Source organism: Zootoca vivipara, chromosome 1 (genome assembly GCF_965207765.1).
Source record: "Zootoca vivipara chromosome 1, rZooViv2.hap1.1, whole genome shotgun sequence".
Lineage (NCBI taxonomy): Eukaryota > Metazoa > Chordata > Lepidosauria > Squamata > Lacertidae > Zootoca > Zootoca vivipara.
In genome coordinates, this window is record NC_142582.1 from 44730087 (window position 1) to 44853797 (window position 123711).

Consider the following 123711-nt stretch of genomic DNA (forward strand, 5'->3'; position numbering starts at 1 on the left):
TACCAGATGTATGCCACATCTAGATTTCCTAACAATACTCAAATATAGAACAACAGTTTTCTGGTCTTATTTTAATGTTATGTTCTTCAAGGTCCTAGATGGCAAATTTGCCAAAGTTCTCCTCAACAATAGGTGCTGTCCTTGCAACCCACTCAAGAGATTGAATTTATGTCTCATGCATTCTTCTACGGTAGATTTTATCAAGGCATTAGAGAATGCATAACTTATCCTCTTATGAGGCAATCCTTGTCCTTGAAGAAACTAATTATTACCAAACAGATGACAACATTCAGATATTTTGACATATTCCTCAGTCTTGCTATGGTAGATAGTTTCAAGCTTAAAAATTGGTTCTATTGAGGCAGTGAATTTTGTACTTTACATTTTAAATGGTTTGCCCATAAGAAGAAGAAGTTTGGATTTGATATCCCGCTTTATCACTACCCAAAAGAGTCTCAAAGCGGCTAACATTCTCCATTCCCTTCCTCCCCCACAACAAACACTCTGTGAGGTGAGTGCGGCTGAGAGACTTCAGAGAAGTGTGACTAGCCCGAGGTCACCCAGCAGCTGCAGATTACGAGTCTACCACTCTTAACCATTACACCACACTGGCTCATAACAAACCCTTGATTAAATTATTGCATGCACATTATTGTGCTGTCAAAGCTCAAATAGCTCATGGTTTTACTGCAATCAGGTAATCAGAAACCTTAGTGTACACTCTGTTAGGTTATAAAGAGGAAAGATCCATAGAAAAAACAGTAATCAAAAATGAAATGATAAATATTTTAATATTTCTTGAATTCCTATCAAAACTAATACATTGATCTTAACAGAATTTTAATGAAACACATTTGTGTTGCACAGCGTTCTACATTTAGCTAGCAAGATGCTGAAGCTATTAGTTAAGCCAAGTTTATTATAAACACAAAAAAATCTCTAGTGTGAGAGACTGCAAACTGGGAAACACAAGGAACTTCAAAATGTGTTGCTGTATTGCTCAAAACATTAGATAGTGCCATGTGGCTGTTTGGCAATTTATTTCATATCATTAGCTGTAAGAAATGAAAACATAATGGGTTTCAACTCTTTGCTTTCTCTTACTTATACATACCGTACACATGCAGGCACAGGTTCTCAAATGAAACTTCAGTCCAAAATGCATAAGCAAGAACTTCCTCCATGTCTAACTTACACATAGTAGTTAGCTGTCTGAAACTTCTAAGTACAGGAGGTAGTAAAGGCTAAACTCTGGATTCAGCTAAAAAGAGTAAGTACCAAACCCAAACATTTGGAAGTGCCATATGAAGTTATGGCAAAAAGAATGCTGATGAACTTGAACCACAACATCAGAAAAATTAAGTCAACTTTATTATCAAAGTTGGTAACATTCCTCTGTCTATTATCAGTTCATACGTAGTGCAAAACAAATGCATTTTCATCTTCATCCAGGGAAATGATGTCAACTACCTTCAGTCGTCACTGTCACTTCCAGATTCACTCAACTGGAGATCATTCCCTAAAATTTTGAAAAAAAGTGATGCTATCAACTCCAGAGAACATTATTTTCCATGAAGCAGCGAATATCTCCAGTACATTAGTCTTTTTGGTCTAAACATAAAGCTCCCATCAAACGGTGGATTCAGGTGCAAATTAAGAGCCATATTTAGAAGAAAACTATTAAGATGAAGCAAATAGCACATTGGGGGAGGCAGTTTTCACCAGGAAATCCACACCCAATACCATAGTCCCCATCTGGATCCTACTTTCTATACCACCAACTGCTTATTTTTGAGATATATTTTTAAGTGGAGAGGAGATCCAACCATAGATCTCTAATGCCCCATGGTCCAAATTCTTTATGCATCTTCCATGACCTCTGCATTATACACATGGACCACATAAATCTCATCTTTCAAACATTATCCAGCTTGGAAAGCTGCATATTTTTTTTTTTGAAGAGTTAAAGCAAAAAAGTTGCAGGAAATTTAGCTGAGTGGCAATAGAGATCACAGAAGTTAGGGTGGTTGTATCTAGTAAATAGTTCTGTTAGCACAAATATTTCCTTTTGCCACATGGAAACTTCCCTCCCCCCAATCCGCTCCAGGGGTGGGGTGGGGTGGGGTGGGGGAACACCAATAACAGATTTAGAGAGTATTTCGGGGTAGAGAGGGAGCAGAAGTTCCATGAAACAGCCAGAAGTCCTTGCACTAACAGAACTTTTTTTTTAATACTACCCAATGATATAATGGTAGAAAGAACTGTGTTTCTTCCTCCATCCTTTTCCCCCAGCCAGTCTAAATCACCTGCCACACCCAGTCAACATTCCATGAAGATTGGGCATGCCCAGTCCTCATCGGGTTGTTTTGAGATTCCCTACCCCTTAGGGGTTTTCCCTACAGTTTTTTTTTGTGTGTGTGTTTTGTACTTTTGCAAAGCTCAGGGTTCTTCTAAGTCGTACAGCTTTGGCTACATTGCCAAGATTCAGAGAATGGAATAAAGGTACATGATTCAGGGTTCACCATTTTAGGCTATGCTTGGAAGCTAAGCAAGATATTGTGGTAACCTCTAACCTTTCTCCATGCAATGTCACAGAAAATACTCTGCTTCCCTCCCTAGCTCCAGTTTTTAAACTGGAAAGAGTGGGAGCTTGATGTTTTGGTCCTAGGGTGCTGAGACACTCAGTGCCTTGACAACATTGAAACAAACCCCAAATGTCATGCTAGGGAGCGGATGGGGATTGCCATATGGTTGTGATGACAATCCTTACCTCCTCTGCAACTTCATGCTTTACCAGACAGCAATGGCTCACTTTGTCACGAGGAACAGACGTTGCTGGACTTCAACTCTCACCAGCCTTAGCCAGCACGACCAATGGTTAGGGATGATGAGAGTTGTTAGATACCCCTACACAGTTTTATTAGTGAATCTGGTCTGGCCCTGTTGCTTAAGCATTTTATTGCAGTGAGAGTTAGGCCATATCGCACTAAACGCTTAAGCAGCTCCTTCTGAGATGTCTGAATGTCTCCAGAACAAATTACTGGTTTTTAATCCCACTGTATACAACTCAGCAGCAGTCTGTATCATCTATGACATTGTAAACGGCATAAGCTTTAATTTACCATAATCAGTGGTCAAAACAGCTTTTATCCCAGCTTCTGATCTAAACCTCAGTAGGTCAAACCCTCTCTACCCAGACAAAGCTTAAGTTACATGAGAAAGTTATAAAAGCATGCGGTTTCCTTTTAGATTTCTCAAGTATGAATCTCACAAGCTTCTCTGCTTCATGTACTTACGCAGTGTGTTCATCAAGTGGCCAGTGCCCTCTCGACTTCTGTGGTATCCAGCATCTACATCTGGGAAGGCTCGCTGTGAGACAGTCATCATCGAAGGCTGTAGGTGTGGCATTGACAGGGGAAGGGATGGCTTTGTCTCTTCATCTTCTGAATCACTAGAACTATTTTCACTGCTTGATGAAGAGGATGAATTTGATTCAGATGAGCTATCAGAGCTACTCATCTGCTCTATAACTTTAGCTTCTGCTTTTAACTCTGAAAATAAGATTTAAGTGAAAGGGGAAAGAATTCAAGAACTAACTCCATTACTTACATGATCACAATATTAAATATGAATAAATAAACTCAGAGTAGTATTTGGGAGTGACCTCAAGACAGTGAGCAAAGGAATGGTATTTATCTGTCAGTGTGGTATAATAGATAGTGTTGGAGCCAGGGTGAAATCCCTACTCAAGACAGAAGAAGCACAGAGCTCTCAACTGCAGAAAAAAGGAAGGGAAGAAAATTTCCAGCTGCACAGGAAACATTTATTTGATCTCAGCATGTTTAGAATTTAATTCTTCCTCGGGGGCATTCTTGAACTACAAGTTTAAATCCTGGTCTCCTCTCAGGAGGATTGAAATTGGTTTCAATTGGTTGTTCAACTGAGGAAGAACTCCATTCAAAGCACATTGGGCTCAATAAATAATTGCTTGCACACCTTTAAGTTTCTTGACTTCTTCAGCAATCACTGTATGCCTTGATCAGTCACCATCTCTCAGCCTCACGCCACATAGTAACTTAAACTATAAAATAGGAGCACGATGTATGCTTCCCGGGAGGACAAACAGAATAATCAATTCTAATAATCAATATTCTACTCCTTAGGTATAAAGGTAACCTTCCCAAACTGGGCAGAGGGTGGGGAGGAGAAGATGGTGATAAATTTAATTGCCAGGCTTCCCAGACTGCTGGTATCACAACATCATTAGATAATAGGTATTATTCTAGCAGCCCTAAAATGTTAATCAAATTAAGGCCACAGCAGCTGTCACTTTTATCAAAGGTGAGTTGCTTATGTGACATCTGATTTCTGCCACCAGCCACATGTTGATCCTCAGTCAACTTCTCCCACCACTACAACCAGAGTTTTTTCAAGCTGTTACAACAATAAGCAAAAAAACCAATCTAGGCTCAGTGTCTGCTGCGGGGCTTCCATGTGGCTAGTTCATTCCATGGCATCAAATATGAAAGATAGCATAGCCTCACAAAAAATACAGCAAACACAGGCTCACATATTGGTGGAAATGCACCCATAAGATATCTAATGTCTCTCAGTATTTGCTTTGTAAAGCCCTTACATTTTTTATGGACATAGCTAAATAAGTTATAATTAGAAATCATAAAAGAGCGCTTACAGAATATTAGATTTCAACATACAATATTAATGTTCAAAAAAATTGCCAACCACTTGGACATTAATTGTTCTCAGAGCAAAATTCAGCACTGCTAATTTATAGAGATATTGATATTAGAACTTAAAGAAGTAAAGGACCCGTGGCAAGATATCATGACAGATCCTGAACCAGCCCCAAACCCGTGTTGTAGTGCTCCTGTACTGTGTTATAGTCATTCCAAACAGAAGTGCTACAGCACTCCTGTTTGGGGCTTACTGTTTAGCCAGCATAATTATTATTATTTGTAAGCACATTTTTGCACTCAAAGCAACTTGCTCAGTAATGCTACTGTTCCCATGCTTCCATCATGGGCCCTAGCATGAAAGCAAGTTTCCCGGCAGGAAACTATCAGGTAACACAATGCTTTATGCATAATGATGCAGCTGCTAGAATGTGGGAAAACAGCTTTGGGATTTTATGAGTCACTCAGAACAAGTTTTAAACCAAACTAACCAACCCTTATAGAAGTCTCTCAGATTTCATGTGCCCTTGAACACCCTCCCCTGCAGCACCGGCTACTTTTTAGCAACTGTTCAAGGAAAGAAATGACAGAATTTTCTCATTATAGTTACAAAGAAACACCTGCATGAGAAATTCAATTTTTTGCACTATGTACTCAAGGATTCAGTCCTAGTTATCAATAAACAGTGCAACCATCTGCCAGCATTAATTCAACATGTAACATCTTCCTTTCCTGCTGCTTGCCCCAAATTTTTCAGCAGGAAGTTCAGCTGACCAAATGAACACAGTATGACATTCTACTAAGTTACTTTTAAGCCACCAGGAGCATTTATTTAGAGTGACTGCATGCAGAATAAGGTATTACCCATAATCCTTTCCTCATGGTGCACATTAGATTTTAAGGCTGCCATGTATTGCCAATCATGTGGTCACCCAAGGCTCTGAAAGGTGTACCTAAGCAAGCAGGCCCCTTCATGGATCACTGCCTTGTCGTGGCGAAGGGGCTTAAATAACTTGGAGAAGTTATGTTTTGACCAAACGTGATCCACCTGGAGAAGGAATTGGCAAGCCACTCCAGTATCCCTGCCAAGAAAACTCCATGGACAAAGACAACAGGTATATAAAAGATATGACGCTGGAAGATGAGCCCCTCAGGTCGGAAGGCGTCCAACATGCTACTGAGGAAGAGCGGAGGACAAGTACAAGTAGATTCAGAGCTGATGAAGCTACCAACATGAGTTTGACCAAACTGCGGGAGGCAGTGCAAGACAGGAGTGCCTGGCGGGCTATGGTCCATGGGGTCACAAAGAGTCGGACACGACTAAACGACTAAACAACAACAACAACAAGCAAGCAGGATACTTTTAAAATTTATAAAGTTTTTAGGTTAATGCTCTAAAAGAATCTTGCCCTCGGGGTTGTGAAGGAAATATTATAAATATATGACTAAACTTGCCTTAAACAACAAATAGCAAAATTATGTAATTTACAAGTACAGCTTGGGTAAGGGAAATGAGACCATTTCAAGCAATTAAGGGAAGAAGATGAGGATGGGGACCTAATGATATATGTAAACTGTCAGCAATTATTGGACTAAGATGGAAGGAAGACCCAAATGATAGACCAACACTAACAGAACAGTACACTGTTGTCATTGGCATTTTTATGTCATACCATACTACTTTTTCTGGTGGTAGCTGGGATGGTAGAGATAAATAAGGTCAGAACAGGGGATTTGTAGCCAGTTCTATGTGGAACAAACAATGGCTGAACATTTTCAATATTTTAGGTCTGAACAGCCCATCAGTGATAACACAAAACATTAATATTGCTCTAGTCACCCATCCCACAAGGACTTCTGTCACAGTGAACTTTGAACTTCTGAACTAGGCCATGAAACTATCATCTGGGTAAGAAGATTATTGTTAAAGTATCCAGCCCTATCCTTTCCACTCATATGTCTTTGATTTGTCAAGGGATGGGCTCTCCATTTATGATTGTGAAACCACTTTTATTTGAATGTATTCATCCATAAAGAGAGTGAAGCCTTATGTAAGCAAGCCTTGATAGTCGCTAAAGTAAAAAACTGCAAATGCTTCTGATACCTCATCACACAATTTCTCTTAAGTTAACACCTATTGAACTGGAAACATGTAGTATTAAAACTATTTGCATGCTCTCAATAGATGGCCAGACACTTTATCCAATAGAACCATAAAATTGGAAGGGACCATGAGAGTCATCTAGCCCAACCCCCTGCATTGCAAGAATTTTTGCCCGACATGGGGCTTGAACCCATGACCCTGAGGTTAAAAGTCTCATGCTCTACTGGCTGAGCTATCCATGATGGTTGTAGAGTAAGTAACCCCCTTTCTTCCCAAGTCAACACAGAAATGAAGCAAGCTGATGGAAGAGGAACAGAGCAATCCATCCTTCACCAGCCCATTGCATTTGGTTGCTGGACACACAGGAGGCAAAACTTCAACCTGGGCATCCATTGACAAACTTCTATGCTGGATGTGGAGGAGATGAAACCCCTTCCTGTGCTCAGGAGAAAAACCAAACAGCTGCTGGAGGAGGTAGGCAGTACTTTATACCTCTTCTGCAAGCTTTCTGCATTTCTAGTCTGCAAATATTTTTACTGGCCTGCTTTTTATTCATAAGAGAAGCTGGAAAAGGGATGGACAGCTCTGACCATCCTCCACCATCTTCTGTGTAAAAAGCAGAAAAGTAAAAACTTTTGAAGGCTACCATCTTTAAAGGGCTAATTCTTAAGCTGACCTGTGCCACTTTTGTTGTGAAAGAGACATGCCATTGGCTGGTTGGAGCCTGGTATTCATTACTTCAAGACAATAGAAAACTGGAATGTCAAGGAACAGCTAGGTAGAACCTTCCCACCATTATGCATTCTTCTACATGCTGGGGCAGGGAGTGAGAGGGAAGCATTCAGTCATGTGAGCTGCAAAGACTAGACAAGCTTACCACATAAATGAAAATTAGGTCATGGACTCCAACCTCAAAACTTTCAAACTACAGAATAATTTAAGACTCTGAATAATAAGAGATTCAGCTACAACTTACCTCTTTCAATATCATCCATAGGAGAAGGTGGTGGAGACATCTTCTCTTTTGGTGGAGAATATTTAACACTATTTGGAATCTTATTTGCATTTCGAATTAGCTGTTGCTGTTGCCCAGTACGAGACTGTACCTTACTGCTTCCTTCACCTCTGTATGAAAGGATTGAAAAACAAAGTTGTATCTGTGAATTCTGTAAAGCCATTTCTTTTATTTCCAAGTAGTTTTAGAAGAACGGATTTTTCACCACTTTTGATGGATAATAAGAAAGCTCTTATGTGCAGTACTTAACAAATGCTAAGTCTGTGCAGGTTTCAGTGAAATGTTCTCCAAACACCACCCCAAAAATGCAAACAAATTGAACTGGGTGATGATATCCAATGTCACTTTCTGAGTTGAAATCAACAGGCTTAAGGAACTAGGTTCAAGACAAACCAGGAGTAGTAAATCAAGAACCTTGGTTACAGATTCTGGTTTGTCTGGAGTGACACAAGCCCAAGTTTCAACTTATTGTCAAATCAAACTATGGCTTGGAGTGCAGCAGCCATGTTCTTCATTCTGGGAACTCACACATATGCATGCTTGTGCAAAGCCATGGTTTGGCTTAGTGTTACATACGAACTGGGTCATTGCTTCAGTCTCTTTCTTAAAAGAATGTGGCAGTCAGTTTTTCTGTTTCCTAATTTAGACAAAATTGTTTTTACTATGGAATTTTCATAATGAGTAAGAAAACAAGAGTGTTTCCAATTTTCCACCCACCTGGTTTTCTTCACAGTGATATTGCTACTAAGTTTCTCTAGTCTACATTCTCCAGTGTCATGGTTAATTATCAAGATGCATTCTTTTTGGTATGGCTTCTTGGAACCTTTGAAAACTGTTACTGGTGGAGTAGAACCCTATTTTAAATCAGAAGAAAATTACTCCTACTACAGGCACTTCTAGAACTGCTTTTTTAAAGATTCTATTTCATGATTAAAAATCCTGCACTTTTCACAACACACTGTGCTAACAGCATGTATTTCATTATTATAAGAAGGCAGAGAATGAAGCCAGTTTTGCTACAGTGATTTTGCAGGACTCCAAGATTTATTACAAAATGTGGTCTCAATATGAAAATGGATTGACTTTTCATTGACCAAGTGGCTTTTTTATTTTTTAGTTCTTTCAAGGTTCCTCTCAAGATGCTGAATTCAGTCCAGTTGAAAGCTGACTCATTCTCCTAAACCTGTCATATAACCAAAATTTTTTTCAACCAACTCCTTTATTAACATATTCTATCAATTATGAAGCGGCAATAAAAAAGCAAGTGCTTGTTGGCACCAGTAACCATCAATCACCACCAACAAACATTGAACTATGCTCCCTTCATCTTTTGTTCTTAAAATCTATACCAGAATTTGGGAAAAGGGAAACTATCACAGAACACTGTGCTTATTGTTGTCAGGGTTGCATACAGCCTTTTTCCAATCCATTTTGATCACTTTAACACAACCATTTGAGCTTTCTAGCCCGCCAATAATTTACTGAGGATATTTTTGGCATATTTTAAAAAATGAACATTAAGCTATCATAAGTTTCACAACATAGCCTCAAAAAAGTCACTCTCTTTCAATTTCCTATCTGAGAAATGCAAACATCTCTCATGAAACAAAGATTATAAACACCACAAAATTGTTTTTGGCCAAATACTAGTGAATAAGAGAATTCAATGGAAAATGAAGAACAGGTCAGGGAGGCGACAAGGCTTCTTTTCCACATAAATATGACCATGCAGCTTACAACATAACAGCAAAAACATGACTCAATACATCAGGGGTGGAGAGACTCCAGGCCGCAGACCTAATCAGGCTCTGTATGGGTCCCAATTTGGTCTGTGAAGCTGTTCCTCCCACCTGTCCCACACCAGGCATCATACTGTCAGAGGCGGTATGCCTCTGAATCCCAGTTACTGTACTGGGAATCACAAGTGGGCAGGTATGGATGTGGTTCAAAAGAAACAAGGAACTTAAAGTAATCCTCTTATTGTTCCTTTGCAAGCAGGGTTCATTGACAGAGCCCCACTGGCAGTGGCGGAGCTTCATGCTCTGGCACCGGGGGTGGGGCTGGTGCCCATTCTGGGGGCGGGGCGCACCTTCCGGGGGCACGGCTCGCCTCCTGGAGGGGCGTGACGCATGTTCCGGAAGCGTGGCACACCTCCCGGAGGGGCGTGGCACGCATTCCGGGGCGGGGCGCGCATTTTGGGGATGGGGCGGGCGCCCGCGATGCGATGGCACGTCTTGGAGCCCACCGCTCAGGGCTGCCTGCCCCCACCGCCCCTATCTTCCTACGCCCCTGCCCACTGGGATCAGTTGCCCTAGAAAGGTCTCCATCAAGAACTCCCTAGTGCCGTATGGGAGGCAAAGCATTTTGCAAGCAAGGATGTAATTGTGCCATCAGATGATTGGCAGGTGGATGGCTCTACCCAGGTGTCAAAGCTACCCAAAGTATGTGTGGCAGGGTTGTGACCATTGCATTTTAATGAAATGAAATGATGATGATGATTTATACCCCACCCAGGGTGGATTTCCCCATCCACCCAGTAAATATGTGAAGTAGAATACATTGGTTTAACACCGGCACAACCATAGCATATGTTATTGCCACATTCTTCATGTATTTACAAAAGAGTCCCATAGTTTAAGAATCAGCTAGACTCCTCCCCTCAAAGGGAACAGCAAATCTCACCTCAATATTTGGCAGAGTTATTGTCACCTGTTCGCCTTTACCAACTTCAAGATCTCCTTCACAAGATGTATCAATGGAGGCTGGTTTGAAATCATCTAAGTAAAAAAGTTACAGTCACATAGATTAGGTCATATTTTTCACGACTCCCTTAAGCAGTGATCCTTTCGCAAGGCGATGGTGAGGGTGCTGAATCATTCTCTCTGTATCTTTTCTAATGCTAGTTTGTCTGCCACATTCAGGTACATTATTATCCAACAGACTGCAAAATGTGCACAGACCAGGTTTTCTTAATACCTATCATAGATTCACCACACGTAAAAGCTGTACAAATTCACCAAGATATGCTGAATGATTTTTAAATAGAGCACTGGAATTCACTTGCACCTGATTTTCAAGAGAAAATAATGGAGAACTAAGGTTCACGAACTTTCAAACCTAAAGACAAATATTAAAGGTAAAGGTACCCCTGACCAGGGGCGTAGGAAGAGGGGGGCAATGGGAGCGCACCACCCTGGGCAGCGCGATCCTGGTAGAGCGCCATCATGGCTGTCCCCGCCCCCAGAACGCGTGCCATGCCCCCAGAACGTGCGTCACGCCCATGTGGTCAGCGCACTCTGCCTCGGGATGCGCACCAGCCCCACCCCGCCTGCTCTCCGCCCCCGGTGCCGGAGCATGAAGCTCCGCCACTGCCCCTACCGTTAGGTCCAGTTGCAGACGACTCTGGGGTTGCACACTCATCTCACTCTATAAGCCAAGAGAGCCGGCGTTTGTCTGCAGACAGCTTCCGGGTCATGTGGCCAGCATGACTAAGCCACTTCTGGTGAACCAGAGCAGCAGGAAACACCATTTACCTTCCCTCTGGAGCAGTACCTATTTATCTACTTGCACTTTTATATGCTTTCGAACTGCTATATATACAGTATAGTGATTTTAATCCTAGTGAAACACAGTGATGCTCTAAAAGATTAAATTTCAGCTTTATTTTCTATTTTGTAGCCTTCTGCATTCCATTATAGTACAAAGAAACAGGATCTACCAAGAGCTTCTGACTTACCATAGGCATTAGTAAAATAAAATATTGAATTTGCTGACACCCAGTGAGGTCAGGGCAACGTGACACATAACTTTTCTTTGTTTTTTGTTTGCTTTAAAAAACACACTACTTTCTTGAAATATTTCATAATAGTATACTAAAAATACACTTAACTTGTTACTGCCTGTTTGGTCTTGATCCTGTTAACTACTGTAAGCCTGTTAATTATTGACACTGTGTTTAAGTAAGTTTTAAATAAATAGATCTCAAACTTCCACATGGCTAGGAACTAGCTTCAACTCCAAATTAACAGGTCTTTTTTAAAAGCCAATTCAAACCCATACACTACTATCCTGAATTTCCAAGGGAGTAAACACCATCACCATTGGGATTACCTCCGAATAAGCATGTAAAAGATTGCAGTGCAAATGCAGCCATGTTTTAATGAGTTGTTAAGATGTCATTTTAGCATTGTGTTTGTAATATTTATATTATAGGCTGCATGTATATGTTGCCTATTACCCCGAGCTCCACTGAAAGAGTGATGCTTAAATTCATTAAAAGCCACAAATGCATGAAATATTTACATATTTTAAAGCTAAATGTTGCCTACATTTAGTGGGCATGGAAGCCATGATTTCTGAGAGTGAGTGCCTGGCTTTTGCTCCTCTGTGAACTTGGCAGAGTTCATGAGCATGGGATACAAATACTGTATACATCATCCACAAAAAGAAGTGCATGGCTTTGTTTTATATTCCCTAGCTGCAACACCTTAAACGTCTCTTGCCTTATTTTTCTAAAAAAGTCAAACTCACAATAACCTATAGTTATGCTCATCTTTATATCATTGTGGTAGAGACTGATGTTGGGCAATAGGTACTCTACTCATCCCCCATGCCTCCTCTCCCCACACACTAAAATATACAGATACAGATCTCCCCATTTCCATGCAGACCTTCCAATTAGATTTGACAGGTCACCTTTGGTTTCCTTTGTCCCTTTTAAAAACATAATGGGTTCTTAAAGTTCACTGGATGGTGAATTTAATATTTCTGATAGGTTTAAAAGTATGGAGTTTTATCATATTGATCCTATTGAGCAAATAAAAGCATTTTTAATAAATAAAAAAGCCACTTAAGTGGCTTATTCCTTTCTTGAACTCTTACAATGGTAGACACAGTGACAGCTTCTTTCCTTCAATATGTTCGTGGTATTTGCTGAAACAATTAAACCCCCCCCCCGCAAAAAAAATAAAAATCCCCCAGTAAGTCCAAAGTGCCCGTCGCTTCCAAAATTTCTGACTTAGCTCTAGATGAAACGCTTTGGTTCCTTTCAAGACAGATGCCAACCTTCCTGCTTCCAACATAATAGCAATGATGACGACGGCGATTAGCAAGTTACCACCCATCGTTATTATACACCAGCTATGAAGTTGTCGGGCGCTCACTTAAAAGGGAGCCATCTCTCCTCACCCAAAGTCTTCCCCACCTCGCGAGCCAACCTGGACGGGCTCGAGGCGCCCGCCCGCCCGCCCGCCTCCCTCCCTGCCTGCCTGCCTGGCAGCCCCAGTTGCTTCCCAACCGGTGGCTCTCTGCTAACTCACAGCGCACGGTGTGGAAGGCGCAGCGCGGCTTCCTCTCGAAGCTCTCGCCCAGCAGCAGGGCGCGCTCCTTGCAGTCGAAGATCGGAGGGGCCGCCCCGTTCATCCCCGAGCCGCCCGCTCCTGCCTCTCTCTCCTCTCTCTCGCTCACCGACCAGCGCACAGCGGAGCCGCTCCACTTCTGCCGCTGCCAGGCTAAACCACCGCTCTTCGCCCTCCCGAGGGGAGGGGGCGGGGCCACCGCGCGCTCTCCTCCCAGAGACCGCGCCCCCTTTTCCGCGCACCACCACCTCCTCCTCCTCAGTGGCTGATCGTGTTTGGTAGCACCCCCCCCCCGAGGGAAGCGGCGACGCGGAGGAAGCTTTAACGCCTCTCTATTGGCTGCAGCTTCGCACCTTAGTCACGCCCACCGTAAGCTTCCGTCACTAGCGACAGTGGGGTGAGGGGATGCTGCTGCCGCCTGTTGCCGCGCCTCCTGGAGTTCGAGCGAGGCGTTAGGGAGGGATCATATGCAAATAAGGATGGAGGGACGGTTGGCGAAGCGCGTGCCGGGGGAGGGGGGGGGGGACAGTTGCCGCTTCCTCGCGCCGAGGTTCGCGTTCCTATTGGGCAAGAGCCCTCGTGACCTCACCCGTGAAACTGGCCGTGTGAGTAAGAGAACCGTCATTAGTCCTTCCGGTTGTGGAAGGAGGCGCTTGGATCAGGGGGCTGGTAATGGTCGGGGTGTCCGCGGGGGCGTGAAGTTTGAGGGTAATGGGCGGAGGGTGAGGCTGTTCATTGTTAACAATCTGGTAAAGGGCGCAGTGTTTGAGAGGCCTTCTTAACAACCCGTGAAAGGTTTTTGGAGGAGCAACCTCAGGTTTGTGCTCGGGACGGTGCCCTGAACATGCACACTGACTTCTCTTCTGCCATGTGAATCATCCAGGGTGATGCATCTTCACAAGGCCGGTAGTTGAACTATGGCATTCACTACCGCGTCACGTAGTGATAGTTGCCAACTCGGACAAGCTACAAAAGGGAATTAGACAAATGCATGGAGAATAAGGCGCTCAGTAGCTGCTGGTCATGACGACTGTCCACTCAGAGGTGGTATGTTTCTGAATTATAGTTGCTGAGGAACATTGGCATAGCCAGTATTGGGGGGGGGGAGAGAACTGATCTGATTGGTCAGTTAATTAAGTATTTCTATTGGTTTACTTGATCTGAGGGGGGGCAGCTGTTTCCCCCCTGCCCCCGCTTGGCTACATCCATGCTGTGGAACATGAACAGGAATGTGTTTCTGACCTGCTTGGGCTTCTCAGAGGTAATCAACTTCCGTCGCAGAGGCCGCCAGTGGCAGAGGAGGCAGCAGTTGGTCACCTTCCTCATGCTTCAACTGACAGCTACCCACAGCTGTCTTTGAAGCTAAGACAAGGAGAAGCAGGATTCTCTCCATTGTGCTTAGATCAAGCTCCACGGCCTTGATTATTGCTTGCTGTGGTGCAGATATGAAGGGCTTTGGACAACAGAAAGTCAAAAGTGGAGGGCTGTTCAACATACAGAATCATTCCATTGTTCAAACAAATTCTAGTGGGCTGAAGACATTGGGATATCCTAGGAGGCAGGTGGAACAAGGGTGAGTGAAGGTGTAAGGGTTGGGAACTTCTTTGGTGAATAAGCACAGAGGTGGATTAGAAAAGGAAAGATCATTGGGGGCCTGACTTGGAAGCATTATGAGTGGATTGCTCTATGTCTATGTCAATGTCTATGTCTTCCTATGTTGCAAGGGGTTGGACTAGCTGACCCTTTGGGTCCCTTCCAGCTCTACAATTCCAATTCTGTAGATCATTTGGAAGCATAATGTACCTACTATGCATATGAAATTATCCTTTGTAAGTTCCCTCAGGAGGATGCATTTAGGTATCTGAATAAAAGATCCACACGAAAGCTCCTACCTATGACAAACTTGGTTGGTCTCTAAGGTGCTACTGGAAGGATTTTTTTTATTTTGTTTTGACTACGTCAGACCAACACGGCTAACTACCTGTAAATAAATCTGGTTAGCCACTTTAGGACCAGATGGGCCATTGGTTTTATCCAGCAGCTTCTTCTTAAGTTGTATTTACATGCATAGACTTTCAGGTTCAATCCTGACTCATTACAAAAAAAAACCCAACAACCCTGAAGGGTTTTTGTCATCGGTAGACAATGCTGAGCTAAATGCAGTCTGATGCTGAACTAAGGATCTGACTGCATAAAGCAGCTTCCTACATTTGCCCATTCTTCGCTTTCGAAAACGTGGGGCAAAGGCTGAGCTGAACTTTGTACTTGAAACAGCAGCAAACTGTTAATGTGTGCATCAATTTTCATCCATCAATCTTTCTGTATTGCAGTGTTTTGTTTCCCTTGACACTTGTGTCCTGTTTGTGTGTTCATTCATTCATGTGATTTATAGTCATGTGCAATGGGTCTGTGCCTGCACCTGTTCTCACTCCACTGATGCTCATGCATAGAAGGGAGAGTGCTCTATGTGTCAAATAAGTTCCCTTGTGAGATGTGGATTCCTCATTGCCCAGGGTTCCATATCATAGGAGAAGCCTATGTGTACAGATCTCGCTCTTCTGTACAGCAGTGTTCCCTAGCATCTGGGCTTGGGAACTATCGCTGTACTCTTGATCATTAATCATTTGAGGAGGGAAATGCACAAATGCGGGGGGGGGGGGTGACATCAAACTGGGGTTTGTAGTAAAACTAGACTTCACACTAGAACCAGTATGGCATAATGGTTTGAGTGCTGGAGTATGACCTGGGAGACAAGGATTCAAATCCCCACCCAGCCATGAAGCCCACTGGGTGAAGTTGGGCCAATCACTGCTTCTTAGCGTAACCGTAACCTACCTCACAGGGCTGTTGTAAGGATGAAATGGTGCGAAGGAGAACCATGTACAGCACCTTGAACTCACTGGAAGAAAAAGGTGGTAAATAAATGTAATAAATAAAGTAAGTAAGTAAGTACTGTAAGTAAGTTTAGTGTGTATTGAAAATGCATGCCAGTTGCCATTCCAGTGCCTCAGTACGTTGTGTTGCATTTTTCGTTTTCCTCTCCCTTTGAAACAGGTGTGCGAGTTAAGCTGGTACTGAAAGAAGAAACAGAGAGTTGTCCCCTGGGCAATGTATACTACGTTTCATTCTGATACCTTGGTGTCATAAAGAATACTCAACCATCTAGTAGTTGTTAAATGAAAAGTCTCACTTCAGTCATCTATGGCCAGAGCAGCAGATATTTCTCAAGTGTCCTAGATATTTTCTCTGCTCACAAATATTTATACCCAATTGTTTCCCAAGCTGTGATTCTCCCCTCTACCAACGCTGGATAGCCATAAAGTCATGAAGTGGCTTTTTTTAAAAAAAACTTTGTGGGCTTTTTGTTTGCTTTCTTCTGTTTAATAATTTCCAGCTATAGCCCGTTAGGAATCAGTCAATGGGACCAACCAAGCTGGTATTTGTAAAGTGAGTAGTTTGCCACCTTCCAGTTTGTCCCAGTTTTGACAAGCACTGCAGTCACCTACTAATAACAGCTCCATATGATGGCTTAATAAAGGTATGAGGAACTGACTCCCATAGTCAGACCAATGATCCATCTAGGCCAGGTCTGTTTACTGTTATTGGCAACAGCTCTGCAGGGTATCAGGCAAAAGTGTTTCACACAGATTTATTTGAAATCATCTAACTGGCAGTGCCAGGGGGTGGACCTGGGGCCTTGGGCTGAGATGTCAATTATTAAGCTATGTTTTCTAGCTTAGCTGTGGAAAAACAAGTGATGTCATTTAGAGTAGAAGAGGCATATTCTATGAATCTGCTATTAAAATTGGTTTGTCTTTGGAACACATCCTCCTATGGTTACCCAGTGTGGATTTTATCATACCTCATCTTTATTAGATGCATCTGTTTTGTTGAACTGTTTTTTATTTATCTGTTCACTTGCTATAAAACATCAGTGCTCTCTTCCATAGCTGAAGTCAAATGTCTTGTCTCTTTTCGTCTTTCTTTCATTTTAAAATATAGTTGGCTTGGGTGAAATGAAGCCATTATCAGTGGATTCCAGAATATTGTCCCTGGCTTCCCAGGCTACTGAAAGCCCTGATCAGGATGTCCCTGTGCTGCTGCTGAAGTTAAAAGGTAAATAGTTTGAGTTCTTTCAGACCTGTGATGAAATAGTTTCAAGTGGTGAGACTCTTATAATATAAATGAAATTGTTTTTCACTACTCGTTAAACTCTGTCTGAACTACAGTAATACCTCGGGTTACGAACACGATCCGTTCATAACCCGAAAAGTTCATAAGCCGAACGCATCCCGAAGCGCCATTTTGCGCATGCGCAAAGCGCTATTTTTGCAATTTTCGCGCTTTGCGCATGCGCAGACCGCGTGCGCCACTTCTGCGCACGCGCGCGGGGCGAAAACACTTCCGGGGGTGCGCAGTTCGTAACACGAATTGTTCGCAAACCGAGGTGGTCGTAACCCGAGGTACGACTGTATTGAGAATCACTATTCTACAAAGCCTATATGTGCCTATTTTGTATTTTCTGCAAGTGTTTCCAAATATTATTATTGATTTGAGGCCAACAGAGGAAAAAGAACTCATCTATAGGAGATGGTTAGTTTCTTTTCTATCCTTTTTCAATACGGCAGCTGTATAAATGATATTGCTGTTTGACAGGGGTCATGGACTTCCTCGAGATCTTGTTATATCTTGTTATAAAAGAGTAGCTGTGTTTATAGAAACAATCTCCCTCTCTATGAATATATAAACTTTTCTCTCCCCACCTTCCACTGCCTGACATTGGAAATGTGTGTACCCAGCGCATAAGAGACTAAGCCAATTTTAACAAGTGTTTCTAATTTGCATAATATTTAACACTATGCAAGGAGGAATAGAATGTTGAAAGGCAAAAGTAGGAAAATAGAACCAAAGTGGTGCTGTGCCACAAGAACTAGGATTAAGGTTGAGGGGAAGAACTGGGAGCTGTATGTATGTTTGTTTGTTATGTTTGAGCTAGAATGGGACTTCTGTGCAGGCCTGTGTAGAGCTTGCCCGAGGCTTGGGGTGGGAGTCCTGTTAGAATAAAGGTTTTGGCATGACAGTGTAAGTCCAGCAGGCCCCTAGCAGGGTCCCCTGCCACCTTAGCCCTCTGAGGTGTGGGACAATTGTACCTGGTTACAGCTCCCCCCCGCATGGGCCTGCTTCTGTGTTCTTAAAATCTCTATGGTAATAGTTGCTCCTATTTATAAGCAAATCTTATATACATTATATACATTCTGGAGAGAGTCTGCTGATGAACTGAATCAGCATTATAGCTAGAGGAACTGTCAGTTGCTAGAGGGCTACTTTCTAGTAAAGGAAGTCTTTGTGGCCAGAGTCTAGTAATTCTAGTAGTGCAAAACAAGGAAGTCTTCTATAAGCCACCTTATTTTTCAACATACTTGCATCTCCACTGTTTCTTAATTCTCCTTTGCGCCATCTCTCTGACCTCTTTGCCCATCTTTTTCTATCCATCTATAATGTATTCTGTAAGCATTTTATGCATGAATCGTCTGGTTTGTTCTATAGATTTCCTAGCCAGCAGTTGCCTCTGTATCAGTGTTGCAGTAATGACGAGATGGTAGTTGGGGTTCCACATTGTCTCATGCTCACTTAATCTTTCTTTGTATTATACTCCCTTTCAGAGTAGAAAGGTACTTGAGTGTCACATGTTGTAATTGAGAAAGTAAAATTTTGTCACCCAAGCTCCTGGTCCATATGTTTCGATTTTTCTTCCCTAGATATTTTAAATAGTGCACCACTTGGCAGCAAAGAATTAAAAAAAATTAAACAAGACTTGTACTACTATGATCTGGTTCAATACTGCACATTAGTCCTTAAGCAAGATTATACAAGAGTGCTTGGAGGCTGGACTACTGCTGCCCAGATAGCAGAGATACTAAGGTAAAGTCTTCCGTGGTTACACAGCTTTTGTTCCTGAATTGCCTTTAGCCCACCCTTCTTGAAATCATTGTGTGACTCTGTATTAGCCACAGAGCCTAGGGCTTGCCGATCAGAAGATCGGCAGTTCGAATCCCCTCAACGGGGTGAGCTCCCATTGCTCGGTCCCAGCTCCTGCCAACCTAGCAGTTCGAAAGCACAACAGAGTGCAAGTAGATAAGTAGGTACCGCTACAATGGGAAGGTAAACGACATTTCTGTGTGCTGCTCTGGTTTGCCAGAAGCAGCTTTGTCATACTGGCCACATAACCTGGAAGCTGCACGCCGGCTCCCTTGGCCAATAATGCGAGATGAGCGCCGCAACCCCAGAGTCGGTCATGACTGGACCTAATGGTCTGGGGTCCCTTTACCTTTATGACAGCATTACCTGCAAACTGCTAAAATGTATGTGTGTTTATTTTCTCAGCCAGTGTTGTGTGGGCCTTGAGGTAAAAGAAGAACCAGAGGAGTTTTACAATAAGCTACTTCCTTCTGTTGCAGACAACCTCCTCTTCTTGGGAAGGCGCCTGCAAGCACGATTCATCCGAGCAATCAAGGTATTCAGGCTGAACGGCTTAAGGTGTAGTGGAACTGTTTTGTAACTTCTTGAAATGTTAACATGCTGAATAGTTGATTTATTCAGGTAGTCTTGCCCTGCCCTGCTCTCCAACTCCAGGCAGCTTGCATACCAAATACTAAGGGCATATCTTCTGTGGAATCAGGACTCAAAACAACTACAGTGGTACCTCTACTTATGAATTTAATGCGTTCCGAACGCACATTCGTAAGTCAAAAAATTTTGTAAGCCGAATCCCATAGGAATGCATTGGGAGAAAAAAATTCGTAGGTAGAAGCAACCCTATCTAAAAATTCGTAAGTAGAAAAAATCCTATCTAAACCGCATCCAAGATGGTGGATGGAGCTCCATTCGTAAGTAGAAACATTCGTAAGTAGAGGTACCACTGTATATTATAGCAGGAAGCTTTGGCCTATTATGATATTGTTTGATGCCAAGGTTGACAGCAGGGGCTACTAAAATTTTGGATCAGCTCCAGTAAAAGTTAAATCACTAATAATTTATTGAACATAAAAATAAAATGCAAGCAGAATTATGGCAGTTGTTAGAAATGCCTCCAGGACAAATATTGTGGTGTAGGTGCTTTCTTCTTAAAGCAGCATTTCAACAAAAGTTGAACTAAATGTTGAAAGTTTTAATTCACAGCATTCCAAAAAGGTTGGTGGATTTGATGAATCAGATTAGTAGCATTACTGACCCATGGAACCAGATGGTTTTCCAGTAGAAAAAGTGTTTGAAGTTTTTAAAAGCTGCATCTGTCCACCCATAGTGATTGGCAAAGTTCTTAAAAAGGTCCCAGACCTCAGACTGATGAAGTTTGGATGAAGGGAGTTTCAGAATTAACTATCCTGCTCAGCAAGTATATAACTTCAGGATACAATTGCTTTCAAAGTCATCTTTCAGGAATTATAATCTTAATTTTTGCTTTTTTGTGAAGGATGAAGAGAGAAATGAATTTTTACACTGTTTCAGAACAGTAACTGATGCCATCTGCTGGCTGTGTGGCGGATTCATTCGGCTAACAGCAAATGGTAAGGGAAGAAATATCTGAAAGATTACTGTAGTTGCATAGTGGTTTCTGATGAAATATTTCCCCCTTTTGTGATCTGCTTATAGATAACTGTTGTGTTTTTACTTGATAAAACTACAAATTCATGGATATTGCTTCATGGCTTGAGTTTTCTTCCTGTTTTTCACCCTAGTGCTTCAGAATAGACACTTCCAGCAACTGCTGATGACGGACAATGTTGAAACTTCAACCATAATGATGTCTGTGTTGCAGAATATTTTAAGAGTCAATAGGTAACTGATATACCATACTTTAAACATTTCCCTTAGTATATCTTAAAGTTTATCATACAGTGCTAATCACTTCTCTGAATTTATTTACACGAGCAAGAGATACTGCCAGGAGGCGAGAGTTGAAGGCACAGTAAAAGCTCCAGTGGAATGACAGGTGTTTTCCTAGTGGCTGTGTTAGTTCAGGATAACCACATAAATATCATCCGTAGAACTTCATGATCGTTGATAGGAAGCATCCAGGATTCTGAAAGCAAAGGCCTTTTTGAGCAGTTTATTGTTCATTAATTACTCTTTGATGGTAGAGTGTTCTCACATCATCTTCAGGGTTATGCTTTTATTATGGGAGTTTCCCATTTCTTTCCCATTCAAGGCAGCCAATCTATTGTGCCAAGGCCCTCTACTGGGTGTTTTTGTAATATGTTAGTGATAAGTGACAAACTCTTCCATTCCATTAACTACTGCACATTTTGCATGATCTCCTGCTATAACAGTATTGTTTTCTGACTTAAGCAGAGATACCATATAGATTCATACACCTTGGGGGTCTTTTCTGTCTGCACCAAATGGTTACGATTCCAAATTTAGAAGGAATGCTTTATAATGCATTACCTCAAGAGGCAGGCGACTTTTAATATTGTCTACTTTTAATATTGTTACTAAAGGGTTTGGTGCAATATTTGCTAGCTACTGTAATCTACTTACCTCCCCCTCCCCCCTGGCACCATTGAATAGACTCCAGTATAATTCCATCTTTTTTCTTGTTTTGTCAGTGCTGTGTTACTTCAGGTTGCTGAAAAGTCCCTGCACTGCATTTTAGATGAGCTTGTTTACAAGCTTTCGTCTTCCATCAATCCTGTCATAGGAAATGCAGCTATAAAGCTGTTACTCTTGATTGCACAGTCTGATGCCCAACTTGTGACAACTTTTGCTACCCGTTACAAAGGTTTGTTACTCTGTTTCTCAGACTTTGGAAGAATTTTATAGTAACGCTGGCACTGATTAGCCCTTCAGGATCAAGCCCCACTGTAATTCCAAAAGCAAAGGTATACTTTGTACAGCCTAGAACTTGCGTATCAGTTCTAAAAGGTATTGAATGTGAAAACTGTAAAGTTCCATACATGGATGTCAGTGGGACTTGCTCTCAGATAAGCATAAATCCTGTTGGTTGGATCCAGAATTGAATGGGACCTAGGTTCAAGTAACATAATGTGGATCCAGCTCTATGCTTGATACAAACCTTTTCACAAAATAACTGCATCTGATGTTGTACTACTATTACTGCACAGGAAAGGCAACAGGCACATTTGCCAATAATGCTAAGCCATACATTGTATGATGTAATATTATAAGCATGAGCCTCCGCAAGGCTGAGTAAAGAATAAAACAGAATTTGGTTTCACTTAATGGCTTGTCATTAACACAAAAACCAGGAGTCCAGGTTTAAAATAAACTCTTAAGTTGTTAACAAGCCTGCTTTGTAACTCATGGTTTTAAGTTGGCTTCTATTACATTGACTGGAGTTTATTTAACACCAGGATTCCTGGTTTGCACATATGGACAAGCCAGAAATTGGCTAAAGTGAAACTTGATCATTATTTATTCCTCCTCCCAACCATTTAGGGGGATGGTCTGGTGCTTGAGTCTAATGCTTCATGTGGGCTCCTTTATGCTCAGATATATAGTGCTAAACCAACAGTGGGGAAGCTGGAGTCCAACATCATCTGGATGGCCACAATGCCCATAATTTTTTACCATTGATCATGCTGGCTGAACTGGATGAGTATTGGAACCAAACAATGTCTGGAGGGCCTCAGGCTTCTCATCCCTGTGCTAAACTGGTTTGATCTTACATGTAAATGTTGTCAGTGTCTTCTATAAAGTTAAGCCAACCTGAAATTGATTAGCCAAGCTAGCCCATGAAACTGATAAGCAACAAAATAAGTTTTTATTCTGCATTGCCATTTGAATGAGTTGGTACCTGGGCTCCTTAAAATTACAGCATGTGTAGATTAATTCCAGGTGCCTCTTGTGACATCTGAGAGCAACTACTTCTTGGTAAACATAGTGCACTCCCTACAAATTTTCCAAAAGTGAATGCCATAAGCTGCCATTCCGCCACTGATTACCAGTGCCAAGTTTGTTCAGTCAACACAATTGTCTTGGTAGGTTCTATATTAAACCAGGACAGCATACTTGAGCTGTCATTATATATGAAATTGGTCTTTTCCTGCATGGTGCTAATTGCATTGAGTATTTTGCCATTTTTAATATGATTTTTCTTAAAAATATAAGGCCTAGAAAGTTGTAGCACTATTGTGACCATTTCAATATTGCATTTTATGGCATGTCTGTACATGTTTTATGTGTACATTTGAAAATACTCTACACCATTGGGACAAATGCATTTGCCAGTGTGCATTATACTAGCTCAGGCATCCCCTAAGTGCGGCCTTCCAGATGTTTTGGCCTACAACTCCCATGATCCCTAGCTAACAGGACCAGTGGTCAGGGATGATGGGAATTGTAGTCCAAAACATCTGGAGGGCCGAAGTTTGGGGGTGCCTGGATTTATCCATCTATTTTAGGTAACAAGTCCATAGGCCTGTACTAGCTCATACACCAATGGCCCATGGTTAGCTTGTTTTCCAGCTGGAGGGAAATCTGGCTTTCCCCTCACTTTGCAGGTACAAACACCTTTAGTTGTATCAACACTTCATTTATTCTTTTCACCATTCATGTTTTTGTGAGAAAATTCATGCTACTGCCTGCTTTGGCATGTACAACTATAATTTTCCAGTGTCTGCAGGATAAGCGAACTAACTGTGCTTCTTATAAAGCAGCATATTTATCTTGATTGTGTATCACTGATTAAGGACTACAAAGCCTTCTAAGCAAGCAGTGGACTGGCAAAGGATTTGACAGGAACCTCAATCAACTTTTGGATTTGCTGTGCTCAGAAAATTACAAGGCTGTCAAAACACAGGTGTGGTGGAAATCTTACTAAGTTCCGTATGTGGTGGAAGTAGCTTGTACGTAAAGTTTCATCAGTATATTACTATATATTTCACTGCCCCCAACCAACATCTATTCACTAGATGTTATAGGTACAAAAGATCAATTAACACAGAAACACCTCTAAGAGTTTATAAATCTCTCTCTCTCTCTCTCTCTCTCTCTCTCTCTCTCTCTCTCTCTCTCACACACACACACACACACACACACACACACACACACACCTCTTTTATTGCAGCTTTCAAATACAAAAATACACTGTCAATTAAATCATTAAAACAGTGCAGGAAAGGGCATAAGCAGTCACTTTAAAGACACATCACCATATAAGTAGGTTTATACGATTAAAAGCACAGTGGAATAAGAATCTTTGCTACCATTGTTAAACTTGGAAGAGAAGGAGCCAACAGACATCTATCAGAAATGATTTCACAGTCCAGGTGCCAGCACTGAGAGGGTCTACTCTGTGGTCCCCACCTCAGAAGCTGGTAGTGCACTACTGAGGAGAAGATGAAATAGGGCCTCACATGTTGAATATAGTGCACAGGTAACTTCATATGGGAGGAAGCACTACTCCGGATAACCTGGTCCTAAGCTGTTTAGTTCTTTATAGGTAATAAGCAACATTTTGAATTGTGCTCTCAAATGAATTTGAAGCCAGTGCAAATGGACAAGAGCTGGTGTAATAAGTTCTGAAAAGCAAGCACTAGAAACCACTTGGGCTGCTGAATTTTGTTCCTGTCAGTTTCTAAACACTCTTCCCCACAACCCCTGCAGAAGTGCAGTCTTGATGTGAGCAGGGCATGAGTGACACTGGCCTGATCAGCATGGTCCAGGAAAAGCTGCAGCTGACACCCAAGCTAAAGCTAAGCAAATGGATCTTTTCCCAATTCATCAGTGAATATTAAGGTGCAGGGGGATTTTCAGGTTGTCACTTGACAACTCTGAGAATGGGAAATGGACACTGGTGGTTGATGAGGGGATCAAACCTTTCTCAAAGGATTGAACTGAGGTTTTTTGTGGTTTTTAAAGCAGTTGTTAGCTGTTTAAATTGTAGGTTGCTTTGAGATGATTGCATGGATTGTTCCTTTGGGCAGACATTGATATGCTTGCACATTCAGAACATTTGTAATAGCCCAATGTTGAATTTGACCCATAATTATTGTTGTTAAACAATGAATTCTTGGTTTCATTTGGACCATGTAAACTTGAGGTATCATATTACCTAGAAAGAGGCAGATCAGTTTGGACTCATGCAGGAATTGTTCTAGCAAATAATAGTATGACATCCCCACCCCACCCCCAAGGAATAGTTTAAATTGACATGGGGCAGGGGGGAGATGCAAAGCATTAAAGTTGTATTATTATTGTCACTGTGCTTGATGGGGAAATGAGCATAATCCTCTGACTTGGTGCTTTTTTTCAGGGAGCACTCAAGGGTACACAGTACCGGCTTCTTTTTGTTGTTGTTAAAAAGTGTGGTACTTACTATAACAACTCCATGGTGGGTACCGACACCTATTTTTCTAGATACAAAGCACTGCTCTGACTTGTTTATTTCAGAGACTACATCAAGCAGCTTGCTTAATCCAAGCAGCATGGAGAGGATTTCAAACACGAAAAAGATTAAAGCAGCTTCCAAAAGCAGTAACAATCTTGCAGAGAAATTTCAGGTAGGGCAAGACCTTTGTTTATTACAAACCTGTGGATGCAAACAGGTGGTTATGTGTTGGAGCCCTTCTTCCTCCCACTCCCTTGTCCATTCTCCCATTCCTTTCCCTTTTCTTCCCTTATAGACGAAAAAAGAAAGAAAGTGGTGGTGAGGTGATTGCAAAGACAGATCATGCCTTTCTCTTCTGGTCTCACCCAGTGCCTGTATGTAGCCTCTACAGGATACTGTGACTCCCATTCCTTTGTGCAGTTTCTCCAATAACATGCTTGCTGATCTGTGGAACTTCTCTACCTCTACTAGAGATTAGGTTTTTGAAGTTCCCTAATACTTACATTCTTTCCCTCTCATAATATTGTGTTGGCCAGAAATGTTGCTGTGAGAATATATTAAGCAGCATGCAGATTTCTTGGTGCTACATTAGCTAATTGAGTGCAGATGTATAAAGGGGTTTGCTCTATAATAAAATGCATTTTTAAAATGTATCTTAACGGGCACATGTTTGGAAAATCCAGTAGAGGGCAGACTTCACATGTAATGGGTTTCCAGATTTTGGAGCAATCTTTGGTTCCAATCAGAATTTCAGGCTGCACCGCTAAGCATCCAGGCCATGATTTAAAGCAGGCATCCCCAAACTTCGGCCCTCCAGATGTTTTGGACTACAATTCCCATCTTCCCCGACCGCTTGTCCTGTTAGCTAGGGATCATGGGAGTTGTAGGCCAAAACATCTGGAGGGCCGCAGTTTGGGGATGCCTGATTTAAAGTATGTTTGTGCATACCACTACATGTGCATCTTGAGACTATTGGGGTACATGTTCCCATCTGCATGATAAATGCAGACCTGTTTAAATGTAGAACACTCTGCCTCCTGTAATTTCTAAAACTTTGTTGTTGTAGAGCTAAAAGAAAACAGGAGTTGCAAGGTTTAAATAAGCAGAAAGAAGAGGAGGACCTCCGCCAACAATTGCAGCTTCGGAGACAGAGAGCCATGAGGCTGTTCCATGAACGACAGCTGACGCTATTGGAAATAGTTCATGCAGGTATGGTTATTATAGTAGCATGAAGAGTGTTTTCCATGCAGAAACAAATTTCCCATATTCTTTCTTGTTAGTTGAAAACTTCTATTCATACTCTGTTTCCTAAGACTTAGTATTTGAGGCACATGATGCCATTCCTTAAATGGCCAGGTATTTTTACAAGGATGTATCAGCAACTTTCCCTTGGGCCCCTTTAGGTCTTATGGGGAGATAGTGGTAATGTATACTTAGAACAAGTTGATGGGAGAAATGAATGTAATTTGATACTCATCCAGTAAATGTGTGAATCATTTCTTTGCCTTAGGTTTATGTGCTTTCTCCCCCACTCATTCTCCGTTTCCTTCATTTTGGAAGGTAACAACTTAATATCAAAGCCTGGGGCAGGATAGCTATCCACATCATTTCCCTGTGCAATTTCTTCTATCTATTTCTTTCACTATTGACTATTGCGGCCCCTTGTCAGGAATGCAATTCTACACTTGGATCTGAACTGCTCATTGAATGTGAATAGTTTAATTTCCCCAGAGGATCTCTATGTGAATAATTTCCTCTTGGACTTTGGTATAGGGTCTCATCTGTGTAGCAGCTGGACCACAAATCACCATCCTTACCAAAATGTCCTCAAACATATCTGAATGTTGGTTTAGAAAAAAGGTCTGCTTCTGCTGTTTGAGCTGAATTTTTTTTGATACCAGCTGGCTTGTCTTGAGTCTCCCATGAAACCCAAGCATATTCAGAAAATTGCCTCCTTTATCTCCTAGGTCAGGTAGATAAGCATATGCATGAAATGGAGGAGAAGTCAGCTATAACTATCCAAAAATACTGGAGAGCATTTAGGGAAAGGAGAAATTTTCATCATCAAAAGAAGTCTCTTAGGCAGTATAAAGCAGCTGTCCTCATTCAGAGAGCGGTGAGTATGCAACCAAGTGCTGCCATGACATAAAATTTACCCAAACAGTTAACATTCATGTTTTAATTCAAAGTTTCCAGTATAGTCTACTACAAGCAGCTGCTCTAAAAATTAAGCTGGAGCATTAGTCTTCAGAATCTTCATAGCAAAAACCTGAACAGCCCTTTTAAAAACCTGTTACAAGAAGCTGTCGAAGACTTGAGACCATAGTGCTCAATATTACCCTAGAAAACCATTTCTGCTTCATCATCCCCATCCCCCCCACCGCCGCCTCTCAGCCAATCCTTCCTACCAATTCTTTAATTTGATGGCATTTTGGAGGCCAAGTTATTGTTTGAAGCTACACTTGCAGAACCACGTTCTCCAGCTAAATTGAGCCTTGCCGAGTTGTATCTGCCTGAAGGGGGAAAAATCAAATGGAGAAACATGCATTTTTCTCAGTGGTCTGGCTTTCATCATAACTCAACAGAAAGGAGGGTGCTGGACTAGATACTCAAGTAACAGATCTGAGCTTAAAGGTTTGTATTCATTTCCATGTTGACAGAGCACTGAATTGAGAGTCACTCTTGTTTTATTGTTTTTTATTGTATAAAGCAAGAATACTATAATAATGTTTTAGTTTAAATGGAATACAAGATACTATTTGTTCACGAATTATTGTGTGTGTGTGTGTGTGTGTGTGTAATATATATGGATTCCCAAGCTAACCAGAAGGCTATCAAGAAACTATCCTGCTATAAAAATTCTGACTGTATAAATAAATTGTGTTACTTGAATACTTTTGTTTCCACAGGTGCTTAAGTTCTTGGAAAAACAAAGGAAAAGGAAAGCTTATTCTCTCTTGAAACAGTCCAAACAACTCTCTGATGAACAGAGGCTTTCATTGCAACAAAAAGTGAATGACTACATCAAAAAGCACCCGGTACATCATCATTCCTCCTTTGCCTAGGGCACCTTTTCACATTGGTTTGTTGGCCAAGGAATGCTTGCAGACATGCTGGGGAACCCTGCATGTTGCAGGGGAATCTAGGCACACTTTCATTTTACACATGGCATCGTCACACATGACATTGAGAGCCTTTGACAATGCGCAAAGCTCTCATTGGAGCTGTGCATGGCAGAAGAAGACAGGTAATAGTGAAGACAGGTAAAAGCTGCCTTTTAGGGAAGCATCAGTGCCACATATCTGTCTCCTCACTGAAGGACCCTGTAACTTCCAAGGAACCTGGGTAACCTAGGATCACAGTTTGAAAACCACATCCATAGAACAACAGGAATGTTTTGCCCCTTATCACTACTTTGACAGGAGCCACAATACAGCATTGGCAGTTAGATAACTGCAAGAACTCAGTGGGGAGGGGGAAATCTGTTGCCTCCTATCCTAATTGCAACTGCTTTTTTAATTCCACACGAACTCATGAACTAGTGAGTCCATTTTGTTTCCGTAAATGACAGAACATTTTTCACTTATCAAATGGTTGCATGGGTGCTCATATATATATGCACACATCCTTTATGGTACTAATATTAAAGTGTTTAAGGAGAGCTTTAAAAAGTAGGTGTTCCTGATCAGAGAAATATTACCTTCATAGGAGAACCTTAATTGAGGGGCCCTGAGGAAGATAGTTGTCAACAGGTGCGCATTGGGCTTTTTATTGTTTCACAAGGACTGCTAGTATGTTTACATATTTATTTATTTTAATATTTTGCTTCTATTGCTTTCATATGTTGCTGCTCAATAGTGCTGCTGCTGCTGCTGCAAGCAACTGCAGTCAGGAGGTACCTATGAGAGCTGTGTGTATACCTGTTGCAGCAGTACCAGTTTTGCTGTTAGCTTTTCCCCCGAACCATTTTTTTAAGTCTACAAAACTACTTTGACAAGAGGCCCTGACTGTAGAGAGAGAAATTGATGGGTAGTAGAGGTAATGATGGCTCTACAATATCACTTGCCAAATCTTGAAAAGTTAATATTGGTACACAGCCTTTACCTACAGTTCCATGCTGTTTATCTAATGTAAACTCTGAATATATCAGAATTATACTGTTCCCTCTTTATTTGGTCTGTGAAACAAGGTATTGGGTGTTGCTTGGTGCTCCCCCCCTTTCCCCCATTAATATAATAATAGGAATTTGCTTCTTCCTGAATCCTAATTAGGAAACTAAATTTATTCAGTGATGGATTGATGGCTTCAGGGAGGAAACACAGGAAGAAGCACAGTTATTAGATTTACAAGTACCCAAGAAATGCAAATGTTGTGCTGTAGACATCCACAAAGGTTTGAAGCTGATAACTGCTAACAGTGACAGGCACTATCATTTTTCTCCAGGCTTCTGAAATGTCACAAGAAATGAGCAGGGAACTTCATCATCAAGCTCAGGAAAAGCTGACTCAGTATTTGCTGAAAAGAAGCCAGGATCGCAAAGCAGAGCAGCATAGAGAGGCATTGCTCGCCCAAGTCCACACGGATGTAGATCAGCTAATGAGTATGTGTCTACCTCATCATCACCATTATTTTAGCCTTGCTCGGATTTTCTTCCCATATTGTGGTAAATGTTGATGAAAGTTAGTGTTGGGACTGATTCATGGTAATAGTAGACACCACAGCACTCATCCAGAGATAATATTTGTTTGTGTGATTCATGAGCCATGTAGGCTGTTGATTCCATGGCTGTTTTGGTCTTGTTTCCCTTTAAGATGTTAATGTTGAGAGTATTTGTGTAAAGGTGTTTTGGGGGACTTTACAGAAATCTTCAGCTTGCTATGTGGGCAGTAACACTCTACCGTATCAAAAAACAAAACAAAATGAAGTTCAGTATGCTGGGGTTCTTCTTTTATTTCCCTTCGCCATTGTGAGCTATATGTGGCATGTACTTTCCTACCATGTTTGAGATTTGGTGTTTAATTGTAGTGTCCAGAAGATGGATTCACTGAATTATAAATGCTGTAGAAGAATAGGGTTACAAAAATGAAAAGGATAAACCCACTGGATCTGGCCCATGACAGGACTTAAAATAATGGAAAATGGAAGAAATATAGCCCCAAGATGATCAACCTTGTATTTTAAGAAAAAAAGTAATTGTGGTTCTTTTACTCCTTTTGTCACAGGTGCTCCAAGTCTAACAGAATCCACTACAAAAGATCTGAATGTCTTTATGAGTAGATCAGCTCCTGTGGTAGCCAAAGCCAAGCAGTCACACAGCACCATGTTGAAATATACACGGTGGCCATGGTGGAAGAAGCTGGAAGAAGACTTCTTAGAGGAAGAGGCTGTCTCAGAAGATCTGAGTGCTGAAGTGGGAACTTTGTTCATTGGTGGAAGCAAAACATAATCTGGAATGAACAAGGTTATATGTCTGGACTATGTCTTCTGTGAAAAAAGAAAGTATTCCAAGATGGTCTGGCAAGCAGTTCATCCAATGCTGTCCAAATGATTTGATTTTTTAAAAAAATAGTTAATAAAATGAGTTTGTACTTATCCAATATAGATATATAGCTGTTATCAAGTTATTGTTTTACAGATTTTGACCTCTATCTAACCAAAATATCTACATTTTACCATTTAGATGACTTGGAAATCATTACAATTCACATTTTAAATATCTGAAATTCAGTTGGATTGTTAAAAAAAAAGGTGGGATTTTGAATTTAATATTGTGAGGAGTTAGCTGTGTGTATGTATAGGCTGGGAAATAGAACCTCAGAACTCTGGGAGGAAGCAATGGTCAACAGAGAGAATATTCAGTCCCCTTATGACTTAAAGCATTTTTGCAGCTTGAGGTCCATATCCCTTTTCTAGGTAGCCTTCCAAGGGCCAGATGCCAGTGGGGTGTGGAGCCAGATGCAAAAGTGTGTGAAGCAACCAATGTAAGCTTTAGGACTGCACAGTAAGCCTTTACACATGTTCAAGCACCCATCTCTATCTTGCATCCAGACAAGCAAGAGCAGTCATCAGAGTTCAAGAGCTCATTCCAGCCAGGCAAAAGCATTCAGGTGCAAAGCAGGGCCAGTGGGGGGTGTGTGTGGCCTGCAGAGAAGGGGGTGTAGCCTAGGGAGAGTGCAAAGAGCCCTATAGAGAGCTGCATTTGGCTTGTCCCTGGACTGAGGTTCCCCACCCTTGACTTACAATATCATCCCAAACCCATTCTGCTTTGAGTCTTCTGATTAACTAATTTGTACATGTTTTATCTTCTTTAGATGTGCTGTGAAATTTACTTTTCTGTTTTAATGAATTAACATTATTATTAGGTTAGTTTGTCTGAGAGAAGCGGTATTAAATAGTTTGAGAAACTAATGAGATCCTGCCTGTGATTGCATTTTAAATTATAGGCCTAGATTCTCATGACCAGAAGCGCTTCTAAAGAATTACAAAAATGGCCAGACTTTCAGCTCCCAGCCATTTTGCATGGCATAAGCTATCGTATACCGTTGTATATTGTCTCCCTGCTTATTTAACTTATATGCAGAATTCATCATGCGAAAGGCTGGACTAGATGAATCCCAAGCCGGAATTAAGATTGCCGGAAGAAATATCAACAACCTCAGATATGCAGATGACACAACCTTGATGGCAGAAAGTGAGGAGGAATTAAAGAACCTTTTAATGAGGGTGAAAGAGCAGAGCGCAAAATATGGTCTGAAGCTCAACATCAAAAAAACCAAGACCATGGCCACTGGTCCCATCACCTCCTGGCAAGTAGAAGGGGAAGAAATGGAGGCAGTGAGAGATTTTACTTTCTTGGGCTCCTTGATCACTGCAGATGGTGACAGCAGTCATGAAATTAAAAGACGCCTGCTTCTTGGGAGAAAAGCAATGACAAACCTAGACAGCATCTTAAAAAGCAGAGACATCCCCTTGCCAACAAAGGTCCGTATAGTTAAAGCTATGGTTTTCCCAGTAGTGATGTATGGAAGTGAGAGCTGGACCATAAAGAAGGCTGATCGCCGAAGAATTGATGCTTTTGAATTATGGTGCTGGAGGAGACTGTTGAGAGTCCCATGGACTGCAAGAAGATCAAACCTATCAATTCTTAAGGAAATCAGCCCTGAGTGCTCCCTGGAAGGACAGATCGTGAAGCTGAGGCTCCAATACTTTGGCCACCTCATGAGAAGAGAAGAATCCTTGGAAAAGACCCTGATGTTGGGAAAGATTGAGGGCACTAGGAGAAGGGGACGACAGAGGACAAGATGGTTGGACAGTGTTCTCGAAGCTACGAACATGAGTTTGACCAAACTGCGGGAGGCAGTGCAAGACAGGAGTGCCTGGCGTGCTATGGTCCATGGGGTCACGAAGAGTCGGACACGACTAAACGACTAAACAACAACAAGCTACCATATATTCTCTTCCCTCATTTAGAACTTTTCTAGGGCTATCTGATGTACTGAATCTTATTGACAGGTTCCATGTGCTGTTGCTTTATCAGTGCTCAACATGCTCAGAGTAGACCCACTACTTACTTGAGTAATTGTAGTCTATTGATTTTAGGAGGTCTATTCTCTGTATTGTATAGTTGGGTAGTTATCCCTGTTTACCTACAATCTCTCTGGTGCCACTATAGAATCTTTAAGGAATTTACAGAATAAGCTCCTGAAGACAATTTCGGTTCTACATGATTTCTCACCTCCTCTAACATAGAGTGGCTGGGAAATACACCTCTCTACCATCAATGTTCTTTTCTTTGTATTGTAAATTGTTAGAAAAAAGTCCCTTTTTAACAGACCAAGACAAGACCAAGGACTCAGCTATACACCTGCATATAAAAGGTTTTAAGTGTGTTTTAAGTGCTATATACAATGTGACACTAGATGGTGATGGTGAGCCTTATGGAAAATTCAATGTATTTTTAAAACGCTTTTTTAAAAAGCATTTTCAGAACATTTTTTATATGTGTGTAGATTCCACCCATTTAAGATTTGATGCATAACATTTGTTACTATATTGGGACATCGCCACAGCTAATGTCATGAAACACAGAGGTGTGGCAGTGATATGATGACATTGGCAGTGCAGGGCTAATGCATCAGTACAATGAAATATTTCTTTCTAAATTGTATGCCTATCGAGAAAGGGTAGCTTTTTATCTCCAGCAAACCCGTAGCTTAGTTACCACCTTTAAGTGGAACTGTCAAACTTTGGGCTTTCTCCTATACAGTATAATGGGCTTATTCCCCACCACTTCATATTCTAGGCACAGAGTGAATCAGCAATGCTCATTAAAAACAGTGCAGCAATGTGTTCCAAGAGCAGCTTGGAAACAACTTTGAAGAGCCTAGAGTTTTCCTGCTTCTAGGACATGTGAAAACATTTCAGGAGCTGCTCCTCACTTTGCCCTCGAGGCTCTCTCTGTCTCCATACTGTGTGCCATACCTTTTACACTGGACTTTCTTGTTTTATGAATTGTTACTGCACTGCAGTGCTCTATACCCAACTTTTCTTAATTATCCTCATTATAGCATCTTTTTATCACAGGGAGATGTTCACAAAGGTGTCCTGCATAATGCATTTCCTCTAAAGAAATGAACCCCCTGGCCTGTGTTAAATAGCTGATGAATTATAGAGCTGTCTCACCAAAAGTCCATTCATTGTCATGCTAATGGCCTCTGCCACTTACTACCATTGAACTAGATTATGAACTCCCCCTTTGTAATATGCAGTTTGCTAGATAATAGGATTTCCATTTTTAACCCCCCTTTTCAATGGCTGATTAAAAGTACCTAAGTGTCAGTGGAGTTCACCATACAAGACTATTTATCACCAGCATAAACATGGTTCTACTTCTTTCCAAGGCTGTGTGGTCTCTACTACCATTTTATCTTGGGGGGATGCTGCTCCTGTAATATACCGGTAGCTCCTTTAATGGATGAAAATAGCTTTCTGCTATCAGCCAGAGGGCTGGGTCAGGGTTGGTTTACTTACTTTTAAGTTTTACACGTTGGCTTTTGAGCTCTACAAACCTCCCAATACAGAATTCCAACCATACTTCCATTGTTCAATGTATGTATTTTGGGGCTCTATTCATGCACACCACTTAAATGTTGAAATTTTCAATTGATTTGAGTGGGATTCTAAATTTAATCTTAATGAGAGTGGTCCCCTGTGAGAGAATAGATATCATTGTAAACAACCTATGTACTTATCTCTGTCCAAGCAATCAATGTTTTATCTGTTATTTGTTTGCAAGAAAACCACTATTGAGGTCCCATCATATCACAAAACAATTCAGAAGTCACTTCATTTTTCCATTAATGCTGTTTGTTGCTTCAGAAAGACTACTATCTTTTGAGAAAGCCGTACAGAATTTAAGCCAGAGACCTATTCTTAACATGCAGTTTGTAATACACAGTTTTTACTATAATGTCAAAATTACTTTCTTGGTCCTTGCCTTAAAGAAGCAGTGAGGGAACCTATGACCCATGGACCAGATTTGGCCTGTAACTTATTTCATCAGATCTGCAGCAATATGCATTTTTGGGCTGCTTAGTCACTCAGTTTTTGGTTGTCTGCTACAGTTGCCTAGCCTTATGTGATAGGATGCATTGATGTCATTTTTATTTTAGTGACATTATAATGTGACTACTGAAAGTAAGGCTTTTTCTAGCAGGAACTGGGAGACAGCCACCCAAGTCCAGAAAGAGTGAGGCCAACCAAAGAGGAGAGGAATATAGATGAAAAGGTAAATGAGATTATGCCCCTTTCTCACTCTGCATTAATTCAAAGTAATAATTTATCACTTTCCCAGTTCTGAAGTCACAAATCAGCAATGTGAATTAAGAGTTGTAGATTTGCCTGTAACCTAGAATGAATCAGGGAGGGCAGATTTCCCGTTTGGGTTTGGAGTAAAAATAATGCAAGAATGAGTAATTGGCAAATATTACATTATCTAGAGAAGGCCCTGGATCAGTTTCTAGGTGTAGTGGTTGGCTAGATGAGGTTTAATAAACCGTGTCTGAATCCTGGCAAGATGGAGGCTCTGTGAGTGAGTGGTTCCCAGGTCCAAGAAAACAGTAACTTGTCTGCCCTTTATGGGGTTCCACTCCCTGAAAGATCAGGTATATTGTTTGGAGCTGGTTCTACATCCAGCTCTGCCACTGAATGTACAAGTGTCCTTAGTGGCTAGGAGTGCCTTTTACCAGCTTTGGTTGCTCCTGGACTAGGATAGCTTCGCTACAGTTGCCCATGCAACTTGGATTACTGCAATGTGTTTTATGTGGGGCTACCCTTGAGGTTGGTTCAGAGGCTGCAACTAATGCAGAAGGTGGTGGCTATGCTGCTTGTTGGGGCAAGCATATACCACCAGCATATAACACCTTGTTTGCAGGATTTGCATGGGTTCACAATCAGCTACCAGGCTGAGTTTAGGGTTCTGGTACTGACATAAAAGGCCTTATACAGCTCAGGACCAGACTGCTTGAGAGACCACCTTATCCTTTATACACCCAGTCTTTGGGAGAGCTGGTCCTGCAAGTTCCAAAAATATGAGAAACACTAATATTGAATATGATGCGTGGTTGAAATTATGGAATCAAACATTGAAATTTACTGCATGTACCGCCCTGAAAGAAAATGTCTGGAAGATGATGTATAGATGGCATTTAACTCCAGTAAAATTATCTAAAATGAGTAATAGATTATGCTGGAAATGTAACGAAAAGGAAGGAGACTTTTATCACATGTGGTGGAAGTGCGAAAAAGTTAAAGAATTTTGGGAAATGATATATAATGAACTGAAAAAGATTTTTAAATATACTTTTCCCAAAAAACCTGAAGCATTTTTGTTAGGAATTATAGGTCAAGAGATTACTAAGGAGGATAATATACTATTTCTGTATGCGACAACCGCGGCTAGGACATTGTTAGCCCAAAAGTGGAAAACTCAGGACCTACCGACGATTGAAGAGTGGCAGACAAAAATGATGGACTATGCAGAACTAGCGAGACTGACTAGCAGGATCCGGAACCAAGGGGAAACAAGGTTTCAAAGAGATTGGAGTAAATTTGTGGACTATATGGAAAAGAACTGTAGAAGTTTAAAGACACTTGCAGGACTGAAATAAATCCTACGAATTGACATTAAAGGGAAGCTATAAAGGAACTGCGAGATAAGAACTGATTAGAAAACCAAATGAGGGGAGGGAGGGAGGTCAAGCTCGGCGGAGCATTGTCAATGGAAGATTGTGAGAGAAGTTAAAAAGATTGATGTATGGTATTGTTTTTTGAATGTTTGTTTGTTTTGTTTAATGTTTTTAAATGTGTTTTAATTGGAAAATCTAATAAATTGCTTATAAAAAAAATATATGAGAAACACATCCCACAGAAACACAAAGGAGGGCTTTCAATGTGGCTGCCCCTGTGGTGTGGAATAGCATTACAGCTGAGATATGACAAGTGCCATTGTCTGTACTTCCCAGAAAGGAATGAAGACATTTTTGTTCCAAAGGGTTTTTCCAGCTGGATGAAAAGGCCTCTGCCATCCGTGTTGACTTTGTATTTCGTGTTCAATTTTTGTTCTCTTTTCAAAAACTATTTGTAGCTTCTTTTTGTGATGTTCATAAATAATCTTGGTGCACATGTTAAAAGTTATTCATAAATTATCAACAATAACAGCAGCAATAATAAGGGTCTATTTGAGGGTCCTGGTGCAGAGGTCACCCAAGGAGCCCATCAGAGGCCAAGACAGTTCAAAGCAAAGGCTCTGTCATCTCTGATGCATTCACCTCGGACTACCACACATTCTCTGAGGAAAGGGAATAAGCCTGCTGTGCAAACTGGTCCATGCGGCCATTTTAGATTTATTGTACAATTCTGGAGTTTTGATGAATTGAAACAATTTGTTGAATCACATCCCACCCTACCTCCCACCTTAAGATAATACTGCTTGGCTGGGGCAATGTTGTTCCAGTCAAAGTAGTGAACCGCTGAAGGATACAAATTAGAGAAATAACAAATAACAGCCATTCATCTGTACACAGTGCCTCAAGCGACAAAACGGCCACAGAGCACATCTGGAAAATTCATCTCGATAAGTGTGGGAAGCAAAAGAGTTCAATACGTCACAGGTTCCTACAATGGAGAACCATCACTTTAAACAACCAGGCAGATTATTGTCCCTGAACAAGCAGAATCCTGACACCATCTAGTCATTTGCTCCTGGTACTTCCTTCCTAATAAACCCTGTTTCCCACCTTAAATTCAGACCTCCAGTAACTAGAGATCTGTGGTGACAAAGGGCTCCCTGAAAAGCAAAGTTAGCAGGCAGCAGCTTATTTTAACATATCTCAGTGGGCTGTCAAACTGATGTCAGTAGGTTCCAAGCCCAAAAGATCCTTTCTCAGCTATTTGTGTGAATAAATGCACAAAGCTTACTGAGAAACTACTGGTGTTGTTGTTTTTCCAGGAAACAGAATTAGGTGTATTTATATATATTCAAAGAAATGAAGGATAAATTAGATGTTGTGATAACTGCCTTTGCACTGACAGCAAACTGGACAAGTCACATTGCTCCATTAAAAAACACATATTCTGTTTTCAACAGGTGTTTAACACATGCTGTTCTGACACTCTAATCCATCTCGAGTCTTGTAAATGGGGTAGAATGGATGCATAAATAAAATATTATTCTTACTGGGCAACAGTGCCTTGTTTTTGGACAGCCCCGTAGTAAATCAGGCATTATAAAATACAATGTTTTAAAAACACAGTATCATTTTACTCCCAGGGGTCAAATAAAGTATAGTGTTATCAATTGCGAAACACCACTTGGGTCAGGACGGGTCAAAAGACTATGCAAAGAACTGCATGTGCAGATTTTTTGTGTGGAGATGATGACACTAAGAATCAGAATTGTAGAATTGGAAGGAACCCCAATGGCCATCTAGTTCAACCCCTGCAGAAATGACAGCTAAAGAATCCCTGACAGATGGCCATCCAACCACTATTTAAAAACCTCCAATGAAGAAGAGTCTACTACCTTCCAAAGTAGTCTAGGCCACTGTCAAACAGCTTTGTCAGAAACTTCTTTTGTTTAGTCAGAATTTGTACCCTATTTGGGGATTACATTGCTCCCTTTGGCCTATTGTGAACCGCCCTGTGATCTTTGGATGAAGGGCAGTACACAAGCTTAATACAGTAATAATAATTGCACTATATTCAGGTATCTTGTTTTTGTTTTTGTTTTGCAAAACTGGAAGCTGATATGGAAAATAGGACTAAACCTTGACCTAAGTCTAACCTTTTGGCAGTTCTCTTCCCCGAATGTCAGCTCATCCGGTCCCTCCTGAAAATCCCATATGACCTTGCCCCTTTGGGACTCCCAAGTCCCAAAAGCATCCATAAACAGCAGTGGTAGCACCTTCAACTTTGAGAATGATACACAAAGGGTCTTGTGGCACCTTAAAAGACTCACAAATGTATTCTGGCGTTGGCACAAGTTTTTTGTGGACCACTCCATCTGTAACCCATGAATGCTTAGGCTATCCTCTTGCCACAGTCAATTTGTTGAAGTCTCTGAGGTGCCACGAGACTGTTCCTCGTTCCCCGCTGCAACAGACCAACACAGCCCCTCCTCTGGAAATATTCAAGAAGGGCATTCTCTGCGCGAGATCAGATATCCCTAAATCTTTTGTCTGGCGTTAACTCCGTGGACATAAACCTGCTTCCAGAGGGGAAATGCGTCGGGAGTGAAATGAGCACTTGGCTCAGAGAAGCCCCTTTCGAGCAACCTTGCCCTCTCCTGCTGCCTTGGAAGTACCCCTTCCTTCCCCGCCCGCTTCCCCCTCTGGAATAGCAGCTGAGCTCCGTGAGATCCCAGCAGGTGCATCCCTCACGCTCGCCTAAGACACGCCCCGGCGAAGAAGCTCCTTCACAGGCCCGGCCCCCCTCGCCTCTTTTGCATATATACCGCAGCTGCCCAATCAGCGCGGCCGCTGCTCCTCTCTCGCGCGCCTCTTGCCGGGGGTTGCTGTGGCGACGGACTAAACCAGAGGCTGCCCGCCAGCCTGCAACAAGCTCGGCAGGGGAGGAGGAGGAGGAGGAGAGGGAAGAGGAGGGCTCGCTTATCCGCCGCGCAAGGTGCTGCAGCGCCTGGAGCCGAAGACGGAGAGCGGGCGCAACAAAAGCGGCGAGACGAAACATCCTAGCCGAAGCGCTCCAGGTAAAGGAACCGGGAGGCTCAGCAGGGGACAGCAGGGGAACAAAAGCCGTGTGTGGGGGGCGTGGGGCGGGGGTGGGAATGCAAGGCGAGAAAGGGTGAGGGGAACTTGCCAAAATGGAAGCGGGGGAGCTGCTAGATTGTGGCATGGATGGGCACTCCTTCCCCGTTTGGGGTTGTGGTTGTTGCCTTTATTTTGTGTGCGTGTGTGCGTGTGCGTGTGTGTGTGTGTGCATGCAGCTTCCTTCCTTGCTTCTATTGTGCGCGCACTGCACACAATCAATAAGGCGCATCCCGGCTCTTGCGGATTTCCCACCCACCCACCCACCCAGCCAAGCGACGGTTGTTTGGTGCGTGAAGGTTTGCAGATCAAAAACGGCATGAAAGTTGGGGACGGAGTTTCTTCCGAAGGGGGAGCGAGGAAGCTGAACTGGCAGAGGGGGTGGGGGTGGGCTGGGTTGTGGAAGAAGGCGTGAAGGCGAAGAAACTTCCCACTTGGGCTTGAAGGCTGTTCGTCGAGTGCTTTGCAGGGTTAAGTTCTGTATGTAGATACTAACGGTTTTGTGCCCGTTGTGTGAAAGGTGTCTGATTCATTTTATTTTAATAATAATAATAATAATAATAATAATAATAATAATAATAATAATAATAATAATAGGCTACACCAGAGAACTGTGCATGGGGCTCCTTGGAGTTCCGGCTATCCATGGTGGTTTATGGGATTGCGGTGTTCTGAAAAAAGAATACAACCATTTAAAATAAGGGCCACCGTGTGTAAGAGGAAGGGGTGCCTCAGAACCAAAGCTGCAGCAACCACTTGTCAGTTAGGGATTCCACAATCATGCACCGGTTGTTTCTGCTTGACTCTGCCATGGTTTTAAGAATGATTTCTGGAAAAGAAAAAGCTGCCACCTTGCATAAACCAGACATTTAGTATTCAATTTAAGAGTCTGCTTGAGTTAGTTCTCAGAATGTTTTTCTTGCTCGTTAAAAATTAGCATCCATTTCTCCTTTCCATGTGTTTGTATCTCCACCTTTTATGCACTTATAGCTTATTATTATTATTATTATTATTATTATTTAGAAATCCTCATTGTGCCATACCTTGTCTGGTAGAGATTTCATCAGTAGGGCTAGGTGTCATAAGAAGACAGATTTGTGGAAGTTTGTGGGTTATTAAAGGAATAGCTTTGTTCAGAAAGACTGCGTGGAAGGAACTGGTTTCCAAAGCAAACCTGGCTGTACTGACCCAAGCTTGCAGGGCTGTAGCATAGGCTTTGCTACAAAGGCAAATGGCTGCGTAGAGTGAAAGGGAGAGATACAAGAGGTTAGTAAGCAGGCAGTGCCTTCTCTTATTTGCCTGTGTTCTGGTCATCCCCCACCCCCTTGAAATAGCAAGTCAAGAACATCATTAAATAAATAGAAACCACATCTTACATTATCAGAGGATCTGCTCTGGTACAGAACCAATCCTTTTGCTACTAGGTTTGTTACCTAGCTGCATCCATATCGGAATTGTCACATTGCAGAGGCAAGGCATTGCTTCCAAAATGCATTCACTCCTTTTCTGGCTGTGTCTGATGCTCAACAGACTGTTCCTACAGTCTGAGGACGACTCACCATGCCTTTTTGTTGTACCTATTGCCCTCTTATTAATAATGATTTCTAACATTAATGATAGACTGAATGAAAGTATGAATTTAAAAAAAAACAACCTAGAGGCGAAACGAAGATACTATACAAAGGATGAATTTTCACCTCCCTGTGGAAATTTGCATGCAAGGGTTGTTTAAGTACGTACATGATAATCCATACTGCACTCACCGATGCAAAAAGCACAGTTCCTGTTGGATATATTGAAAAATAGGATTTCCCTGCTGTTATAAAGATTTAAGGGAAATCCAAACACTTTCCAGTCAATTATTGAGATAGCTCAGCATCTGTAGTAGGCAAAAATGCTAAGCGTTCTCAGAGCAGCGGGGCAGAAAATGCGTACATTTCTGGATGATTGTTTCCCCATCTGGGATAGCTGATTTCATACTTCTTGTAACGGGAGTTTAAGTGTTTTTTATAAAAGAAAGAAAAGAGAGCTGCTTAGCATCTCACCCTTTGAATCAGGAGGATGTGACTCATTTTTCCTTTCACCACTCTGATTCATAATATATTCCCCTCTTTCTTTTATACATATGGATTTGAAGCCGCAGAAGGCATTGGCAAGGTCATCTGTTTGAATGCTGGTGGGGAGTTATTTCATTGGATTATTGGAAAATGTCAAGTATAAATAGAATTCCAACGTGAATCTATAAATAACCAGCCAAAGCCAAATCTACACCTCTTCAATTATAATTACACAGCAGAAATCTAATTCACAATTGGGTGTTCTTTGCATTTATTTGCTGTGGCACTCATAAAAGAGGGGAACAAAAAGTCAAGGAGAGCCTAAATTCAAATATCATGTCAAAAATGGACTTGTGGGGGTGATTTGGAGGCAAGTCCTAGATTCTCACCTTCACTGTGCTATTTGTTGCATAGGAATCACTCAGCCTTGCCTACCTCATGGGGTTGTGGGGAGCCCTGTGAAAGACTTGACATGGTAAACTGCCAAATAAGCGGCGTTAGTAACAACTTCAATAACAATCATGCTTTGTACCAATTGTATCTTTGGTGATACTGCTTTTAGATATAACACAATGCATGGCACAGGATAGCAAGAAGTTCTCTGGAATGGGCATTGCACTTGCACAGAGCTCAGCTGTTGTTCCCAATGCAGGTACCATAGCTCAGTGAGAGCACATGCTTAGCATGCAGAAGGTCTCAAGTTAAATCCTTGGCATCACCAATTGGAAGAATTTGGTAGCAGATGATGTGAAAGACTTTTTCACTTGTGTCAGATGATAACAATGAGGTCATCCTTGGTAGCTGTCCTCCCCCCTTTTTTTGCCAAGAATGAGTGCCGGCAGGAGGGCGCTGCGCGGCAAAGCCACACGGAAGCCATGCTACGCACTGCGCCCGCCCACCAGGGCAGGGGCACCAGAACGATCTGCGCGCCACGGCGGCTGACTGGCTTGAGACGGCCCTGAGCACAGGCCAGCACAAATACAAGTGCACATGCCAATTATAAAATGTGAACACAATTTTCTAATAATACACTGGTACCCCGGGTTACAAAAACCTCAGGTTACAAACACTTCAGGTTGCAGACTCTGCTAACCCAGAGGTAGTGCCTCGGGTTAAGAACTTTTCCCCAGGATGAGAACAGAAAGCATGTGGCGGCGGCAGCGGGAGGCCCCACTAGCTAAAGTGGTACCTCAGGTTAAGAATGGTTTCAGGTTAAGAACGGACCTCCAGAATGAATTAAGTTTGTAACCAGAGGTACCACTGTACTTGGTCTGCTGTGGAGCTTTTAGGACCATTGTTTTCAATGTGGCTTGCTGACAGGGGCATCTCACGTACAGATGGAAATGGGAAGTGCAATATGTGTGCTGGAGGAAGCATATGCTGATGTAGGAAAAACATACTAAGATCTTTTCCCCAAAGCAAAGTGATGGGAAACTGAGAAATCAACATGGGAGATGTTAATGTGAATGAGATGCACAGAATGTTTGAAAGAAGAGTGATTCAGAGCAAGCCAAGCTAAAGAGTTTGCCACCTTATAAAGCATAGCTAACTGGATGACTAATTTATGCAGATAAGAACAGGTGGGTTACCAATTATTGGGGCCATAGACTAAACATTATTCTGTACCCCACAACTTTTATGCCCAGTTCAGATGCAGACCCTGGTTTGCCACCAAGCATATAACCAAAGCCATCAGTGGATACAATGATATTGAGGACATTTTGCAGGTTTTCATCATTCTTAAAGCTGTACTTTAGAAAAGCGAAAACAAACCCCCAGAAGTATGATATGATCAGCATGGCTACAACAGATGCATACATTTTGGTCTGAGAGTATTTACTGTATTGGAGAGAGATCTTCACTTTGTCCCACTCCTGAAGAATATCTCTCTGATTATGCATTCATCTACTCTTCTAAAAATGTGTGCGGGGGATGGACGACTGTAGCTTTATTTGGTTGTGTGTGTGAAATTGCCTAGACTATTAATTGCTTGTAATCTGGTTTGAATTTCCTACTGCCTTTTAATTATGCAGCCCAAGAGGAAAAGGCTGTAATTAGGAAAACACCGAACAGGCTTCTTACACCCTTCAATAAGGCTTTTGCCTTCCTACTTGTGTTGGTAAAATTATCAAGCTACTGATGCTAAATCAACTCTTCATACTATCAAGAATTGCAGTACTGTAAGGGGGCAATAGATTTTATTGCGCAGTCAAGCGGAGTCCCCCAAAGCCCCCAGGCAGCCCCCCAAGCAGAATGATGACACAAGACCCCGTTCTATGCGCCTCCCCTTTTATTTGGGGAACGGTCATTATGCAACAGAGGTGATCGTTGATACACAGTCTCAATGAAAGCTTTTGATCACTAGGATCTGACTACCATATATGGAGTCGGAATGAAATCTTTCTCCAGATCTGTTTGGTTGGAAAACTTGTAATTTTCCTTAATTTCTTAACCTTGTAACATCTATATTAGTTTTTAATTTTCACTTAAATAAAAGCTTCTTTCCCAAGACTAATATCAGCTTTGGGGATAGGGATAGTTTCTGCAGACTGTGGCACACAGGGAAAAGGGGTTTGTTTTATTATTATTAAGGGAAAAAACCCTACTCATGCACGGTGGTATTGATTCTTCCCCCAACCTAATTTTCAAAGTCTTTAAAATTTGCGTGCTGAATCTTATATGCATTTCACGTCATATATAGTTTGCCCTTGGGTTCGGGTTGCTCTGCAGGCAGTTTTCTGCAGTAACACACTGCAGTGTGCATTGTAGACCTTTGAGGAACAAGAACTTCCATGGGCCCTTCTTTGGAGGAAACAAATGAATAGCTGACCTCTGTTACATTGTGCAAGCCTAAGGTTTTCTATTAATCTTTTTTTTTTTTTAAATTCTCATTGATTCCAAAGATCAGGTGACCATTGTCTTAAATATATATGAAATCACTAATGGCAACAGGTCAGCACAAATAGGGGGAAACAAGAAGAAGAAAAAGGTACAGAAATATGCGAAACAAGTTTTGTCAGTTCTTTTTTTGTGTTCAAGCCTGCTTCATTGTGAAAGGTGTTTGTTTGTTCAGTTGTTTGTTTGTTTGTTTTAAAAAACCAAGCTCCTTTAACGACAATTCCATATGCCCATTGTATGTTGAGGGAGGACCTACTTCATTATATAGTTGAACATTTTAAAGCAGTAAATCAAATGATGTGCATCAAAACATTATATTAAATATGTTAATATAATATTAAACATTATATTAATATGTTATTAAATTGCGCTCACAGAATCATTTGAAAAGGAACTCAAGGGTCACCTCTGATGAAGGACACTACTTTTCAAGCCAGCCTGCCCCATGGTTGAAAAACTGATCCTTTTGGAAAGCTCTTTCTAAGGTTTTGTAAATCCTTTGCTTTGAAATTTGAATGCATTGGTTTGGGTCCTACCACCTGCAGCAAGAGAAAATAAATGTGGCCTATAAACTATATTACAATCCTTCTACAGTTGAAAAATATGATCATATTTTTTTATATATATAGTCTCTTCCTGGCCGAACATACCCAACTTTTTCAGCCTTTCCTTGTAGGATTTGGTCTCCAGACAACTCACCATCACTTTCGCCCTTCTTTTGACATTTTCCAGTTTGTTGATACACTTTTAAAACTATGGTGCCCCAGAACTGGTGTCCTCGGTGAGAATGGAACAAAGCAGAATAGAGTGATACCGTTACTTCTCACGATCTGGACCCTATAATTATATTAAAGGAACCTTTGCATTTTTACTGTGAAACAAGTCTCACTAAGTTAAATGATACATACTTCCTAGTAGGTATTTTATGTAGACAGTTGTGTCAAATCAATAGATGCATGTCAGCTTTCTGATGGAAAGCTAGGCAAATAATTACACAAATTCTACGGTAATTAATGCATATGCACAGAACTATACAGTGTCTAAGAAAATATTAATTTTGGTCATGATGAAGTCATTGCAAACCATTCAGTTATTTTGTTACATTAATACATAGGACATGTAAAGTTGACGTATATTTTAATCTGTAATTTTAGTTTATTATGTATGCTTATAATCTATGCTTTTAACTGTTTATTTAATTCATTCTGTTTTTTTAAACTTGTTTTTAACATTTTTTGGTAATAGTCTTAATGTGTGTTTTATTTACAGGTAGATAGCTGTGTTGGTCTGACGTAGTCGAAACAAAATAAAAAATATAAAAAATTCCTTCCAGTAGCACCTTAGAGACCAACTAAGTTTGTCATTGGTATGAGCTTTCATGTGCATGCACACTTCTTCAGATACAGTGTGTTTTATATTTGTGAATTGCTGAGAGGGTTTTTTTCAGAGCTAAGTGATATTCAAATTTTATTAAGCAAATAAATCAAATTAAGTTAATAAAATTCTGTATAATATAATAGAAATTGCATGCACAGGAACAAAAAGATATATTGGCAGCCTTTTCTAGTGCTCAGATTTGTAAACCTTTCCTAGTGTGAATTTCACTAGGTCTTGCCTTCACAATGATCTGGTTCAGATGTAATGTTAGACTTGGCTTAGCATTACATCAGTGAGCCTTGGGCTTGTGTGCCCCTCTTCCCCTGCCTCTTCTCTGATGCAGCCACTTGTAAAACATGAAACCACAGTTTAGATTACGTCTGAAAGAGGCCAGCATGTTCTATCAGAATAAAGCATCTATGTCCTCACTGAATTTTTTCTGGAGGCAAAGGCACTACCTGATGGTACTTTTTTTGCCAGTCAGGTAGTTTAAAGACTATGGTTTAATATGGAGCCAGCAATATATTTGCCTGCACAATCACCTGTGGGTAGCAAAGTCAATGTTAAGTGCAAAGTGATGCACGTTGGGGCAAAAATCCCTAACTTCCCATATATGCTCATGAGAACTGACCTATTTTTGACTGAGCAGGAAAGAGATCTTGGGGTTGTGGTGGATGGCACAATGAAAATGTTGTCCCAGTGCGTCGTAGCTGTGAAAAAGGCAAGTTTTTCACATTAGGGATAATTAGAAAAGGGATTGCAAAATGAAGCTGCCATTACCATATCTATGGTGCAGCTGCACTTGGTGTACTGTCCTCCGTTCTGCTGGCCATGCCTGAAAAAGGACATCATAGAGCTGGGAAAAGGTGCAGGAAAAAGTCAACCAAAATGATCAAGCAGCTAGAGAAGGCATAGGCAAACTCCAGCCCTCCAAATGTTTGGGACTATAATTCCCATCATCCCTAGCTAACAGGACTGGTGGTCGGGGATTATGGGAATTGTAGTCCCAAACATCTGGAGAGCTGGAGCTTGCCTATGCCTGAGCTAGAGCAACTACTCTGTGAGGGAATATTACGGTGTTTGGGGCTTTTCAGTATGGATAAAATGGCGTGTAGCTAGTGCGGGCATAATACAGGTGTATAAAGTTCTGTTGAGAAAGTGGATAGAAGCCACATTCCTGAGATCACCCATTGGAGCTAAATGTTAGGAGATGCAGAACTGACAGAAGGAAGTGTTTAAACTCTGGAATTCAGTGCCACAAGATGTAGAGATGGCTATAAAAGTTGATTAGACATGGAGGATAAGGATATGAATGGCTACTAGTCAAGATGACCAGTCGCTGGGGTCATGTGGGAGAATGATACTGCACTCGGGTCCTGCTTGTGGGCTTCCCATTGGCTGCTTTGAGAACAGGATTCTGGGCTGGATGAGCCTTATGTTCTTATGAACTCACCATTCTGTAAGCAGTAAACTGCATAATAACATTTTTAAAGACAGAAATGGTGTCCACATCAGGAGCAGGGATTGGAACTGACAAAGTCCAAAAGCCATTTGAGTTTCCTACCCCCCCCCCCAATTAAAGTATTGGCAATCACTTGCATATGTTAGTTAAGGTCATGATTTTGCAGGCCAGGTTGTTGTTTCAAAGCTGAGTGGCTTTCTGGAAAAGGATACTGCTTGGGGGCCTTCATCAGGGTGGTGCAGTTGCAGCTTCCTGTCACATCCGATTAATTCTGTGCCCTGTTATCACTCACTTAGCCTGTGATGCTAATGCAACATGATGGACTCATATTATTGACTGGATTATTTTATTTACAGTCCCATAATTTAGTTAATTGAAATGGAGCTTCTGATTATGAAACCATGGAGTATTTTCTTTCCTCCTCCTCTTCCTAAAGCATTTACGCCCTCTGTCCTTGCAAAGCCCAGAAGACTTTACAATGTTGTGTTTTGGCAACTGAGGCTACAGTCTTGTACCAACTTACCTGGAAGCAAGCCCCGCTGAATGCAATGGGACATGCTTCAGAGCTGACGTATATAGGATTGCACTGTGAGTGAATTTAATTAAAATATTAATAGTGTGCTCTAAAACTAGTTTATACACATGTGCCCTTTTTTCTGAGAGAGGAACTCAGCAGTGGCAAGAGCTCTTCTTCAATGGAAAGGGGTTGGGCAGGTGAAATCTTCTGAGCAGAAGTGCAATGTTATCACATTTGTGGAAATTAGAGTCAGCTTTGCCATTAGGCAGAGTGAGGTCGCTGCCTCAGGTGACAGATAGTTTGGGGAAGCAAGGAGTGGTGGCAAATTGTGGAGGGCTGATCTGTGTGTGCTATGCAAGCTACTCAGCACCAACTGAGCTATCCTGGGTGTGGCGTAGAATGCCAGTGTTGACATAAGAGTCAACTGCCAATGTGTTTGTCCTCGAGTGGCAAACTATATTGGGCAGCCGCTTAGACTAGATCTAGCTTATTTAGAATGAGCTAGTGCTATGCTGGCATTTTATTTCTGTTTGGAAGTGCCCATCAGGGCCAGCTCAAAACATTTTGCTGCCTGAGGCAAAGTACAAGAAGGAAGCTGACTGGGCAGTTACCTTTTTTTACTTCAGAACTGGCAATAGGCCAGTGTCACACACCACACCAAAGAGAAGCAGACTAGTTTAAAAGGTGCAGGATAGACCGTGTGCCATATACAACTCTGCTTTCAAACAGAGGAGCTTGTGGCTGGGGGCTGCCACTGATAAGACCTCGAGCATCTGCTGCCTGATGTGATCACCTGACTCTGGCTAATGGTAGGGCTGGCCCTGGTACCTTTTCCTGCTAAAAGAGGTTTCTGGTGCCCTTTCCATCTCAGGTTTCTGTCCTTGTGTCTTCAGATACTCTGTACTAGAAAAACCCAAATGCTGGGTGTAGTTGTACACAGATGTTGATAAATTTGCATAATGGCATAAAAATCACACACATAATTTGTAAAATTTATTACAACAACCAAGCAGTCTGAATGTTATTCTGGATCCTTATAACCTGTAGCAGTACCTGCAAAGTTCCCATCGGTCAGCTTGCCTTTGGCAGATGCTGCCAGTGCATAATAGAAGTTTCTCTCTGCAAAAACAAAGCTATGTGTTTTCTTTGATAACAAACATATTGAAATTCTTAGGATGCCAAAATCCATGTTTCCTGCCATATTATGTCTTCCTGTAAGTCTTTGGTAGTAAGACTTGGGCTGTGACAGTGCAAATACTCCATCTAAGGGTATCATTTACTTTTGTGCCATAATCACAAACTCAGCCACTGCAGAAACAGTGCATTGAAATATAAAACCTGAAGTTGAAGACAGTTTGTTAAAGGGTGTGTAAAATGATTTCATGAGGTCCAGAACTTTGGGCATTTTCCCAAATCGAGTACCTTTACTGAGTGACAGGTTGACTTGTCCAACCTTTGCCTTTTGAAATCAATACAAGACATAATAACAGCCCTCCTAATGAATGCTGATGCTTATAGTACCTCACTTGGCTTGTAAAGGATTTTCAGTGAGTAATTTTGGTAAAGCATCATCTTCTGAATGAGCAATTTGTTTACTTAACAGAGCATGCGGATTCTTATGTCTTAGCAACGCTTGGCGCATATCTCACGAAGAGCTTCCTACACTCCTGATTTGCTGTTTTAGTATTGATGTGGAAGTGCCAGGAGGGGGGAAAAACCCATACACAGGACTGACACATTGTGCTGACTTTGCTCCTGCTTTGCCTGCCCTGCGCTGACAGACAGATGCATGCATGACTGCAGTGCAGATGAGTGGAATATTGGTAAATGCTGAACACAGGCATAGCATTGGTGCTTAGGGGTTTGGGTCAATTCCGAGGAGAAACACACAGAGAGATGCCATTAGATGTGAAATTTATTAACTACTGTATTACTACTGGTATGCCCCGCGGAGGACCTTAAGGTCCACATTCTGGAGATTCTGAGCCATAAGGTGGTTAGATTGGTCTCGACTAGGACCAGGGCCTTTTCAGTACTGGCCCCAACTTGGCGGAATGCTCTTTCACAGGAGACCAGGGCCCTGCAGGATTTGTCACCTTACCGCAGGGCCTGCAAGACAGAGCTGTTCCGCCTGGCATTTGGGTTGGATTCAGTCTGACCCCTGTGTTTTCCTCCCTCATAGTTTGGATTTATAGACTACTTAAAATGAGGCTGCATTTTAAATTTTAAATTTTAATATTGTATTTTAATTAATTGTTTTCTTTTCTTTTATGTTTATTGTAATTTTATTGGTGTTAGCCGCCCTGAGCCCGGTTTTGACTGGGGAGGGCGGGATATAAATAAATTAGAATCATAGAATCATAGAATCATAGAGTTGGAAGAGACCACAAGGGCCATCCAATCCAACCCCCTGCCAAGCAGGAAACACCATCAAAGCATTCTTGACATATGGCTGTCAAGCCTCTGCTTAAAGACCTCCAAAGAAGGAGACTCCACCACACTCCTTGGTAGCAAATTCCACTGCCGAACAGCTCTTACTGTCAGGAAGTTCTTCCTAATGTTTAGGTGGAATCTTCTTTCTTGAAGTTTGAATCCATTGCTCCGTGTCCGCTTCTCTGGAGCAGCAGAAAACAATCTTTCTCCCTCTTCCATATGACATCCTTTCATATATTTGAACATGGCTATCATATCACCCCTTAACCTTCTCTTCTCCAGGCTAAACATACCCAGCTCCCTAAGCCGTTCCTCATAAAGCATCATTTCCAGGCCTTTGACCATTTTGGTTGCCCTCTTCTAGACACGTTCCAGCTTGTCAGTATCCTTCTTGAACTGTGGTGCCCAGAACTGGACACAGTACTCCAGGTGAGGTCTGACCAGAGCAGAATACAGTGGTACTATTACTTCCCTAGATCTAGATGTTATACTCCTATTGATGCAGCCCAGAATTGCATTGGCTTTTTTAGCTGCTGCATCACACTGCTGACTCATGTCAAGTCTGTTGTCTACCAAGACTCCTAGATCCTTTTCACATGTACTGCTCTCAAGCCAGGTGTCACCCATCCTGTATTTGTGCCTTTCATTTTTTTTTGCCCAAGTGTAGTACCTTACATTTATCCTTGTTAAAATTCATCTTGTTTGCTTTGGCCCAGTTATTATTATTATTATTATTATTACTTGAGAATTGTCAATTGTGTTAACGGTATTGTGTGGAAATGATTTACACTTAGAGCAAAGCATTTGAGATCCTGTTAGGATTTCCAGATATGCTAGCGTCATGTCCCAAGGATATTGGTTATAAAAGAGAAAAGATTGCAGGAAAGGTGGTTTGTGGAACATGACGCCATCATCACATTGGTTGCTAAGTAAGTACCTGGTGATTGGAACACACCCAGGTAGCAGAAAAGCTTCTGGTGTTGTCAAACACTGCTCACAGCTGGTCAACAGATTAACACGGTGAATTCGTAGCCCTTCGGGACCAAATGCTGGTTGACCCTGAATCCTGTGAAGGGGTGGTTCACACGTTTGTCATGAGCATCACTGATCATTCCATCCAGTGCTCATGTTCAGCACCAAGGCAGGAAACAGCACCTAAACAATCATCAAGTCATCAATTCCATGGATGGTGTGTTGCGAGACACTCTACTTTCTATGGACATTGGGATAGTGGGGAGTGAAGTGATCTCTGCCATGTCCATTCATTCTTGTCTGGCGGGGTAGGCATGGCTATTTAGTGCACGATTCATTGTGATGAAACCTTCCCTGCCTGTCCAAGGAACCAACTCTGTATGAAAATGGTGCAAAGCACTGCTGAAATTGTCTCTTTCTCTCTGTCTCTGTTTGCAGTTGGGAAGGTTATAACATTATTAAAATACATTAGCTTTAGCAAAGCTCCTTGCTTGTCTCAGTAACATTGCATTAATGTTTGTCTTTGCTCTGGGACGTAAGAGGGTTTTTCCTTTTTCTTTCTTTTTTAAAATCCCCTCATTACCTTTATAAACATTTAATTTTTATCAAGAGCTGGAACCAAAATCTCTATATTCCAAATGACTCTGTAAGAGAGCCCTCAGGATCCTGTAATTCTTCAAAGAATCCCACAGAGTTCAGTGGCCTTTCACGCTTTGCATGAATCTGCACTATTTTGGCTTGCAGCTTTGTTAGAGTTCTGGGTAACAGCTTGGTACTGGGTTGTGGTTTTTTTGAAGTTTCTTCAAGCAGCACTAATGCAGAAAGCTGACATTTTCTGTGTGGAAGAAGCTTAAGATTTTGAGCATTGCAGCCCTCAAGCGAAGGCTACCTGAAGGCACTTTACTATGGTGGTTCTCCACTCTGGAAGCATAATAATCAAAAGTCATTTAATCCAATGTATTGGCCCAAATATGGGCAGTGCCTCCATGATAGCAGATGTAGGGGATGTGCAATGGTGGTACAGAGAACTTTAAAGACTAGTGCAGTACACTGTAGCTCAGTAGCTTAAGCCTAGCATGCTTACCAGGTTTTTGCCCTTGGGGTTGTGAGTTCAATCCCTCTGATCTCCCTTGCTTTTCTCAAGTGCCATAAGCCACTGTTATTACACTATGGTTAAAAGCACATTATGTTCCTACATGTAGAAAATGAGTACGGTATATCAGGGTAAAGACTGACTTCGACATCTAGCAGGGATTTTTAATATGGGAGAGCATTCAGTTGCATTCAGTTTTATCATAAAATGAGTTATTTGTCTAGGGCAGTGTTTCTCAACCAGTGTGCCTCCAGATGTTTTGGGACTACAACTCCCATCATCCCTAGCTAGCAAGACCAGTGGTCAGGAATGATGGGAGTTGTAGTCCCAAAACATCTGGAGGCACACTGGTTGAGAAACACTGGTCTAGGGGACCTCTAAAACATTGTTCTTTGGCCTGTGATTCCACGTTCCAGTCCCTGAGGCTCTGATCCCTTAGGCTCAGGGACATAGCTGCCAAGTACCCCGTTTTGCCCAGGAAACCCACGTATTTTCTTACCGTTTCCCGCTGGTCTCCCGAATGGATTTATCTCCCATAAATCCCCTGGAAAGCAGCTCCTGCCGGCGGCCATGTTTCTGGTGCCACTCTGCCCATTTCCAAAATGGCCGCAGCGCCAGAAGTCGCTTCTACGCATGTCCGGAAGTGCGTAGAAGCGACTTCCAGCGCTGCTCTAACCATTTCCAAAATGGCTGCAGTGCCAGAAGTCGCTTCTACGCAATCCGGAACTTGGCAGCTATGCTCAGGGATGATTCTCAGAAGACCTGCATTATACACTTAAAGCAGTGTCATACCACTTTAAATAGCCATGTCTTTCCCCCAGAGAATCATGGGAAGTGTAGTTTGTTAAGGGTGCTGAGAGCTGCTCAGAGACACCTATTCCCTTCACAGAGGTACAATTCCCAGAGTAGTTTAGCGATCAGTCCCTTTTCCCTGGGAACTCTGGAAAAACAGGGCCAATTGGTGCTTCAAAGGGAAGCATCACCTGGTGTCAGGTGACTGAAAGTGGGTGGTTCTGCCTACCTGCTAGGAAAAAAGTTCCCTACCCCCGGGCTAAGTGGTCATCCGAAAAGGTAAGGGGAAGCGGTCCCTTCTGGCCTTCATGTAATATGAGCACAGTTTTTAAACAGTGGGAAGAAAGTACAGTGAAATATAGGGACATTGCATTGGATGCCAGCACATTTACACAATTTCAACCCTATGGGCAGCATTCAAACAGGGATACTGGAAGGATTGGAAACTATTTCCTAACAACTGCCCGTGACTCTTCAGCTTAGCAAATGTCACACATTTGAAAACCATGAGTGTACATGAAGGAGTGACCAAATAATATTTTGAATATAGGCTGCTCAAAAATCAATGCTTGTTGGACTGTTCTGACTGTGTGAGGAATACATATTATCTTTCTCCTAGAGTCCAGACTTTAAAATGATAGAGTAATTTACCTTTCACATTTGAACAAAGCTTTTGTTTCTAAAATGAAAGGGAGCTATCATGGGTGGGTTTTCAAAATTACTGTTTCTAAGTTGTTCTCTTGCGTACTAGACTCCCACTTGCACCTGTTGCTCTATCAGCACCAAAGACCAGTTTCTGCTTGGCTTGCTTATATGCACAGCCATCTTGGAGAGCTGTTTGGATACCCTACCAGCATTATTTAACAACTGACAATAAAATCTACATTTTTACACAGGTACATAGCTAATCAGCTTTTTATAAGGGAAATTGCAGGAAAGTGCACCTATAGTGTATTGCACTATTGCAGGGATGAGGCCCCTAGATGTTGTTGGACTCCAACTCTCATCAACCCCAGCCAACATGGCTAATATTCAGGTAATATAGGAGCTGTAGTCCAGCAACATCTGGCATTCCACGGGTTCTCCAGCTCTGGCTTATTGGAACTTTATTTGGAAAAAAAGATTATTAGCCCCTTGTATAGCATATCAGAGGCAGTGCTTTTTTGGGGTGGGCAAAAACACTACTAAGACCCTTAGATTCTTTTCAGGTGTATGACTGGCGATCCAGGTGCCCCCCGTCCTATATTTATGCAGCTGGTTATTCCTGCCTAAGTGTAGAAACTTACATTTGTGCCTATTGAATTTCATTCTGTTAATTTGGGCCCAGTTCACCAATCTGTTAAGGCCATCTTGAATCCCCATTCTGTCTTCTGTGGCATTAGCTACCCCTCCCAGTTTGGCGTCATCTGCAAATTTCATGAGCACCCCCTCACTTCCTTCATCCAAGTCATCGTATCTAAAGATGTTGAACAGCAACAGGCCCAGACAGAACCCTGCAGCACCCCACTTGTCACTTTTTCCAAGGATGATGAGGAACTATAATAGTGAGCACTCTGGGTTTGGTCAGTCAACCAGCTACAAATCCGCCTAACAGTTACCTTGCCCAGCCCACATTTTACCAACTTCTCTGCAGGAATATCATGGGGGACTTTGTCAAGATACACTGTGTTTGTTCTAGTTACAGGTAGGTAGCCGTGTTGGTCTGACGCAGTCAAAATAAAAATAAAAAATCATTCCAGTAGCACCTTAGAGACCAACTAAGTTTGTCATAGGTATGAGCTTTCGTGTGCATGCACACTTCTTCAGATACGCTGAAACAGAAGTAACCAGACCCTTATGTATAGTCAGAGGGTGGGTGGGTGGGCGGGGGGTGATGGGAATGGGTGATGGGCTGATAGGAGTGGTAAACCTGTTGATGACTGTTAACGACTGTTAATGACTGCAATTGGTCTTGCAGGAATAAGCAAGGGCTGAGGTGCTAAAGAAAGCTTGATCATGTATAATGAGATAAGAATCCTATGTCTCTGTTCATACCAGGTCTCTCCAAGGTTTTAAGCTTGGTAATGAGTTGCAATTCAGCAACTTCTCTTTCCAGTCTGTTTCTGAAATTTTTCTGTAATAAAACAGCTACTTTGAGATCTTGTATAGAATGTCCTGGGAGATTGAAGTGTTCTCCTACTGGTTTCTCTGTCTTGTGGTTCCTGATGTCAGATTTATGTCCATTTATCCTTTGGCGTAGGGTTTGGCCTGTGTTTGTTCTGTGAAGTTGTTTGGCAGTTGCTTGTGTTCAGTGTAGCTGATCAGTGAAGGGAAAATGCCAGTGTGAACACATTCAAGGAGCTGAATAAAGAGGACAGGCCACAAGCACTGAAGAAAACTTTTGTATGCGCTGTTCTGGCAAAGAACTCCTGGCAGGAGAGGAATGAAGGGTGTTTTTTTTTTAAGTGTCTTCTATAAGTGCCTGACCATGCAAAAGCAGGCCATTCACTGCTCTGGGTATGTTGAGTAGGGGAGGATAGGAAGAATAAGATCAAAATACGGGAAACTTGTTGCCTAACTGGAAGGTTGCTGGAATTGCTTAATTTTAGCTGTGGCGTCTGGAAGGGAAAACTGACTGCTTGTATTCGTAGGCAGTGCTAGCCTAAAGCTTTGGAGCAACAGGTGAAGGAAAATAACAATTAAAGTATAATTAAAATAAATAAAATATCAGAAGGTCTTACTAGGCCTCACAATAGGACACAATATTAGTGCTGGAATGGTAGAGAGGAGGGAGAAGCTTAGCAAGAGTGAAGGAAGGAAGCCAGATAAGCTAGTGCTATAAATCAGAGATTAGGGACGCAGGTGGCACTGTGGTCTAAACCAGTGGTCCTCAACCTTGGGCCTCCAGATGTTTTGAGACTACAATTCCCATCATCCCCGACCACTGGTCCTGCTAGCTAGGGACCATGGGAGTTGTAGGCCAAAAACATCTGGAGGCCCAAGGTTGAGGATCACTGGTCTAAACCACTGATCATAGGGCTTGCCGATCAGAAGGTTGTCAGTTCGAATCCCCGCGACAGGGTGAGCTCCCGTTGTTCGGTCCCAGCTCCTACCCACTTAGCAGTTCGAAAGCATGTCAAAATGCAAGTAGAGAAATAGGTACCGCTCCGGCGGGAAGGTAAACGGCGTTTCTGTGTGCTGCTCTGGTTTGCCAGAAGTGGCTTAGTCATGCTGGCCACATGACCCGGAAGCTGTCTGTGGACAAACACCGGCTCCCTTGGCCTATAGAGCAAGATGAGCACTGCAACCCCAGAGTCGTCCATGACTGGACCTAACGGTCAGGGGTACCTTTACCTTTACTTATAAATCAGAGATGGCCAGTTTTTGTATTCTTGGGGACCACAATAATCTGAGAGCCAGAAATGTACTTTGTTACACTTACGCAATTTAACTTTCAGTGATGGGTAATTTCCTGGAAACCTTTTTTCCATTTCATAAACTCATTAGTAACAATGAATTGATGCTAAACTAGAAGAATGGTTGTCAGCTGGGTTTGCAAAAATAAACTTTAGTGTGTCAATGGTTTTCAATATCTTCCCTACTACCTTAAATTTAAACAATTTAAGGGAAGGGCGTGCTATTGTCTATATTTTTACAAGCATTCCAATGAACAATACTACCCAATATAATATTTAAACTACATTAAGTGTGCTTTAATTCCTCCCCCTTTCAAATATTTTGGGTCAAATACTTCTGTATTGGGGCAAAAAAATCAACATGTGGCACTTTTTAAAAAGAAAAAACCCTTGTTTATTAAATATAAGTAAAATAGACATGCTAAATTGGATCACACTATGGCATCAGAAAAATTCCCCATGCAAATTCAAAACTTTCCAGAAATCTCATATCACTGCCCTCAACACACAAAGTCAAGCAGCACCACTTGGAACAGACTGACCCAACTTATCATACAAGATGGGCTGCGAGAGTACAGTACTTTAACATGGAACCTATGAGCATGTGTGGAGGGAGGGGGAGGAGAGCAAGCTCAAAATTTGAAAACTGCTCCCCACCCTTGCGTTGCCTTCCGAAAGCTGGCTAAGCAATGCACTAGGCGTTGGGATGGAGGCATGAGGCTTTTGGAGGAATGTGCCTTAAAAGTGATGTGTTAGTCATGAGAAATGTACCAGGTGGTTCTTTTATTACAGAAAAACTAATTGAGGAAAAAATTAGCACCCCTTAGCTGATAAATGTGGTGCTAAATATTAGTAGTGGAAAGATAACAAGCTGAAGGGGGGAAAACTGATGAAGTTGACAGTTTATGGTTGCAAATATATGGATTTTTGGGTGGCATTCTCAATGTGTTTGTAAGTCAGATATTATCATTGCATAGAATAATAACATAGATCATGGTTAATTAGAATGATCAGCCTCTGGAAAAAAAAATCTATATCTCATGTCATGAATTATGCAAAACCATGCTTTAAAAAAATAACGGTAATGAAGTACTTGTATATTGATGCTTATCCCATACAATATTTATTAACAGGTGTTTAGCTGCACTGACGTCAAAGGGGAAACTTTGGAGACAGGAATACAGAATATAGGATAAGAGTTAAGACACGGCCCCGCAAAACAGATTAGAGAAGATCACTGTGACCTTTGGAAAGCAAAAACAATTCATTTTGGATAGCAGAAAATACTTCATATTAACTCAGATGATTGTAAATGGCAACCTGTTAAAAAAATGCAATTATAGCCTCACCACAAAAGAACATTATAGTGCCTTTTAAACCAGTTGTTCCAAAATACTTGTTAGGAATCGCCAGTAAATGACATAATTTTGCTTTCAGTGCACATAGTCCCCCTGGAAGCGATGGGACTTGACAATGTTCCACTGTTCCCAGAGAGAACTGTATGGCACAAAATGGTCGTCCTTGGTGTTTACATTGAAAGCAAGGTGGCAAGGAGCCCTGTGCACTAGCTGCATAGACTTTGGTTGGCTGGGTTGTATCTTTTTGTGTGTGGTGATTCACTAGTGTGGAGTGCTGGCACCTTCATAATCCCCCAACCCCAGCACTGGTTGTATACAGCAAAGTCATCCAGAAATTACTTCCAGAATAGTAGGGTACGTAGAATCTCCACATGATAGGGAGAAATGGATCCCTTCATCACCTGTACATCAGCTCGGTTATTTTGCAAAACAGAACAAACAAACCCAAGAAGCATCCACGTGGTTGCCACCAGGCTGGCCTTCTGTTAGCCCTCACATGCTCTCATTAAGCACCTGCTATTTCCACAGCTGTCCCTTAGCAACAATGTTTCCCCGCTCAGAACTGCCTGATTTGCTGGTCATGGGGTGCCACCCGCTGTGAAGGAGGATCTATAGCCCGTGGCCTGCAAGGTGCTACCCCTTGCTGAGTAGGAGGACATGTTGAATCCAGCTGAGCTGTTTCAGGGTGTTGCTTCGGCACATCATGTGGATTGCCTGGTGTAGAAGCTGGAGGTTGGGCGATTCACACCAACAAGAAGCAGAGTTTTGAAAAGGCACCCATCTCTTCCACTGTCCATAGAAGGTTGTGCTACAGGAATGGAAACCAGCATGGGCTGATGGGAATTTTAGGCCTAAAATACACTTGATGAGCCACTGCTCTACAACCTTGCCAATGTGTCCCTGTTCTCCATGCATCTTTACTCAGATTTCTGCAGTGCCTCCACACCCAGAAGTGAGGTGAGCACATATTCTGGCGCATGGTGCTGCCATTACTTCCCCAGAAATACACATGATGCAAAGACTATCGTTCTCCCCCATCAACCTGTATAGTGTAAGGTCCATGTTATGTCTTATCTGAAGGATATTTTATGAACTCTTGCCATTTTCTGCCCAGGGTCTCCATTGCTGCCTGCTGAGATCAGGGAAGGGACTACTTTTCCCCACCTAAGATCTTGGAATGTTTTATTTCTCTTTCTAGAACAGATAATGGGGAACCTGTAGCCCTCTAGATGTTGCTGGACTACAACTCCCATCATCCCATGATCATTGACCATGTTGGCGGTGGCTGATGAGAACCGGAGTCCAACAACATTTGGAGGGCCACAAGCTCCACCTCCCTGTTCTGCTGCTGTAGGGATTGTCCAAATTGGCAAATGGATGTTGGGTAGTTTTGTAATCTGGTATAACTTCCATTTGGGAGTCGTGGTGTCTGCTCTGGAATCTGCTGATCAAAAATTAAAACAGAAACAAACTGAAGTTTTGAGTTGTATACCAGCCCAACCTGGTGTACAGTGATACCTCTGGTTACGAACTTAATTCATTCCAGAGGTCCGTTCTTAACCTGAAACCATTCTTAACCTGAGGTACCACTTTAGCTAATGGGGCCTCCTGCTGCTGCCGTGCTGCCGGCGCACGATTTCTGTTCTCATCCTGAGGTAAAGTTCTTAACCCAAGGTACTACTTCCAGGTTAGCGGAGTCTGTAACCTGAAGTGTTTGTAACCCGAGGTGTTTGTAACCCGAGGTACCACTGTATTCTACTTGTTGTTGGACTCCAGCTCCCATCATCCTTGGGAGTTGTAATCTAATGACTTTTGGAAGCCACTAAATTATGGAGGGAATATTTTCCTTTTCTGAAATTCAGGTGCTTGAATGTAAAGTAACCATTTTCTTTGCAAAGTCCCACTTGGCTTGCTTGGGTTGGCTCAACAGGCTGTTGTCATTTGAACAACTTGCGTAGTCTGCTGCCTTGTCCTGAAGTAGCATCTAGGCAGGTATAGGTTTAATCCCAGGTGATGTTGGCCGTGGGCACGTTACCATCTCAAAATGCAGCTAGGGTATTCTTTTTCTCAATTTAGCTCAAAGGTGGTTTGAGGGGAAACACATCAGAATGCAATATTTCCTACGAAAAGACAGGATAGCTACAGGATAACGTTGCATGTACACCACTTCCCAAACCAGTGGCGGGAGTGCACTGGATACAGAATAAATGGGAGTGTGTACACTGCTGTTCTTTCTGGTCCCTCACCCACATGTCAATGCCAGCTTCAGAGAAAGCAGTAATTCTCCAACACTGCGAGAAGCTTCAACAAAAGTCTGAGGCACTGACCAGTAGGACAGTTGTTAAACAAGAGGGCTTTGTTCTTTAGAACAATTGCTTATTAACACACTTTCAAGGCCTCAGGCTCCTCTGGGAAGCTGCTCTACAAACCTAAGTAAGTCTCAAGCACTAGGTTCTTCTGTGACCATTTAACACATGTCCCAAAATAACACAGAATTTTCCCCCCCTAGCTATCTTTCTATCATGAAAAACATACAACCATGCTTACTTGTGAAATATATTTTCAATGCAGGTTCAATAATTATATATTTAAGGAATATTCAGATTGTTTGTTCTTTCGAGGCTCTAGCCAGTTGATTAACAAGAGGTTGTAACCTCCTCTTTTACACTGTAAACTCCTTGGGGGCAGGGGCCTGTCCTCCATTCACATCAGTGACACTAAATAAATTGATAGATAGATACAGTGGTATCTCGCAAGATGAATGCCCTGCAAGACGAATTTTTCGCAAGACGAATGCGTCTTGCGATCTGATGGTGACTCACAAGACGAATTCGTTTTGGAAAAATTCGTCTTGCAAGTCGCGGTTTCCCATAGGAATGCATTGAAATTTAATTAATGCGTTCCTATGGGCAAAAAAAGAAATTTCAATGCATTCCTATGGGAAACCGCGATTCACAAGACGAATTTTTCACAAAACGAATTGACTCGCGGAATGAATTAAATTCGTCTTGCGAGGCACCACTTTAGAGTTGAGGTCTGTTGGCTGCTGAGGTCAGCCAACACAGAAATTCTGACATAACATAGGGCCCATCTAGACAGACTGCTGTTTTATTTCATGTGTATTCTGCAACATGTTCTTAACACAATAATAGTGCATTAGTGGTGGCTTTTTTCTGCTTTAGCTTGTTCTGCAGTACTTCCCCAATGCTACCACATTATTGCTGTCCCAGAGGGGGGTACAGTACAACAAAAGCAAGCCAAAAATAAGCAAGAATATTTGTGGTATACAAAGATAAAGGCTTTCAGCAGGAAGTTATGATGGGATAGGCACTGATTGGGAGTAATCTGACTGCCCTCAAAAGTTTGCTGGCACAAACAGTACAGAAAGCAGGGCTGCCCCGACTGACTCTGACTCTCTAGAGTGGGTCTTTCAGACTGCGCTCTCTCCCAAGCCCTTCCTGGATATGCTGGGAATTGGGACCTTCTGCATGCAGAGCAAATACTCTGCCACTGAACCATGGCCTTTCAAACTTTAGGAGCAGAAGAGTTTCTCTCTCAAGACTTTGATCAGTCGTAAATAAATTTTTCTCTGTGCTGTTTTCGCCTCCCTGTTTTGCTGTTGCTCAATCTGCCATTGCCTTGTGTCATTGTTAGACTGAAGTTTGGGTTTTCTTCGATGTTGATTCGAAAGCCAAAGTTTTAAGACCTGGTAGTGGGAAAGGTATAATTCCCACCCTGCCCCCCAATAATGAGTATATAAATAAGAGTGATTTTGCTATACATCAAGTGTTGATGGTGTGGGAAAATATGTAATAAAGGTGGTCATCTGTTACCACACAGGGTGAAGGATATCTTGGAGGATGTGGTATGAGGTAGATCCAATGAGGAGGACACACAGCTGCATGGGTGGCTGTATAGCAGAAAGAAGCCTAATATTAGGCAAAGATTTGCACATCTTTTGCCGAGAGCTGTGAAACAACACTGCAGCCTTTCTGAAATACCAGTGTGGGGAACTCAGCATGTAAATGACCTGGGCTCCTGGAAGATTCTTTCCATGGAATACAAAAGCAGCAAGGTTGTGGCAGATGGCAGCAGCCACTCTAGTCCATGTGCCTAGCAGGCAGGAGTTAACAACTTTGCTGTTAAAGAGAGGCTTCCTCGCTCCTCCATACCCTCCTGTTGTTGTTGTTGTTGTTGTTGCTGCTGCTGCTCTTTTCAGCTACAGCGCAACAATTAACATAACACAGTGAACTGATCTCTGCTGAACCTCCCCTGGAATCCATAGAGTTATTCTCAGATTGAATTTGGCCTGTGGATTTTAATTATCATCCAATAGAATAATGGCGAGGGGCAAGAGGACTGTGATGATTGCATATTCTTTTTAATTTGCAGCAACGCTCTGGGTGCAGATTAGCTGTCCCTGCTCCATGTTTACTATTGATCTGCTTTTGCTCTGCCTCTCAGGGGGAGCAGCATACAGTGTGATAAATGGATGGCGGCTTTCACTGCAGCTTTGCTTCAGTCTCTTTGTGGGACGAGACAGAAATCCAGATTCTTCCACTTGGACTGGTGTAATTCTCCTAGTGCCGCAGTCAATAGGTCTAAAAAGCATTATTTGAGTGTATTAATATACAGTATTGTGGAATTTTACCATGTTGTGTTCAAACATGCCCCCATGAAATGATTTTTCACAATAACAGCACAATTGTTGCATAGTAACTATGCACATGGCTGGACATGTTTCCCAAATCTGCAAGATGCACAGTGCAATCCTGTTCATGTTTCCTTGGAAGTAAGTCCCACAGTGTTCAGTGGAGTGTATTCCCAGCACAAGACATGCATAGGATTGCACTTGTAAGATTGCTTGATTTTGGGAGACCCTTATCCAAGATAACCATTCTCTTTAGCATCACATATACTGTATGCATTTGAAAGAGTGGGCAAGGCAGTTCAGCAAATACTTCTTTTTAGAAATCTGATGATCAATGTTCTTTAAAAGTGATTTTTATATTGATATGATATATTGGTGTTACTAAGACGTGTTACGGGTTGCATCATACTAGCTTCTTGTTTTGTTCACACTGATAGTTTAATATAAATAAAACCTAGCTAAAGCTCTGCATGTACACTGAGTATGTGCAGTAAATACATAAATGGAGGAAGTTGTTTCATACCTCCTGGTCCCATCCCTACCCACCCCCACCATGTACATTCAGAACCACATTGGCACAAAACCTACACGTGTACAAATTGTATATTTGTGAGCTTTGTCCATACAGCTGTCCTCAAACTGGATTGGGAACTTTCCTTCTCTAGTATTCATTTCATAACTGTTGATAACCTCCTTCTATTATGTTTATGCTTCATCTGCCAGAACCAGTATCTACATGGCCCATTGTTCCTCCAGATATCATTAAATTTTGTAATTGCACCATGCCACATCAAATGTGGAGGGAACACCAGCTGCCTCGTGTAAGTGGACAATGATGTAACTATCACACGGAAGGCCACTTGTGTCTTATCACAAAATCTGCAGCTTTGGTTCTTTTCCTACCCCTGGCCATTGGTGCCTTCATTTTTACTATACACAGAGCAATCACTGCAAATGTAAAATGTATGATAGAGTATAAATGTATTATTGACTTCTGGTGTTTTGGTTGTTGATTCCATCTCACACAACTGACTTTATAGTTCAAGACGTTCTATCCAATTAAAACAGCCTCAGAAATTACAACATTTAAACACCACTGAGACCATTTTATTGGCTGTGATAAATGGGTTTAGTTGTAGCTTTCGCAAAGCTGTTCTGTTTAACCTAAGCCGTGGAGGCATGCACATAGTGGCACCTGAAACTTGGCTTTTACTCCCCTGTTCCTAATTATCTCCATTTGCTTCCTTCCTTGCAGTCACTTCTTTCTCAGAAGAAATTATTTCCCTTTCCCTATTTGCTTGGCTTTTCTCCATTATCATGTTCTCAAAGGTATGAGTTCAAAATCCCATCAGCCTTGCTTCCTGCGCTGCATTTTTGGGTTTGTATATCCTGGAGTGGAAAAAGTGAAAATTGTCCCTTTGATTTTCTTTAATAAGCGCGGCTCAGAACATGCTTGTTGTCATGTGGCAAAATGCCCCTGTAAATTTTCAGTGGTTGTTTGTTTTTCATTTGATATTCATCTGCGTGGTGATTAAGACAAAGAAAATTCACTGTTAGGGCCTTTCCACACAGTTTCCTGCGCAACAAATGCACACAATTCTTTTATTGCTCAAGCCACTCGTTTTCCATTAAGCTGTTGTTCGGTTGTGGGGATATTCCCATCACTCTGCTGATTGCAGAGCAGGCTTAATGAATCTGGCAGTTGGACTCTTGGGGTGGGATGTGTTGGTGAGAAATTTGTGCAATTTGAAAATCTGCTTTAAAACTGTGAGGAAAGGTTGCAACATTTATAATTTAGGAAAAGGGGCGTGTAAAGGGTGGGGAAACATGATAGAGGTGTTTACAGTTGTGCAGGTTGTGGAGAAAGTGGACAGAGAAACGTTTTCCCTCGTGTGTCATAGAATTTAGGGCCATCTAATGAGTGTTGGGAGATTAAGGATGGCTATGTTCTACCTCCACTGTTGGAGGCAATGAGCCTCTGAATACCAGTTGCTGGGAATTGCAAGTGAGGAGAGTGCTGTTGTACTTATATCCTGCTTGTTGCGAGTTTCCCATAGGCATCTCCTTGTCCACTGTGAGAAGTGGATGCTGACTAGTTGGGCATTTGACCTGCATCCATTCTTAGCTTGAAGGTGCTTAATCATTTCCTTGCCAACCACCTTATCCTGCTGAAGTTTCTCCACCAAGTTGCTATTACTCTTGCCAGACCCAGGTCTTGTCCGTGCAGTGGTGCGAAAGTGGCTAGGGGAGAAGAATCCTCCCCCCCCCCAAAAAAATGGCTAACAGAGGAAGGGTTAAGCACCTACTTATTTCATACCTTCTCTGCCTCAAATTATTCCATTTTGAGGGCATTTGGTAATAGCTTGCACCCACCCTTCCTAAAAATTAAAGCAATTATTTTAACTAATTGCTTCTTTTATAAATTTCCTTTTTCCTAAAAATGCTTTAAATTTAGGCTGCTATGCACTTGTCTTCTCAAGCGCTGGAGTGCACTTTGCTGACACTTTATTAAATGTGGCAAACAGCAGTAAGGTTGCAAAGTTTTCTCCCATTGCAAAGTATTCTCTTCATATTATGTACATAATAGGCTGTAAGAGAATTGTGGAGGGAGGCTACCATGTGGAACTGTTGTAATATAACTGGGGCTTATATTTATTGCTTATGAGAGAGAGGGAAAATTGCTTCAGTGAATAAGTTTACAGTGCTTCCATTCCCCTTCAATGCACCACATGGTGGGATACATTTATAAGGGCATGAAACCATTGGGGGAATTACAGAGATTTTCATCTTGTTTTGACATTTCTCCATAAGACTCAATCACTTATATTACAAATGAAGTAAAATTTTGTACAGTCTTTAGATTTGTTAAAACTGTAGACCTTTCAGTTGCAAAACTTGTCTAATTTTGCTGCTGAAATTTTAGTTCGGGGAATACTTAAAAAAATAAAATCCTAGCTACTAGCTCTCCATTTCAAGGAGGGTGGGTACCCGATCCTTCAATATGTGTAGACTCTAGGCACATCTGCAAAGGGTTTATAGAAGCCAGCCGTGGTACCCATAAGATAACTTTCCATTCCATGTACCATGACAACCTCCCCTCCTCACTCATATTAGCTTGTACTAATTTATTTCTCTTGCACTGTAATGTGTTAGCTGAATAATCCTCTGAGAGAATTGCTTTTCAGAACACTCCCCCCACACAAGCTGAACTTCCTTCTAACCGTGTCATCATTAGTCCTCAGTACTTGAAGAAAAGTCTTAAGTTACTTTGTGATGTCGCTTTTCTTTTCATGATCAAAAATGTCTGCCTTTTCCAAACTATAAGCCCCTCTGATCATTTCATTATGCCCAGTTGCTCATGATTTGAGGGATGGTGCCTTATTGCTCAGAGGACATGCTGTAAATTATTGATGACTTCCTCTTAGGGGGAAGAAACACCAATTAAATTGTATAAACAGTAGCATTACGTCATGGTTGTATGTGACTGATGGGAAGTTCATTGTCTGGTAAACTGGCACAAACACTATGTAAGAAAGATACACTAAGGGGCTTACATCACTATGGATCACTGAGGAGGAACGTTTTCACTTCTTGTGAAAATAGAAAGAGAAGGGATGGGCATCACTTATTGAATTCCTAATCTTCTCATAGTACTCATTATGAGTCAGGAAGATATGTTTCATTTCTGTACTTTGTAAAGGTATTGAGTCACCAAGTTGCTGACATCATACTTTCCTCCCATCACCTAACAACAGATGTTGCTGAAGTCCAGCTGTCATTGTCTCTAACCATTGGCTGTGGTGGCTGGGGCTGATAGAAGCTGACTGCAGGTTCCCCATCCCTAATCTAAACGCTACACTAACCTTTTAATTCAGAACAAAAAATAAAACAATTCCTTCCAGTAGCACCTTAGAGACCAACTACCTATGAAAAACTTAGTTGGTCTCTAAGGTGCTACTGGAAGGAATTATTTTATTTTTTGTTTTGACTACGTCAGACCAACACGGCTACCTACCTGTAACTTTTAATTCAGTTCAAAGTAGGTATCAGGAACCTGGTGCTGTCCAGATGTTCCTGGACTACAGCTCCCATCACTCTTGACTATTGGGATACTGGCTGGGGCTGGTGGGAATTGGAGTCCAACATTCAGATGACCACAGATTCCCACCCCTGAGCTAAAGGCTTGTCTTTTAATTCCATTTTTAAAAGTATAACCTTGATCCATAGCTTTTTCCAGCTTGGAATAGATTAAGATGTTTAGAAAATGCACATGATACACCTTGGTGAGTGTGTCACAAATTTGGATGGTCTCACACATTTTTAAAATGTGCTGCTTATGGACAGTGGACATGTCAGAGGAACTATAGCATTATCCCCAACATGTTGACTTCCATGGGCAGTGATTTTTTTTGTTTTTGTTTTTTAAATGAGAGCATTCAAATGTTCATTTCCCCCAGAAATTGCCTGAAGGTATGTAATTTTGAAGCAGTTTACCAAAGCTGGGATCCAAAGTAGCAACGACAGTGTATTGGTAGAGGGGATTTGTGGCTCTTGGCTCACTGTTTGTGGTTTGTTTTGGGGGAACAAACCATAAGCACTAGTTCTTATGTAATACTAAGCCACTGCTCTGGCATGTATTCTTCTGGCACAGTATAGGGAGAAGAGGGCAGGTAAGCAATGGTTTGTTTCAGACTATGGCTTACCTTTAAATGTCAACTTGGCTACTGTCAGGTGTGGGGGCTCATCATTCTCTGTTAGGAATCCCTAGCCTCTTTCCCTATTATCAGACTACGATTTCCAAGGTTACCTGGGAGAGGGAATGACCATTAAAGCCAAAATGAATTTTATAGCATAGCTGTATCTAAACCAAATATTCTGTTGGTGTATAATAACATATCCACTGAAAACCTGGTCTTTTATCATGCCTGTTGATACCTTAAAACAACATCCAATATCTTTGTAGACTTCTTTCTTTTATGTAAGTTGGTTTTGAACACGAGGCAGCCTGGCATAGTTTCTTGAAGTGGTGACTTGCTGAGCTCTTGTTACCACAGCAGCTGATGATGATAAGTAGTGAATTATTTAGAAACTGGTTGAACTCCTCATTAAATTTAATAAGCCCAGAGTTTTCCACAGTGCCCTTTCAGGCAGGCTAGGACCACTAGCCGAGGCACCAAGAGGTTCATTTGCCAAATGCTGTTCTGGGCTTTTCATGGAAAGGGGTAGGGGATTGTAACTTAGCCATAGATAAACAAGATGCAGACCGCAGCACCACCACTACAGAGCTCTAATGAACACTGGTGGTGATCACAATGTGTCTAACTTAGCTTGATCTAAAAATTAGCACGGGGAGTTCTTTTAAATTAATAGCATCATTCTGGGCCAGAACTGCAGCTAGTGTAATTGGATACAACTTCCCTGAAGTCAATATAACTTTTATTTATTTATGGCATTTGTATGCCGCCTCATAACATACTGTTCTCTGGGTGGCTCACAATATATATTGCATTTGCTTTTTACATATTAAATAAAACATACAACCGTTAAAACAAGGTGGGGGGGGGAGAGACACACACACACTACATAAGTACAACAAAACAGAACTCGTCACACCACCCAAGTAAAAACAGACTTTGAAAAATGGAAGCCCAGATTATCTAAGTTGGTTAAAAGGTCTGCCCAAACAGAAGGTTCTCCAGACCACAACAGCCTTCTCAGGTGAGCCTCCCAGGGAAGGCTCTTCCTTAATAAAGGCGCCATTCACTGTTATGCTATTTATTTAGATGTTATGCTTATGCTAGTCTGTGACCATAATAAGGTAAATTCATTCAAATTCAGGAGCCATTACTGCAAAGGCTATCTCCCTATAAGTTACTGACCTCACTATTTGGGCAGGGGTACCCAGAATAGGTCCACGGAAGAGGACTTTAAAGTTCAAGTATGAAGAGGAAGGCAAATTTTCAGTTAGCCTGATCCCAAGCTGTTTATGCAGCTGGCAGTCCTACTTAGTTCAGGCACTTCCTCTGGAGCAAGAAGAGCTGCTGTTCCTCACAGGGCTAGTAATGTGCAATTGCATATCATCAGCAAACTGAATCTCTGCTCTTAGCATGACATTCCTCAGGGGCCCCTATATTTATTGTTCACAAAATGAGCTGCAGATTGCATCTCTGAGGGATGCTACATTTTAAGCATCTCTGGGGTGGTGAATAGCTATCCATCACCACTGATTGACTCTCATCTTGTGCCTATGACACTGGCAGTTGTGGTCATACCCTGCAGTGTCTCTCGTCTGCTGAAGCAGCAACCCATGCTCAATAGTATTGAATGTGCTGTGAGGTCTGCCGTAACCACAGTTGCCATTGGTCCTCAGTCTGAAATCATTAGCAGATAAATCATTTGCTACCCTGACAAGTGCCACATCTATCCCACAAGAGGATTGGAGCCCAGACTGGAAGATGTTTTTGCAATCTGTTTCATTTTTATTTAATTTACATCCCACCCTTTTCATCAGTTACTGATCCTAGTCTAGGTGCTGGTGCAGGAGTATTGCTGCAGCTTTCTCAGCAAGTTCCCCTAAAAATGTGAGGTTAGGCCAGAATAGAGACTGGGTGATATTTTGTACGTACTGCAATGTTGTGTTAAGGCATCTTTCAGAGGAGGCAACCTACTGCGGAACCACTAAAGCACTCCTAGGGTCCTGAGCAACTTTGGGTGACACAGCAGAAGAACGTGGGAGAAAAGGGATAATGGGCATGAAAAAATGGGGGGCAGGAATTCAAGAATCAAGAGGAGAAGAAGCTCCTGTGCCCCTCTGCATGTACATTTAGCATGATGCATGCCTGCCTCACTTTGGGAAACACTGTTTTGCAAGAAGCTTTGAATGGATGCAGTTGGGCAGTGGCCCCCTGCCCCAAACTCTTGAGAATAAAGTTTACATTGCAACTAGGCTGAGACAGACCTTCAGAAAAATAATGTTAAGCACTTCATATATTACGTTTTGCAAATGCCTTGCACAATTGCTGCCAAGGATACCTATGCATGTAGGCTCTTATACAAACATTGCACCCAGCTTGTGGGTGTCAGGCAGGATTGCTGTGCCCAGTGGGCAGCGAGGGCATAATTCCAATTCTACACACAATGCATGGGGTCTATGTACTTGGGGCCTTGTCTGAACTTCTCTTTTCTTCTCACTGTGTGAAGATAAACTCCTTCAAAGCTGCATGCTAGCTCGAATGACCACCTGAAAGCTGATACCTAAGAGATGAAACTCTCACATTGATTTTCCCCTTGGGCAGTCTTTGTTCAAATTCACCACTGGATAACACTATTTGACAAAAGAGCAATGTCTGTAGCAAGGTTTCGCAATACACTGAGAACAATGCTTGGCGTTCATTGCAAGTTGGACAAACAAGGCAAATAATGACTATATTTGGTACCGCCATGGATAGCAGTTCAGAATAAAATATTAAGTAAGCCATCTTTAGGTCAGAATAGCTGATGATAAGCAGTAGACCAAGGTTGCAAACCTGTGTACAGGGCTCATGCACACTTGCTTGATCAGTATATTGATCATATTGTGTACTGATTAATTCCCCTGAGCCCAACAGGTTTTCTCGTTGTTCTGCGTCTGTACCTTGCAAAAATCTGATTTTACCTGCTGAACTGGATCTTACCACATGTGTGGGAAATCCGAAGAGAGACTTTGCTTAACCGAGCTTCAATTTAGTGGGTAAGATCAGATTTTAGCATGGCACAGCCATGGATAGAAGAAGAAGAAAAGCTCTCAAGCCCAGGGAAATCAATTGGTACACAGTAAGATCAAAATGTGGGTCAAGAGAAAGTCTGGATGATCCCACAGTCAGTTGAAACCAAGGGGAGTTAAGGTTGCAATCCGAAACACACATTTCAAGGCAGAAATGGGATTTACTTCTGAGTAAATACATGCCTTGGGTTGCATTGTAATTGTTGGCACCCCAATGCTGCAAAACTAAGCATGTTTACCAGGAAGTGGGGGCTCATGGACTCATATTTGCTGCTGCATTAGAACAAACGTCAATCGGGTTTTCTGCGGATTGTTGTTTGTTCCAGCTCAGCAGTAAACAGCGAGCTTTCACAGGGAAAAGAGTGGGACAGAAGAATAACCTCGGACCTGTGCCTGGAAATCACGGGACAAATTGGGGGGGGTGGGATATTGGGATGAAAGAAAGTATGGATGAACCCTAAGTCCTGTTTAGGTCAGTGGGATTTGCTGCTGAAAATTTCTACTTAGGAGCAGGCTGTTCATGTTAATATAGCAAACCTTTATCCATGCTTTACAGGGACCCAGGTGGTGCTGTGGGCTAAACCACTGAGCCTAGGGCTTGCTGATCAGAAGGTCGGCGGTTCGAATCCCTGTGACGGGGTGAGCTCCCATTGCTTGGTCCCAGCTCCTGCCAACCTAGCAGTTCGAAAGCACATCAAAATGCAAGTAGATAAATAGGAACCGCTATAGCGGGAAGGTAAACGCCGTTTCCATGTGCTGCTCTGGTTTGCCAGAAGCAGCTTTGTCATGCTGGCCACATGACCTGGAAGCTATACGCCGGCTCCCTCAGTCAATAATGTGAGATGAGCGCACAACCCCAGAGTCAGTCACGACTGGACCTAATGGTCAGGGGTCCCTTTACCTATCCATGCTTTACATGCACAATCAGAGCTGTGAATTGATGTTGAAGCTATCTTTCCATAACCACCATATGCCATCTGTGCACATAGTTCTTCACAGTTTCACAACGAAAGAAAAGACAGGCCCCTCCCCTGAGTAGGTTACATTCTGCATTTTGGCAGGGAGGCAGCCAAGGAATGGGTGGGAAAGGAGAGGCAAGGTAACAAGAGATGCGTCTTGGCAAATGCAGTTACACCTGCATGTAGTGGCAATCCTCTGCATGCTTATTTGAAGTAAGTGCCACTGTTTCCATGTGCACACTATACCCCCAAAGCGCTCCCCCCCCTTCAAAGAATTCTGGGCACTGTAGTTTATGTCTTACAATTGCAACCTGTTGCAAATTACAGTGCCCAGAATTCTTTGAGAGGGGGGCGGGATTGTTCTTAGAATGAGCTTCGAAGGTATAGTGTGTGCGTAGCCTGTGTTCCGCTGGACTTAATCCCTTGGCTGATGTGTACAGGAGGGAAGCATTAAGCTGTGTTTCAGCTGGAGCGGGATTAAGCAGGGAGCGGATCTTGGCAGCTCACGCTGTTTACTTGTTTCTCCTTTAGAATCGTGGTTTCAAACCATCACAGTGCATGTGGGGAAACTGAGCTAAATTGGGCCCAACTAGACATGATACTAATCAGATGGTTAGCCTTGGTGTGCGTGGTTCTTTATAAAATCAAAACAAAAATAACTAGCATGGGAGGCATGAGGGTGAGCTGGAAAAGGACCCTAGTGAAGAAGGAGTCAGGATTTAAGCTTTTTTACCTTCCATGGAGGGACGCGGGTGGCACTGGGTTAAACCACAGAGCCTAGGGAGAGTCAAAGTGGAGCAGCTCACCTGCAGACCTGACAATGGGGATCTTTTTGGATGCATTTCTCAAAGACAGACCATGCAGAAGGGGCTTTGCCATTAGGGGAGTTTTTATAGTCTGGCCTCTGGGAGCAGCCCATGGAAGACGACTACCACGCAGTGTGAAATATAGTGATGTCTTCAGCAATCAATGATATCAGTAGATCTTTATAAAGGAAATGCAGGAGGAAGAGGAGGAGGAGGTTGGGTGAAAGGAGATGCTGGCTCGTATGGCTGAACCTTTAATTAGAAAAGGCTTGCCTGTTTTATTAGATCTTTGTCATCTGTATGGAGGAATGAGTGAGAGCTGAATGTGTAAGAGCTGGCTCATTTTCTTAAAAAGAAAATCATAGACTTCCATAGAGATTTGAAACGACAAGGACTATGCTGAAAGGAAAGAGGTTTGGAGATTAAATGGGGATTTTAAGAAAATACAGGGGTGGGCAACTTGCAGCCCTCTAGACGCTGATGGGCTCAGATCAGCTTCAGCCAGTGGGTGGGGACAATGTCCCTGGAGGGACCGGTAGTCCAGCAACAACTGTGATATTTAAAGTTAACATGACTGGGGGGGGGGGGACTGATGCCCTCCAACCCAGCTTCCAATTTTACCTACCCTCATGATGTCATTGTGCTTAGGGCATCCTTTTCGTGATAGAGCATACCTTATTCTGAGGCTGGACACCACAGGCATCTCCCCACAAGGTTTTAATTGTCCTGTGGTGAGTTTATAAGCAGCTTACACGTGGCGAGGGATGGCTGTCTGTACCTGTGTTATGTGTGAGATGAGCCTAGGCCAGTCTAATCTCACCAGGTGTCATACCAACTTTGCCCTTTATGCTGAACCATATTAGGGTCAGTCAAGTCTCTCCTCCTACATACCTGATCCAAACTCAAGAGCTATGGAAACCTGCCTAGACCTGTGCAACCCCAGTTGGAACTTATTTGCCTTCCAAGATATTTGTTGCAAACATATTTGTTGCCAAGAAGCAATTAGGCATCTTATTTGGTAGCAACTTCTAAAGGCCAAACTACGTATTACGTGCGGCCATGTCTATCCATTATTTAACTATGTTTTTCTTTTTTAAAAATAATAATAATTGAATGTAGTCTTCATGCTAGTAAATAAGAGTTTAGGGGCAGGAACAGAAGGACTTTGTAACTCTTTCCCTCCTGGCTGTTTTATTCCATTTTTTCCCCAGCTGTTTTTTACCCCATGGAGGAAAAGATATGCCTTGCATAGTTTTCCCTATAAAACAGAAAAGGGGGAAAGGAAATCTTGCCTTCAGTTTTGAGTCCAGAAACAACTAGAGGAAAGAAGTTAAGAAAGGTTTTGTTCCCTTGCCTAAAGCACACAATTTTTTAGGCTAGTTTCGGTTGAAACAGAAAGAAAGATACACGGATACATATCATTTGATCCCAACATTATGATTTAAAGGTCAACTCATTTGAAATATTTCAAGATAAAAGCAAATGGATTGTGCCCAATTTTTATATTGTTTGCCAAGAAAAGTCCTAGTGGTCATTATATTGCTTGCCTCCTTAAATTGTGCTTCCTCTTTTGCACAGTTGCTTGTGCAGTGGTACCTCTGTTTCCAAACACCTTGGGTTACAAACACTTCGGGTTACAGACTCCCCTAACCCAGAAGTAGTACCTCGGGTTAAGAACTTTACCTCAGGATGAGAACAGAAATTGTGCGGCGGCAGCGGGAGGCCCCATTAGCTAAAGTGGTACCTCAGGTTAAGAATGGTTTCAGGTTAAGAACGGACCTCCAGAACAGATTAAGTTCGTAACCAGAGGTACCAGTGTATTGTGCCATAAAGCATATTGTTGTAAGCCTCCACATCAGCCCAAGAGCTGCTGTGAAATTCCACGTGCTTTCCCCACGTATGTGAGGAAATAGATGGGCTTGAATGTCACTCTGCTCTGTGGAGGGGAAAGCTGGAAGATGGATTGCACTGGCTTTCATCCATCCATCTGTTCATCTGGCAGGCCTAATGTTCAGTTCCTCGTTGTCCCAGTTGCCTTAAATAATGCTGACCTACAGGATATGGGATGACAAAGGTCATGCAACTCATTTTCCCCTTGCCTTCCTTAAGTGATCATTAAGTTCTCTGAGACATCGTAACTACACGTAGTGGTGGACAGCCGGGTGGTATTTACAAACAAGGTAAAATCTCTCTGATGTATAAAGGTTAAGTTAGGAGCTGCTTCATACACAGGGTTCATCTGCTCAGTTATTTGCCTGGGGTATCTATGCACAGAGCTCTGCTTTAAAACAAAACTACAATCCAGTGTTTTTGCACTAGGGAATGCTGAATTCTCTGACAAATTGTGCCAGTTAATATTCATAAGGGTACTTGCCAGTTTTGTGTTTGCCAACTGTAGAGGGGAACAAGGATCTCTGAAGGACACCGCAATCCTGAGATGTTTGCTTTTATATCTCCTACAGTGGTACTCTGCAACAGCCACTGAGCAGAGGCCAAGCAGGAGGGGGACCCACACAGCAGCAGTCAGTGTGGTGGGACAGAGCCTCCTTCCTGACACAGGCACCACTACGGTGTATCTGGACAGGGATGGGGTTGGGCAGGGTTACCCACTCTGGTCCCACGCAGGTGTAAAAAATGTTTTTATGGAAGACAATCTTACTCGGCTACGAGTGATCGCCAAAGAAGAAGATCCAGGTGTACTCTAGTGATGCTGGTGCTGAAAGGGCAGCTCTGCTCCACCACACCAATAACGACATTGGTTCCTACATTAAGGGCGTAGGAGATGTTGATAAGTGAGTGGAGACAGGGAGTGGTTGGTCAGCTGCAATCAGAAGTGGAAGGTGCTACACCAGCAACAGCCTATACCTGACATCTGTATCTTGCTGTGCTGTTGCTAGGTGGGCACCTATTCAGCTCAGAGCCAGCCTCCCTCTGTTGCTATTGCCGCGTCTTAGCCTCCACATGTAAGAACATGCTGTTTCCCTAAATCCCTATGGCCAAGTACTACTTCCTCCCTCACCTCACCAGCTGCATCTCCCATTGTATCAGGTAAAGGTAAAAAGTACTGTATGTCCAGGTTGCCCATCTGGCAGCTATTACCCAGTCCTGACCAGGGATGTAAGAAGGATCAGATTCCATCCCACCCTGTATTCTTGTCACATGCAGCGTTGTTTCTGTTCCACTGCAGTTCATCTTCCGACAAAAACTACATTATTTGTCTTGCTGTCCATTATGGTGAAATGTTACGTAATTAATTATGCTATTCCTCATCATTCATTTTAATTCAGAAGAAACCCAGTGTAAATCGGGGAAGGGGGAGGAAAGTCATAGATTATGTAGCATTACATATTGTTTGTGGGCTGAAAACAACAACTGCAGTGGAGACCTTTCCAAACATTTTTGAGCTTTTCGCTCTGATGGTTCTGGGAGATTTTTAAGGAGCCAGACAGACTATACAATGGTAGATAATGTCAGCAGCCAGCTCCCACAATCTTATTGCTGAATTAAAAGGGTGTCTGAATATGTAACCACAAACAGTGATATCTCTGGAAAACTGAAGGGCAATTTAACATTGGTTAGCTTTGTGGTCAACTCTGAAAGCAGATTTAGGCCATCTATCTTAAGGTTCTCTACATGAGTAAGTAGCTCATTATGCTTAAGTTTCCAAGTAAGAAAGATCACAAGCCTTCTGAGTTCTGGCTCACATGAGCAATTCTCGCCTTACCCAGCAGTGGAGTCATGGAGTTTTTAATTAAATTATGAAGCTAAATAAAATAATAGGAGAGCTGCAGAGCAAAGGGACTCTTCCAATTCCTGATTACTCGTTTAGTTCATTGCCTTTGCTCATTCCAAACAATGCCATTCATCACCATTCAGGCAAGAATTACAGTTTGATTGTAGCAGAAGGCAGTTGTTGTTTTGGAGCAAAGGAATCCTGTGGAAATGCTTCTGACACTGCCAAAAGGAGCAAGTCTACTTTCTATTTTTTCTACTAGTTTTCCACCTTTTCGTACAACATTAACTAGGTGCAGAGTTATAAACCTTCAGAAATGTTATTGTAAGTGCTCACAAGTGCCAAGAGGGAAGCTTAGTTCTTGGCTGTACTCCTGTAGGTAGGAGCTCCCATGACTGAGATCGCCACAAGTTGACTGTCACTATTGGTATATTTTGCAGGAGAGATTCAAACACAAGCTAGAAATTTAGGTTTGTGGAATTAATAGGGATTAAAGTGTTCTGTCGCCCTGGTGCAACAAATCCACCTTAAAACAACACAAGACTTTTTGCAGTTAGGAAAGTAAAACTGTGTGATGAATGAAGATTAATGGGAAGATGTGTAACTACCACACAACAAATCAAAAGGATGATGAATGCTTATTGTTGCATAATCTCCCCACTCAAATGAAGACAGAGCATATTCTAACTGTTGTGCAAGCTTTGTGCCATAAAATTGGGATGAACGCTCAATAGACAGGTAGTCTGGAGGAGTGCTGAGTGTTTCCTGCATACAGAAAACTAGATGTTAGAGAGGAGGAATCTAGCCTGGCGTTTACCCTGACAGACTAGTTTTCAGCGTGCAGGAGTTTTATTTATTATTTATTTACAGTGCTGAGGAACATTCTGTCATAGGAGCTCTACCCACAGTCTAAAGTGGTACAGCCCAAACACACAGGTTTCCCCGTCAGAAAAGGACTGTTGAAATTGAAAAAGCAGTACGTTATTGTGGAGTTTTTTTCTTGGAGATTACACTGAATCAGCCTCACCCCGTTGATCAAAGTATTTGTTGCTCCATCCTATGGCTGCCAATATTTTTTGATTGTTTGCTGTGTGATGTAATGGCATCACAAAGCAGTGTGGGTGTGGCTACTGCAATGCAGCCTCTCGTTTATAAGGCAGATGTTTGCATAGGTCCTGAATCCAGGAGATCCTTTGCACATAAATCTGCATGTTAATGAACTTTTGAATAGCTGCTGCAGAACCTTCAAATCTCACAGAAGATTCTGGGGTGCCTCAGACTTCTGCACAGCAGCTCATTGTACAGCAACCTTTGCCAACCTGGCGCCCTCCACTAATTTTGGACTACAACTCCCATCAGCCCTTGACTGCCGTAGAAGAAGATACTAGTGGACAAGTTTGTTTCCCATAATCGGTCTCAGAGGAACACTTTAATAAGGACCTTTGTTTTGTTTGTGATTGATGATTTTTTTCTCTGCTAGTTAATTGTAGATGGTAAGGTTTTGGAGTGTCATACAATAGGTGGGGAAATATTAAAGCAACTTGATTGCACTATGTATCCCTCCCAGCAATAATAAAGGAGCATCCATATATTTGGGAAATGACATCATCTGAGGAAAAGCCTTTGATTTTGGAGGACATGAGCAGCTTTGCTAGTGAAGGGATGTTGTCAGATAGCTTTCCATCCTCACTAGCCAGCCTTCTTCCTTCCCCATCCCCTGCCAATAAATTTGTAGAATCTATTATTTTCCATTCTCTTGCTGAATCTGAAAAGAGTAGGGTTTTGCCTCTATTTTCTTTTACGTGCTGTAGGCCTAGCCATTGAATTCAGAGATAACCTGGCTCTGTGCTGTGAATTTGAAAAAGTTTCTTTTGTGGCATGTCTTTATGGAAGGCTACGATAACTACCCTCTGATGGACGAGCATGGGACACAATATTGGCTTAGCAGAATCGAAGCGGATTCCCCTGTCCTCTTCAGATGCAGGATATTTCCATCTCTTGGATCTGACTGCTTCTGATTTCGCATTCAGGGAGAGTGCCACTGCTACGAGGGCGATAGCGAAATGTAAGATGTGTCCAATATAAATTGCTTCCCTTTCTATTGCTGCTCTTTTTATTAATTTCCATGCTGGCTGATTTTATAGCTTTCTGAGCCTTTTATTTCCCTTTTCTCGAAGGACATTTCTAACTGCAGAACCCTGTTTCTGATTTCTTTTAAAGGAGCATTCTAGCATTCTGCTGCCATGGCTGAAAGCACAGGAATAAAACAGCCCCCATATATTGGAAAAGAATATTGCAGAACTAGCTTTGTGCCTGCTAGCATGTGAGGCAATTGCATTAAAAACGTGGGGAAAGGTTGTACTGAAGGAGACCTGGCCAGGCCCAAGTATATTTGTGCTCCCCTTTGGCAGGAACCCAACCCACCCTCGAGCTTTTAAAGCATTCATCAATGCGCATTTATCTCTCAGTGACTGCAGCATGAAGGGATGGGCATGCATGCATGAATGGGCCATATCACAAGTTGAATACCATGAGCAGAACTTTTACAAATGCAGTGTGTTAGCTTCTGAGTGACTCTTCTGTGAACAGAAGGGCTCCTATCAATCTCTTGGGACTGAGGTTCAGTGGAGGCTCCTGCTGGAGTAAGGAGAGGAGAAGGCAGAGTGTTCATTGATTCCCATAACACCAGGTCTCCTCCAACCCTTAACCCTCCACAGCAAATATGCAGGAGGTACAATGGGAAGGAGGAACCAGCAAAAATCACCAGCAGGTGTGTCCTCAGAGGAGTCTTGTTCGTGAGAATGCTGGATCCAGTGTAATGTTTTACATTAGAGTGGGTCCACACATTTGGGTGTCAGTTATTAACTAGTAAGTATTTGGTAAACAAGTGTAGAGAAATCACGTGCATGTGTGCATGCATGTGTGATGCAGTCCACTCAGGGCTGTCTTTAGCATATGCGGCGCTGGGGTGCAAAGATCCGACCAGCGCGTCCCCCAGGCTGCCCAGTCCCAGGCGCGCAGGAGGGCGGAGTGGCTGGCCACCTCAGCGTCTCCCTGGCTTGATTGCCCTCGAACTCACGGCGCAGAGCCACCCGCAGCAGAAGACCCCGCTCCGACCAACAGACGGGCTCTTCCCCAGACTCAACTCTCGGGCCCCAGACTCTCGGCCTGGCGCCCCTGAGAGCCCGGCACCCAGGTGCCCCGCATCCCTAGCGCCTATGGGTAAGACAGCCCTGCATCCACTGTTTGCTTAAGGTCAGGTTCCACACCTCTTTTTGCATCAGGCAGTTTGAGTGCTGGGTTCTTTCAGCATTACTGTTGGGCAGCAATGGAGAATCTCTGGCTCACCAGGCCATTTTGTCCAACTTACCCACCACACTGCATATGTGGACCGGTAAAGATGTGGCTCTCTGTCAAAAGCAGAATTTGAAGGCACTGCTGATCAGCTCATGAGTGTGTGCAAAGGCACAGCAGAAATTTGCAAGCTCTGTGCCTTTTAATCCTCACCGTAGACCCCATGGCATAGAAAGTGACAACAAAAAAGTTGCAGCTACAGAAATGGCAACCAGATACCTCTTATCCTGGGACTTGACTGCTCTTAGGTTGCGTGATACTTGTGTTTTAAGTATCCCTCAAGACTTGGAGCTCAATCCAAAACCAATATCTGCTGGGATGAGGGAGTTTGAATTCGTCGGAACTTGGGCTCAGCCAGTGGAACTTACACCAGTTGTCCATCATAAGGGATAAACTGCAAGAGCATTGGAGAAGAGTGGATTAAATAAATGAATAAAATAAGTGAATAGCCACTGTGGGGGGACCTTTGGCCCTCCAGATGTTACGGAATGACAATTCCCATCAGCCGATAGCCAGCTGTGATGGGAGTTGCAGTTCAGCAATATCTGGAGGGCCATAGATTGCCTCACACCTGTTTTAATATTATGCGCATGCACACACACCATGTGCCTACCTGACTATTTCTCATGCCCTCTGTCACAATCCCTTTTCTATACCTACATGTTTGGACATTTGCTGAGTGATACCTTTTTTAAAAAATGACAAAAGCAAGCTAAAAGGCAGAGAGTATCATCAAAGGAGTTTAGTTAGTCCTTTCAATCCATCTGTGTGCAAATACTGGCCTTTCCCAAAGGGTCCCTGGCTTTTATGATGGCTTCCCTGGAACTTCCCTCCATCTAAAGTCTGTGGGTCAATAATGTCATAGCAACAAGAAGTCATTAAGTGGGACACTGCCTATGGGGAAACCCGATTCTACCAAGTCTTGGGCTCCTGTTTCAGAAATTCTGAGCTCTTCTTCTCCATGATCTTCCTGGTTAGCAAAAGATCCTAAAGTCCATCAGCTGTCATAAAGTAACCGTGTAGACCATTTCACAGAGCCATGCTGCTTAACTGAGGGTTGTTCCTGCCCCCTCCTTAGTTCAGGCTCAGGTTTAGGGTGCTCAGTTCCCAAAACAGGCACAGCCACCTTTACGCGTAATGCTTGCCAAAGCAGATAAATACCTGTAGGTTTTTCTGAACAGTGCAGCGCTGGGCAACGTGCCACAAAATATGGGTCTTCCAGAATAGTTTCATTCAAAACATTTTCATGTTTAAAAGTAAAATTATGTTTTAATTAGGAGGCAGAATACTTGTAAAGGTTAGGCAGGATGACAGAATAAAATTGCAATGCATGTCTAGCTGCTCCATTTAGCTTCTTGCTCCTGATCTTAATTAGGGAAGGCTAATTAATGGGGGTGATTCCTAGGATCTGGCCTAGGAGGCTGCCAGCTGGCATGCCCTCCTGCCAGGAACCCCAGGCAAAGGGCACGTGGCTTTTTTCCTTCCTGCATCATCCTCAGCCACCAGTACAGGAGGCAGAGTTTGCAGTGAGAGTCAAGACTGCATGGTGGTTGCTGTGGGGCATCCTGCTAGCAGCTTCCTATCCTTATATGGTAAAAATGGCAAAAAATGAAACAGGGGGAAGGACTCTTCCTCCTCTCTCTCTCCTCTTCCCTCCCATTTCTAGACCAATCTTATCAGGCCACACACCAGTGACATGTAGATTTAAGTGAACCAATTGCAACTCTCATTTTTCAACAATAGGTCTCTCCTGCCATCTGTACAGCAGACACGTGGATGGGGAAATATGCATTGTCAAGAGGCAGTGACTAGCTAGCTAGCAATGCAGTGTTCTAGGAATTGTGCCCCTTGTGCATTTCACAGCTGTGGCCCCACAAAGTCAACCAATGGGCTTCATAGCTAAATGGGGATTTGATCCTTTTCGACCGGTTCCTAGTCCAGCACTCTAACCACTGCACCATGCTGGCAACCACACTTCCCCCCCCCAAAAAAAGAATCCTAATAGTAAGCTGAAGGGTGTATGTGATTTTCATCAGGACTGTAGTGTGCATGTGGCCATTTTCCCCATGCTTGATGTGTGTGTGTGGAGGGGGGGGGAGAGTTCTTGGGAAGCAAAGAGCAAAACCTCCTCCCAGCACTGCAGTCTTCTTGATAAAAATGAGCTTGCACACTCAATCACACACACACAAAAGTTTACGATTCATTTTCTTTTTTTAAACCACACATGGTTTCTAATAATACCGTTAAACTAGCATCTAATTTACTCTTTTTAATTTCATGCATCAGCAAAACCCTTAAAAGCTTATCTTCACTGTCATACCAGTGTTTAATAGACTTTGGAAGTGAAGATCAGTAGGGAACGGGCTTGCACAATTCTTGATTTTTGTTACCTTGTTATTTGTCTGCTGCTTTTTCTAACAACCAAGTTGAGCCCAAAGCAGTTTGCAACAGTAACCAACCATTAACCAAATAAAAAGCAGCATTTTGATCACAATAATCAAATCAGCAAATACGGTAACATATTATAAATAAAGAATAACAAGTCAATAAAAGCAAATTCCATTTTCCTTGCTTGCATTTCTGTCATTTTTTGTTACGGTCAATTTTGCCCATAGATAATGTCCAAAATAGATCTTTTTCCATTTATAAAAATGTTTCTTCTTCTAAAGACTTTGGAGTTTGCAGCTTTGAAGGAATAGCAAAATCTATTCCCACTGAAAGCATTTGGGTGGATTGTGTTAGTTGGGGAAAATCCAATAAAAGTTTCTTCCAGTAAAATGTTCAGCCTCACTTTTGGGTATTTTTTTTTTAAGAAAAAGGGTTAGGTGGATAGAGAAAGGTGCACCCATTTGTGCATAAAATCTAGCTGGGTCTTTAGATAGCACCTTGGTAAGCATTGAGAGGAAGACCTGGGATCTTGCTCTGAGGTCAGTCATAGTATTAAGGTTGTCAGATTTTCTGCCAAGGTCTCAGTATATAAATTGGGGGGGGAGTGTAAACTTAGCTGGTTCTGTTCATGTGCCCATGCTTGATATTCCTTCTCTTGAGTCACAGATGCAGAGAGCTTAAGCAGACTTAATTTGTAGGGCAATTTGGATTGTATCAATGATGCTATTGCCAAGGGCACTGATCTATGGCACATCTCCCAGGTAAACTGCTTAAGGGAGAAAAACACAAGAATGCTGGTGGGTTCTGCATTTCATTAAATTAAAAAGCAGCAAATCAAATTTTGTGATTATTTTACGAAATGCCCACTGCAATTTAAACAAATCCATTACCCAACTTGTCAGAAGGTCTTTTTGTGCAAACAAGCTCCCTTGCATGAGAGACGTTTTGGGGAGACCCGGAAGGACCAAATTATATGTGACGTAAAACACTTAATTTGGTGTGGTATGTATCTTTAAAAACAAAAAAACAAAACCCAATAGCAACAACTGTAAATCATAGCAACCAAAAAGGGGCAGAATCAGAATCACAACTGAAGTACCCCAAACCTGAAGCTCCTGTTTGGAGTTAAAAGATATACACCAGAGGTAGCCAATTCGATGCCCTCCAGATGTTGTTGGATCACAACTCCCATCAGCCTTAGACAGCATGGGCAGTGATTAGGAATTATGGAACTTATAGTCCAACACTATCAGGAGGACACCACATTGGCTACTCTTGATATGTACTATGCCAAGCTGTGTGTTTAATGTCACATGTAGTTTGTCCCTAAGGATGGTAGGGTACCACTTTACCTCATATTTCACCACACATCTGCCACTTATCATTGGTTTAAAAAAATAAATAAATCTGTCAGAATGGTACAGGTGACCACGTTCTCCCCAGAATAGTTTGACTATCTGTACAGGTTGTTATGTTATATATATCTGCCACAATGTTGGTGTCTCTTACCAAGGGTAATGGAACAGTGCTTAATTCTTAAATTACCGTATAGGCAATATATACCCTGTTTCTCATATTTTAAGACATACCCATAAAATAAGCCATAGCAGGATTTTTAAGCATTCAAGGAATATAAGCCATAACCCGAAAATAAGACATAGTGATAGGCACAGCAGCAATACCGGCCATGGCAGGAGGAGGAGGAAAAATATAAGACATCCCCTGAAAATAAGCCATAGTGTGTTTTTTTGAGGAAAAAATAAATATAAGACATGTCTTATAATATGAGAAACACGGTATGTTCTGTGCAGTAAATGGGAACTGGATTGGGAATTGGGCTCTTTAATAATTGTATACTGGTGAGTCTGGCAGTTAGTCATTGTCCTTAATATGCAAACTAATATAGTGGAATGATCCATGGCTTTTCTGGTAGTTTGGTTATGAGACTCCTTTTATGTTCTCAAATAGCTGATTACTGGAAACTATACTGAATAATAGGTGGATTGCTGTTCAGTTGCTGACCGCAAGGAGGGGTACAAACTACTGTCCACTCATCTTAGGGACTCCAATCTAGATTTCTTTTCTTCTCCTGAATATAATCAGTTGTATATGGCACAGTATACATACACACTGCATTGCATCAGCAAGTATGGTAGAATTAGAAGTTTATTAATAAATATACAGTTTGCTTATACCCATGGATGTTAACTAAAATCCATACATGATGGTAAATAAAATGATATTTTAAAATATTTTACATTTGCTCACTCAGAAACAGGGGCGTAGGAAGGCGGGGGCGTTAGGGGCGCTCTGCCCCGGGCAGCTCGATCCCCAGGGCGCCATTGTGGCTGCCCCCCAACCCATGCTGGGCACCTTGCCCCCGCAGGCGACGGTCCCTGCCTCCAGAACGTGCACCACGCCCCAACGGGCGGCGCACCATGCCCCCAGAATGCATGCCACGCTGCTACGGGTGGTGCGCCACGCCTTTAGAACGCGTGGCAGCCCCTCCCCCGCCCCCAGTGCCAGAGCATGAAGCTCCGCGACTGCTTAGAAATCTGCATGATTGCCATTTTAGTGGTAGTATATCAGCAGAATCCTGATAAGTCTCAACTTTAGAATGAAATCCTAAAGGTCAGGGTGAGGTGAGGGGCTGAATGTGATCGAACTGCTTCATCCAGTCCCCTGCTAGCCACTCAGACTGGCAGTAAGCAGTTTTGCACTCAACTGTCATTTTCTGTTTTTGTTTTTGTTTTGTTTTTAAAAAACTTGATTTCTCTCCCATTGTAAACAAGTGGAGAGGATTTAACCATGTCAGCTTGGGAGCATTTTGGGGAACTCTGGAGGTTCTAGTTTCTTCAGATCCAAACCTTACCTTGGTTCACCCCAGCAAACTCCCAAATACTCCCTCCTGGTGCAAGAGTGCAACTGTTTTGCAGACTTGTTTTCCCATTCAGTCTTTCTGAGAAGCTTTGGGGTCAGGCACAACCAAAGCACAGGCCAAACCTCTGTCCGAAATGGTGCCTCATTCCCAGCAAAGAAACAAGCTGCTCAAGTAAAATTCAGATGGCGTTACAATGCTTGGATATGGGCGATGCCAGAACCCTGCTGCCTGCTAACCACCCAGGGATGTCTTTGGAGCTGAGACAATGTCCCTCCTACTGATGTTGAGCATGCTGGAGACTTTTCATGTCAACTGAGAAGCAGTGCTTACCAGAAGTGAAAACTTGGAACTACTGGAGAACTTGCTATCCAAATGGCACGGTCATCTCTCCTGCTTTATATGCAGTTAAAAGCTAACAGTATCCCCAAAGTGATGGCTGAGAAATGAAAGTCTCATGGTGCTGATGCAAAGGTTACAGCCTCCATATGGAGGCTGCCTGAAACCACTTTTCTGCGATGTTGCTCCACAAGAGGACTGTGAGCCAGGCTGGTCTTTGGAGCCTGAATGCTTTGGAGGTTATTTTAAGGACAGGTTGCACCCATATAGAACCTGCTCTTGCCATAGGATCTGCCTTAGAGCTGCTATTGCTCTGGTTCACCATTAAAGAAGATCAGGCTGTTGGGTACCATGGACAGGGCCTTTTCAGCGATGCATCTGCACCTCTGGAATTGCTTTTCTTAACAGTGTTTTGTAGCCCCCTCTTAGGTGGTTCTTAAAAGGACTCCAAAGGCCTTTTAATTTCATTGAGCATCTTTTTGCTTCTTACTGCTTGCTCTTTACTTATAAAATCTTGTTAAAGGTTACATGAGGCTCCTTACAATCCTCCGCCTACCTTCATTGCTGGTGGTCCTATCTATCTATCTATCTATCTATCTATCTATCTATCTATCTATCTATCTATCTATCTATTGATCTATCTATTGATCAACCCACCCACCCACCATGAAGCAATGTTTTCGCTCACCTTGTGCTGTGATTCACATGGAGTTGTGTTATTCAGTGGGTCCAACAGCATGCATTTGCAAATGCACATTGGATCACTGATGTCAACCAGTTCTGTGTGTATCATATGATGGCATGATCAAAATTAGTTTGGGGTGGTGGCTGTTGTCTGTTGTCTGCCTAGGAGGGGGAGATGCATTAGGAGATACACTTCACTCTGTATAATTTCTGTGTCTTGATATCAGATACTTTAAAACATATGTGCTCTCTCTGCTAGATATATAAGTTAAATATCTAGGGGAAGGGCCATAAAATTGAGGGCTCCCTGCTGGATGCTCTTAAGTGATGCTGTCCCACTGCCAATTTACTGCTGAGATTTGAGTAGCATCAATTGTGGGAATTAGAGAGCTACGAGACCAGGCACACTTTATCTGACCGCTGCTAGCCAATGCTGCAGCAAAGCCAGCTGCTCTGGCCTCTGCTCCTTACATTCTGCTCCCCAGAGTCATGTTTGGCATTATGTCACAGGGTGCTTTGTTCTCTACTAATTGGGAGCTATTATTCCAGGAAGTAGATGATAGAGGGAGGTGCAGGGTAATGTGCCATGGAACTGCTCCCCCCCCAGTCCCTTGGGTCAGTGCCGCATTTAACCATGTGGAATGCAAGAAGGGAGCAGGCAGAGGTGTCAACTGAAGTGGAAAAATGCAAGCAAAGCAGTTTTCTCCCAAGCATGGAGTGAACCATCTCCTTTTTGACAATCTAAGGAACCCGCTCTCCAGAATCAAAACACTATGCTAGCTAATCCCTACAGGAGCAGAGTGAACAACCTGTCCTGCATTTTTTTTATTTTTGCCATTGCTTTGAGATGTGTCCATTATCATTGGGCTGCCTGACATACCAGTTCAGCTCAGGTCTGTGGTGATTTTGTAGGCTGCCTTGCTCCTTTTATAAGTCCTTTCCCATTTGTGTTGAAATATTTCTCTCTCTCTCTCCCTCTTTCTCTCCCCTCCTACCTCTCTCTTCTTGTCTTGTTTGTCTGTTTTCATCCTCCTGATGTTCCCACTAATTCTAATAAAGCTGGGCCAGGCAGGCAAGCAGGAGGCAGACTTGAGAGGAAATAATTTATTCCAGTGAGGCATAATCCTCTAAATATGTCAGATTCTTTGCTGTGGTGAGGGTGGAGAGGGATTTTGAATAGAATAGAAGACGGACAGCAGCTTTATGAGCCAGCTAAGTACAGTACAGTGTCACTAGAATGGAAGTCATTTAAACCTGTTTCAGTGATTTTGGTGTTGGTGGTGTCAAATCTGTCATGTACTAGGTTCAAGGGGAGATGGGGAATAAATAATGGTCTGTGGGCAGGAGTCCTTTTGCTTGCTGACTGCTTGTCAAAGAACAGTGTGTTTGTGGTGTGTGTGTGTGTGTGTGTTTAAACAATTTTTGAGTCAGGCGAATTAGCAAATGTTATGTAAGCATAAGCAATGAGATTTTCTCCCAGGAGCCATGTGGATTGATGTAGCAAAAAACTCTGATTGGTGTCCACAGAGGCTTATCAGCTCTAGCTAAGCTATAGGACTCATTCAAACCTTCAGTTACTTAATATTATTATTCCATTTATACCCCACCTGTCTTCCAAGGAGCCCAAAGTGAAATACATGGTTCTCATCTTCCCCATTTTATTCTCAGAACAACCCTATGAGATAAGTTAGGCTGAGAGGCTGTGTCTGGTCCAAGGTCACCCAATGAGCTTCATGGCTGGGTAGGGATTTGAACCTCAGTTATCTCAGGCCTTGATACAATCATCTTACAAATTAGCCCAAGCCCAGTTGCACCCCATATGAGAAGCTTACAGAAGCTGGGACATGATCTGCTGTGAAAGGGTTCTTAAAATCTGAAATCTGAGGAGATGAAGTGACATAAGAGGTCTGCATGCACATATCTACACCACTTGAATTACCCTCATTTGATGGATCACAGCTAAACAGGCTCGGTCCTGTATACCTGAGGGAGCATCACCCCCATCATTCAGCCTGGACACTGAGATCCAGCGCCGAGGGCCTTCTGGCGGTTCCCTCATTGCGAGAAGTGAGGTTACAGGGAACCAGACAGAGGGCCTTCTCGGTAGTGGCACCTGCCCTGTGGAACGCCCTTCCATCAGATGTCAAGGAAATAAGCAGCTATCTTAATTTTAAAATACATCTGAAGGCAGCCCTGTTTAGGGAAGCTTGTAATATTTAATGCTGCATTGTTTTAACACTCTATTGGGAGCTGCCCAGAGTGGCTGGGGAGACTCGGCCAGATGGGTGGCATACAAATAATAAATTATTATTATTATTATTATTGGTAGTCCAGTGAGGAACATGAGCTCCAAAGTGCATGGGCAAGAGATGTCTGCAAGGCAATTTGTAAGAAGCTAGGTAGTATTCTTAAGCTTCTCAACAGTCTGTAAGTTATTGGTGATTAGCCTTAGAACTCTACCAAAGCAACAGCAATTATTCAGCAGCCTTTACAAATTTATTGTCAACTGTCCTTGATACTCGAAGCACAAATCACACAGCAAGCCTTGCCACATTTAAACATATTCAGGCAACTTATTAGGAAGTGAGGAAGCCCTCACACAGGTGGTGCTTTTCTGGACGGACCTTCTGGTGAGATGGGGGTTCCTAGCTGGTGTCTAAGCTCTCAGCCCCCTTCTATACTCTATTGTCCATTGCTTGGTTTAGGATGGAGTCCTTTTTTCTTCATTTTTCATTGTATACACACACAAACATAAAACCTATGTGTTTACTACTACTAAATGCAACAATGATGAGAAAAAGGGCCTTTCACTTGCAAGTTCATTATATTATAAACTCTCCAAATGCATCCGACAGACTGTTGCGGTTTTTTGTCAGGTGTATTCTGCAACATGTCACTGACACAGCAATAGTGCATTAGTAGTGGATTTATATTGGACCTTCCACACATCAATCTCCTGTCCAGTTCTATATGCTTCCCCAATGTTACTGCATTATTGCTGCCTGGAGGGGCACTGTAGCACAACAGTCTGGTTTCATGATTAATTTTGATTGATTTTACCTACTGTATGCTTTTTGGAACGTGTATGTGTACTGCTTTGAAAGTTTGGTGATTAAGTGGTGTAAAAATAGCAGAAATAAATCAAAGCAGGACAAAAACAAATGAACCAGGACATTTCTTTGGTATAAAAAGTTGTAGGATTTCAGCAGGAAAGTTATGGGACATGCTGTGACTGGGAACAAAGCAGTATTTCCACCCCAAATCTTTTAAAAAGTGGGATCATGTATAATGGCTTGATACCACAATGAGCACACAAATAATCATGAATGCACCATCAACATGACATCTGGAGCAGCCCAGAATCTCAAATTTATATCAGCAGCTAAAAGGCTTTAAATAGTTTTATATTTCTGTTCCATTTGATTGGTAAAGAGCATGGCTCTTTTAAACAGAACTGAGTTCCGGCACCTTTCAGGTGGGTGCAGTGGCGAACGGTGCCACTTGGCTGCCCGGGGTGGTGCCCCCTGGGGCAGGGCATCTCTCCGCAGCGTGCATGCGTTGTGACATCACGACGAGCCAGGACGGACTGCGCATGTCCGCACATGCACAGTCCGTCTGGGTTGGTGCTGCTGCTCTGCTTGGTTGGCGGTGGCGCTCGGCCGGCAGCGGCTGGCTCAGCCGGAGGAGGTGAGGGGCAGGCCCCCACACTGCCCCCTCCAGACTGGAGCTAGGGGCAGCCCGCCCCCTACGCTCCTCCCTTGCTACGTGCCTGGGTGAGGGCCAGTGCCATTATAAGAGAAAGAGGGAAGCATTATGGTGAGTTCCTGCACCTCTTTTTCTAGAAAAATAGCACTGATAAAGAGCAACCAAGTTTTCTCAAAGTGTTATTTTCTGATGTCTTCCTTCTTTTAATCATAGCATCGCAGTAAGCTCAGTGAGGCAATGTGCCATGTTTATTAAACCACTCTTGTTCAGTTGGCACTGAGTACACTATTTGATTGTTGTTAGCGTCTTCTTTTTTTGCTTTACTTAGCAGATTTCTTTTGCAATTACAATGTTCTGGGTGTATAACATTTTTAAGATATCCTAGAAGAATTTGCAACAGACTCACTGGTATATAATATAAAATCATATTTTGCATTAAGTTAACAATTCCCCCCCCCCATAAACTTTGGATTTTCTTTCCACATAGGTACAACACATATAGCCTGCTTTGTGTTTCCAGCATGTCTTACTGACATTTGGATAGATTTTTGTGAGGTGGTGCAGAGTCAAATGCCATCAGTATGACCTTATTAAAAATTATTTTTTATATTTGCACAAAGTGATATGCCAAATTATTTAAAGCCAAAGAACAGCAAGATGAATTGGACATTTATAAAGTTTTTCAGACCTGGTATAAGCTCTGGGTGTGGGGTAGGGAGTGTAGATTTTCTGTTTGGTTTCAGACTGGATGCTGATAGTGTTACAGCTGTGTTACGCATCTATTGGCAAATCACTGTGACAACACAACATGCCAATAGACATAGTCCCAGGAGCATTATTTTAACATAATGGGAAGGATGAACATGCATGCATGCGTAAGTGCAAGTATTATCTGATTATTATTATTATTTAAAAAAATAAATTTAAGTCAGAGAGACCATACGTACTGACTCACTGACATATCTAGCACTTGGCTTGCTGGCGTGTCAGCTTCATACTGTGGGAGAAGAACTCACAGCGACTGCTTCAGTAGCTACAATTTGCTGGGAGTAATTTCCATTGAATCTATAGAACCGTACTATGAAACTTCTTCACCGACAGATTCCCACCTCCCTCTATGCCAGTGCTGCTCTGTGGTGAGCCATCTTTGTTCTCTGCTAAACGTTCACCTCTCGTGCTGTCTTTATTCTGTCTTTCCTGGCAGATCAAGTTGTACCCTTTGATCACACAAGAAATGCTTCTTTGCCGTTACCTGCAGCCTTCCCCAGAGAGAACAGCAGAGGAGAAATAATTAAAGCATGAAGAAAATCAAGCATCTCAAAACAAGCCCTCCTAGGCTCGGAGAGGACGAGGTGAGGTGGTGAGCGGATAAGAGAAAATAACCTTGGGGAAAACATGGACATCTTATTCATGCAAACTGGGGGTGCTCCACAAGGCTTTACATTATTATTATTATTATTATTATTATTATTATTATTATTATTATATATTGGGGGGAATCATATTCAGGTGTAAGTACTCTAGTACAAAATCCATATAGAAAGAGCCCGTGTGGGGTAGTGGTTCATGTAGTGGGCTTGCCTGTAAGAAATGCACATTCACATGTTTAGCTAAAGTCTCTCAACAGAGAGAAGTTTTAAGGTAGAAAATGAAATAATACTCTGCATGCTTCCATGAGGTTCCTGGGGTGATGCTGGGAGAATAATTTCCCCACTCCTCAATCTACTTTTTCACTAACCATGTGAGGTAGGCTAGGCTGAGAGACAGTGACTGGCCTCAGGTCACCCAATGAGCTTTATGACCAAGTGGGGATTTGAACCGTGGTCTCCAAGGTCGTAGTCCAACACTCCAACCACTACACCATACCACACAGAGCATGCTGTCAGAGGTAGTGGGTGAGCTTCACTTTTGGTTACTTCCGTGTTCGTTGGCTGCCCGTCTTCTCTTTGGATGCTGTGTCTCTTCTGTAAGCTCCCTTTTCTTCTTTGCATCATCAGGTGTTCTCCATCCACACATGCTCTCATAGTGGAGATGTGCCTGCTCGTTGATGTGAGTACCCAGATAGCACAGCCCTGCTGTCTGTGGCTAGGACTCCTGAACAGCACCTGAGCAGTCCGACAACTCCTTCCTCCTCTTGCCCTCTTCCTTCAAAAAGCATCAGCCTGTTAGATTGTCCGCGCCGATTTGCTATGACATACATCAGCGTTGATGAGAGGCAGGAACACTGTCGGGTAATTTTGAGCTGCCAGAATAATCAGCTGTACGCACAACATGGCTTAAAGGATTTCTCAGTTAGCAGCATGCATCGACTGAAGAACTTGGATGCTCGCATTTTTACTGGGGACTTTAATCCTGTGAGCAAAGCAGACAGCAATGTAGGGACACATCTGTATCGAAGTGTGGAGAATCTACACTGGGCCACGGGGGCTGATCCGCATTGCCATCCCCGCTATGGAAACAAAGAATTTGTTGTCCATTACAAAGGCACAGCTCATTGGTCGAAGTGTTCTGCGGAAGGTACTCCATCTCCCAGCTCACCTGAATGTTGCCGACACTTCCCTCTCACATTGGACAGAATTCCACCTGCAGCGCGAGACATCACCCTTCCTCCTTGTGCCAAAGTGCCTCCATGGCTTTTCTCCTCCGTCGACGGGGATGCCAAAAAAACCCTGAAGGAAAAACTTAGAATTCATAGTAGTAAAGTTGCAGAGATTTGCAAGCCTCTCAGACCTCAGGTTTCCTTGAATGACCTGGTTCCAAGGGAATGCTCTGAATGCCGGGCATGCCAGCAATATAAGAACGGTTGTTCGGTGAACTGTTGCACCATATTTGTGCAGCATGCCACCCTCACTCACGGGCCATGGACAGCTCTGGGAAGTCATCGGCCTTGCTTTTCTCGGCGACTAACAAACCCAGAAGACATCAAGCAAGAAGCTCAGAGAAGATTGCAGATCAGGAGACAGAACAGCTCGCCCAACTTGACTCTCCATTGTGCCAGTGATGGCCAGGACATGGTCAAGTCCCAAACGACTGGATCCTTAAAGGGATATGAGGGGGAAGGAGACACCAAAAGGATTTTGGAGCTGAGCAAAAAAGGGGACTTCAAAGAGAGACTCTACATTCCAACTTTTGAAGAGTTCAAGAGGATGAGAATCAAGGAGACGTGTTTTCTCGGTGGCAGCAGTGAAGTGACAAAAGATGTGAAGGAAGGAACCCAAAAGTTGGAAGAAAAAAGAAACCAGAACCCTTGTTCAGGTGCCCAGCAAGTTCTTGCCAAAGAAACGGTTGCAACGATAGATGATTATGATGATGTGTTTCATGAAAATACCCAGAGCACTTCTGGCTTTGTTGGCTATCAAGATAATTCATCCACATGGGACAGGAGCTTCTGCCTGATGAACATGCCTATGGCTAGGGACAAGCACTATGAGGTGCCAACTTCAGATAGAATCCCAGTCCCCATTTGTTCAAGTCCAATTCCAAGACCACCTCTACAGTCTGCTGCAGCCCTTAGGGAGGAGGGAGGGAAAACTTTTGCTGAAGGGGAGACTCAGGGATTGAATGCAAGACAACTAAGCGAAGTCCTTCACCATGCTGGACAGCCAGTGGTGCCTGAAAATCAGTCTTCTTGCTGCCCATTGCTAATAGAAGCAACAGATATATCCAGCTATGGAGCTAAGCTGCAGAAAATGAAGGATGAATTTATAGGCTCTGCCCTGGACCTCATTAAGAAGAGGTAACCAACTCTGTTAGAGTTCTTGGGAGCAATTTCAGTTTTAGGGTACTTAGAAATGCACTTTCAAATTTAGCTGCATTAAGTAATTTATAGAATTTCCTTGCTGAGTCAGTATGCTGCAGAGGTGTAATAATTTGCACAGACACGTACACCATTAATAGCTTTCCCCCTCTTGATCTGTGGGGAGTTCCTTTCTTTGAGGTATCAGGCAGCTGTAGGGAAAGAGGCAGTGTTGGGGCTGTGTGAATTTGTGCAGACATTTTCCCATATGCCACTTGGGGAGAACTGATGAAGCCGGGGGTTTTAACTAACTGGTATATCTGATGTCAGGAAGGAGTTTGCCTAACAATCTAGAAGGGTGGTCTGGGGATTGTGGAGAGGGTGGGGGCTCCCTCTGCCCTGTGGGGGTGTTTGCTCTGTTCCTTGAGCCACTGAAATGACTGGTGCTTCTTGTTCATTGACACACATCTAGATCTTCACAGGGAGGGTTAATTTTTGACTTTGGGCAGAGGGTTGGAGGAAATGTCAATCATGTGGATGGAGGTGACACAAAACATAATATTAAAGTCTGTGACCACTTGAAAACTGACTTTCAGGTGACTTGGGCAAATAATTCAAAAAATGCTGCCTTTTCTAAGCTATCAATGGTTATGGAGACCTAATAGATTGGTAGATTTCCTGCAGTTGGAGCAACGTACAATACAAATCCTATGAGGGATAGTTTCCATGATGAGTTCAAGGCTGAACACTGAATTCTCTTGTTGGAACCATAAGCTTAGGATTCACTATTTTAGGGTCATATGGGGTGACTGAATGGCACCCTTATTGGTTTATATATAAATACTTTTGCTCTGCTCTATCACATATACACATATCATGATAAGTCAGATTTTCTGGCAGATTGTGGTTTATTGTAAATGAGCAGCATGCTCAATCACTCCCACCTCATCCCCCGCCCCCCAGGCAGGATGAACAAATCAGGAAGTCTTGGCTTCCCATTACATCCAAGCTAGGAATCATGATTTGTTGCTCCCTAACAAGTCCACATGCCATAAGCCAACAACTATGGCTTATTTGCTTGTAATCATGGTTTGTTTGTTAGGGATCAACAAACCACGAATCCTGATTCAGATAGTTGCTTCCTAGTTTATCTTTCTGGTGCTAGGAGGGGAAAGAAGCAGTTCACAATAAACCAGAAAATCTTGTTTATCGATGTGCAGACATGAGTATAACCTCAAGGCAATACAAAATTTGAAAATAAAAGTAACAAACAAGAATGAGAACAAGAAAACTATAAAAGCAACAGAAAATACATAATATACAGCCTGGTGAAACCCATCAGAGCAGCAAAAGTCAAAGAAAGGGGTATTCAAACATTAAAAACCACACAGGAGCTTGGAGACTGAGAAAATGCAGCCCTTTGGTCTGAAAAAATTTAGGCACACTTGTCTGATCGACATAGAGATTCCATTGCCCCAAGTGCAGAAAAACACCTCCTCTTGCTCAGGTGAGCCAGCCTCTGCTCTTATAAGCCATGGGTTCTGCAAGTATGGGACTGAGATCCATCACACAGTGTTATTTTCTTCTGTTCACAACATCTCTTTTGCCAGGCAGGGTCATAGTAATAGATGGACTTTATCAAGCTCAGTTTGCTTGCATTCAGAGCTTTCTGAAATTAATTCATTGCCATGAAAAAAGCACAATGGTCATTTCAACCAGTTGCCAAGCTTCTCATGACTTTCAGTCAAAAGCTTATGAGACCAAACAGTTTCCCTTTGAAATTGTAAAACTGAGAGCCATTATTTGCTCAAAACCCAGCTGTCATTTTCTTCCAGAGCTTTAGCAATCTCATGGAGGATCTTGTTTTGACGGTGGGAGTTTCTGGCTCAGCGGCAGGGGTGTCACTAGAGTTGAGAAGGCAACATATTCTCAGGATTTGGTTTTGTCTTTTGATAAAGGCAGTGCAATGATAGGGTTGCAAGCCTTAGGTTCACTTCAGCAACTCGTGGCTGCTTGAAATTGGGTCCTTGTGGCAGTTGCTCCATGGTGCCAGGTATTCATGTGCCTTGTCTTGCCATGTGGATTTTCCCCATGCCGCCTGATTTGACCCAGTGGTTGTTGTAAGAAAACCTGTCAGTAATATGAATAACATGGGGAGATCTGGTGTGAGGCCAGGCCATAAGGTGAGCTACTGCATACAGTCAATTATTTACATGGAGCAGCATCCTTTCAGCACATAAAAACATAAAAAGAGCACTGCTGGATCAGACCAAAGGTTCATTTGGTCCAGCATCCTGTTACCACAGTGGCCACCCAGAGGCCTACAGGAAGCCCACAAGCAGGACATGAGCACAATAGCACTTATGCTATCTAGCAATTGGTAGTCAGAGGCATACTGGAGGTAATATAGCCTTCATGACTACTGGCCATTGATACCCTTTTCATCCATGACAATTTTATCATTTCAGATTAAGTTAGCATTCATTCATGCAAAGACTTCCTGGGTTATTCTCGTCGCAGGCTTCTTAAGATTCTGCTGGAATTTTGTGCATGTGTTTGAATTACATGCAACACATCTGCCCTTTATTTCTGAACTTCCTTCCAAATAATCCACTGTTATTTACTCAGCACATTTATAAGCAGCTTAATGTTTTAATTCTGAGCCTCTGATTTGTAGCATTTTATCTTCATGGAATAATCTAAAGCCTGTCATGAATTGTAGAGCATTTTTTTACTTGAGCAAAAAAAAAAAAGCATGATTGAAAGGAGGTCCTGATTTATTACCTGTTTCACCTTTTGATTGTGAATCTGACTTCTGAAGACAGAGAAAGATGAAAACCTGGAGCATTATTAATAGTCAAGTCAGTGAATGGGCAGGAAATCAGAGCATCCAGTATATACGGAATTAAATAAAGACAGGCAAAAATTTTAGGATGACAGAGAAAGCAGTTAAGGAAAGAAAAGTCCCAAGGTTAAAAAAATGAAAATAAAAATATTTGGATTTGAGCATGTTGCTGGGCAAAATATTGTTTTCTTTCAAGGTCAAAACAGCAGCCAATGTCAAGGATGATATGGGGGAAGTGAGAAGAGGTGAAGAGGAAAAATTCAGCCATAACAGAAAGGCCCAGCTTGTAGAGAAGATGAAGGAATTCTAGATGGCAGGGTGCCTCAAGGTTGAAGTATTGCTCAGTGATTTAAGAGGTGAATAAAGATGGTTCCATAATAAAATTAAAGATGAAGTTGGACCATTGGGGATCTACAGCAGTGAGGCAGTAAATAGGGTGGAGCCTTGGGAACCATTTTTTTCCCCAGTGAAGCAGGCAAATGGACTACCCTTCTCCAAAAACTGAAGCCAGTTACTACTTCTAGCAAAAACAAAAACAACACCCACCTCATATGCTGATCACTCTAGCTTCATTCGAATTAGGCACATCTCTGATTGAACCACCTCAGCCACAAATAGTTGCAGTACCATTTTGTACATTTCTCCCATCCAGAAATCTTCCATCACATTAATTCCTTGCTCTAATACTATATGGGAGAACTACTCTCACCTGGGAGAAAGAGATAGAATAGATGCAAAAACAGACAGCTAAGAGGCAGTGGAGAGGATATATATCATGAGAACTAATGTACAGATAAGAGCACTCCAGTATCCAGTAAATATGGATCTGTGTGTATACGTTTTCTTGAATATAGAGAGAAATAACTTCCTACAAGGGGAAATTCCCAGTCATTTTAAGATAATTGGCCATTTTGCATATCGCCTGAAATACCTTTTCTCTCTTTCTCTGGAAAACTAAGGTGGTGTTCACAGTTCTGTTTATTCTGCATTCAGTGTACTTCCACAGCTGGTTTGGGAAGTAGGGCACACAGAATATTAGCCACATCTAAATCTTGTAAACACCCTCCCCGCCAAACGCCACCCAAAACATGCCAAACTCCACTACAATCGCTCCCTCCAAACCTCCTTTCTCAAACTCCAACTCAAAGGTTGGTGCAAAGGGTCATGAGATTGTAGTTGCAAAGGCTCCTGGGATTGCTAGCCATTTTTTCTGCTCTTTTCATGCCATTTTTGCAGTTCTTGTGCTCTTTTAGGACTGTTTTTGCCCTTTTCTTGCCTTTTTGAAGTTTAAATATTTATTTAATTGTTTCCCTGCACCGAGCATATACATGGCCACGCACGTGAGAGTCGAACATGCGTAAGCGGGGATATACTTTTACTGCATTTTGATGCATTTCCTTCCAAACCAGCTTCAGTTGAGAAATAGAACAAGCTAGCTGCATTCTAAGCTGGAAAATTGTCCATGGTGTGTATAACATTGTGGGGCAGAAAGTGCTGTCATCCCAGTTAGGCAGAGTCATAGAGTTGGAGAACACTGAACTGGCACGGACTCCAACCTCCCTTTTCCTCCCCGTAAGGCAGGATTATCCATGCACCAGCTCCTTACAGATCATTTCAGATCACTGTGCCACAAGCTGCAAGCAGGAGTGAACAAGTCACACATCCCTGAGTTGTCTTCCTATCAGATAATGCCACATGATTCAGGGAAGTGAGCCGAGCCACGTGGATAATGTATATTATCCAATGTCACTATCCAGAGTTGGTATAGTTACTCTGTTGTTGTTTTGTTAAATGATGTATTTTTTAAAAAAATGCTATATGAAGCAGTGTTGGTAGTAACCAAAGATTCACTGTATATTTGTGAGATAATGTGTGATGGGCCACACGGGGAATATGTATTTTGTGTTTTTGTATGAAGGGTTGCCTAGAGGGCAACTATCTAGAATGGTATACAGTTTTAACACAGGCAGAAGGAAGGATACTGCAGTCTCCTGATGATTCACAAGAAGACCCCCAAATGCAATACATCAAATAAGCAAAGCATGCATTTTTGTGTGTGATTGACATCTGGAAATCTTAAACCCTTTCATCCATTCGTAATTGTGTGCCAAGTGTAGTGAACACTGTGTAGTGTGGTGAGCTGCGTAAATGCTAAATATTATAGCTGTTTTTGCCACCGCTAATCCTGTATGTGGGTGTGACTAGCTTTTGTCCTCTCTCTTCCCTCCTTCGGGGCTTGGATATACAGTTTCATTATCATTTATTAATGAGAAATTATTCATGGTATCTGATAATTTAGGGGAGCACTTTCTGATGACAGAACAGAAAGTTGTCTCCTATCTTAGTGCAAATAAAACAACTAAGAGGGACAAAAAGCTTAAAGATTTCATGCATGCTGCTTTTATACAGGAAATATTAAGGGGGGCAACCCTTTAGATTTACAAACAAGTTTCATTTTTTTAAAAAACACCAACCCTATCATCCACTGCATCAGTAGAAGTCCATTTCTGAAATGGCATATGTAGGAGAAAGAAGATATGAGGTGCTTTTGACTTCACAAGCTAGAAGACCTGTAGAATAATACACTGTAGCTTTAAAGATGCATTTTCCTCTCAACCCCTGGAGTTGGCTCTGGATTGCTGTTTGTGCAGGACATTAATTGGGGTGATGTCCCTTTTTTCACAGCTGCAGTGGTGAAGCTAGCCCAGAGCCCACCTCCAAAGGATTGTGTGAATTTAAGAAGGATGACCTCACTTTTGTGGAGGACTCTCATCAACCCACTGTGAGTTGCGTGGCCTGGGGCAGAAAGGGGTTTCAGAAGTGTTGGGTCAGGGAGCTGTAACTTTACTTGCTATGACAGCTCTCAGCTATTCTGCACCCCTGTCACTAATACTCTTCTGGCTCTCCTCTCCATGCCTTTCCCTCCCTCCCTTCTTCTACCTCTCTCCCCCCTCTTTCCTGTTTTCCTGCGCCCCACCTCACCCTTCCTGCTTCTGGGTGGTTGCGAGGAGCAAGCTAATGAATGAAGTTACCTAAGACACATCAACACTACCGTGCAAATCCAGCTAAAGTTAACTTGTGACTAAGCCCCCCCCCCTCCGACTGGTGCATTTTGGAGGTGTATTCCATAACATGTCATTCATGCAATAATTGTGCAATCGTGGTGGATTGACGCTGGACTGTCCACACATTATTTTGCTTTATCAGATGTTCTGCAAATGTTTCCCCGGTCTTACTGCATGATTCCTGTCTGGAGGGATAATCTTGCTCTGTAGCAAAACACATGCAGGACAAAACAAAAAACCTGAGACATTTGTGATATGAAAAGTTACAGGGCTTCAGCAGGAAGCTATGGACATGCACCATTTGAAAAGTATGTTCACCTAGGAATGATGACACATGCAAACGACTGAAAGCGGAATCATGGATAACCTACCAGCATGAATATGAATCATCACATGTGCGTAATAAGAAGGATATCTGGAGTGGCCCAAAATACTATTGAAAGCAATGGAACTGGTGATTAACTTTCCCCATTGATTTCAATAGTACCTGTCCACATAATGTTAGCTGGAACGGGCCCACAATATTTTAAAATTGGTTTGAGAGTTGTTTTATTATCTTAGCTTCACCCAACTGGAGCTTTGAGTGAACAACAGCTGCGTGAGGGTGCTCAGAGTAATCTGTGTAGATCCTTCACGGAAAAGTTTCTTGATCGCTTGGTCATGACCCATGACAATGAAACCAGTTGGAAAGTGGTTTAAATATGTAGTATATACATAAAGTTCTAGCCTTCAGAAAGCATGTAAGGAAAGGCATGGGGAGGAATGCCCGTTTCATCCTCAGTCAAGCATTTACAAATCCAAATCCTTGGGATTGGATTGCCAACCGTGGTGGCTGAGGAAGGAGAGCTGTTGCCAACTTAACTAGAGTAAAGTTGCTGCTGTGATACACTGTCCACATATGGTTGCCCATCCTGCTAACCCTCCCCATACAGCCTGATAAAATAGACATGTTGCTTGCTGACACACACCCCAATATTAAACTATGTGCATATTTAAACAGCTGCACACAGATTTCATGAACATGCATTTAATGTAACACTAACAGCTCATATTTTGCTTCCTTTGTTGAGTGAGGGTGTTGCCCCCCCCCAGGAGAAACAACGGTTTTAGAGGTAGGGGGTGCTGGATGTCATATTTGGCCACATATATTTACGTGGGGGGGGGCACAGGTGGCACTGTGGGTTAAACCACAGAGCCTAGGGCTTGCCGATCAGAAGATCAGCGGTTCGAATCCCCGCGACGGGGTGAGCTCCCATTGCTCGGTCCCAACTCCTGCCAACCTAGCAGTTCGAAAGCACATCAGAGTGCAAGTAGATAAATAGGTACTGCTACAGCGGGAAGGTAAACAGCGTTTCCGTGTGCTGCTCTGGTTCGCCAGAAGTGGCTTTGTCATGCTGGCCACATGACCTGGAAGCTATACGCCGCCTCCCTCGGCCAATAATGTGAGATGAGTGCCGCAACCCCCGAGTCGGTCACGACTGGACCTAATGTTCAGGGGTCCCTTTACCTTTACCTTTATTTAAGTATCTCATATATTGTTTAGTAGAAACTTCTCCCCACAACCACCCCTTGCTTTCCTTCCAGAGCTCCAGCCCCAACTGCCGCAGATCCAGTTCTGACATCTCCTACGAAACTTCGGACTGCACCAAAGCTCAACGGGAGTGTCGGCTGCGGCCTCATTTCAGTGATCCGATGCCAACAGATGCTGTGAAGAGGAAACAACTGGAGCTGAAGATCGCTGCAGCAGCACGGCAGCATGCCCAGAAGCGCCGGCAAGAGAGAGACTCCAGTATGCCCCCCCCCTGCTTTTTTCTCCCTTTGTGTATGACTTGCAGGGGCTGTCCATGCCACTCATAGTTCTGGGTGGGTTTTTTTTGACATGAGGTTAGCAGTCATCATTCAGAGAGTTAACCTCCAAACATTTCCCACCCAACAGCCATTGGATTATGCTTTGCAGCTGGCTGTAGCCTCTTATTCCAGGGTCCCTCCAGAGGGGAGGGAATACGGTAGCAGCTCCTCCTCCAGTGTGCTCTCTGTCTGTACAATTCATAGCAACAGCCAATAGCTTGGATTGGGCCCATGCAGGACCAAACTGGCTCCTGGCAAATGCAGGAAAGGGGATATGCAAAGGTAAGGCAGTGTCATGAGCTAAGCTTCAATCTAGTGCTCTAATCCTCTAGTGCTTCCTTTGACTTCATGCATGATATAGCGAAAGGTGAGTAGAACCTAGAACAATTGCTCTGCAAGTATACTGAGCAGATGGAGCCGTCAATTGTGGCTTCTGCCTGTTGTTTGCATAGTTCCTTAGGACAGGCTTGTTCCTTCCAAAAAACCTGAGCCAAATTCCAAATGAGAGCATCCTTCCCTAGCTGTTGAATTAAAGAGAGAAATGTAACTCATAAGCGTAATATAATAATAATAATAATAATTTATTATTTATACCCCCATCCATCTGGCTGGGTTTCCCCAGCCCTCTGGGCGGCTTCCAACCAGGGCCGTCTTAAGCACCTCTGGTGCCCTGGCGCCGTGGTGCGACGGATCCCTCCGGTGCTCCCCGCCTCATTTCCCAGCGCGGCGGGCGGATGGGCAGCCGCAGCGCGGCTGCCGAGGGCGCTGCTGTGCGAAAGAGCAGCTGGCAGGCGGGCGCAGCCCTGCTTCCAACCAAATATTAAAAACAGCACAGCATCAAATATTAAAAGCTTCCCTAAACAGGGCCGCCTTCAGTTGTCTTCTAAAAGTAGAATAGTTGCTTATTGCCTTGACATCTGCTGGGAGGGCGTTCCACAGGGTGGGTGCCACTACTGAGAAGGCCCTCTGTCTGGTTCCCTGTAACCTCACTTCTCGCAATGAGGGAACCGCCAGAAGGCCCTCGGTGCTGGACCTCAGTGTCCGGGCAGAACAATGGGGGTGGAGTCGCTCCTTCAGTTATACAGGACCGAGGGCATTTAGGGCTTTAAAGGTCAGTACCAACACTTTGAATTGTGCTCGGAAATGTACTGGGAGCCAGTGTAGATCTCTCAGGACCGGTGTTATGTTGTCCTGGCGGCCATTCCCAGTCACTAGTCTAGCTGCTGCATTCTGGATTAATTGCAGTTTCTGGGTCACCTTCAAAGGTAGCCCCATGTAGAGCGCATTGCAGTAGTCCAAGCGGGAGATAACCAGAGCATGTACCACTCTGGCGAGACAGTCCGTGGGCAGGTAGGGTCTCAGCCTGCGTACCAGATGGAGCTGGTAGACAGCCGCCCTGGACACAGAATTAACCTGTGCCTCCATGGACAGCTGTGAGTCCAAAATGACTCCCAGGCTGCGCACCTGGTCCTTCAGGGGCACGATTACCCCATTCAGGACCAGGGAGTCCTCCACACCTGCCCGCCTCCTGTCCCCCCAAAACAGTACTTCTCTCTTGTCAGGATTCAACCTTAATCTGTTAGCCGCCATCAATCCTCCAACAGCATGTTCTTTGCATGCTGTCAAGTAGACCTCCTAGCTTGTGGCCCACAAAACTAAACACAGTCGTGCATTGTGGCCCACCAGGAGTTTGATAAACCTCTACTTTTGGGGGGCTGCAAATATATAGAAGCACCCAGCAAGCAATGTAGCCAGCGGGATATATTTGGGTTGGTGGGTCACAAGTTGTTTAGGTCTATTTAAAGGATATCAGCAGGCAAGGCTGAGGAACACCTTGGCCAAGGCTTTGGAGATAACGTTAGGCTAGATGGACAATTTAACCAGTACAATACAATGAGGGTTTCTGTCTATTTTCTTTTTAATGACCTACTACTGTGCCTTTAAGAGCATGCTTAGTGATCAGGTCAAGCTTTTCTTAGCATGAAGAAAAAGAAAACCTTTATGTATGTATGAAAATGCCAGAATGTAGCAACATATCATTAAGAACTAGGTTCTCCCTGTCTCTGTATTCAGATACTTTGCAGAATCCTTCCTGGTCACAAGGAGAAAAACAAAACAAAACAAAACAAAACAGGACAGGCTTTTTACTGTGGGATGAACAGGGCTGAGGAACAAAACAATGGGAAGGTTCTACAAATAGATTTATTTTATTTCCCCCCCTGCTCAGGCCCAGTGCTGACGAAAGCCAACCTCAACTGCAGCAGCAACATTGATGAGAACCATGGCATTCTGGGTGGCTCCTTTCGTTCCAAACACCGCTGGAGCAACGTCAGCAGTCTCAGCGCCGACAGTGGCATTGTGGGCGGGAGTGACGAGAGGGACAGTGCCGATGCCAGCAGTGGAGGGGCGCCAAGAATGAGGTCAGCTGAGATGGAGCGGGCGGACAGCGGCATCAGCCAGGTGCTGAGTAGGAAGTGGAGGAGCAAGGCGTCAGAGACGCTGGCATCTCTGCAGGCGTGGGAGGCCCACCAGCCTTGCACTGACTGTGGGGGGAGACACTTCCCGATGGAGACGGATGTCCAGAACCAGAACAAGAGGCGGGCCGTCCTCTGCGAGAAGTGCCTGAAGTGTCGGACGGAGAGGAAGGAGTCAGTGCTGGAGTTTGTCAACACTGAAACCAGCTATGGGGAGGACCTGCGCATCATCAAGGAAGAATTCTACCTCCCCATGCAAGCTGCTGGCCTGCTAACACAGGACCAGCTGCTGGTGGTTTTCAGCAACATACAGGAGCTTATTGACCTCAACGAAAACTTCCTGGAGTACCTTCAGGAAGAGATTGAGCAGGCCTTTGAGCAGGTAGTGTGTGTGTGTGTGTGGTCTCAGATTTCTTCTCCATTTCCCTGTGCAGTTATAATAAGCTACTTTTGCCATTGTAGCTTTGTTACTATGGCACTCAAAGGTTGTGCCACTCATTAGAAAGGCACAATGCCTAATGAGCAGGTAAGGGAATTGAGAATGGGTGTGCCTCCGCCTGACTCATTTTAGCTGCTGAAAGGGGGAAGGGGCCATTGCTGAGTGTAAGAGCATCTGCATTGCGTGTAGGAGGTACCAGGTTCAACCCCCACCACCTCCAGGTAGGGCTGGGAGAGATGCTACCAGTCAAAGAAGACAGTACTGAGTTAGATGGTCTGGCTTGGTATAAGGCAGCTTCCCTGTGTTCCAAAGGGTACCATCTTTTTATTTATTTATTGTCATTTCAATTGTGTGAGAAAACATCTGCCTCTAGATTAGGGAACAAGTTGGAGTGTTTCTTTGTGATTGACAACAAGATACATGAATTCAAGTCCGAATAAGCATCTCAAAAATCCTTTGTGCCTTGTAGAATCATAGAATCATCTAATCCAACCCCCTGCGATGCATGAATCCCTATGCCAACCTTCCCCAGCCTGGTGCCCTCCAGGTGTTGTTGGACTATAGCTCCCATCAGCCCCAGCCAGCATGTCCAATGGTCAGGGGTGATGGGAGTTGTAGTCCAAAACATCTGGTGGGCACCAGGCTGGAGAAGGCTGCCTTACCCCTTGAGTCCCTTTGCCCCATGTGCTCCTGAGCAGACCAGTCTGGGGCTAGCTTTATGACATGTGGAATTGCCCCTTTAGCACTTTCAATTTGCTGCGCAGCGAGGCCTACCATCAGTGCCAAATATTACCGCATTTCCATTGGCTGAACGAAAACAATGCCGGCAGGCAGACGGTTGCACTAACACCTCAGCAAAGCGAATGGCATTTGCACGCCGCTGTGTATTTATATTATGCCCTGTGCTTTATTAAGGGCTCTGAAAGAAACAAAACACCCTTTTACCATGAAATTAATTTTTACAGCAGCATTCAAAGAAGCCCATCTTGCCCACAGGAGAGCAATTAAAAGCGGCTTTGCCTGCCAACAATTGCCAGTGGCCAAGAACAGACGCAAGGCTAGTTAAATCCTTTAAGTGTTATTTGAGCCACGCTCCAAACTGGCTCTCTTTCTTGAACGTACTCAAGGTTACTTATAATTTGCTGGAACAGCAGTTCTTGGTGGTTCATTATTACAGACTAGCATCCTGTGTATGGCACATGGCTCTGCACCCTGTTGCTGAACTTTGCAAGTAAAAAATGCAGGAGAGAGTATTATTTTGAAGGCCGGATAATCACCTTGGGGAAGGGCCAGAGCTCAGCAGGAGAACACATGCTTTTCATGCAGAAGGTTCCAGGTTCAGTCTCTGACTTAGCCATTTTTAAAAAGGGAGGGAAGGGGAAGGATCAGGTAGCAGGTGCAGTGAAGAACCTCTGCCTTAGAGAGCCATCAGAGAAGACAGTACTGGGTATATGGACAAGGAGGCAGGACAGGGATGGTGTCAGAGGTCATGTTTTATATACAAAGGTTCAAGGTTTGATCCCTGGCATCTCTCAGGTAGGGTTGGAAAAGAGACTTGTGTGAAACCCTTGGGGGTCACTCCCAGCCAGTCTGGTTGAGGGTCAAGGAACCTTTTTCAGTTCAAGGGTTGTATTTCCTCATAGCTGACCTTCCAGGGACTGCATGCTGGTGGTGCAGGCGGGCAAAAGGTTTGTGTCTTTTTAAGCCAAGATATAATCTTCCAAAATGGGGAAATGTGATAATGCTATCCACTATGTCAAATACGTAGTTGAACTTTTTAAGATGCTGCGAAGCCAAGGAGGGAGACCAAGGACAATAGAGGAGCTGGGGGTAAGGGATAAGACTCAAGGCGTAAGAGACCCTGTAAGTCATTTTCAGCTCTGCCAGTCACGATTTTTAAAATTAATCTAGAACTCAAAATCATATGTGCAAAATTTGCATTGCAAAAATGCAGATTTAATCCATGGAATTCAACTGAAATCCAGTTTAGCTTGCAAGGATGCTGTCTGCTAATGGATTTCATCAAACCATTTAAGTTGGATGGGATGTTTCCTTAATTATGAATGTTTGTTTTTGTTTCAGCAATAGTGTAGTATGCTCTGTCATAACGGAACCTCTGTGCTACAGCACCTCATGCTGGCAGAAAAAGGGGAATGGTCTTGCAATAGTCTTTTGTGAAATACTTTTATCTTTTTTAATTAGGAATCAAAATGTAACAGGTTCTAAAAATATACACCAGGAGAGTAAATCATTAAAAGGCATGGAAGGGAATAACAACATGGTTGTCAAGCTGAGATTAATCACTTTTGCATTGTGCTTGCATACACTTTAATGTTCTACCAGAGTCAATAGAAAAACATAAGAAGATCCCCGCTGGATCAGGCCAAAGGCCCATCTCACTTAGTATCTTGTCCTCACAATGGCCAATGAGATGCCTATGGGAAGCGCACAAACAGAAGTATAACAACAACATTTTCCTCCCTTGTGATTCCTAGCGACTGGGGTTGGGCCACTGTTTGGAGAATAGATTGCAGAAGTTAGCAGTTCCTGGTATAGGTTCAAGGAAAAAACGTGTAGCACTTTTGCTTGTTTTCAGTGCGGAAAGAGCTTAATTATTCAGAATTCATTCAAGCTGTAGTTCATGGGAAACGTGGCTGAAAGAAACTCACTGTTGAAACAGCTATCATGAGGTGTGTTGCTAACGCGTAGTCCAAGATCAGCTTGGATATTATAATATTAGCAGTTGCAGTCGAGGTGGTAGGTCTGAGCTGCATATTACCTGGGCAGGGCTGGGATGGGGCAGGGCAGGGCGCTGATGCAGTCAGGGCTGTGTGGAGTGTGGTGGAGTCTCCTTCTTTGGAGGTCTTTAAGCAGAGGCTTGACAGGCATATGTCAAGAATGCTTTGATGGTGTTTCCTGCTTGGCAGGGGGTTGGACTGGATGGCCCTTGTGGTCTCTTCCAACTCTACGATTCTATGACACCAATCTGGTCCTCCTGCTAGTATGTCCACACAGCCCTGCCTTTGCCGCTGCCGTGCCCCACCTCAGCCCCGTAAACTGTAGAGACACCAATGTCACCAGCTCCACTCCAGCAAATTCACCACAATTGAATATTAGGCCGGTGGCTTTTAATGGCCTCAGGTACCTCCACGTCTCTGGCTGATGCATTGCCTTGTGTGTTGTGTGTCGGCAGGGTGATGATGACCTCATGACTGTGTGCATCGGTGAAATATTCCTGGAATTTGTCAATATGCTGCCTGCCTTCCAGACGTACTGCCTCCAGCAGTCATCTTCAGTGAACATGCTCAATGCACTGGAAAAAGAGAAGGAGTTACTCAGGTGAGGAGACCTCTTAATCTTGGGTTGGTAGCAGGACCATTCAGAGCTTGTATGAAGCCCGGCATGGAAGTCTTGTTCTTGACATGACACCGTAAGTCCTGCAGGCCCCTGGTGGAGCCCCCCAGTCATCTTAACCCTCCAAGGCCCAGGGCAAGTGTACCCAGCTGTTGAAATGATTGTACCTAGAGATAATAATGAATGGGGGCAATTGTAAGGGGATTAAATGAATTTGGAGAAGGATCTGTTGGGAAAACGAGAGTTAATTAATTTAAGAGGGGACAGATCTGGAGTGGGGTGTAAGATAATTGAACATATTTGGGGTGCCTGATGGGCTTACCGTCTGTAATATTAAAATTCTGAATTTGCATCTGTACATATTAATTCAGATATATGAAAGTGTGTCTATGAGCCCATACTTTTAAGTGCTTAGCAACACCCCTTGGAGCAAGTATGCTTTGGGGAGGGGGGGGGTCATCAATGTCCAGACATTTGCACATGGCATCAGCTAGAGCTGAAGAGTTTAACAACAAAGGCACGTCACCAACTGGTCCTTTATCAGAACGAAAGAAAGGCTGTGCCCATCCATCTGTGACATTCCCAGTACAGTGTCTGAGTGCTCCCTGCACCTCCAACCTCCCCCCCAAATCTGTTCTAGAGGGCTGGGGGAGCCCTCAGAACAGATTTAGGGGGTGCACAGGGGACACATAGGACAAGGAGAGGGTGAAAAAGTTCCCTGTACTAATGCAACTAATATGCTAGATACTGCCCTGTGTCTACATTTGCATAATTTTAGTACTATTTAACAACTAAGATATCAACCGCAAGTCTATTGAACCTTACCTTAGTGATGCATTAACAAAGCCTGAGAATGGAAAAAAATCAAAAATGTTCCTGAGTCTAGCAAATCAAGTGAATGGTTTTGCAGGAAAGCAGTATATATATCAATAACATTCTGGGATCTTGAGTCATAATTACCTTGTAAATGTTAATTATTAAAGATAGCAATGCCTAATGTGTATGTAAGAACAAGACCCTCAGTGTAAGCTTTTCTGTTTCCTGTACTTGTTTACAAAATATATATATTTTTTGACCTCCCTGCAGGATTTTCCTCAATGTTTCCCAGAACGACAACACAGCGCTTCGCCGCATGAATCTGCGGTCCTTCCTCATGGCTCCACTGCAGAGAGTCACCAAGTACCCACTTCTGCTGAGCCGCATCATCAAAGCCACCACTGAGTACCACCCAGATCACAGCAGCCTGAGGGAGGCCAAAAGCCGCATTGAGTCCCACCTGGAGCACATAAACATGAAGACCAAGCAGGAAGGGAACTCGTGGACTCTGCGTTCCTTCCGCCAGGACAGCAAGAAGAACAGGGAGGTCATTAACATTGAAATGAGGGAAACCGCTATCAAGACTGTGGGCTGGCTGCGGGAAGAAACCCGCTTTGTGATGGAAGGGCCCCTGCAGCTGGCCCAGCCTCCTGATGGGCAGTGGGTCAAAAAGGGCAGCAAGACCTTAAAATTCCAGAACATGCAAGTGCTCCTCATGGTCAACATCAGGCGCGCCTCCGAGTCTAGCTTTGAACCCGGAGAGCCAGGGCCTGTGAAAGATGCAGTATTGGTACTGATTAGGGACAAAAACAATGGGAAGTTCAGCTTGCTCAGGGAGCCCTTGAGACTCAGCAACTGTGTGGTCTCTGTGGATCCCGACTGCGACGACACGTTTGAACTCCTTGAGATCAGGCGGGAGTCTTTTGTGTTCCGAGATGGAGACAAGGCACGGACTCACCACTGGTTCAGGCAGATACGCAGGTACTCTCGGGAGCTGGGCTCCTGGAAGAAGCGGCGCAACGCCTTGCCCAACATCATGATAAGCGCATCGCACAATAGGTCATGAAAGGATCGCTGACTGCGAAATGACTTGGCTAAGTAAGCTCAGATATTTCCCCACGACCTGCTTTGGGTTGAAGATCTCCTTTTCAACAAAAATTGCACCAAGGATGAACTTCACCTGGCCAATTAGCATTGGAGCTATCCATAACAATGTCATTTTCTACTGAGAATTCATTTGTGACGAGTACCACTTAAATAAGTGTTTCTCAAATTGAAGGAGAAAATGTGCCCCGTTTTTAAGCTTGTTAGATCTTCCATACAACCCAACTTAGAAACCTCATTGGGTGTAGCTACCTGGCTCCTACAACCTTTATGTCTGCTTTGCTCCCAACTGTGTGGTTCCTACACACACAGTTGCTCCCCTACCTCCGCTCCTCCTCTTCTCAGCTGCTCCACAGCCCATGGTCCAGGTAACCCACAGCAGTCTGTGACTGACCATTCCACCCTTCACTTTCAGCAAATCCATGAGGTAGACACTCAGCTTGTGGGAAATCTTGAACCTCTTTATAGACCTACTTATCAATAAGACATACAAAATGCTACCCCCCCCTCTTGTAGGTGCCCCACAAATCCACATTCCCCATTTTGAGAGGCATCGCCTTATGAGGTGATAAAGTGAGGGCCCCGTTGAACAAGAACTGTCAAAAGGAGGCTGTCCTTTTTAGAGGAGATTGGTGGCCAACCTTCTGCTTAGTGTAACTGACTGAGCTGGTAGAGAAAAGGAAGAGTGTTGTTAGTTTGAAGACTGCCTGTTAAGTGTGGAGTGAGAGTTAAGCATGAGCTGTAGGAACATAAGGAGTTAATCTGGCTAGCCAAAATAATCACTTCAGCACAACTTGGCCTAAGGAGAAATCAGTGGAGGCTCTTAAGTGGTAAGAGAAGTGAGATCTAGATTCTGGGTAATGGGAATCTTTTGCACATTTTGTAAATAGGCATAATAGAGAAGACAACAAAATGTGTGTTGTCTATCTGAGGGGCAGGGCGGGCCCTTCAGATTTGTGGCCTACTTGGGATGTCTTCCTCTATGGTAATTAGGGGTTATTGGCACCAGATCATGAGGAGCAGGTCTCTAGAGAGAAAATATTGAGCTAATATTGTTAATAATGTGGGGATCAGATAAGAGTGTGAGATGTCTGACACTGCATGATTGTGCTGGGAAAATGGAATTTTGACCATATATGATAGACTGGTTTCATTGTGCATATATTATAACAGCATTAGGCAACATCCAGTCAAATTTAGAGCAGTATTAACACAATAAAGGAGAATGTTTAGACAGTATAATTAGCCTCATTTCAGCTTGCTCTCCCAGGAAACATTTAATTCATTCATCTTTTGTTAGCTTATCAGTTTTCTACTTCTACCCTCATGCCCATGTAGGAACCAGTTTACCGAGTTTTACTTTGCACTGAATGCATGTAACATGTAAATGGAAAAGGAAGCCGAAATATATTCAAAGTTCACTCACAAACATTCCAGAATACCTGTATAATCCTGTGGATAAGCAATACTCTCTCCCTTTACAGATCACTGGATTTGTTTGTAAATGGTTAAAAACCCATTGTAGAAATCCAAGGAATGTCTTAACATCAGAAATCTTTCTGAAATATGCTTCTGTTAATAAGGCTCAATTACCTCTTCTAGTTTGTGATTATTTAAATGATGTAATCTAGTGTATTTCAAAATTTTAATTGAAAAGGAATCCGTTACATTATTGTAGATTAACATAAAATGTTTTAATAATTATGTTTCCTTGCACTTTAATTAACTCCTCTTTTTGTTTTCCATACCAGATCACACCTATCCTAGTGACACATGAGAATAATAATAAAAAAGAACTCTGTAGAATATTAGAGAACAAAATACGTGGCAGCACTTTTCTATTCTATAGCTGACAGGAAAAAAACCTGTAAGAATATCATTTAGCAAGATTTTCTGCACCAGTTGTGAATGCTTTATCATAGCCTTCCTCCCAAAATGGGCGCTGTAGAATTGCAGTGTCTTGAAAGAAGGGGTTTTCGTTAAAATGAAGAAAATATGACACCCGTATACTAAACAAGTTATTGTGAATTACAGGGTGCAAGCTTGTAAGAAACATTCATAACAAAATCACAGAAGCACAACATTAAAGAACAGTGTCTTTTATTTACCCATGTTAACAAAGGAAGATTTTGCTTTTCAATGAACTTTCCCCCACCCATCCCAAAAAGTAATCAGAACAAGGCAAAGATTTACAAACAAAAGATACTTACAGCCACTAATATAGTAAAGTACAAATATTTTTCTTATCTTTTGGAGGTGATATTTGCCAAAGGAAAAACTTTAGGGCAAGGGGGAAAACAGATCCTATACAGCACACAATATGAAAAATGTTCAGACAGAACAACAGTATATTGCAGAAACAAATTTTGCACATATAAATGAGATTCAGAAGATGGATGTTAAATACCAATACAGTGGAGGTAGCACACATGTGGAGGTGAAAAGAGAGTGATTTGCACCTGCACCCTACATACAAAAGCTGTGTTCCTATGCACAAAGCAACTTGTCGCCATGTACATGTGTTTAGGATCAAGGTAAGTGTCACTGTTTTTTGTTAAGGCCAAATGCATTCTTTGCTGCATTATGGACCAAGAACGTTATATAAAAAACATACAATACAAAATGAAGGAAATGTGAAACAGGTCACTTAGAATTCAAAGGACCACAAACACCTTCACCCTGTTACGTAACTACTTATCTCCTTGAAATCTCTGCCCCTCCCCCCACAAAAAATCACCTAAAACATGTTCCAGGATTTGCTTTTTAAAGCATATATATATATATATATATATATATATATATATACATGGAACATGCCCACAAGCAACTGTTCAGCTTCAATGACTATTTCACTTTTCTTCCCAAATGTAAAAATCAGCATGTTTAAGGATACAAATATATGTGTACTGTATAATGGTGACTATTCCCAACAATATGTCTTCTGAACTCTTGATTTTATGCAGCAATTATCTGGTTCACACAGATGAGTACTGTAGAAAATGAATGCTTTTGGACAAGCTGTTTACACATCAGCTGCAGCCAAGTACTGAACTTTTATTTATTACAAAGGAGCCCAGGGCAGCAGTGTGCATAAATTGTGCTACGTGTAAATGAAGTGGAGATCCAAAAAGGATGATGCTTGAACAAAGGCTGTGATGCAGGAGGGAAATAATCTCCATGCTTAGTTCTGCAGGGATAATGGGATAGCAACAGCTGTAGTTCAGAGACGACAGTTTGCTTACACCAGAGTGACTTGGGACTGCAAGCAGAGCCTGCTAGAGGGGCATGGGGGGATGAGGGCTTCTGTTTGGACATACTAAACATTCCATTAGGGAAAAAAAAACAGTGGTATGCAACTTTGTGGTTCCTCTAAACTACTGCTGGAGAGCTCAAGTTAAAGCTTCTCCTTCATTGGCAGCAAGACTGAGGTAACAATTGCTTCAGTTCAACAAGCCCTGCTCTATTTCTCCCCAGCAGCATTAGCAATTGAGTCCTTGTTGAGCCCTCTGATTGACAGGTCATAAACCACCTCCTCTATCTTCTTGACATCGTACTTGAGGCCATCGTAGCGCTTCCTTAGGGAGTCATTCTTCAGGTTGAGAAGGCGGAATCCGGAATCCAACTCATTGATAAAAGCAGAGATGCGGAGGGGACGGGCGTAGTCTCCGGCTGTGACACTGTTCACTGCCAACCTAGCCTATGGAAGAAAGCAGAAATGTTCAAGCTAAGCAGACATGCACAGACCAAATCAGGCCAGGTAGGCCTTACTGGAGTCCCACAACAGTATTAACATCTGGACAGGGTATTCGGCACTTTGTCTTCCTTCCAGAGGTTAAATTAAACTGGCTTTTAGAGCATATTTGATGAAGAAGCCTCAATCTTGCGAACCTTACAGTAGAGTAATATGCAACCAGCTCTAATAAGTCTCCCTTTGCAGAAAAAGAACAACTAGCAAACTTCATTAAAGAAAGAGCCATGGTATGTAACCTCTAGTTTTGTCCATGCAAGGCCCTGGATATTACTTTCAGTCCAACTAGGTAAGTAATGCTGCATTAGTTCTAAAACTTCTCAATACTCTCTACTTACCAGCTCACTAGCCAGAGTCAACACCCCAGAGAGGTAATCCTCAATGTCCAGGTGAAAGCCTTTCTCTCTTTCAGATTCAACTGCAAAAAGAATGAACTAATTTGGATTCAACTCTGGTAATACAAATCACCAGGGTTAGAAGACTCCAAAATTAAAGGAGTGCCAATTCAGGTTAGGCCTTCCTTTTAGGTTAATGGTTAGTTAATTACACTGATCAATTAAAAAACAATTCAAATATAAAATACTAAAAGTGTTCATCCAAAGAAAAAGTAATCTGATCTGAAACAGCACAAAGCATCCACGCTCTTCACACCGGATGTATATACCCTGGTAGCCACCAAAAGTTCCAGTACCAGTGCTGCTGTCCAAGTGCCTGGGAGAATAAAAATGTCTTCACCTAGTGCCTGAAAGAGGACAAAGCCAGCGTCAGGTGAGTTTCCCTGGGCAGAGTACCCTATAACTGAAGTTACCACTGAAAAGGCCCATTCCCTCATTGCCACTCTCTGACATCTCTCGGTGGGTGCACACAGAGAAGTACCTCGGATGTTAATCTCGGGCTCTAGGAAGGATTGTAGGGTTTAACCAGGTCATCTTGGTTACATATCTGAGCCCCAAATCCAAAGCACCAAAGCTCAGTGGCCGACCACATTATTTATATGCAGAAGGCTCCAGGTTTAGTCCCTAGCATCTCTAGTTAAAAGGATTTTCAGGTAGCAGGGCTCATGGGGAAAACCTCTGCCCAAGATCCTCATGAGTAGCTGCCATTCAAAGTCCACACTGCTGGAGTAGAGCTGCAATCCTAAACAGATTTAGTAAGCCTCACTGAATACAAGTGTGGCTTCTTCAAAGTACTGTGTACCTCTACTTACAAATAACTCTACTTACGAATGTTTCTACTTACGAACTGAGCTTCGTCCGCCATCTTGGATGCGGTTTATATAGGATTTTTCCCTTATGAATTTTTAGATAGGGTTGCTTCGACTTACAAATTTTTTCTTCCAATGCATTCCTATGGGATTCAACTTACAAACTTTTTCGACTTACGAATGTGCGTTCGGAACGCATTAAATTCGTAAGTAGAGGTACCACTGTAAATAAGAATGTATAGAAGCTTCATACACTGTACCTAATCTCCCCACATTCCTCTGTCTTTCACTGTGGACTTTCTACCTTTCCAGGGAGCCTGCAACTCTGCCAACTCATCGCTCTCAAGCAGTGCATATATGGACTCCCTTTTTTTACTCACAGTTACTAATTTTTTTCAGTTAAAAAAGGAACCTCGGCAGAGCTGAAGCAGAGGTCTAGTCTTTATTTCACCGTCAAACTATGTCAAAAGGTTTTAGAAGGAAAGCTAAGTGACATGTAGAAGCTTTTCGATGTGTCGATTTAGGTTAACATTTTACTGAATTCCTTAGACAGGGAGCCTTGCTACATCACTAAAGCCAACATTCATTGCGTTTAAGTGAAAAAAGAATTCCTTACTTCCAAGTATTTCTGTAGCAGCTTCCCGAGTCACTAAGGTTTCCGTCTCCAAGTAGACAACAAATGCTGCTAAGAACACCAAACGTTGTAACACAAATCTCCAATGTTCATTAAATCTGCATGGGGGGGGGGGGAGAGAAAGTGATTCCTGGCACTTTAAACATAAGACTGACAAAATGCCCATCTAGTCCTAAATCCTATCCTTGTGGTGGTACAATAGCATCCGCCCTGCTTGTGGTTCCCAGTAACTGGTATGCTGAAGCATACTGCCTCCAACAGTAGAAATAAATCATAGCCATCATATTAAAATGATTGGTTTAAAATTGCTCAGTAACAAATGTAACTTTCTATATGGAAAAAAGAATAAAATATTATTATAAAAAAAGACCACAAAGGCAGGAGGAAATAATTACTAACCTGTAATATTGATCTGCAGGGAACTTGTTTTTCAGAGAGGCCAACTGTGTTCTAACAGTACCAAAGTGTTCACGAGCCTTCTGACACTTCTTTGGTACTGAAATTAAAAACAAACAGCACTTAACCTTGAAAACAAAGGCTAGTTATTGGTTTTTGAGTTTCTTTAAAGAAAACACCCTTTAGGCACAGTACCATGAGCAAAGACAATACTGTGATACTTTAAAAGAAACAGGTTTCTTATTTATTTGCTTCTATACCACCCTCTGAAAAACACTGGGTTGTTTACAACATAAAAACACAAACGTATGTACTATAATGAACAACAACCCCAACAGCATTTATATATTTATTAAATTTCTATTAAGTTTGATTCACTGGATCCATTCATAGGACTCAGCAATCCTATGCATCAAAACTAAGTTCTATTAAGTTTAATGGGGATTATTCCTAGCTAAGTGGATACAGGACTGCAGCCTAAGTTAGTCATGGTTTAGTCCCACTGAAATAAGTTCATGATGACAGGAGTGGTTCAGCTGCAGCAACAGATGCCTGGAAGCAGTCACTGTCACAGAGAAAGACTAGGTGGGTGGGTGTTAGGGTTCTATGGATGCCCTGGCAGAGGCAATCCAGGGCTCCTGCTAGCTAGCTCGGCTGTATAGCCCTGACCTTCCCACCTCCTCCCCCTTCCCACCCTCAAAGTAAATATCAATGGCTCTACTGTGGGAATGCTATTGCAGCCGCTCTGCTCTACTGGGAAATTCATTCCTGCAACTGCGTAAGCTGTCAGATGAGTAGAGGTGTGGAAGCAAATGTGCTAGCACTGCCCCCCCCCAATCCCCACAAGTTGGAGGGTGGCAGTTTGAAGCAGGAAGCCTGCTTCTACTTGTTTAGGCTCCCCACATCTGGAGTGAACAGAAGGTAAATTGTGACTGAATAGTAATTCTCTGGGTGATCTGAAGCAGATCAGGAAGGATTTCTTACTCTGATATGTTTAGCACTTGCAACAACAAAATGACCCACTAAATTGTACTGCTGAAATGGGGATGGAGTGGATTATTGTGTGGAAAGACTGTGTGCTTTGCTCAGTTCTGGCCTTTAAAAAATTTCCAGGCTCTGAATTCTTTAATTCTAATCATATGTCTTTTGCACCTGGCTCTGCTCAAGCAGAGTAGAACACACAAGCTGCCCTGCCCTGCCTGATAGGATATAGACACCAGAATTGTTTTAAGATTTCACAACTGAATGAGTCTTTGTTGACTAGTTAAGTGCCCCAAAATGACCAAGTCAAATTTAGTGTTGTAGTCTATTGTACATTATTCACTTTCCTACATTTCCAATTCACAAAGAAACTGGAGTAGAAAAATGTTTTTTTTTCACAAAACACATAACCATTTCACTTTTATGTTACTGAGTGGTATTTTATCCTCATCTTCTGTAACCATTCTTTGTGCATGTAAACATGTTTGTGCTATTTTTTTCCTCAATAGGCAAACAAAGCATGACCTACTGTCCTGAAATCCAGACCCCTGGTGGACTCCTTGTAGCACTGTAAGAATTTCCCGGGCTGTTTGCTCCAGAGCTTGAACAACTTTCCTGATCTCCTGTAAACAACAATAAAATACTCAGAACTTGATGGTACAGAAAAATATGCAATGTGTTAGCACAAAGCTGCTGTTCAATTTTGCCTGTCTTTCTCTCTAGTAAATTTTTAGACCTCTGGTTCCTAACTGGGGGTTTGTGGACCCCAGGGAGTCCCAGTAACCCACCCGGGTGATCTCTGGCACCATTCATGTAAAATAAAACCATAGATTTCAAAATTTTCAAAAGCAGTGGGTACACGACTTGGCTTTTGAAAAACGGGGTCTCCGATACTTAGCTAACTAATGGTTATCTATGAAGCAATTAGGTTGTTACTATGATTCTGTTCATCAAACTGCTACTTGTGATGGGTCAGTACCCCATAGTGGATCACACCTTGACCCAAGATGGGTAGCAGTGCTTGCAATCATTACTGGCTTTTGGTTTTTGTTATGTTCAGCTTTGACAAAGAACAGGCGACCTGACGCAAAGGAGAACAAGATATTTAACGGTGGTGCAGGACGGAAAATTTCAGCCGATGCAATTTCTCCCACACTTGGCGTAACAAACAGCAACAACTAAATTTCCCTCTCCTGAGGGAAATGTTATAGGATGTACTGTAAATGTTACAGGATCCACAAAAAGAGGCACATATGGCGGTTTTTTGTTTACGTGATAGAAATGGGTCCCATGTTTCAGGCATGCAGTTGTTAAAAGGTTGGCTCCCGCGGTTTGAAAGGTAGGAAACCCAATGCTCTAGTCCCCGTGATCCGAGGAGCAGCGAGGGATGGGCAGGAAAGGGATCACCCTTCCGAGCTCTGGGGAAGCGTCCGTGGTCCTTGCACTGGCGCGACCATCTCTCACCTCGCGGATATCCTGGTCGGCCGTGAGCACCCCTTGCAAAGCGATGAACATCTCGCTGACGGACATGGCGACGCCGCCGAGGAGAAGCTGCGAATCGGACGGGCTGCAAGCACAGCGCTCTGGGCACTCCCACCACTCTCCGTGCCGCCAAAGGGACGGGTCCTTCCACACTGCCGTCGCGGGGCTGTCCCTCTCTCTGCCTGACAGGAAAACGCGCCGCTCTCGTGTGTGTCCCAGGCCCAGCTCCTACCGGTAGGCGTCGTTCTTCGCTGGCTTCCATGGGGGCAAGTAGGCGTGGGCAGAGGCAGCTGCACAGCCTAAGTGGAGAGATTAAACGGCTCCAAGGTGCTTATTCGTCGTCTTGGCCACATTTTACATATCGCTTTCTACCTGGAGGGAGCCCTAGAAACAGGGCAGCCCTACGGTGTGTGTGTGTGTGGGGGGGAGGCTTAAGATGCTGCCTTAAGTCGAGTAAGGCTCTTGGCCCACCTCTCCAGGATTTCAGGCAGGAGTGCTTAAAAAAACCAAAAAGCCCTACCGGGAGATGCCGGGAATTGAACGTGGGACCGTGCGCGCGCAAGGTGGGTGGCTCTCTAGCAACGAGGCCGCGGCTCGAGCCCCTGCTTTACACAGAAGTAGGTCCCACAGTGTTGGTTGGTGCTTGCAATATTTCTCATTGCAATATTCCTTTGCAATACTCCCCATTGCAAAGGAAAAGCCATGCAAGGGTGAGTAGCTTTTGAGTTCAGCCCCTTCAGGCTGCAATTCCTATACTATACATGTTGATCTGGTATTATTATATAGCTCAGTGGGAGTAACTTTGCTGTTAAAACTGCCACTTGAGCCTCTGTTATTAGTAGTAATATATTATCGCCTTTGCCTCTTTTGCCACGAAAAGCACCCGAAGCTAAATGACTACGTTAGGACACGCAGTTTAAGACAAACCAAACCTGGTTTGCAGAACAACAAACCAGGCTTGGGTCCCCGCATCCCACCCCCTTAGCAGCTCTAACCCTTTTGTGGGGTATTTGCCTCTCTCGCTGCCCATGAGTATATTGCTGCCTCGAGGTGGCTGCTGCTGGTTGAATTCCAATTTGACGGATGAAATCCGTTCGCTGGATCGATTGAGCAATAGCCCTCCCCCAGCCTCTTGGTTCAGCTTCCGCTTAGCCTGTGGTTCAGGCTCACTTGCAGCGAAAGAGAAGGGGGCCTTTCCCATGGCTGGTGCGGAATACGCTTTGCCTTATTGAATGAAATACCTTTTCGCATGTTTAGTCTTAAATCAGCAGGAAGCCTAAACAGCATCCCATCAGAATTCAGTATCCAACAACAACCATAATAGCAATAATAATAATGAATTTGGGAAGGAGGTGCTGCTTTCTTGGCTGGCGAAGATGGAATAGCTAGAATAATAATGAATTTGGGAAGGAGGCGCTGGTTTCTTGGCTGGCAAAGATAGAAAGAAATCGCCTCCTTCAAAACACAGGTTTAGGTCCAGGATTGGGATTGCGCAATTGGTGCAATTGACAAGCGACGTCCTCTCTTGTTACAAGACTGCCAAAATGCTGGCTGTAATTACAGGGGATGAGGATAGTGGTGTGGATAGGCTGAAAGTCTGGCTAGAAATAAAGATAACAAATAAATAAAATCAATAGATCTGCAGAAGAGGGCACTGCAGTAGATGTAGCTTGCATGACAAGCCATGCCTCCCGAAATTCCTTTTTCCTACACAGCTCTTAAGGGTGCAAAACCTTTGTCTCCTTTTGCATCAGGCCACCTTACATTTGAACACACGCCAATTATGTCAGCTAGAAGCTTGCTTTGTTCTTACAAGCTGAGAGAGTCTTAGGAGCTGACTTTCTGCGCATCATGCAATGACTCTCTAACATATTGAGGAGTTCTTAATTCACAAATTATAATGAGAATGCAGTACTGGATCCAGCTACACTATCATTATCACAGTTTTGCAAGACATAATATTAGGGAAGCTGTGTAAATGCTTAGCATTATCACCTCTTGAGTTAGTAGACTCCCTAGTATGTGAAATACCATTTTCTTTTGATGTCTCCTGATCTCACTGAGGCATCTTAGCTTGGTCACAGTGTTGAGCTGGGGCAACATTTTTACCTATCTGATAGTAATTACTTCACTGCACGTGCCTTTGTCTTGCAAGTACAAAAAACACAGCATCTTCATACAATGAATACCATATTAGAGAGAACTGACTTGTTTGGTTTCTATCCATTAGTCAATATTGGGGTCATGTAATGTTACCACCTACCGTAGGATGGAGATATAGATCCCGAGCTTGAGTGAATTCAGATTGCATTCAACAGCTTTTAAGCCATTCATAGTACAGTGGTATTTCGGGTTACAAACACTTCAGGTTACAGACTCTGCTAACCCAGAAATAGTACCTCGGGTTAAGAACTTTAGCTCAGGATGAGAACAGAAATCGTGCAGCGGCAGTGGGAGGCCCCATTAGCTAAAGTGGTACCGGTATCTCAGGTTAAGAACGGTTTCAGGTTAAGAACAGACCTCTAGAACGAATTAAGTTCTTAACCCGAGGTACTACTGTACTGGAAAGTAACTTCTACTGATTTAAAGGGTTGTATCTGATAAGTCCTACTAAAAGTCCTACCCTATTATTATAGCCAAAGATGTCGTACTCATTTCACAACTCCATTACGGTATTTTACTTTCTATTATCTGTTTGACATTTAATGTGTTGAGCCAAGCATCTGAACAGGCTGTCACAGACCCAGATCCCATCATAGCTGCCAAGTTTTCCCTTTTCTCGCGAGGAAGCCTATTCAGCATAAGGGAATTTCCCTTTAAAAAAGGGATAACTTGGCAGCTATGGATCCCATGTGAATCACAAGTAGTCTGTTGTGGATGTGTGATAATTTTAGGTGAAGTGATCAGAAAACTAGTTTACCATCATCAAATTTAAACCAGGTTGATAGTTTCATGCAGGGGTCAGCAACCTTTTTCAGCCGTGGGCCGGTCCACTGCCCCTCAGACCTTGTGGGGGGCGGATTATATTTGGGGGGGGATGAACAAATTCCTATGCCCCACAAATAACCCAGAGATGCATTTTAAATAAAAGCACACATTCTAATCATGTAAAAACACCAGGCAGGCCCCATAAATAACCCAGACATGCATTTTAAATAAAAGGACACATTCTGCTCATGTAAAAACACGCTGATTCCTGGACCATCCGTGGGCTGGATTGAGAAGGCGATTGGGCTGCATCCGGCCCACGGGCCTTAGGTTACCTACCCCTGGTTTCATGTAACAAAAGTCTATTGTTATGTGAAAGCTGTTGCCAAACAGAAAATCAGGTTCTTTACTGTGTGCATTTAGGTATGTACCCTGTTTCTCATATTTTAAGACATACCCATAAAATAAGCCATAGCAGGATTTTTAAGCATTCAAGGAATATAAGCCATACCCCGAAAATAAGACATAGTGATAGGCGCAGCAGCAATGCCGGCCGCGGCAGGAGGAGGAGGAAAAAATAAGACATCCCTTGAAAATAAGCCATAGTGTGTTTTTTTGAGGAAAAAATAAATATAAGACATGTCTTATAATATGAGAAACACGGTAGCATGTTCATGCAGTCTCTTGGGAATTTAAATTAATGATCAAACCTTGATTTTCACACTGTGTACTTCAAAATTTATTTTTAGTATAACAAATCTATGCTGTTGCTTAAGCAATGCTTTCTTTAATTATGACAAACCTGTGTTTTGCTATATGTTATGAAGTGTGCAAAGCACCAATTATTAAGTCCTTATACAGTAATAGAAAAGCTAGTCTCCATCCATGAATACATTGATACACTAGGGGGCAGCAAGTTTACCAGTTTACATACTTTCTGCACAAATTTTTAATTTCAGGTATTTTTAATGGTACAGATCTGTTTCTCATTTGCAGCACGTTTTCTGCACAAACATAACTTTGGTAAAAAGAATTCCCACATTTTCTCCTAAGTAATACACTTTGTACTAGAGGGAAGTGTGCATCTCAACAACAGCGCAGATTGTGGGTGTGGAAGGATCACAAAGTTGTTTGGGGAGCCTGCCAAGCTTCCAATTTCAACATGTTAAAAAAAGTTATGTTGCTTCGGGATCTCACCAACAAGCTGGTAATTGATTCAATGTACCTTTGCAGCCTCCTAATTTAAGGTGTTCATATATGCAAACACACCCTTCATCCAGGTTTTTTTTTTGCAGCTCCAACATGCCACTACGGAATGGTTTTCTGGATTAATCAGTGTTGTAGCCAGTATTAGTACTACTCAGAGTAAACCAGGGATGGGGGACCTTTTTGGACCAATGAACCAGATCCTTATCTGACCATAACCTGTGGGCCAGCTTTGACAGGTGGGATGGACAACTCAGTTGTCAGTCACTTGGCATCATTATGTCAAGTGCCTGACAGCCAGTTGGCAACTGGGAACCACAGAACAAGGGGCTTTGCTGATCCTGTAGTGCCAAGTAGGTTGCATTGAAGTGGAGGGGGAAGCCTGTTTTAGCAGCAATTTTAATGCAAACTGCTTGGTGCTCTCAGAAAAAGGTGCACTCCCTTCATGATCTGAAGTCCACCATGCTCCAGCAAGGAACAATCGGTCACTCACTTTACACTCTTGATTGTTCCTTTGTAGCCACATTGGTACCTGCCCCAGACCTGACATCTTGTACGTCAGGTGTGGGGCATGTAGGCCTGGTTTAAGAAAAGCAGTCTAGCAGGCCAAATGGGGAGGTTTGCTGGGCCAGGTTTGGTTCACAGGTCAAAGCTTCTTTACTCCTGGAGCAGACCCATTGAAAAGAATGGACATGACTAATGGGTCCATTAATTTCATGGACTCTGCTCTGAGTATAACTTGGTTGGATACAACCCTCAGGCCTCAGTATGGGTCCCCACTCTTTGGTTTATCACACGCCTTACTGTGTTGTAGCTAATTTAGACCATTAATCCTTCTGGTATCAATTTATCTTGGTCTAGAAGAGATTCCACATTCTTCTGGCACTATAAAAACAACAATAATTAATACATTGCTCAGGCCAAGCTGTGGAATGAATTTGCTGGCCCATAAGGGATTTGTTTTGCTGTTGTAGTCTTTAGGCTGCCTAAGTTATAAATATGCAGCGCTTCCTTGCTAAGCACATGAGCAGAAATCTGGACACTTGATACTTAACCAAACATAGTTTCCATAGCAAGTGAACAGGCATGCTGTGTCATGACTTCTGCTTCAGCCACTCATAGGGAGATTTTACGCTCGGGACTCTGCTTATCACATAAAAACCCTTCCATCAAGAATCTAAGCCTATGCACCATTACTTGTAATACATCTTATTATCTTCCTAAGGAAACATGTTTAGGATCAGGGTAAGTCACAGTTCAGATTTGGAGAGGGAGGGTGGAAAATAGAATAAGGTTGTCAACTGTCTTCCATCATGGTTACTTAACAGGTGCATGGCATGTCAAAATTCATTATCACGGTTTCCCAGGCAAAGCTTCACTTGCATCATTTTTACTACTGGGGGGTAGGGAATAAATAAAAACCTCTCAACTCTGCTGGTTGTATTTGCACTTATAGACAGAAAGGTTAGCAACACTTTTGTTGGCATATCTCGTCTGTCTTTATCAGTGCATGATGGGCAGATTCACCAGATGAATCTCCATAGCTGCCAAGTCTCCTGTTTTCCCCGGGAAACCCCCGTTTTTAAAGCTGTTTACCACTGTCATCCCGAATGGCGAAATATCCCGGATTTCCCCTGGATTTCTTCCGGTGCCGCTCTGCCCATGTCTGGGCACTGGAAATCAGGCAGCGCCAGCACCGGAAGTTGCTTCTATGCAACTGGACATGCGTAGAAGCGACTTCCGGTGCCGGCGCTGCTAACCGGGGCTTGGCAGCTATGAATTCTCTGCCAAGAAAAGGCACCTATCGTTCTTCACAGCATGTTGCAGAATCCAGTTTACTGACAAAATCTGTTAGCTGCTATAATAAGGGAAACGGTTATTGAACCCTAAGAAAGTGAAGTGTCAGCAAAGCCTCTTCCCCGCCTGGAGAATGCTGAGCCTCTCTTCTGTGCCCCCAGCATAAGAATGTGGAAGGAGCAAGAGCTGTCAGTTATTCAT

General features: G+C 42.9%; 4 protein-coding genes across 14 annotated transcripts; 2 read left to right on the forward strand and 2 right to left on the reverse strand.

Moving 5' to 3' along the window:
- Positions 1-772: 772 nt before the first annotated feature.
- On the reverse strand, positions 773-13311 carry EAF2 (ELL associated factor 2). Its single transcript, XM_035128896.3, has 6 exons — positions 13132-13311; positions 10496-10590; positions 8531-8667; positions 7775-7923; positions 3297-3551; positions 773-1519 (listed from the first exon to the last, which is right to left on the reverse strand). The coding sequence occupies exons 1-6, from the start codon at positions 13232-13234 to the stop codon at positions 1473-1475; spliced, it is 786 nt and encodes a 261-aa protein (XP_034984787.2). The 5' UTR covers positions 13235-13311; the 3' UTR covers positions 773-1472.
- On the forward strand, positions 13193-31120 carry IQCB1 (IQ motif containing B1). Of its 10 annotated transcripts, none has more exons than XM_088662358.1 (14): positions 13193-13539; positions 17173-17286; positions 18930-19092; positions 19555-19684; positions 20642-20735; positions 20907-21006; positions 21777-21949; positions 23880-23989; positions 25582-25691; positions 26586-26728; positions 27487-27635; positions 28429-28557; positions 29963-30119; positions 30742-31120. In XM_088662358.1, exons 2-14 carry the CDS (start codon positions 17187-17189, stop codon positions 30963-30965), a joined length of 1782 nt encoding a protein of 593 aa, XP_088518484.1. In that variant the 5' UTR covers positions 13193-13539; positions 17173-17186; the 3' UTR covers positions 30966-31120. The 10 variants fall into 10 exon arrangements, with proteins under 10 accessions (XP_088518484.1, XP_034984758.3, XP_034984748.3 ...); XM_035128867.3 differs by lacking the exon at positions 13193-13539 and adding an exon at positions 13550-13775; XM_035128857.3 differs by lacking the exon at positions 13193-13539 and adding an exon at positions 13778-14217.
- Positions 31121-39634: 8514 nt separating this feature from the next.
- On the forward strand, positions 39635-110838 carry LOC118091662 (uncharacterized). 2 transcript variants are annotated; one of them, XM_035128831.3, is made up of 8 exons: positions 39635-39782; positions 90658-90805; positions 91451-93189; positions 98720-98816; positions 100684-100888; positions 103175-103803; positions 107054-107199; positions 108301-110838. In XM_035128831.3, the coding sequence occupies exons 3-8, from the start codon at positions 91643-91645 to the stop codon at positions 109094-109096; spliced, it is 3420 nt and encodes a 1139-aa protein (XP_034984722.3). In that variant the 5' UTR covers positions 39635-39782; positions 90658-90805; positions 91451-91642; the 3' UTR covers positions 109097-110838. The 2 variants fall into 2 exon arrangements, with proteins under 2 accessions (XP_034984722.3, XP_088518494.1); XM_088662368.1 differs by having other exon boundaries at positions 39644-39782; positions 90712-90805.
- A 379-nt stretch (positions 110839-111217) lies between these two features.
- On the reverse strand, positions 111218-117688 carry TSN (translin). Its single transcript, XM_035128845.3, has 6 exons — positions 117562-117688; positions 116627-116720; positions 115120-115216; positions 114703-114818; positions 113221-113300; positions 111218-112831 (listed from the first exon to the last, which is right to left on the reverse strand). Exons 1-6 carry the CDS (start codon positions 117625-117627, stop codon positions 112595-112597), a joined length of 690 nt encoding a protein of 229 aa, XP_034984736.1. The 5' UTR covers positions 117628-117688; the 3' UTR covers positions 111218-112594.
- Positions 117689-123711: the final 6023 nt, after the last annotated feature.

Excerpts from the sequence above, each read along its gene's own strand:
- IQCB1 (XM_088662358.1), top strand. The coding sequence starts at position 17,187 with ATGAAGCCATTATCAGTGGATTCCAGAATATTGTCCCTGGCTTCCCAG. Across the intron at positions 27,636-28,428 it reads CTGTCCTCATTCAGAGAGCG|GTGCTTAAGTTCTTGGAAAA; the intron begins GTGAGTATGCAA and ends TTGTTTCCACAG. Across the intron at positions 30,120-30,741 it reads GGATGTAGATCAGCTAATGA|GTGCTCCAAGTCTAACAGAA; the intron begins GTATGTGTCTAC and ends CTTTTGTCACAG.
- EAF2 (XM_035128896.3), bottom strand. The coding sequence starts at position 13,234 with ATGAACGGGGCGGCCCCTCCGATCTTCGACTGCAAGGAGCGCGCCCTG. Across the intron at positions 7,924-8,530 it reads ATCACTGTGAAGAAAACCAG|AGGTGAAGGAAGCAGTAAGG; the intron begins GTGGGTGGAAAA and ends CCTTTCATACAG. Across the intron at positions 1,520-3,296 it reads CCACTTGATGAACACACTGC|GGAATGATCTCCAGTTGAGT; the intron begins GTAAGTACATGA and ends TCAAAATTTTAG.
- TSN (XM_035128845.3), bottom strand. The coding sequence starts at position 117,627 with ATGTCCGTCAGCGAGATGTTCATCGCTTTGCAAGGGGTGCTCACGGCC. Across the intron at positions 116,721-117,561 it reads CCGACCAGGATATCCGCGAG|GAGATCAGGAAAGTTGTTCA; the intron begins GTGAGAGATGGT and ends TGTTGTTTACAG. Across the intron at positions 115,217-116,626 it reads GGGGTCTGGATTTCAGGACA|TACCAAAGAAGTGTCAGAAG; the intron begins GTAGGTCATGCT and ends TTTTAATTTCAG.
- LOC118091662 (XM_035128831.3), top strand. The coding sequence starts at position 91,643 with ATGACATACATCAGCGTTGATGAGAGGCAGGAACACTGTCGGGTAATT. Across the intron at positions 93,190-98,719 it reads CTGGACCTCATTAAGAAGAG|CTGCAGTGGTGAAGCTAGCC; the intron begins GTAACCAACTCT and ends CTTTTTTCACAG. Across the intron at positions 107,200-108,300 it reads AAAGAGAAGGAGTTACTCAG|GATTTTCCTCAATGTTTCCC; the intron begins GTGAGGAGACCT and ends ACCTCCCTGCAG.